The 144,179-nt window shown below is 45.5% G+C and overlaps 1 protein-coding gene and 1 long non-coding RNA gene across 3 annotated transcripts; both read right to left on the reverse strand.

The window, feature by feature from the left end:
• Window positions 1-13,548: 13,548 nt before the first annotated feature.
• Window positions 13,549-15,278, reverse strand: LOC138796909 (uncharacterized). The gene is made up of 3 exons (XR_011363848.1): window positions 15,232-15,278; window positions 14,963-15,101; window positions 13,549-13,840 (listed from the first exon to the last, which is right to left on the reverse strand). It is a non-coding gene; the product is annotated as an uncharacterized lncRNA (long non-coding RNA).
• Window positions 15,279-28,240: 12,962 nt separating this feature from the next.
• On the reverse strand, window positions 28,241-117,179 carry ACER1 (alkaline ceramidase 1). 2 transcript variants are annotated; one of them, XM_069976644.1, is made up of 7 exons: window positions 117,109-117,179; window positions 98,828-98,924; window positions 85,623-85,737; window positions 85,326-85,464; window positions 80,099-80,236; window positions 33,538-33,675; window positions 28,241-29,212 (listed from the first exon to the last, which is right to left on the reverse strand). In XM_069976644.1, exons 2-7 carry the CDS (start codon window positions 98,921-98,923, stop codon window positions 29,038-29,040), a joined length of 801 nt encoding a protein of 266 aa, XP_069832745.1. In that variant the 5' UTR covers window position 98,924; window positions 117,109-117,179; the 3' UTR covers window positions 28,241-29,037. The 2 variants fall into 2 exon arrangements, with proteins under 2 accessions (XP_069832745.1, XP_069832746.1); XM_069976645.1 differs by lacking the exon at window positions 33,538-33,675.
• Between the last annotated feature and the right edge of the window lie 27,000 nt (window positions 117,180-144,179).

Consider the following 144,179-nt stretch of genomic DNA (forward strand, 5'->3'; position numbering starts at 1 on the left):
TTCACAGATTCTTGGCGACAGGGGAGAGTTATGTATCGTTGCACCTCCAATTCCGGGTTGGTACGTCCACCATCTCTGGAATTGTGAGGTGCACGTGCGCCGTGATCTGGGAGCATTTGCAGCCCATTGTGATGCCCAGTCCGACCCGGGAGATTTGGTTGCAGTCAGCAGCAGGCTTTCAGTCTGTGGCCAATTTCCCCAACTGTATAGGGGCGGTTGATGGTAAGCACATACGTGTGAAGCAACCACCGCGATCAGGATCACAGTATTTCAATTATAAGAAATTTTTTTCTGTGGTCCTGATCGCGGTTGTTGATTCCACGTATCGTTTCCTTGCCATCGACATCGGCTCCTATGGCAGTACTGGGGACTCCCGGGCGCTACTGAGATCAGAGTTTGGGCGGCGCATACTGTTAGATCACGTGACTCTACCTCCTCCCACTCCTCTTCCGGGTACCACGCATCCCGCTCCATTCGTCATGGTAGGGGATCAAGCCTTCCCTTTACTGAACAACCTGCTGCGCCCTTACCCACGGAGAGGGCTGGATGAACGGGGGAGAGTATTTAACCCCTTGCCGCAAAATGACGTTTGGGGAACGTCATGTAAAGTAGGTACTTAATGCAACATGACGTTCCCCAAACGTCATGTTGTTCCTGCCTCCCCCCGCAGCCCGTAAGTGAGATCGGGCAGCGGGAGGAGGCAGGATCACACCACATCCCCCTGCTGCCTCTGCCCGGAGGGGAGCCGCGCTCCTCCCGGGCAGTTAACCCCATAAACGCCGCGGTCGATGCGACCGCAGCGTCTATGGGGGAGATGTGGTGTTTGCCGCCGATCGGGCGGCGGGAGGAGGCTGCAAGACGTTGCCTCCTCCCGCCGCCACTGTCACAGTGTCCCCTGGCCCCCCTTCCACTGCCGCCGGTACCGGAGATCGCCGATATCAACATTATACCGGCAATCTCCGGTACCGGCGCCGCCGACAGCTTTCATCTCCCCCCACCGTGAATCCACGGTGGGGGGAGATGAAAATGTAATAATCAGACCCCAGATCAGCCCCCCTAGTGCCCCGATCACTAACCCGCTCCCTCCCCGGGCGGCCAGCAGATCCAAGATGGCCGCCCCCATCCCTGCGAATAAACGATGTTTATTCGCAGGGATGGAAATGAAAGAATGATCAAAGCCCCATGCTCTCCGCCACCGGAGGTAGCGGAGAGCATGGGGCAGTGATCGGGGACCCCCCTGTGGGGTCCCGGAACAGGCGATCGGCGGTATATACTATATACCGCCGACCGCCTGTTCCCAGTGCTGCCGGCACTTTTTATCCCCTGTCACCATAAATCATTGGTGACAGGGGATAAAAAGTGTCACCGTGCCCCCCCCCCCAAGTCGCCCCCCACCCCCCCAGTCACCCCCGTCCCCCAGTCACCCGCCCTTCCCATTATACGTTACCTGATCCTGGAGCTCCTTCCTCTTCGGTGTCCTGGCTGCTTCTGATGTGCGCATGTGCGCCAGAAGCATCCAGCTCTGAAAATTTAAAGTGACAGAGACCAATTTGGTCTCTGTCACTAAACTATGATTACTGTGATAGAAAATATCACAGTAATCATAGTAATATAGTGAAAATGAATATGTAAAGTACAAAAAGTGACAAACACACAAAAAAAAAACACACACACTTTTTATTATAGTAATAATTGCAGTTTACTCCCAAATTACCCCTAACCCCCCCAGATTACCCGTAACCACCGCACGTTGCCCATAACCGCCCCAGGTTGGCCGAAATCACGCCAGATTGCACGTAACCACCACACATTGCCTGTAACAACCGCACATTGCCCGTAACCACCGCACGTTGCCCGTAACAACCGCACATTGCCCGTAACCACCGCACGTTGCCCGTAACCACCGCACGTTGCCCATAACCGCCCCAGGTTGGCCGAAATCACGCCAGATTGCACGGAACCACCGCACATTGCCCGTAACCACCGCACGTTGCCCGTAACCACCGCACGTTGCCCGTAACCACCGCACGTTGCCTGTAATTATGCCAGATTGCCCGTAACAACCACACGTTGCCCCTAACCACCGCACGTTGCCCCTAACCACTCCAGGTTGCATGTAATCACAACAGATTACCCGTAACCACCCCAGGTTGCCCGTAATCACGCCAGATTACACTTAACCACCGCACATTGCCCGTAACAACCGCACATTGCCCGTAACCACCGCACGTTGCCCGTAACCACCGCACGTTGCCCATAACCGCCCCAGGTTGGCCGAAATCACGCCAGATTGCACGTAACCACCACACATTGCCCGTAACCACCGCACGTTGCCCGTAATCATGCCAGATTGCCCGTAACAACCACACGTTGCCTCTAACCACCCCAGGTTGCATGTAATCACAACAGATTACCCGTAACCACCCCAGGTTGCCCATAATCACGCCAGATTACACTTAACCACCGCACGTTGCCCGTAACCACTGCACGTTGCCGGTAACCACCGCACATTGCCCGTAACCACCGCACATTGCCCGTAATCACGCCAGATTGCACGTAACCACCGCACATTGCCCCTAACCGCCCCAGGTTGCCTGTAATCACACCAGATTACCCGTAACCACTGCACGTTGCCCCTAATCGCCCCAGGTTGCCCGTAATCACGCCAGATTACACGTAACCACCGCACGTTGCCACTGACGGCCGCACGTTGCCACTGACGGCCGCATGTTGCCACTGACGGCCGCACGTTGCCTCTAACCACCCCAAATTGCCAAAGACCCCCTCCAGATTGCCGTAACCAACCCAAATTACATATAAGCACTTCAGTTTATCCGTAACCAACCCAGATTGTCCGTAACCACCCCACGTTGGCCGTAACCACAGCAGGTTACCTGTAACCACCCCAGATTGTCTGTAACCACCGCAGATTACCCATAACCACCTCCAGATTACCCGTAACCACCTCCAGATTACCCGTAACCACCCCACATTACCTGTAATCTAATTTTTTTATTGTATTTTAGTAACTGCGCTATTCTAATAACTGTTTCTAGCTGCAGTTTTGCTCCAGCAAATTGGCGCTCCTTCCCTTCTGAGCCCGGCTGTGTGCCCATACAGTGGTTTATGCCCACATATGGGGTACTGTTCTACTCAGGAGAACCTGCGTTACAGATTTTGGGGTACGTTTTCTTTCCTGTTCCTCGTGAAATTTAGAAATTTCCAACTAAAGGAACATATTACTGGAAAAATTCGAGTTTTTCATTTTTACTGTCTACTTTTGAATACTTTCCTCTAATACCTGTGGGGTCAAAATGGTCACCACACCCCAAGATGAATTCTTTGAGGGGTTTACTTTCCAAAATGGGATGACTTATGGCGAGATTTTAATACGCTGGCACTACAGGTGCACTAAAAAATGCACCTGGCGCTCAGAAACTTCTTCAGCAAAATCTGCACTGAAAATGCTAATTGGCGCTCCCTTCCTTCTGAGCCCTGATGTGTGCCCATGGAGTGGTTTATACCCACATATGGGGTACCGTTCTACTCACGAGAACCTGCGTTATAAATTTTTGGGTACATTTTCTCTCCTGTTCCTCGTGAAATTGAGAAATTTCAAACTAAACAAACATATTATTGGAAAAATTTGAGTTTTTCTTTTTTACTCTCTACTTTTAAATACTTTCCTCTAATACCTGTGGGGTCAAAATGGTCACCACACCCCAAGATGAATTCTTTGAGGGGTGTACTTTCCTAAATGGGGTGACTTTTGGGGGGGATCTATTCTGCTGACACTACAGGGGCGCTGCAAACGCACCTGGCGCTCAGAAACTTCTTCGGAAAAATCTGCACTGAAAATGCTAATTGGCGCTCCTTCCCTTCTGAGCCCAGCTGGGTGCCCATACAGTGGTTTATGCCCACATATGGGGTACCATTCTACTCAGGAGAACCTGCGTTACAGATTTTGGCATGCAGCTTCTCCCCTGTTCCTCGTGAAATTGAGAAATTTCCAACTAAACGAACATATTATTGGAAAAATTCTAGTTTTTCAATTTTACTGTCTTATTTTGAATACTTTCCTCTAATACCTGTGGGGTCAAAATGGTCACCACACCCAAAGATGAATTCCTTGAGGGGTGTACTTTCCAAAATGGGGTGACTTATGGGGGGTTTCTCGTCTGCGGACACTACAGGGGAGCTGCAAACGCACCTGGCGCTCAGAAACTTCTTCAGAAAAATCTGCATTGAAAAAGCTAATAGGCGCTCCTTCCCTTCTGAGCCCGGCTGTGTGGCCATACAGTGGTTTACGCCCACATATGGGGTACCGTTGTATTCAGGAGAACCTGCGTTACAAATTTTGGGGTACTTTTTTTCTCTTGTTCCTCGTGAAATTGAGAAATTTCAAACTAAACAAACATATTATTGGAAAATTTCGTGTTTTTCATTTTTACTGTCTAATTCTGAATACTTTCCTCTAATACCTGTGGGGTCAAAGTGCTCATCCTACCCAAAGATGAATTCTTTGAGGGGTGTAGTTTCGAAAATGGGGTGACTTTTGGGGGGATTCTATTCTGCGGACACTACAGGGGCTCTGCAAACGCACCTGGCGCTCAGAAACTTCTTCAGCAAAATCTGCATTAAAAAAGCCAATTGTCGCTCCCTTCCTTCTGAGCCCTGCTGTGTGCCCATACAGTGGTTTACGCCCACATATGGGGTACCGTTGTATTCAGGAAAACCTGCGTTACAAATTTTGGCATGCTTTTTTTCTCATGTTCCTTTTGAAAATGAGAAACTTTAATCTAAACGTTTATATTATTTGAAAATTTAAATTTTCAATTTTTTTACGGCCTAATTGTGAATACTTTCCTCCAGCCCCTGTAGGGTTAAAATGCTCATTATACCCCTAGATTAATTCTTTAAGGTGTCTAGTTTCCAAAATGGGGTCACTTATGGGGGTTTCCAGTATACAAGCCTTCTAAATCCATTTAAAAAAAGAACTGGTCCCTAAAAAAAATCAGTTTTGGAAATTTTCACAAAATGTGATAATTTGCTAATAAATTTCTAAGCCCAGTAACACCCTAAAAAAGTAAAATATGTTTCCAAAATTATGCCAGAATAAAGAGGACATATTGGTAATGTGATTTAGCAACTAATTTATGTGCTATGACTTGCTTTTTTAGAAGCAGAGAATTTCAGAAGTTCATAAAATGCAAAATTTTCAAATTTTTCATGATATTTTGATGTTTTTCACAAAAAATACACAAAGTAGTGACCAAATTTTGCTACTAATATAAAGTGCCATATGTGACGAAAAAACAATCTCAGAATCGCTAGCATACGTTACAGCATCACTGAGCTATAAGCGCATAAAGTGAGACAGGTCAGATTTTGAAAAATGAGCCTGGTCATTAAGGCCAAAACAGGCTTTAGAGGCAAGGGGTTAACCGGAGGCTGAGCCGGGCACGTAACTTCGTGGAGTGCGCCTTCGGGATCATGACTAGTCAGTGGAGAGTGTTTACCACTGCCCTGCAGTTGAAATTGGGCACAGTTGACATGGTCATTAAAGCTGCCTGTGTTCTCCACAACTACCTTCGGGACTATGCTCCCACCCCGGAGGTGAACGTGGAGACTCTGCCAGCTTTTAGTGCCCCTATCAACTATGGCCAAGGGAGACAACTCAACCGCGGGATAGTGGTCAGGAACCTCTTTGCTGACTACTTCATGACTCCTGAAGGCGCCGTGCCCGTGCCCGTGCCCCTTTCACAGCCTCCCTTATGAGCCACGGCCACAGGACTGATGTTTTCCCGCATGTATGTCACCTGTCTCTGGGATGTGTGTTTTTTTATTTTCTTTTGTTGTTTGAACCCGATGTATTGGTTGATATTTAATTTTCCTTCTCTTTTTACTAAAACAAAAAATATATTTTCTTATTCGACTAAACAATGTGTCTGCCTTTTCAATGTATGTAAACCATGTTGTGTGTTCCCACATAGTAGTGTTCGAAAATACACATAACCTCACTACATATATTACTGGCCAGTAATTATCGAGCATGGTCACATCCTGCTAATGTTAATAATTGGATAGTCCTTAGAACCTAGTGTGCAGAAACATTGATGTGATAAAAACATGTGCATTTCCTATGGAGTGACCAGCAGGGTGCGCACTATATGTCTAACTTTCTAGTGTGGGATATGTAACAGGATCTGATATCTTCTAGTGCCACAGTCCATCTCACTTCTTAACAATCACCATTAACACACCACATATATCCCTCCACACATCACCCAGGTGCGCCAGCTGGATGTGGTCTACTTAGGTTGCGGTTCAAAAATAATCTTTTAGCATAAATTTTTTTCAGTAAAACACAGAAGAGTGGATTAAAAGATGAGAAATCTCGCTCTTTACTTGATCACCTGTTCCTTGTCTACAGTCATCTCCTGGATTTATTATCCAAAATCCATCACATCAATCTGCCTGTGTAAAGGCTACATTATGTAGTTTATTGTGTGTACGTTTATATCTCCTCCACTTTGTACATAATGACCACATGCTGGATGTCCTGCAGGAGGCGATTTCTACTCCCATCGGACATAGAGCTCTATGTGGAAATTATAGTGTCATGATAAGAACATTAATGTCCCAAAATATGTTAGTGCTCATCACAAGCCTCTCCTGCTCTGCCCACTTCCTGCCTTGGCCACAGATGTCAGCATAGAGCAGGCTCAGACCTGAAAAAGAAGGAATCGCAGCATTCACTACATCTTCGCTAGTGGCTTCACAATACGTGTATTTCACTCAGTATAGCAAACAAAAACAGCAGTGGATTCGAAACACCCAAAGGATCTCGACACAATGTTGTAATGTTGTGGATGTGCGCCATTCAAACACTAAATAAGGACATTTCCAAATAACATCCATTGTTTTAAAAAAACTTAGGAATATTTCACTTTAAATGGCGCACATGCACTCTATTTCTACATTGTGTGAACACAGCCTTTGTGTTTTTAATCCACTACTGGTTTTGTTAACAATACTGACCCAAATATACTGACTCAAATACACGTATTGTGAACCTACTACGAACATGTAGTGAATGTTGCGATTCCTTGTTTGTCATGTATGAGAGTGCTCTCTGCTGCCATCTGTGGCCAAGGCAGGAAGTGGCCACAGCAGGACAGTGTTGGCCTGATAAATGAAATACTTAACTCCATTAATATTTCCTATCATGACACATTCATTTTAACACATACAGCAATGTCTCACATATGATTAGAAATATCCTCCAGAAGGACATCCAGCATGTGTTAATTTTATACTAACGTAAAGCATACAACGAAATTTAATAACACACAATAGCAACATTCAATACAGCTTTCTATGCAAACAAAGTCCACTAATTTGTTTTAAGCGTATTTCGTCGTTCCTTAGTGGCAGTCAATAATCATTTGTTTTTTTAACCCTTAAACACTAAAACATAAACAAGTCAAAAATAAGAATTCGGGAAACAACAAGATATGTCGAAATGGATTTATTACATGTCCAAAAAAATAAACATTCACATGATAGTGTGTGTGGGTGGATGTGGGCGAGGGTGTGTGGAGACTACTTTGGACCATGTTGACAGAAGTTAGAATAGTGTGCAGAGGCAATAGTGTGGGCAATATGTGAAGGCCACAGACAGCCTGACTGTATTCTGGCACCACAAAACTAAAAGGGACATCCCAATCCCCCCAAGCTGTTATTGTCATCCCTAGCTAATGTGATGCCAGACCTTGTACACAGTGTGTTATTGATGTGGTCCTGGTGCGCACAAATGTTAGGAAATTATTAATGCTAGTAAGGCGCGGTTGGCACAAAGGCCCTACAGTGTAGCAGACAAGGGGTGGTGTTGGTGTAGCTGAGGAGAGGGAGTGCGGAACAAACACAAATGTTGTTGGACGGTCAAGGCACATGTCACTCTCTCTCGCCAGGCTCCACAGGACCCTCTTGCCATCTTGGTGGTGGAGTCCTGGCCACTCCCTCTGCCAGATTAGGTTCTTCATTCTCTTCATCCGATGAGGCCTCTGCTGGTTGCTGAACTACTTGTGGTCTGAGGAGAAAACAACACTGGTCACTATCTAAGATGGCACTTTTGTTTAAGGACATATTTAGCCATATAACTAAAATGGAGGCATCCAATGCAGGATTACACTCTGCCTGCTTTCACACTATTTTCTATGTACGAGGTGGCACACTATAACTTTTTACACTATATTCACACACTGTTGACCCAAAATGTGGGTCTTCACAAGGCCACCCAAGTGGAACATTAGTTTACTCTATGGACACATTGCGTACATTGTTTAAACATTATGAAGACAGTCCACGCTATTGCCATAAATGGCATTTCATGTTCTGGATTAGATCCTGGAGGGAGCAAAAGCTGTTCCAAAAGCGGTTAGGCCAGGCTGCATTTGTTAGTTATCTGGTGTCCAGCAGGGGGCGCCTCATCTTACCGAAATCGAGATTACTCTAAAGTGTTCACTAAATATACTGCTCCCCCTGCTGGAGCCTCGATGTATACAATCTATATAAATCTAACACATGTCTATGTCTGCACACATAAGACACTGAGCTACTTCCCTCATCATCTGCTCCTACCATGGACACATGCAATTAACACACACACTTACCTGCGGCGTCTGGGGGAATTCAAAATGAAACGCAGCATTGGGGCAAAAGGCAAAGCGGCCAGTTCTTCTTGGGAGGCCCCACGCCTCATCAGCTGCCGTCGCTGCCTGATGAATCGGTCCCTCACACTGGACCACCTGGTCTCCACATAGTTAGCTTAAAACAAAAGCATCCACACATTAGGAATATATCAGCGTCAGGTGACCATAACACTCGAGTTAATGGTTTGCCACAGTGGCTAAACAACTTACCAATTATCCATTGCTCTAATCTAGTGTGCTGGGCCCAATCTGGGTATACAATCCGGGCAACCTCCCTCCATGCGGCACTCCGTGTTAGCCGGCTTCTGTACCCAGGCGCAGGGCCGTCCCATAGCACTGGCCGAGCATGGACCTGAAAATCAAACAAAATTACAGTAACGTCTTAGAAATTATTAGTCAATAAGGTCATAGCTACTACACCCATTTCACATGCTACACGCCATGTTTGATTGTAAATAGTACGTCACTTATGTGGGTGGGGTCTCCAGCTTCACCTGCAGCCAACTCCCTCCCTCCATGATGTTTGCTGGCGCCACATATCATATACACAGTACACTACTACTCACATCATGTCCTCATAGTATTTGCCGAAAATATATGTGCTTACTACTAGGGAATGGAAGGCCACAATCCGGCGCGGGGGTCTGGGATCGGATAGCGACACGGGGGGACACGCCTCCTCTCTGTAGTCTCGCCACCTCAGCACTGGGCGTAGCGGGGGTGGGGGGGGTTAACTATTGCGTGTCGTGTGCTTGGCGAATTGCTATGTGACACCATGTAACGATGCTCAGCTTACCCATTTGTGTCCGGCATTGTCACGTCGTAAGCCGCTGCACTACAAGTGCCATAATGGTCGGCCACGCCTCTTTGAACGTGGCTGCTGCGGATTGTGTGTGCTTCCGACGTTACAACGCCTGACAAAGTACAAAGCAGAGCAGCGCTAAAAGCCTAAATACTCAGTAGCCGAGCAGTGAACATAATTAGCACACCACACCAAACACTCCGGCTAAACAACATCCCCGCTACGCACACTGATGACGTGCATGTACTACAGAGAGGGGGCGTGTCGACGCTGTGTCGCTAGCCTATAGCATCATCAGCCTGCGCCGGATCTTGTGCGTGATTTGCGTACTATTTAAGCGACCTCCTTATGATGACACTATCAGCACATTATATGGGCGGATTTCTCCTATGTATGTTCCGCCAACACCCATCATGGAGGGAGGAGGGAGGAGGGAGGAGGGAGGAGGGAGGAGGGAGGAGGGAGGAGGGAGAGAGTTCGCTGCACGGCCATCTCGCTAACACCAAACCTAAGTCACGCCCTGTTTGCCCAACAACATGTGCGATTACAAGGACAATTCCTCGACTAGCCATTACTTACAAATCTCGCCTAAAATACGATGTGCGTTACATGGTCCGAAAGAGCTAACACATTCACAGATTTGGAGGAGACACACACATCTGAAAATACTCATGCAGTCATTGCTCGATTTCAAGCGCCCCCTGATGGCAAACACATAGGAATTACACACAATCGTACTTACATAAACTACTCGGAGCGATGTATCGTGCCACTAAATGACTATAGACAATCGTACACAGAAAATAAATATTATCTAGCATCTATTGATCATTACATAATCGATTTGTTTAGAAAAAATTATTTCTCACTTAAACAGGATGCAATAACACATGTGACTTTTGGACATCCCAAAAACCGATATAAAAGGCAATAATTCAAAATTACATGTATGTAAATGTGACTCACACAACAAATGACAGTCATACATTAAGTCACGGCCACACAACTATCTTCTCCGAGTCCAAAGGACGATCGAAATCTGTCTATCGATGATCTTATCTATGTATAAACCACTCCCAACAGCTCCAGCAAATACTTACTTCACTGATCAGCTGGGCGACGTCTATAACAGACCGATCAGGATACATCTCGGGCTCCATGAATCACTCCGGCTTTGTTGTCCAAATCAGTTATTCTTCCAGCGACGTTTTTCAAAGTGGCGATTCTTACAATGCAGACACATCCTAAATAACCTTGGCTTCTACCCATAGGAACTCAAAATGATACATTTGTTATCTCCATCCAGTCACGGACACGGCCTAGGTGAAGCCTGGGCACAAGCAGTTGTTACATTCATCTCAGTATTTTGTGTTATATTTAAAAATATACAAGGACAATTACAAAATAAGACCGTGAGAAATGTGTGGCAAATAATATTTCTCTCATGGCTAAGCTTCAAATAAATAATTCCTTTCTTCTATCATCCTATGTCAAGGCCAAATGGCAATCCTGCTCTCATCACACAGGTGCAACTAGCCACAGTGCAGGGTGGCACTCAGATACCAGCACTAACAATGCTACATAACATTTGGCCACTTCTCCAAGAAATGAACCACAAACACAGCATTCCTTTCCCTTCCGGGCCAAAAGGCACCTGCAAAGGTCCAGGACACATGTCCACTCTCTGACAAGGCCGAGAGCACACCTGTACCAACGATACCTCATACTCAGCCCTCAGGCCAGGCACTCACTGGTCGTCAGTTAACTGCAAACTAAGTTGTAATCTCCAGAAGGAGAAAACTGGTGGGCAGCCATGAAATGACCACAGAACAACACGTTTGTTATTCCTAGATTCATTCCTTACACCCCTTTGTTTGCACCATGTCGTAGCTGCTTGCCGCTTGGGCCCCACGATTTCTGTGATCCGTTCTATATTGAAGCTACCGAACCGGTGGATCAGCCCAGCCACTATGTCCATATGTGAGCGAACACACTCATTTACATATGCAAATAAGCAGCCCTTGGCGGCAAAGGCCACTGTTGACTAGAAATCAACGTTAGTTTTCAGTTTGGTTACTGACAGGGTTAAGAAATTGTGAATTACCATATGAAATCGAGGCTTTGTATTCAGACTGATAAAGTGTTGCCATCTGGATACATGGCTAAAATAGGCATGTCGCATTAATGCAAATCATTACGCGAAACAAAGTGCACAACCAGCTAAGCTTTTTCTGGGAGAGTTGAAAAAATGAGAGATTATATAAATACACAAGGAATTGTATTAAAAAACATTGTCAGACTTGCCAAGCAATATGATGTCACAATAGTAAAGTCAAAGTTAGATTATGACAGAGGGGGAAGGGCGCATGAAGCTGCAGCTTACAGCAGACAGATCATTGCATTCTGCTGCAGGCTCCCAAAGGCCGATCTCGTGGGCCAGTCTAGGAGCAGACTATCAGATATTCATCCAACACACACTGAGTCAATGATTAGCGTAGTGCCACAACATGTTAATAAAAGCCTGAGACTTGTGGGAAATGTTACATATATATCGTGAACACATCCATTAACTGCACTATGCGCAAAGGCCAAACCAATACAAACATAATACTCGAAAATTTTAGGGTTTTTAAAGTGAAAACATGTGAATAGATCCTTGATGTATCCTTGGCAACGCTTTAGGCCTCTCCATGTGTGAAAATGGGGAGTTTATTATAGGATACAGTACATTGTGTAAGCGCGCGGTACTTTAGTAACCTTGAGCCAAATCACTACATTACACCTCCCAATCGAGAGAGAACAACGCAGATGTGTGTGGAAGAATGTCAACTATTCGACTTACACACACACAATGTAGCATTGTTTGCTCCAGTCCAAATCTAGTTTGGATTTTATTGTTGATCATTAAAAGACTTATAATGTGGAATTAAATATTATATAGAAATGAATTTTACACCAAACTCAGCATGTTGTGTATGAAATATCACATTAAACAGATTATTGTGTATAAAGGTTAACAAAAAGGATACATTTGACAAATCAACCTTCTGTGCAAGATGCAGAGTCAAACATAGGCAACAAAAGTCAGTAATGGATGTAAAAACAGGACACATCAGACACTTGCATTTAGGAACTCATCTATTTGTATGACAGTCCTTTTTTTTCCTTATTGACGTTTAAATGTAGTGACATATTGGTTCTGCTAACAAGGGCCCCTACACACAAGAACCATTCGCCCTGGAGATAGGTAAAGGAAAGACATTATGATTTTACTTTTTTCTATAGATTCTTTAAAATGAGGATCTTAGCAAACTGTTTTTTCAAACAGAGTGTACCATGTCACCCCGGTAAGGTGTCCTCAGGGACATGGACCCTACTCTACCCTAACACAAAATGACCTCTCTCGGCCTGAAAAAGGAGACCACTTGCCATAAACCAAAGAAAAAAAAATAAAAAAAATAAAATAAAATATAAATAGAAAAATGCAAAATAAATAACAAAATAATATTATGATGTATTGCCTCATACATCACATAGTAGAAATCATAAACGTCGTGGGTAACGAGATGTCCGAGAGCGCCGTCCACGCCGTGGCTGGCGCCTAGGAACGGCCCTAGTACCCTCAGATGGAGGGGGCATGGCACCAGGTGGCTCTGGGGACAATGCTGGGGGGACAAGGGGGGAGAGAGGTGGGGGCACAGGTGGGGGCGCAGTGGTCTCGGGGAAAAGAAAGCCCTCCGGCGGGATATGTGGCCTCCGTGAGTGTAACCCATACACCGATTGTAGGAGGACGCCCACATAGCAAGGGTCGGGGAAAGTATCGGGGTCAATCTGCTCGTGACACGACAGCAGCACTTCTGTCACCATCCGCGCACTACGTGCCAGATTAGTAGGGAGATTCCGTAAACGGACTCCCAGATAGTAGCAGAAGAAATCATTCTGATCATCTCCTCCATCAAACCGCCTGACAAAGTTGACGACAGATTGATCCAACTCACTCAGTGCTGAATGAGCTTCTTCTTGCTCCCGACGCCTCCTGGTGGTGGTAGTAGTGGGCCTCGTGAGTGGCTGACGTGGCCGAGCTGCCAGGGGCACACCACTAGGACCTGCACCAGATGTTGATGGTGCTGCAGCCTCCTCCTCTTCGTGCATGGAAGTCGAGCCAGAAGGTCCTGGCATCGGCTCCGTGCCCTCAGAAAGAGTAGGACTGCCAGGCTCCTGTGATGGCGGTGGCGTGGCACTATCCCCCTCCTGCTGGGATGCTGCAACATCAGAACCAGCAGCATCCTGTCCTCCCGGTGGGTCTGAGAAATTGCCACTGGTTCTGTGGAGAGACAGAAAGGTTAGCTAATATGGACACATTCATAAAGGTACTTCATATATCGAATGTTTAAGTTTTGATAACATACAGTATGTCGAAATGTGTGTTTTGGTAACACGAAGACATTATGTAGTACTATGCGCATCCTATGTTAGGACATACAACTATTTATATTAACTCATTCACATTAGTGTTTTCTAATAAACTTCAACAAAAAAACATTCGCCAAAAATGTTCCCCGTTCTGAGTGTGGAAACAATGCTCTCATCTTCAGGGCATGTTGTGGGCATGGAACCATTCTGGTGACAACACAACAACAAGTGTTTTTTAATGTGGCACAGCAGGGAGAGGGCCCTGAGTTAGTTATCTGACCAGATACACAAGCGTCCAGTAAGAGGCCTGTGTACCTGTCATTGATCCCCGCAGGCCACACTGAGACAGTGACAGAGCAGCAGGCCGCCCAGCATTAAGTATAAAGGAAGTGAATAGTGTGGGCCGGAGAACAGCTCTCGGACTGCTTAGTACTGTAGGACACAAAATATAAAACATTAGCCGCTGCATGGAAACGGCCATTTCATTCACCATGCTTACTGGCTCTGCCACCTACAGCACACGCTAAACAACTGAGGGAGTGACCGGGATCTGCAAAAATCACGAGATGTTGGTCTAGCGCCATGACAGAAACTAACATAGTTTCGAGAAATGACAGGATGTTGAAGCACGAGTCAGAGTGGTGTGTAAGCATTTGTTTGAGTGTGAGCAAAGGGGACTATTGTGATTGGTCAGGATACATTAACCCTCTCTGGACAGTCACATACACCAGCATGAAGGCTAACAAACATGACACAACTAGGGCCTTATAAAGAATGCCCAATAGTGTATGTTGTCAAATTCTCAGGATACATTAAAGATAATTGTCTGGCCATTCCTATAAAACATATACATAAAGAGGAATATTTTTGAAATAGGATTATATCATCTGCTAGTGAGTATGGACCAGGTTCTGCTCAACAACCAAAGGCAGAATTTTAAGTCATTACTCCCATATAACATTTTATCTCATGTATTACATATTGTACACTATATGATACTATATACATTATGGAATAAGAAAAAGATACTTACTGCCGTTGACTGCGGCTCGGGATAAAATCCAACAAAGGCGCATAGCGCATGGAGATCGGCTCCCCACCCCTCTCCTCCGTGCGTATCGCCCGTTGGTACTGGTCCCTGACACTAGACCAGCGTGTCTCCACTGCTCGGACTGACAAAAGGAAATATTGATAATAAATAGATAGATTTGAATAATTGATATATATTTCGAGGTCTTGGTAGAAATATCGGACATTCTTCTCCCAATTTTATGTCATACATTATTTGACAACACGACATACCCATCCGCAGCTGCTCGCTGTCCGTCACATCGCCCCACTGTGGGACTACCACAGCCGCTATCGTCTCCCACGTCTCGCGACGCAGGACGCGGTCGTGGTAGCCACGCACAGTCAAGTCCCACAAATGGGGACGGGACCGCACCTGAAAAATTATATATAAACACAGAAATCAATACACATCTCCATCTGACTTCACCTCTCTGTGTGTCTACATCGATTAGAATAAGAACATGTTTTCCATTATGACATTACATAGAGTGGTGTTGGGATTCCAACAGACCACCTGTGTAATCTAATGAACACAGCCTAATAACCACTGAGCCAAGACTCACTAAACCAAGGAATGCCAGAACTCTTTGAACACACTTATGAAAACATACCAAGATTGGTGTCTAATGATTTAATTTAGGAAAGGCTTTGTATCTTAACTAGCACTAATTAGTAGGCCACAAGACCAGATCAATGGCAGCTTTGCATTCACACCTGATGAAAGAGAAAATCCACCTTGTTTAGAAAATACATGAACACATGTGCAAACGAGTGAAGCTAACTATTTCACTGCTGCGGTGTTTGTTCTGGTGTGTGTGTGTGGTGTTTTGTTATCTTAGTGTGTGGATAAAACATGTCACAACGACTATGGTTAGAGATCTCGACATTTTGTCATAACTATGGTCAACATTTATCTATTAAACAGTCGCTGATATATAGTGAAAAATATATTTTGATAATTAAATACATGTAAGGTTAGGTATAGCATTAGGTCGAACATTCTAGGAGGAGCACACAATAACATGAAACTACGTGCCAAATCGAGCTACATGAAAAACGCATCAAAAACGCAACCTTGCTCGACTCGATTTTTAAAACATTCCACAAACATTACTTGACTATACTGTGTACTGTGTAGTGCGCACGCTTACTCAGATTCACATGCACTATATCACACAAAAAACGCATCTAAAACGCAACCTTGCTCGACTCGATTTTTAAAACATTCCACAAACATTACTTGACTATACTGTGTACTGTGTAGTGCGCACGCTTACTCAGATTCACATGCACTATATCACACAAAAAACGCATCAAAAACGCTACCTTGGTCGACTCGATTTTTAAAACATTCCACAAACATTACTTGACTATACTGTGTACTGTGTAGTGCGCACGCTTACTCAGATTCACATGCACTATATCACACAAAAAACGCATCTAAAACGCAACCTTGCTCGACTCGATTTTTAAAACATTCCACAAACATTACTTGACTATACTGTGTACTGTGTAGTGCGCACGCTTACTCAGATTCACATGCACTATATCACACAAAAAAACGCATCAAAAACGCACTATACAGATTTGGTGCAGCAAAATTGTCTACATTGTTACACATGTCACTGTTATTAAATACAATTGATACATGTAAGAAATACAACAACCCTACACTCAATAGGGATACTAAATTCGACATATGTAAGTAGTGGTTTTATATGTGAACTGCACTAGAAATTAATACTATAGCAGATAAGGAAACACATGACGATACTTTGTGGTTTTTTTAAGCCCACATTCCCACGCCCGTGTCGCATGACTAAAACGATTATATTTAAGACCACTAACAGTGTTGACATTCATATGTGTGTTACATGTGGCTTAGGTGCGTTTTGGTTGGCCGAGACGACCATGTGCATTTCTAAGTCCAAGTAAAACATTTTAACACATCACATAAATATATAAACAGAGATATGTATTTGGGTTCGCATACATTACATATTATTAGACATATATTTACATAGATATATAGATAGAGAGAGAGAGGGATACATAGATACACAGAAAGAGACTACACATCCTATTTTCGAAGTAAAACCATTCTAGAAAGATGAGTGTAATTCTTCGATCAAACTTACCTCTGCGATCAGGCGTGGAACATCAATGTCCCGCTGCCAGGAACCACGTCGCCCACGACCAGCACCACCATGCTCCGCTCGCCGTGCCATCGCTCCAGATCGGGACACCTAAAAGGATGGTCACCTATTGAAGCCCATTCACTTGGGCCTTTTAAACTGAAGGGGCGTTACGCATTGATGAATTATTCTAATGAGAATCCAGATTGATCCGGCAGTAATCAGAGGTTCCGGCAGGCCCGAATGTTACTTCCTACGGTCGACTTGGACCATTTCGGCCCGGAAATAATGGTCTTGCTCATTTTTTACGGACCCGGATACAATCAGGCCCGAAACTCATACGGAGTGTGCACTGTGCAGCCGCATATCCTATACTTCCCAGCATACACACGAAACATCAAATATACGGCCGCACTATTACATCCGTACATACGGCCGCACTATTACTACGTGTGAATCGAGCCCCCATCTGTAAGTGTACCCTGAGGTACTCTCACAGAGTTTGTAGAATTTCACGCCATACTGTGGTCTCTTATTGGGACGTGTCTGGGGGGCAGCGTACGCTACGCTACCCCCAGACACGTCACTGGATGATGAGGATGAGGATGAATGGAGGGAAAAAGGATCCCCCCATTTATTCTCACTGGCTTTTTCGGTGTCGGAGGCAATGATAGCGTATGCGTCGGATGCCGAAAACACCCTGGGGGTAGAGATGAGCGAACCGGGTTCGGGTTCGAGTCGATCCGAACCCGAACGTTCGGTATTTGATTAGCTGGGGCTCCTGAAGTTGGATCAAGCTCTAAGGTTGTCTGGAAAACATGGATACAGCCAATGACTATATCCATGTTTTCTACATAGCCTTAGGGCTTTATCCAAGTTCAGCAGCCACCGCTAATCAAATGCCAAAAGTTCGGGTTCTGATCGACTCGAGCATGCTCGAGGTTCGCTCATCTCTACATGGGGGCCATCTTTATACGGGGAATAGTATATGAGGTATGTAAATGTCTAGGGGTGTAGTGTAAAACTTTATTTCGTGTAGTGTAATGTAGTGTTTTTTACGTTTTTTTAACATTAAGTTTAAAATAAAACCTACGCCAAGAAAGGAGTTGCTGATAAATGCCGCACCTATGTGCGGTACTTATCAGCAGACTGTGGCTGTATAATATAGAAACACTTATACACTTATCAGCTGCTAGGGGGCAGTAGAACACAAATTCCGGAAAAAGCGAAGTTTGAAGCCGAGGGGAGCCGAAGATCTCCGTGCGGAACCAACGGAAAAAGCTGAAGACGCAGACGGAAGAGATTACGCCGCGGGACCCGGAAGATGCGATCGGGACGCCGGGATCCGGTGAGTATGGGTCAATACCTGCTGCCTAGCTGAGGTGTCCCCAGAAGGTATTTAACCCTTTCTTGGGCACTTATATCACCATGATCGGTCGGTCGGTTCCGGATGGCCGATCACAGCGATCGGGACGTTGCACCATTACTTTTAACAGTAATAGCGGTTGGTGCCGTTCTCGGACAGCACCGACTGCCATTGCTGTCCAGGTCACCGGGTTACCGATGACCCGGAAAGCTGCAGATTGCCACTATTGGCTGATCTGAATTGATCAGCCAATAGCGGCGATCGTCAGCACGGGGGGGTTAACCACCCCCCGTGCTGACAAGCTATGATGGCCTGCTATACATTATAGCATGCCATCTTCCCGATCGCTGTGTGTTTACATACAGCGATCGGGGAAACCGCGGGCGTAAATGTACGCCTGTTTGCGTTAAGGCACGGGCTTTGGGGGCGTACATTTACGCCTGCAGTCGTTAAGGGTTTAAAACTTACCCCAAGGTGCACCGCATCTGTGCGCATTTCCGCAAGTCAGTTAGTTAAACTAACCCCAACTGCTACAGTCACATCCAAAGTCAAATTCAAACTCAAAACAACGGTGGGGGGGAGAAGTGGGGAGTCACATGATGCAGGGAATGTTACCCCAACTGCTACAGTCAAATTCATAGTCAAATTCTATTTACCTTCCTTTGTGGATGTCATCTTATCTTATGGGTGTCTATTATGCTATTCTTTCACCAGTACCTTCTACCTTTTTTCGATGTAGTAGCCGTTTTTAAGGCAGGATTGACCAAAGCAGTAATGGACATCCATGTTGACTATTGCTGGGCCTTTAATGGCATCCATGGTGACTACTGCTGACTACTGCTGTGCATGCCCTTACCTCCATGTTGGCTACTGCTGGGCCTTAACTGGCATCCGTGTTGACTACTGCTGACTACTGCTGTGCCTGCCCTTGCCTCCATGTTGGCTACTGCTGGGCCTTAACTGGCATCCATGTTGACTACTGCTGGGCCTTTACTGGCATCCATGTTGACTACTGCTGTGCCTGCCCTTGCCTCCATGTTGGCTACTGCTGGGCCTTAACTGGCATCCATGTTGACTACTGCTGACTACTACTGTGCCTGCCCTTGCCTCAATGTTGGCTACTGCTGGGCCTTAACTGGCCTCCATGTTGACTACTGCTGGGCCTTCACTGGCATCCATGTTGGCTATTGCTGCTCCCGGGAGTTCTGAGTGCTCAATGCCATGCAGTGTCTGGCCTAATTTTGGGGAGGCTCACTTGCTTCCTCACTCCCTTTTAATGGTTGTCTGTGTGCTCAATGCCATGCTCTGTCTGGTATAATTTCTGGAAGGCTCACTGGCTACCGCTTCTACCTTGTTCACTCTGTCCTTACCGCCATGCTGTGTCAGGCTAAATTTTGGGGTGTTTCATCATATGCTACCTCTGTTTTAATAGTTTCCTGTGTTCTCACTGCCATGCTGTGTCAGGCTGAGTTTTTCGTTGGTCCATATGTCTACCTCTGTTTTAACCAGGCTGTTGCACAGAATTAGTCATAATGGTGCCATTAGGCAGCCTCAGAGGCATGCATACATGCTGCCCCTGCTGTTTCCTGTCCATTTCCGTTGTGTTTCCATCAATTTCTGAGGTTGACAGGTTTTCACACGACCTTTCCTCTACCGAACTTGAGTCTCCTGCAAAAATACTCGAGTCTCACATTGACTTCAATGGGGTTTGTTACTCGAAGCCAGCACTCAAGTATCAGGAAATACTCGTCTCGAGTAACAAACACCCGAGCATTTTAGTACTTGCTCATCACTAGTCTCCACTCTCCACCCTAAAAGAATCCTTTGAAATTTATGAGCAAGCTCACTTAAATGACCCCACAGCTCCAACTTTTAAGTGGGAGGCATTTAATGCTACGTCTTGAGGCATTCTCATTTCCCAGGGATCCCGAATAAAGAGAGAAAACGCTAAAAAGTTATCAGACCTGTTCACCAAACTACATGAATTAGAAACAATTCATAAAACGTTCCTCCTCAGGGAAACACTGCAGGAGATAATTGCGACCAGATGTAAAATAAAGGACATTTTACATAAACGGTACAATAAATCTGTTCAAATCTGCAGCAAAAATTTTTACATTTGGTGCAATAAACCCAGTAGGTTTCTTGCCAATGCTTTGAAAAACAAGAAAACACTAATATTATTCCCTCCATTAGAACAGCTAAGGGCAACATATCACACAATACTGAGGAGATTTCGGAAGCATTCAGAGATTACTACAATGGCCTATATCAGCTACCATCACCGAATCAACTAAACCCACTTCCTACATCCCCAATGACATTAACACAATACATTAACAAAAAAGCTTTTCCTACCATATCACTAGAGAAAAGATCACAACTTGAAGAGGATTTCACATTAACAGAAATAAAATAAGTAGTTAAAAATCTCCCTACAGGCAAATGCCCAGGCCTAGGCGGATTCACTACAAAATTTTTATAAACAGTTCACTGACTTTATCTCCCCACACTTTGTGAAAGCATTTAATTACATCTCAAAATCCCAACCATTCACCCCCTCCTTTTTAGAAGCCCACATAACAGTGATCCCTAAAGTGGGAAAAGACCCAAATCTTTGTACCAGCTACCGGCCAATCTAACTCCTCAGCACAGATACAAAAATTTATGCTAAAGCAATTGCAAACAGTTTGGCGGGGCTCTTGGAACCTCTAATCAACCCGGATCAAGTGTGATTTATCCCCAACAGAGAAGGCATTGACAATACATTGAGAGCCTCTGCTCTAGAATGGCATTGTACAATTTACCGTATACCAGAATCAGAGTAAACGGTGCCCTCTCTAAAGTTATATCTATTAAAAACAGTACCTGACAAGGGTGTCTGTTATCCCCCCTATTATATGTACTTTGTATGGAACACTTGCTTGTTGCTATAAGGAATAACCCCGACATTATATATGACATCGCATTACTACAAGAAACACATCTGATGGAGGACTTTTTCAGAATGCAAAAATTATGGGTTGGAAGGGTCCTAGGTTCATCGGCTTCCCAAAGCAAAGCAGGTGTTCTCATACTGATCCACAAAAACCTATCTCATAACATAATAGATTATGAATCTGATGAGGAGGGTAGATTTGTCAGACTCCTTATGGACTCTCCCGCAGGGCGATTGTGTATTTATAATTTATACGGTCCCAATACAAAACGAAAACCTTTTTTTCGTTCAATAGAAAATTCTTTATTACAGGAAAAAGAAAACAATATACTGGTTGGGGGGGACCTAAACTTGGTGCATGAGGTGCGGGAGGACAGATAGAGAAACAATCCTTCTTCTACACGTCCTACTTCTTTTCCTTCCATTCTTAAATCTCTTCTATCTTCTTCTAAATTAGTTGACATATGGAGAAATCATCCGGCGGAAAGAGAGTATTTATCACACTTACAAAACTCATGGTCTAGAATTGATTATTTTTTGTTATCTCCTTCCCTAGTCCAAAAAACTTTGGAATCCAAGATTTTAGATATGGTCATTTCTGACCACTCTCCAATTATTATAGACCTCACCAACGATTTTCTTAGGGGTTCGGCTATACTGTGGAGATTCCCTAAGAGAAAATGTTAGCCAGCTCACCTCTGTTACCGCAGATCAAATAGCTTGCACGGATCCACTCCAATGGAAAGTGAAACTTTAATAGAATACAACAAACGATCCAGCAAACTTGATAATGTAATCCAATCCCATTTATTGCACACATCACCTGGTGATACAGAAGGACATCAGCCCCCAGCACAGATAACGCCTGTGGAGATTCCCTGCCTACTTAGCCTCCAACCCAGACTTCCCTCAATTCCTGAGGGATTGGTGGTCTGAATATACTCTTAACAACCTAGCTCATAAACAAGACCCTATATTGTTTTGGGAGACCTCTAAAACAGTTATGAGAGGTAGAATAATTTCCCACTTCCAGGGGCTCAAAAGGAAAGCAAAAGAAAAACACGATATAACATCTGCCTCCTTAAGAAAGGCTTATTCAGACTTCCTATCCTTGCCATCTCCCTCGAACCGCTCTATTTGGGAATCCGCTAAAAAGGAATATGATGCTGCTATGGAACAGGTTGAAAATTTTAAACTTGATTTACGCTCGGGAGAGTTTTATAAATTCGGGAACAAATCTGGAAAGTTATTAGCAAACTTTGCCAGAGGTCGACGTTGCCCAGAAAACAGGAAGAAACAGGTACTTTACACTCTAACCCCAAAACTATAAACACCATACCAGAAAAATTCTATAGAAAATTATATTGCAAGGAAAACTTAAACACTAATGAGGTATATAAATTCTTAGACAAAATTACACTACCTAAAATAACTGAAACCGACAAAAACTTCTTAAACGAACCCATTTCACAAATGGAAATAGAGAACACAATAACTAAACTTAAAAATGGTAAAGCCCCAGGCCCAGATGGCTTCTCTGGAGAGTATTATAAAGCCCTTACACAGGAAATTTCTCCCACCCTTATGGAAGTATTTAACTATATCTTATCCAACAAATCCATGCCTTTATCCAGTAATATTGCCTATATTAAACTATTACATAAACCCTCTAAAGATCCCACTCTACCGGGCTCTTACAGACCTATCTCTCTTATAGATCAAGATATGAAAATCTTATCTAAAATATTAGCGGACAGATTATCTAATATTCTACATAACATTATTGGTGACCACCAAGTGGGCTTTATGAAAAAACGTGCTGCTGTTACTAACATACGAACGGTATTAGCAGTACCAGGAGCAATTTCTGGTCGCAATCACTCTCCGTCTTTCCCTGCTTTATTATCTATTGATGACGAAAAGGCTTTCGATAACATTGATTGGAGATGGTTGGAAATGGTGCTCGATAGAGTGGGTATCACAGGCATTTTTAAAGATTACATTAACACTATCTGTGACAAACCTAAAGCAAAAATTCATACCCCCGGATTTATCTCATCTAGCTTCACTCTGCAGAAGGGCACCCGTCAGGGATGCCCCCTTTCCCCCTTACTTTTTAATATTGCCCTAGAACCGTTAGCTCGTTATCTCATTTCCTCTAATATATATGATGGCATTAAAGTGGGAAATAAGGAAATAAAGTTAACCTGTTTCGCGGATGACATGCTTCTTTTTTTACGTTCTCCCAAATCCCATCTACCTGGCATCCTGAAAACACTGACATACTTTGGCTCATTCTCAGGTTATAAAATTAACATTTCAAAATGCTAATTGCTGCCAATACATAGAGGATCCCCAAACTATAGCTCTGAAGACATGCCTGTAGAGATTGCAAAATCATACATAACATATTTGGGGATCCACATAGGTCGCTCTCCTGCAGCAATTTACAAACTAAAATACAAACCACTTATTCTCAAGATTGCCAAAGAATTGGAAAAATGGAACTCTCTACCCCTTTCCCTGGCAGGCAAGGCTCATCTTTTAAAAATGATGTAATTCCCTAAACTACTTTATCCCATCCAAACAATACCTTTACTAATTCATCATACCGACATATCTCGTTTACGTTCTCTTTTTATAAAATTTCTGTGGAATGGGAAAAGAGCTAGAATTGCTTGGGATAAGCTTTGTCTTTCAAAAAATAATGGAGGTCTACAATTACCAGATCTACGCCTATATAACCTAGCAGCCTTGTTCCGCCACACCAAAGATTGGCTCCAAGAAACCTCTCACTTCTCGTCTATCTCTTTGGATTCCCAGCTTGTCTTTCCCCTTTCTCTTTCTGGCCTCCTGCACTCTAAACTTCCTCATATACCCTCGGAGGTTAAAAGAAATCTTCTCATTAAGGACAAGATTGCCTCCTGGAAGTCTATCAGGAAATTATTTAATCTCCCAATGCATCTTTCTACAATGCTCCCACTGTGGGAAACTCCTTCTTTTCCACAGGGCCATTCAAACATTCTATTCCAAACTTGGAGACAGCAAGGAATTATGTACTTGGGAGATATCTTAAGAAAATATGAAAATAATATAATGTCTTGGAACGAAATCCGCACTGAATTTTCCCTACCTGCATCTGAAAAAGATCAATATGAGCACATTAAATCCTTCTATATGTCTCACATAAGAGGAGAGTATACCACAACCTTACCTGATACCTTTCTTAAACTCCTACCATCTGACAGGTCTCACCTTCCATTAAAGGGAACCAATCACACACAAATTGGCCATAAAGATAAGGAAACGTGCTGGTACATCAGCCAGCACGCTTCCTAACCATCCACCTGTCCCCCCCCGTCCCATGAACATTCAGCCCGCAAAGTTAGTTTAATAGTGTCCCGCGCTGTATGCAAATTACCATGTAAGTAGTCAAGGTGGGCGGGCGGCTGGTCAAGTAGTCCCGGTGGGCGGGGGCTTCGTCATGTAGTCACAGGCTCCTGGGCCGCCTCCGGTGCTGTAATCACGCCCCTCCGGGCGTGTTGTAAAGCGGCTCCTGGTGACGTCACTCGGGGGGCCGGCATTGCACGTCGGCCACGCCGACGTCTTTACTAAGCTGCGCGTGCGCAGTACAGTGGGTGAAGCCGCTGCTGTACTACGCCGCGCAAGCGCAGTACAGCAGCGTCTTCTCAGGCTGCACTGCGCATGCGCAGCTTAGTAAAGACGTCAGCGTGGCCGACGTGCAATGCCGGCCCCCCGAGTGACGTCACCAGGAGCCGCTTTACAACACGCCCGGAGGGGCGTGATTACAGCACCGGAGGCGGCCCAGGAGCCTGTGACTACATGACGAAGCCCCCGCCCACCGGGACTACTTGACCAGCCGCCCGCCCACCTTGACTACTTACATGGTAATTTGCATACAGCGCGGGACACTATTAAACTAACTTTGCGGGCTGAATGTTCATGGGACGGGGGGGACAGGTGGATGGTTAGGAAGCGTGCTGGCTGATGTACCAGCACGTTTCCTTATCTTTATGGCCAATTTGTGTGTGATTGGTTCCCTTTAAGGAACATATATGACTTCCTTAGAAACCACACTCAAACGAACACTAGACAAAAAATGTTCAAATCATGGGAAGCCGACTTTCCTATCCCTCAACTACAACATAAACTTGTTGCAGGTCTGAAAGCAGTTAGGGCATCTATGATAAATGAACAATGGAGAGAAATGCATTAAAAAATTCTACACAAGGCCACATACGCCTTTGATTTACATTGGAAAAATGTACCCGACCATGTCTTGAAACATTGCCCTAAATGTAATCTGCAAAAAGCTGACCTCCTCCACGGGTTGTGGCACTGTCCAAAACTACACAAGTATTGGACCGAGATCAGGAAATTAATAGATTCCATTTGGGGTATTACATTACCCAATGACCCCCTACCATGTATTTTCCATTACCATTCTACAAACTTGGATGATACAGAATCTCACATATTACTACCGCAGGGAGTTCATATAGTTTTGCTTGTAACTGTTAAATGTATATTACGCCACTGAATTGAAGAATCTATCCCTACTATTTCTGAAGTCAAAGATACTATTATACGCCTCCTCCATTTGGAAAAAATTAATGCAATACATGGTCCGAATTCATCCCTACAAAAAAATGGAGGTTAGTAATAACTGAAATAAATAATCATTATTATTCGAGCTTCTATCTCTGACTTCAGAAGGGGGGGGGGTGGCGGACTGGTCGCGTGTTTTATGTTGTTTGATACGTCCTTTTGATTCTTTTTCTTATTTTTCTTTTTTGTCTTTGTCTTGTCCCTTAATCTAGTATTTCTTTGTGTATTTACTTTTATTATTAAATATATAGAAGTTATTATCTTTATCTATAGTATAGAGTTTCTAGTGCTATTTTCTCTAAGGCATATTAAAGTTGTTATTTATATGCATTCGATGAAATACCTCTGCAAATACTCTCCGGACACCACTCTTGGACATTTTATTTCTACTGTTACTCAGCTGTACTGTAATCTTTTCTTATATCTTGTGATATTTATAATATGTATCATTTTATTTCATAACACATAAGATAATGTGCAATCATATTATCTATGTTAAAATGCTGAAATTCAATAAAATATTGGAAAAAAAAAAGAACACTCCCAATACTCTCAATTAACCACATTCTTTGAGAGACAAAAACACAACTTATAATTAAAAAGGAGCCTTCTACCATTTGGGAGGCTTTGTGTAGTTAGCTCCGCCACATCAAAGGCAATTTCCACAGTTTACAACTTTTTGTTGACAAATGGAGATGACGCCTACCCTGACTTTATCAGTAGCTGGGAAAAAGAGCTTAACACATCCTTCACTACAGATGAAGTCAGGATGGCGTTCCACTTAACTCACAAAACATCCATCTCTTGCAAAATCCAAGAGAAGAATTACAAATCTTATCCAGGTGGTATAGAGTGCCCTCTAAACTAGTCACTATGTACCCCACCCTGAATGGACTTTGTTGGAGATGTGGAGGAGATAAAGGTACGATGCTTGGTGGAGCTGCCCTACCATTCAAGCATTTTGGTCCGCTATAGTAAATGCAAACAGGTTCTATTATCAATGCTGCCAGAACAAACCCATAGATATAAACATTCTTTGGTGGGATTTCTGCTGGCGGCTGTGAGAGCGGTAATCTCCAGGAAATGGAGATCATCTTCTCCCCCGTCCTTCTGAGAATGGGTAGAAGAGATGGATCTATACCACAGAATGGAGTCGCAGAAGACTATGATTCTGGAAATAAGTTTTTTAAACGCTGGCACGCCTGGTCCTCCTTCAAAGAATCGGATTTGTTCTATACACTCATGGGTCTTACTCCCTCGACCTCAAGTAACACATCTCCACCAACAAATCAGCTAGAATAACTGCACTTATAACACTCAACAAACATAATTCGGAAGCCCTTTTCTTCCTTTTCCTTCTACCTTTTTTTGCTTGAAGGAGAATAGTTTCATTGAAGGTGTCACTGTGAGGTCAACAACAATATACATAGGTAAGATTTTCCACCTGAAAGGAAGAAGGATGTCCTAATAAAAGAAACTTCAGCCCACATAGAGCATATACAACGTGTCAGAAGCATTTATTCTATAACATCTCATTCTACTATTTCTACTAACAGCTGCACTCCCCTCCCTCCTTTCCTCTACTGTCTTCCTTCACCCTCCCTCCCCTCTTCCCACTACTTTTCCTTACCCATTCATATTTGTTTATGCTCCCTTACCCTTACTCTCCTTTTCTTCTTCACCTTCCCCTTTTTCGTTGTTACACATAATTTTCTTTCTTTTTTCAAAAATATGATCCTTGTTTATGTGACTATATGGGTTCAGGTAAACTTAAAGGGGTACTCCGGCCTGGGGGCTTCTATTTATATGGCCGGGGAGGAGGTGGCTGAGGGCAATGGCGTCCACTCACCTCCCCGGTTCCAGCGGCAGGTTCCGTATCGCGGCGCTCTGGTCCCTGCTGCCCAGCTTCTTCCTGGTGTCAAACGCGGGCTTGAGACGTGATGTTTCAAGTCTGCTCAGCCTGTCAGTAACAGAGGAGTTGCCCTCAGCCACCTCAGCCGGAGTACTCCTTTAATACATTCTGTCATTAAGATTCAGGGTAGCATCCGTCTGCTATCAGCATGTCAAATGTTGTAAGGTGTTTTTCATCCATGACACAAAAAATACACGGTAACACATGATAACTTGTTTAGCAAAATATATTTTACTCTATCATTTGTTTTCTACCCTGTTAAACATTTTCTTAATAAAATTTAAATTAGAAAGAATTTGGTAGTAAATACATTAAAAGGACAGTGAAAAACACTGTGTGCATTTGGCGGCTGTCATTGAATTGACTTCAAATCTGATAATAATGGACGTTATATAAAAAAAGTATATGTGACATATAAAATCAAATTAAGTATTTAATAATTACCTGTAGTAGAACAAAAAAATATACATATGAACATACCCTAAGGTTATGTTTACAGAACATACATTTTATGACAAGAACGGACGTTCTTTTCATAGTGAATGCGTTGAATGCGTTGAAGTCAATGCAAACAACGGCCGTTGTTCACACAATTATTTATGGCCGTTGTACGTTGATTTCAATGCAATTTTCAATGCAGCAGTGGCAGTTGTTTGACACCTAATACAATGGCCATTGTTCTTGAGTGCCAAATAACGATGATTGTCTGTACATAGTGTCAACATAGCCTAAAAGTAAAACAAAAATATAGATTCCTGAACTGCATTTGCAGACTGGGCACAGCCATTTTTAAAGGAATGAACTTATTGTATATGATTGATTGTAGGCATAGTGCATTGGTGTCTTGATATCTCAAGCTTCTTCTTCACTAGTAAACTTGAGTCTAGGTCCCAATATCTGCTTCGTTATGAGACCAAAAAACAATGCAAATGTTCATAAAGATAAAAATCCGCAGTCCATCGAGACAATGTACAAAAAAGTAAACTTGCAGCAGCTACTATGGTGAGCCATGTGGACTTCATTAGTGTGACAAATGTCAATGAAAGATCTGAAATGACTAGCAGTTCTTCAAAACCTTTTTTTTTGTGATAGCTAAGTAAGGGAGACCAAATCTTTTTGACTTGAATGGCCAATACGTAAGCTGTAGAGTGCAGTCAGGAATCTCATACTGAGCATCAATATAGGCAAAAACAGTGTTGATGTGTGCAACAGCAAGACAAATAAAGATGTGCCTAAGGGAAAAAGCACAGCAGTTAGTGAAGCCCAAATCTTTATTGAAGAGGAGTCTATGTTTACATTCATAATTTTAGTAATTAGATTTTTCAGATTCTGGTGAATAATAACCTACTGGGCAAAGCTGCCAATGTGTACAGTATGCGTCAGACTTTTACCAAATGTTTATAGAAGAGCAAGGGTTCAATTGAAGCTGATTAATCCCTGGTTCTCTGGGAGAAGGGCAACAAAATTAACAAAAGTAGTACAGTATTCAAGCTAAGCAGGCATGCTTCAGGCTGGCTTAACACCGCCTTGAAATTGTAGGAAAAAAAAACGGTTATAAAAAAGTGGCAGGGTCTATATGTTAGCTGGAAGTCACTGGAAGTTTATCCTCTCTGACATTTTTGAGGCTCTGTGGCAGTTTTTTCAAAACACAGCATGTTGAGGGTGTGGCGTTTTTGTTTTTTTTTTGGTGCAAACTGTGGATTTTTTTTTTTACCATAGATCTCAATGGTATTGTTCTGGTTGTCTCAAAAACGCTATTGCTGTAGGTATGTTTTTTTTCCTGGTATTTTTGTCACCTTTTGTGGTCCGGCAACTAGGTCAGGTGATGGCAGAAGAAGAAAAAAAGTTCACACAAAAATGCCTAAACCCCCAAAAGATCAAAAATACCAGAAAAACCACAATGGATGCTTGGAAGAAATGCCATGTGCCGCATTGCCTTTTTAAAAAAAAAATTTTTTGCTGGCCTGAAAAATGCCAGACAAAAAGTGTGTGTAAGGGTACCCTTAGGGGGTAATTGAGGAAAAAAACCTCACTGTTGAACAATCATCTGTTTTCTGTGAAAGAACTACTTCACTAATGGTCCTTTTACACCGAGCTATTATTGTTAAAATTTTTGCATTTGAGTTTTAATTGGCTTGTGTAAACATAGCTAACGATCAAGCGATGAGCAAGAAATCGTTCATCTTGGTCTTTCAACATGTTCTCAAATCATCGTTGGTTGTTAATATATAATTGTTAATATATAATTAATAATTTGCAGATTGCTTCGTCTAAACAGTGTTTGAAAAATTCATTCTAATGTGTGAGATGTCCTTAAGCGATCTTAAAGCGATCGTAACAACGATTTTTCGAACAATTTATCTCTCCATCTAAACACTGATCGGCATATAAAACAAATGGTGACTTTAAAATCGTTAAACGATCGTTTGAGGGAATTATCGCTCCATGTTAAAGGACCATTAGGGTCTGCTAGATTGTCGCTAGTTTACTGACCCTAATACATAGCTCAATAATTGTGCAGCAATATCTTGTATTGTTAGTAATATCTTTGCAGCCCCTACTTTAGAATTGTAATAATAAAGTTGATATGTTACCGCTCCACACTCCCTGATGTCTTCCTGTCTTCTCCCCCTCTCCCCGTAGTCGCTGGTGCAACTTCAAAGCGGTCTCTGAAGTGGCAGGCCGCTCAGCCAATCACTGTTATTGGCAGTCCCAGATAGTGATTGGCTGGACACCTTGTTACTTCAGTGGCCGCTCTGAAGATACATCGGTGGCTGGCAGCAGCAGGGGAGAAAACAGACTCCGGCCAGGATCCCATAGAAATGTAGGCAATGTTCCACACTGCATAAAGTACAACCGTTGTTGCCGATGGCAACAACGGACGTACTTTTACATAGTGTGAACATAGCCTTAAGAAACACCACCAAGCCATTTCTGCTAATGCGCTATATACAAGTACAATACAATATTTAGAGTTTTCCTATAATACATATTGCAGTTCACTGTACATTCATCGAATCTATTGCTTAAAGGGAATGTACCATCTAACTGCCAATACTGAGATTTACATACCAGCCTGTCTGCATCACTGTAGAAATTCAGCTGATGTGGAGATTCTGATCTAGGCACACCTGCTCTTCTGATTCAGGCATGCCTCCTCTTCTGAGTCAGGCATACCTGCTCTTCTGATTCAGGCACGCCTCCAGTCTGCCTCACAGCCTCGTCTCCAGTTTCCTTCCCAGCTCGGCCTGTCATTATGCCAGGATCTTGAGCGCTGTCATCAGAGCAGGGTACCCACCCTGAATTGCCTGTGCCAGGCCAGCCTTCAGTGCTTAACGGCAACTCCTTAGCATATCGGATTATGGCAAAAATAAGGGCAACCGTGCGACCAATCAAAAAAAGATTCACACTGGCTGATTCTCCACTTCGGCGCCAACACATACTGGCCGTTAGATGGTACATTAACTTTTGACATCTCTCACAAACATGTTAAATGTTTAGAACAGTTGGGGTCTCACTGCTGGGACCCCTCGAAATTGTAAGCTACTGTATAAACTAGGAGGCGGTGCCCTTCACTCCCTGTCTTAGCACTTAATCCACTGATTACAGGAGATAGTCTGTGCATTACTCAAAAGTTAACTTTGCAGTAAGGCTTTTATTTTGTTATAACATATTTTAAAGCGTAATTTTCTAGTTTGTTTTTAGGCTACAAATTTATTGCTGTGTCACCTGGTTTTTAATATATAGGATTTTTACCATTTGGTTCACTATCTGCACTTTTGTTCTCAGTGGGTACAGATTTTGGAGCAGGACCTTTTGCCTGCATTTGTTATATTGTGTCACCAGATTTTGGACAGACTCTCATGCTTTCAATAGAACCAATATTTTAAAATAGGTTGTGAATGCTAGGCTTGGGGGATGTGACCAGGAGATTCATAGTCACACACCCAGAGCCTGATTCAGGTCTCCTAAGTCTCCTAATCACACCATCATTTTTACCATAGCATTTATACCTAAGTTTCTGCCCATCTGACAAATCAGTAAAAAGTACAAATAGTCAACCAAATAGTAAAATTCCCAAATTTTGGGAACCAGGGGCATAGCAAGAAAGTAAAAATACTATTTGGACTGGTGACAGTTCCTCTTTGAGACTATGTTCATACACAGTATATTTGGTTGTCTCTGAAAGAAAGTGGCCATGATTTTGTAGCACTTGATAACCCCTTTAAAGGGGTTATCCAGTGCTACAAAAGCATGGCCACTTTCTTTCAGAGACAACACGACTCTTGTCTCCAGTTCAGGTGCAGTCTGTAATTAGGCTCCATTCACTTCAATGGATCTGAGCAGAAACCCCCCGACCAAGTTGGAGACAAGAGTGGGGCTGTCTCTGGAAGAAAGTGGCCATGTTTTTGTATAACCCCTTTAAGGTCAGAAGGCTGTGATGTTTCTTGATGTTTATCGCTTCCCCTGAGGAGGTGCAAGGAACTATCCCCCACCCCCTTTTTTTTTCTTTTTCTCTTCTCCCTCTCCTTTTCCTCTTCTCTTTCCCCTTTCAAAGGGCTAACGTTAACAATAACATTACTGGAGTTAATTGGTTTCTTAATCTCAGGAATGACATAGTTTGTATGTTGTTTATTCACCTGTATCTAATGTGATATGTATGCACTTGTTGACATGGGCGAATGTTGTCCGCCCAGAGATATATGGTACTTAGGTGAGCTGTTATTTGAAAAAAAAATTAAAACTTTTTGGAAAACAAAATACTGAGCAAAAATACTGTGTGTGAACAAAGCCTAAAGGGGTACTCAGACCAAACACTATAATTTACCCAGAGCCCAAACCTATACAACTTTGCAATAGCATTGAAATACAATTTATGTTTTATGTCACTTTTTGTGAGCTCTGGAAGTATTTGGCCGAGTTCCAGTGCCGTCATTTTTATACTCTGTTGTCAGCTTGAAGTGGGTGTCTCTTCTGCATGGATGTACTGCCCTCCTCTTCTGAGACAGTTTGTGTGGCATATTCTTACGACAAGCCAGAGTACAGCCGACAGAGCAGAGCCTTTGGCCACTCCTTCCCCAGTGACGTCCATAATTAGGTCACATGATATCCCTGGATGCATGCTCTGTCTAAGCGTATCCAGGAATGTCATGTGACCTAACTATGGACATCACAGAGGGATGCAGGGCCAATGGCTCTGCTCTGTCGGTTGTACTCTGGCTTGTCGTGAGAGTACGCCACAAATGCTGGCAGCACATGCATGCAGAAGAGATGCCCACTGCAAGCTGACATCACAGCACAAAATGGTAGCGCTGCAAACATTTATACAAGGACTCAAATATTTCTGGCATAGTGGCACAAAAAGTGAGATGAGAAGACATAATTTGTAATTCAATGCTAATGCAAAGTTGTATAGGTTTAGGTTAAATATGGGTGTCTGTGTAAAATATAGTGTTTGGCTGGAGTACCCCTTTAACTTTGTGCTGGAATAGCTAAAATGGATTTACAATGCATATTGCTTTATTACATCCCAGAAGAATACCATAATAACACGCACCAGAAGCTGTGCAAGTAGCGAAAGTTAAGCCTTTGCCAGAAATTACAGAAGAGGCGATCGCTGAGCCAGCAGGAAATAGCCACTATCCACAGACAAACTGACACCAAGGTCAGATTTATAATGTCATGATTGCTGCACCTGAGGAGGAAATACCAAGAGCCCAGTTACAACAGATGAATTGATATAGATTCAAGGTAATCAAGCATTGCATTGTTAAATTATTATAGGGACTACTGGCAGCAGTACATATAGACTAGGGCAAAAGGAACATATGGTGCCCATATAAAGTACTAGAAAATGTACCCGGAGCTGCCCGGGTATAAAGTGTCAGTGTGTTAATTAGATTTGTTCTAAGGTGCCCAGGAGGCCAAGCTAAAGGTATTGTTTCATCTGAGTTAATCAGTGGAATTAGTGTATACCTGTAGTGCATAGTTGGGAGGGGTTCTGTATACCCACAATGTATAGTTTTTAGGGGTCTCGCATATCTGTAGTGCATAGTTAGGGGGGCTGTATACCTATAGTGTATAGTTGAGGGAGGTCCTGTATACCTGCAGTGTACAGTTGGTGAAGGTCCTGTATACCTGTACTGTATAGTTCGGGGGTCCTGTATACCTGTAGTATATAGTTGGTGCTGTATACCTGTAATGTATAGTTGGTGGAGGTCTTGTATACCTGTAGTTTATAGTTTGAGGGTCCTGGATACCTGTAGTGTATAATTGGTGGAGGTCTTGTATACCTGTAGTTTATAGTTTGAGGGTCCTGGATACCTGTAGTGTATAATTGGTGGAGGTCTTGTATACCTGTAGTATATAGTTCGGGGGTCCTGTATACCTGTAGTAAATAGTTTGAGGGTCCTGTATAACTATAGTATAGAGTTGGTGGAGGTCCTGTATACCTGTAGTGTATAGTTTGGGGTCCTATATACCTGTAGTATATAGCTGGTGGAGTTCCTGTATATACCTGTAGTATATTTGGGGTCCTGTATACTTGTAGTATAGAGTTGGTGAAGGTGCTGTATACCTGTATTATAGAGTTGGTGTAGGTCCTGTATACCCGTAGTGTATGGTTTTAAGGTCCTGTATACCTGTAGTGTATAGTTTGGGGTCCTATATACCTGTAGTATATAGTTGGTGGAGTTCCTGTATACCTGTAGTGTATAGTTTTGGGGTCCTGTATACCTGTAGTGTATAGTTTGGGGTCCTGTATACCTGTAGTATATAGTTGGTGGAGGTCCTGTATACCTGAAGTATATAGTTGGTGGAGGTCCTGTATACCTGTAGTATATAGTTTTGGGGTCCTGTATACCTGTAGTGTAAAGTTTGGGGTCCTGTATACCTGTAGTATATAGTTTTGTGGAGGTCCCGTGCACTTGTAGTGTATAGTTTTGGGGTCCTGTATACCTGTAGTGTCCTGTATACCTGCAGGGTTGTATTTACCCGTATGGCAGTGTTATTCAGTCACAGTGTGTCGGTATTGGTCATGTCTGGTATGGGGGTGTTATCCAGTCACAGTATGTCGGTGTTGGTCAGGTCTGGTGTGGTGGTGTTATCCAGTCACAGTATGGCAGTATTGGTCAGGTCTGATATGATGGTGTTATCCAGTCACAGTATGGTGGTATTGGTCAGGACTGGTGTGGCGGTGTTACCCAGTCACAGTTTGCCGGTATTGGTCAGGTCTGGTATGGCAGTGTTATCCAGTCACAGTATGGCGGTATTGGTCAGGTCGGGTATGACAGTGTTATCCAGCACAGTATGGCGGTATTGGTCAGGTCTGGTATGGCAGTGTTATCCAGTCACAGTATGGCGGTATTGGTCAGGTCTGGTATGACAGTGTTATCCAGCAGTGTATAGCGATATTGGTCAGGTCTGGTGTGGTGGTGTTATCCATTCACAGTATGGCGGTATTGGTCAGGTCTTATATGACAGTGTTATCCAGTCACAGTATGGCGGTATTGGTCAGGTCTGGTATGACAGTGTTATCCAGTCACAGTATGGCGGTATTGGTCAGGTCTGGTGTGGCAGTGTTATCCAGTCACAGTATGGCGGTATTGGTCAGGTCTGGTGTGGCAGTGTTATACAGTCACAGTATGGCGGTATTGGTCAGGTCTGGTGTGGCGGTGTTATCCAGTCACAGTATGGCGGTATTAATCAGGTCTGGTATGGAGGTGTTATCTAGTCACAGTATGGCGGTATTGGTCAGGTCTGGTATGGAGGTGTTATCCAGTCACAGTATGGCGGTATTGGTCAGGTCTGGTATGGAGGTGTTATCCAGTCACAGTATGGCGGTATTGGTCAGGTCTGGCAGTGTTATCCAGTCACAGTATGGCGGTATTGGTCAGGTCTGGTATGACAGTGTTATCCAGCACAGTATGGCGGTATTGGTCAGGTCTGGTGTAGCAGTGTTACCCAGTCACAGTTTGGTATACCTGTTGTGCCCTGTATATACATGTACTGTATGGATGGAGTAGGGGGTCCTGTATATACATGTACTGTATAGATGGAGTAGGGGGTCTACCAGTTATTACTGTGGATGTTGTGAGGCAGCTTCCCTAGCAACCATTGCTCCCTGTGAAAATGAAAGCAGTAATCCTATTGGTTGCTAAGGCTCCAACTGCCGTGTCTGCTGCAGCTAATTATATCACCTGTGTTTGCAATGAGGAGATTTTCCCATTCATCTCTATGGGGCGCCTCTCTTTCCCCTCCCCCTCCCCTCCTGTACATCTTGCGGGGACGGGACCTTCGCAATAACCTTCCCGGGCACCCAATGTATCTGTGTGCCAAATTTGGGGTCAAACGGTTCAGGCGTTTGGAAGTCTATAGAGGACAGACAGACAGACAGAAGGACAGACAGACAGACAGACTTTGATTTTTATGATATAGATTTAGCCATCTTGGGCCTTATGGCGTTTAACTGTAATGTAAAGGTGCCCATATATGTAAAGGGGTATTTAAAGTAAAAACACTCCTCCCTTATCCATGGGCTAGGAGAGAAGTGTAATGCTGCGTTTACACGTAACGATTATTGTCCCGATCGTACGATTAGCGATGTCGGATTTACGATTTTTTTTTTATAACGATCAGCGTTTAGATGGTACAATATATCGTACGAAAATTTCGCACTGCGATCGTTTTGCGATCGTTTAAGCCTATCTCACACATTGGTTAAATCGGCGAACGACTGTTCACACGGAACGATTTGGGAATTTTTTGCGTACGATGAACGAAGATTTGCTGACCTGATGAAAGATCACGATGTACGATTTATTGTGCATCGTTCGATCGTTCGCTGCGTTTACACGTACGATTATCGTTCCAATTCGACCGTTATCACGCAAATTCGCACAATAATCGTTACGTGTAAACGCAGCATAAGATTGTGGGGTTGAGACTGCTGGAAGCATGTGCAGCTGATCCTTCAATTGTCTATGCAGCTGCCAGATATAGCCTAGTACAGCGCTCAACTACCTTCAGAGGCTCCATAGACATTAAATGGAGGAGCAGTGCACGTCTTTGGTCCTGTGTGTAGGGGATAAGTGTTTTACCATAAAATACCCCTTTAAAGATACAAGATTTTTCAGCCAACAGTTATCCCTCACACATTAAACAGCTAGCTGACTTCGGCAGGTTTGGCTGACAGTTATTTACTGTGCATTGATCACAATGTATCACATCATCAGCAGAAAAGAACCTTTAGGGTTCATTCACACGTACAGGATCCACAGCAGATCTGAAGCAGATTTGATGCTGTGTTCAGGTATTTAGATCAAATCTGTAGCGGATCAGCAGCAGAAAAACCGCTGCGATATGGTGTGTGTGAAGCTACCCTTAAGAGCAATTTGCTATTGGAAAATTACTTATTGTTTAACCCCTTCAAGACCGAGCCTATTTGCACCTAAAAGACCAGGCTCATTTTTCAAAATCTGACGTCTCACTTTATGCTCTTATAGCTGAGTGATGCTTTAACGCATGCTAGCGATTCTGAGATTGTTTTTTCGTCACATATGGCACTTTATATTAGTGGCAAAATTTGGTCACTACTTTGTGTGTTTTTTGTGAAAAACATCAAAATATCATGAAAAATTGAAAAAATTAGCATTTTATGAACTTTGAAATTCTCTGCTTCTAAAAAAAGAAAGTTGTATTACATAAATTAGTAACTAAGTCACATTACCAATATGTCCTCTTTATTCTGGCTTCATTTCATAAACATATTTCACTTTTTTAGGGTGTTACGGGGGTTAGAAATGTATCAGCAAATTACCATATTTTCGTGAAAGTTTCCAAAACTGATTTTTTTAGGGACCAGTTCTTATTTTAAGTTGATTTAGGAGGTTTGTATACTGGAAACCCCCATAAGTGACCCCATTTTGGAAACTAGACACCTTAAAGAATTAATCTAGGGGTATAATGAGCATTTTAACCCTACAGGGGCTGGAGGAAAGTATTCACCATTAGGCTGTAAAAAAATGAAAAATTAAAATTTTCCAATAATATATACATTTAGATTAAAGTTTCTCATTTTCAAAAGGAACATGAGAGAAAAAGCACCCCAAAATTTGTAACACCTGTTCTCTTGAGTACTACGGTACCCCATATGTGGGCGTAAACCACTGCATGGGCACACAGCGGGGCTCAGAAGGGAAGGAGCGCCAATTAGCTTTTCCATTGCAGATTTTGCTGAAGAAGTTTCCGAGCGCCAGGTGCATTTGCAGAGCCCCTGTAGTGTCAGCAGAGAGAAAAAAACCCATAAGTCACTCCATTTTGGAAAGTACACCCCTCAAAGAATTCATCTTGGGGTAGGATGAGCAATTTGACCCCACAGGTATTAGAGGAAAGTATTCAAAAGTAGACAGTAAAAATGAAAAACTCAAATTTTCCCAATAATATGTTCGTTTAGTTTGAAATTTCTCAATTTCACGAGGAAGAAGAGAAAAAAAGTACCTCAAAATTTGTAACGCAGGTTCTCCTGAGTAAAAAGGTACCTCATATGTCAGTATAAACCACTGTATGGGCACACAGCAGGGCTCAGAAGGGAAGGAGCGCCAATTAGCTTTTTCAATGCAGATTTTGCTGAAGAAGTTTCTGAACGCCAGGTGGGTTTGCAGCGCCCCTGTAGTGCCAGCGGAGTAAAATCTCGCCATAAGTCACCCCATTTTGGAAAGTGCACCCCTCAAAGAATTCATCTTGGTGTGTGGTGAGCATTTTGACCCCACAGGTATTAGAGGAAAGTATTCAAAAGTAGACAGTAAAAATGAAAAACTCGAATTTTTCCAATAATATGTTCCTTTAGTTGGAAATTTCTCAATTTCACGAGGAACAGGAGAGAAAATTCACCCCAAAATCTGTAACGCAGGGTCTCCTGAGTAGAACGGTACCCCATATGTGGGCATAAACCACTGTATGGGCACACAGCCGGGCTCCGAAGGGAAGGAGCGCCAATTAGCATTTTCAGTGCAGATTTTTCTGAAGAAGTTTCTGAGCACCAGGTGCGTTTGCAGAGCCCCTGTAGTGTCTACAGAATATAATCCCCCCAAAAGTCACCCCATTTCGGAAAGTACACCCCTCAAAGAATTCATATTGGGGTAGGATGAGCATTTTGGCCCCACAGGTATTAGAGGAAAGTATTCAAAATTGGCCAGTAAAAATGAAAAACTTGAATTTTTCCAATAATATGTTGGTTTAGTTTGAAATTTCTAAATTTCACAAGGAACAGGATAAAAAATGTACCCCAAAATCTGTAACGCAGGTTCTCCTGAGTACAACAGTACCCCATATGTGGGCATAAAACACTGTATGGGCACACAGCAGGGCTCAGAAGGGAAGGAGCGCCAATTTGCTGGAGCAAAACCGCAGCTAGTAACAGTTATTAGAATAGCGCAGTTACTAAAATACAATAAAAAAAATTAGATTACAGGTAATGTGGGGTGGTTACGGGTAATCTGGGGTGGTTCCGGGTAATTTAGAGGTGGTTTCGGGCAGTCTGAGGTAGTTACGGGCAGTCTGGGGTGGTTACGGGCAGTCTGGGGTGGATACGGTCAACATGGGGTGGTCACAGGCAACCTGCTGTAGTTACGGCAACCTGGGGTGGTTACAGGCAACCTGGGGTGGTTAGAGGCAACCTGGGGTGGTTAGAGGCAACCTGGGGTGGTTATGGGCAACGTGGGGTGAATACGGACAACCTGCTGTGGTTACAGACAATCTGGTATGGTTACAGGCAACCTGCTGTGGTTACGGACAATCTGGGGTGGTTACAGGCAACCTGCTGTGGTTACGGACAATCTGGGGTGGTTGCGGACAATCTGGGGTGGTTACAGGCAACCTGCTGTAGGTTACGGATAAACTGAAGTGCTAATAGGTAATCTGAGGTGGGTACCTGTAATCTGGCGTGGTTACGGGCAATCTGGAGGGGGTCACTGGCAATTTGGGGTGGTTAGAGGCAAGGTGCAGTGTTCAGAGGCAAGGTGCGGTGGTCAGATGCAAGGTGCGGTGGTCATAGGCGATGTGCGGTGGTCAGAGGCAAGGTGCGGTGGTCATAGGCGACGTGCGGTGGTCAGAGGCGACGTGCGGTGGTCAGAGGCGACGTGCGGTGTTCAGAGGCGACGTGCGGTGTTCAGAGGCGACGTGCGGTGTTCAGAGGCAAGTTGCGGTGGTCAGAGGCAACCTGCGGTGGTTGCGTGCAATCTGGGGGGTTACATGTAATCTGGCATGATTACAGGCAATCTGGGGTGGTTATGCCCAACCTGCGGTGGTTATGCCCAACCTGTGGTGGTTACGGGCAACCTGGAGGGGTTACAGACAATCTAGAATTGTTACGGATAGAGTGAAGTGCTTATAGGTAATCTGGGGTGGTTACATGTAATTTGGGGTGGTTACAGGCAATCTGGGGTGATTACGGACAATCTGGAGGGGGTCACTGGCAACGTGCGGTGGTTACGGGCAACGTGCGGTGGTTATGGGCAACGTGCGGTGGTTATGGGCAACGTGCGGTGGTTACGGGTAATCTGGGGGGTTACGTGCAATCTGACGTGATTACGGACAACCTGGGGTGGTTACGGGCAACGTGCGGTGGTTACGGGCAACCTGCGGTGGTTACGGGTAATCTGGGGGGGGGTTAGGGGTAATTTGGGAGTAAACTGTAATTATTACTATAATAAAAAGTGTGTGTTTTATTTTTTTGTATGTTTGTCACTTTTTGTACTTTATACATTCATTTTCACTGTATTACTATGATTACTGTGATATTTTCTATCGCAGTAATCATAGTTCAGTGACAGAGACCAAATTGGTCTCTGTCACTTTAAATTTTCAGAGCTTGGCTGGTTGTGGAGCGCATGCGCACTTCATAACCAGCCAGGACACCGAAGAGGAAGGAACTCCGTGGGTTCCGGTGAGTATATGGGGAAGGGGGGGTGACTGGGGGACGGGGGTGACAGGGGGGGTGGGGGGCGACTTGAGGGGTGGGGGGACATCACTTTTTATCCCCTGTCACCAATCATTCATGGTGACAGGGGATAAAAAGTGCAGGCGGCACATGGTACAAGCGATCAGCGGTATATAGTATATACCGCTGATCGCTTGTACCGGGACCCCACAGGGGGGGTCCCGATGACTGCCCCATGCTCTCCGCTACCTCCGGTGGCGGAGAGCATGGGGCTTTCATTCATTTTTCTTTTTGATCACTGTGAACAGACATTAGTCTGTTCACAGTGATCGCGGCGGCCATCTTGGATCCGATGGCCGCCGCGGGAGGGGGGGTTAGTGACTGGGGCACTAGGGGGCTGATCTGGGGTCTGATTTTTACTTATTTCATCTCCCCCCACCGTGGATTCACGGTGGGGGGAGATGAAATACAGCGGCGGCACCGGCCCATTAGTGACCGCCGTTTCGGCGGTCACTAAGGGGTTAATGGGGGTCAGCTGCGGGATCGCAGCTGATCCTCATTATCTCCGGTGCTGTACACAGATGAGAGCGGGATCGCTGTCCCTGCAGCGATCCCGTTCTCATCACAAAGCCCCTGTCAGTCAGGAACGTATATGTACATTCCTACTGCACGGGGCATGTGCAATAGGAACGTATATATACAGATGGCTGACGTGAAGGGGTTAAATCAAGTTGTTATGTAAAACTTCTTTTTTAAGAATTTTTGACAGTTTTTTTTCTATGTCACCATTTACAATGGTACCTCTGTCCTCAAACTGTGCACACTACAGAATATCCGCAGAGACTTCAAGTGGATTCAGCCATGTAGCCTCTGATTTAAGATCGGCCTGTCCCATAGTCTTAGTGATATTTGCTGATCGAATTCCGCTGTCCGCCCAAATAAATGTTAATTCTTTGGGTGGACAGCAGAATTTGCCGGTTCTGGGAGGTAGTTTGAGAACCAAGTGTTTTCCCATAGGATATAAATGTGTTTACCTTCCGGTTCCGGCGCCATGCAGTAAAGACGTGCTAGACCGGAGCTCCGTGTGAGGCAGCAGATTATCCAGCCACTGACCCGCACAACTGACCTCTAAAGCTGCATATCACCGGCCCTTTACCTGTGGGAGACTGGATGGACCACTTTGTCCAAACGATGGGCCAGAAAACCTGAAGTAAAGGCCAAGGAAAAGCAAGGAAGCAGAAGACGCGCGGCACAGAAATGGCGTCGTCGGCCTCAGCTCCTGGTTCGCGCGCTGGTTCCCCAGCTCACTCGACTACCTGCTATTCTAATGATGACCCGCTGCGCCTGGACTATAAAAAGCTGGCAATTGAAGTGGCGAAAAGGATTGCTACGGACATCCAGGAAACCCTGATAGCCACAGTGTCCTCCTCGCTGCAACAACTGCAGGCAGAGATTGCCCATCATGGCCGACGTATTGAGGAAGCGGAGTCTCATATACTTACGTTGGAGGAATCCTCGTCTTCTGCAAACACTAAGCTCACTGACCTGGTGGGGGAGAATCACAGACTCTGGGACAAATTACAGGACCCGCAAGACCGCTCCAGGCGGAATAACTTACGCATAATTGGATTTCCAGAGTCTGTACAGCAACGGGATCTGGTGGCCTTATGTGAGGTAACCATCCCTAACCTCTTAGGCCTGAATCGAGTATTTCATCCGGATGGTTTCATGTCCATGTTCTATACGCCAGATGAGGCTAAGGAAGGTCTGCAGGAACATTTTGATGAGAACATCTGGCCCTCCCGAGATGACATTGGGAACAACCGGCATGACCCACCTGAACGATCAGGAAGTCGCACCCCGAGGTCGGGGACCCAGCGTGAGACGGACTGGTTCCTTGCTCCAAGGGAACAGAGAAAATGCAGATCCTCCCTGCCTGATGTGGGACTCTGAGGGACACGGTCCTAAGCGTACTGAGTTATTCCTGCTTATTATTTTATGGGGCTATCGTTTAGTACCATTATAATGACTGGTTTAGTTTCTAGTTATGGTTTGCCTCTACATGGGAGCTAGGTCTATATTAGAGATTGACTGCAAGGTTCTATCTTTTCTTTTTTTTTATGCTGCTGCTCCTTTATTTCGTGGAAAAAAGTGAAGTCAGAGACAAGGTTCCGGGACGCTGACAGCAGCCTTCCGGCAACTGATCGTTGGGGTTTTTTCTCATTGTTATTCTGCTTTTTGGTTATAGGTTTAGAGGGGGGAGGGATGTTGGAGGGAGGGGGGTTAGTTGGGATCGGTAATCGGTTGGGGAGGGTGGCTATTCCTGCGAAGTAGGGTTCTGGATCGGGGTTCCTCTGGTCATATGATTCATATTATGATTTGCAATGTTCCAATTAATAACATGGAATGTCAAGGGACTTAGGTAACCGCATAAAAGGACAGCAGTACTGCAACATCTTAAAAAGCTGAAGCCGGACTTAGCCCTGCCACAGGAGACCCATTTAGACTCTACTGACTTTTTTAAATTGAAAAAATTTTGGGTCAAGGAGGTTTATGGCTCTCCTGCAGAGGAGCGGAAGGCAGGGGTATTAATTCTGATAAATAGATCCTTTCCCGGGGAAATTCTAATCTCTTCACATGATGCTGAGGGCAGAATATGCACGCTTCATTTACTGAATGAGAAGGTCATGATTTATAACATATATGGACCTAATAGCAATAACTCTTCATTTTTCTCACAGCTCACGTCTCAACTCATGTCAGACGCCTGTCCCAATAAGGTTGTGGCGGGCAACTTTAATGATGTGATGCATTCTTCCGAGGATTCTTCCGCTGGCACGACTATGACACCAGGAACAGGTACTCGTCCTTCTCCTCTCTCCACCATGTGTCATAATCAGGGCCGGTTTTAGACTAGATGTGGCCCTGGGCAAAGTTGAAGGTGGGGCCCCAAATGCTGAAATATTTTAGCAACAATTTAAAGTCCCCATACATGTTACTCTTTTGTTGGTGGTACCTGTTGCTCCTGGTGGGTTTGGCCATCAGTGTAAGGTGTATGGGGCTCTCTGGACAGTCCTCTGACAGATGATATCAGTGGACATAGGGGGTCAAGCTTGATGGAAAATCAACGCCCAACCTCTTTGTTCTCAGAGAGATAAACCGCCATCAGATCTGTATGGCTATGGCTTTCCCCTCTCATAGAGAACACAGGAACACTCAGATGTGCCAAATTTCTGTGTATGGGGAGGACAGGACCGGATGGGACAGATAATTGTCAGCTGAAGGATTGTTCAGCCAGCAGTTATTGGAAGTGTACGGCCACTTTTAAGGCCGTATTACACGGCCTGATATTCTGCAGAAGTGAGCGCCAATCTGGTAGAATGGAGCTCGCTTAGAGAGCCTACTACATGGCTCTTTTATGATGCAGCAAAAGCTATGGAGGAGATTGGCTCAGTTGCCCCTAGCAACCAATCAGATTCCACCATCTTAGAATGTGAGTAATGAATGGTGGAATCTGATTGGTTGCTAGGGGCAACGGAGCCAGTTTCACTTTACACCATGTTTGATAAATCTCCCCCTATGTGTATATATACAGTATATCATTAGTGATGTGTGTGCAATCCTTGCTGTATAAAGTAAACAATAAAGATATATATACTACCTGATCACGTTCCCCGGTGTCCTCAGGCCGTGTCTGTGATATATACTACCTGATCACGTTCCCCGGTGCCCTCAGGCCTTGTCTGTGATATATACTACCTGATCACGTTCCCCGGTGCCCTCAGGCCTTGTCTGTGATATATACTACCTGATCATGTTCCCCAGTGTCCTCACAGAGCGATAACGTCCTGATTCGGACTATTTTCGCTCCATGTATTAGGCCCCTTACTCAGTTCAGAAGGTTACATGCCGGGACTGCCGCTATATGCCAGGACTGCCCCTACATGTCAGGACTGCCCATACATTCTGGGACTGCCGCTACATGCCGGGACTGCCCCTACATGTCAGGACTGCCGCTACATTCTGGGACTGCCGCTACATGCCGGGACTGCCGCTACATGCCGGGACTGCCGCTACATGCCGGGACTGCCGCTACATGTCAGGACTGCCACTATATGCCAGGACTGCCCCTACATGTCAGGACTGCCCATACATTCTGGGACTGCCGCTACATGCCGGGACTGCCCCTACAAGTCAGGACTGCCCCTACATTCTGGGACTGCCGCTACATGCCGGGACTGCCGCTACATGCCGGGACTGCCACTACATGTCAGGACTGCCCCTACATTCTGGGACTGCCGCTACATGTCAGGACTGCCACTACATTCTGGGACTGCCGCTACATGCCAGGACTGCCGCTAGTGGTGTAAACACAAGAATTATTTATATGAATTGCTTTAAAAAAATAAAATAAAAAAATCACTATAATCAGGACCAAATATTACCTCCATACCGTTATTGAAGAAAACTTTACTATATATAGGCCAATATTACCACCATAAAGTGACCGCCCCATAATGACTCTATATACACTATATACAGACCAATATTACTGCCATAGAGTGACCACCGCATGACTCTATACACACTATATACAGACCAATATTACCGCTATAGACTTTCCACTGTATAATGAATGACTCTTTATACACTGTATACAGACCAATATTATGTGGCTGTCACTCTATGGCTGTACTTTTGGTCTGTATATAGTGTGTATATAGAGTCATTATGTGGTGGTCACTGTATGGCAGTAATATTGGTCTGTATATAGTGTCATTATGTGGTAGTCAATCTATGGCAGTAATGACTATATATATACACTATATACAGAACAATATTAATGCCAAAGAGTGACCACTGCATAATGACACTTTATACAGACCAATATTACCGCCATAGAGTGACCGCCACATAACTCTATATACACACTATATACAGACCAATATTACCGCCATAGATTGACCACTGCATAATGACTCTGTATCCAGACCAATATTATGTGGCGATCACTCTATGGCTGTACTATTGGTCTGTATATAGTGTATATAGTCATTATGTGGTGGTCACTGTATGGCGGTAATATTGGTCTGTATATAGTGTCATTATGTGGTAGTCAATCTATGGCAGTAATGACTATATATACACTATATACAGACCAATATTACCAGCATACAGTGACCACCACCTAAGGACTGAATACCACCTTATTATTTTTCTCAATAAAATACACCGTATTGCCTTATATACATAGGAGCTGCAGCCAATCAGCGGCCTCAGTGGTCACCTGCAGCAATTACATAGGACTGATGAGGCCAGAGAATGGCTGCAGCTCCTATACAGTCTATTCACCTCAACACTTGGGAGTCAGCAGTGCTAACTCACACACTAATATATATATATACACTCACACATCCATGAAAACACATTATACAGATACCATCCAGTCCATACACTATACACAGGACATGTAACACACACTACATTCATCCATTATACACTTACATTCATACACATTACACACTACATATACAGTATACTTACTCTGTCTAGCATGTTGGGTGTAGTGGTGAATCTCCCTCATGTACCATGCCGCAAGGGAATATTCCTTCTACTCGGCCCCACATGATACTTGGTCAAGGATTGATTATGTCTTAGCTTCTCAATCCTGGTTGCCAAGACTGCAGACACACTCTATAGAGGATATGATCATTTCGGATCATTCCCAGTTATTTTGCTCCTTTACCTCTCATCTGCCTAGAGGCACGGACTTTCTATGGAAATTCCTGGTGGGATTGGCAAAGGATGATGGTTTTAAAGAACTACTACCAAACACTGGTGGATGGAATATTCCCTTGATAATGTGTCTCACACTGACCAACCCTAACTATTCTGGGAAGCTGCAAAGGCGGTCTTGCGTGGACGCATTATGGCGTATAAGGCCTCTAAAAAAAAAAAGAAATTGCCTTGGCAGTGGCAGCCCAAAGTGCGGCCCTCTGGGAAGCATATACCAATTTCCTTCTGTCTCCCTCGGATACTACTAGGCAGGTGTGGCAACAGGCCGTCCTAGTTATGAGGCATGGTTGGAGAGGAGAGAGGACATGCACCGTACCCGTTATGACTCTCTCTTGTTCCGACATGGGAACAAGGCGGGGCGCATACTGGCGAGATATGCTCGGGTTCCCCATTCGTCCCAGCATATTACTCAATTGAGAGATATGCCGGGCACGATCCAAAACCATCCCAAAAAAATCACTGACACTCTGCAATCTTTTTACCATAAACTAAATTCCACAGATGTCATTTCTCCGACTGCCCCCCAAAGTCTGTTGCAGAATCTCCCGCAAATCTCTGAAGAGGGCACAACCTTACTTAATGCACCTGTGACAGCAGAGGAAATTAAGCGGGTGATCTCTAATCTTAATGTCCATAAAGCCCCGGGTCCAGATGGCCTCTCAGGGGATTTTTTAAAGATACTTAGTAATGATATCACCCCTACGTTGTTATCCTTATATAAGTACTATTTAGAGGGAGGGTCGATTCCGGTCTCATCCAATACGGCATACATTAAGGTGCTTTTGAAGCCTGGCAAAGATCCTCTGAACCTTAACTCGTATAGACCTATATCTTTAATAAACCTGGATCTAAAGATTATTTCTAAAATCATGGCGGACAGGTTGGCAAGTCTAATGCCCGCTCTTATATCTCCAGCCCAGGTGGGATTTATACAGGGTCGTTCGGCAGTTGCCAATGTTCGCAAGGTAATGGCCGTGTTGGATGAGATCAAGATGAGACCTCGTGAACATCCATCCCCAGCTCTCCTGTTCATTGATGCTAAAAAAGCGTTCGATAGTGTGAGCTGGGGATGGATGTTCCAGGTGTTGGGGGAAATGGGATTCAGCGAGGCATTTTTATCATTCATAAGGGGCCTATACTCCTTCTCCCATGCACTTTGCAAAGGGACACGCCAGGGGTGTCCGTTATCCCCCTTACTTTTCGATTTGGCTATAGAGCCTCTTTCTCGTAGATTGCAGAGCGCAGAGGATTTTAGGGGAATAAAGGTGGGAAACACAGAACTCTTTTTCGCAGATGACCTGCTCATCTTTTTGGAACATCCCCATTCAGATTTGGCGGCTGTCTTCCAGCACCTAGAGATAATTTTGGTTCCCAGTCAAGTTTTAAAGTAAACAAGGATAAAAGTGAGCTCTTACTGCTTTCACCCCCTGGTTCACCAAGCCGGAGAGATCCACTACATCCATTACACTGCCATTAAAAATAGCTTCGGACCACATCACATATTTAAGGATTAAGGTGGGAAAGGTCGCAGGTTCACTATATTCTTTAAATTTTCCTTCCCTTTTCAGAAAATTGCAGTCAGACCTCTCCAGATGGTCAGCCCTTCCTCTCCCATTGCTGGCTCGGGTATTCTTACTGAAAATGATGGGTTTTGGGAAGTTGCTGTACCCTCTCCAGACTATACCGGTACTACTTAAGCATTCGGATGTTGCCTCCCTCACTTCAGCTTTTACTAAATTTATATGGGCCGGAAAACGCCCTAGGATAGCGCGGAGGAAGTTGACCCTCCCAATATTGAAAGTGGGGCTTAACCTACCTGATATACTGTGCTATAATCTAGCGTGCTTGCTTCGCCACGGTATAGACTGGTAACGAGGGTCCAGCATTTATTCCAATTACGCTATAGAATCCCAAATGGTGGTATTCTGGTCCTTAAATGGTCTCCTTCATACCAGATTTACAAAACTGCCCCCATTGCCAAGAATAGTTTGCTATTTAGAGATACAATAAAAGGTTGGCAGCACGGACGCAAATTATTAGGCCTCCCTATGCTTATGAGTGTACATATGGACCTTTGGAATCACCCCGAATTTGTCCATGCAGAATCTCACTGTAATTTTTAACACTGGAAAAGGGCGGGGATAGGGGTTGCTTCTGACCTGATCATAAGGCAAGAGTCTAGATATATGACTTTTCAGGAGGTTCAAACAGCCTATGGATTAGGCCCCTGTCACTTCCTGGCTTACGGTCAGATCAGGAGCTTCTTGCTTTCTAGATTGCGTGATTTGAGGGGAGAACTTTCCTCTAATATCTTATCCATATATGTTACTACATCATCACCAATACACTCCCTGTCTTCTTTAAACGTTACTATGCAGAATGCCTCTACAAAAGGGCTAGAGTCATCTCTACTCAAATATTGGGAGGAGAAACTGCCGTTGACCAATTTAACTGAGCAAATACTTAAGAGTTGGGCAGCTGTCCGGGCAGCAATAATATGTGAACAGTGTCGGGAAACGCATTTCAAATTAATCCACCATGCGACATATGGGTTTAATGTACCCAGAACTCTGGACCACCCAGAGCGGCTTACTGCTTGTCCTAACTGTGGTGACCCCTTGTCTGATCTTTACTACGGGCTCTTTAATTGCTCGAGGGTGCAGATATTTTGGCAGGCCTTACTAGACTTTCTAAAAGCCAAACTAAAAGTGACCTTACCCTTAGACCCACATCTATAGTATTACATATCCCCCGGAAGATTCTACAATCTCCAATCTCGTACATGTATTTTTATTAGTAGCCAAGGGGGCTTTATTAGCCCGATGGTTGGTTCCGGAGATGCCCTCTGTGTCTCATGTTTTTCAGCAGGTGAAGAAGTACCTGTTAATGGACCAGATTGATGCAGAACCCCAACGGGAAATAAAGGCCAAATCATTTTTCAGAAAATGGAGGAAATGTATTGTTTGTTTTCTGGAACCCGAGGAGATATATGAGGTGGTTCGGCCCTTCTGTAATACGAAATGGTACCTTCGAGCTGATGTAGGAGGCTCCCTTGGTGCTTTACGCCTCCCTGACTAAGTTCTTGGAGGGCCTGAAACTTTAGATAGGGGGGAAGGGGTGGAGGAGGGAGGATTAGGGTGGGGTAGGTTCTTGTGTTGGGGAACAAAAAAATTTTTTTTTATCTAGACAAATTTCTGTTTGCCGAATTTACTTTCCGATGGCTGCCTTTTTTTCTTTGTATTTGTCTTGGATAAATAAAAGTATGTTTGAAAAAAAATAAAAAAATAAATGTGTTTAATTGATTCCAGCACCTACCAATAATCAGCAATAATTAAAGGGGAACTATCAGCAAATTAGACAAATCTAACCTGCTGATAGCTCCCTATTGCGGACGAAGGATGTCTCTTACATTAATCCTTGCCGCCATTCCAGTGCTGTGAATTTTGTTTTGAAATACTCTGCCTGATAAGCCATTAAAAGCGGGGCTACCACCCCCTAGCACCGATTCCACCTGCCCCCTCCATTGATGATCATTGGGAGGGGAGAGCTGGCTGGGGGTGGGGGCAGATCGGTGCTGGGCGGGCAGAAGCCTTGTCGCCAGTGCTCTTAACAGCTTACCGGCCAGAGGATTTCAGAATAAACAGCACAGGAACAGTGCTGAGGATAAAGTGAAGAGACATACCTTCATCCTTACCGCCCTGGGCCCACTAGGGATCTATCAGCAAACACCTTTAACAACAGTAAGTTTCAGTCAGAAAACACCTTTAACAGCACTAAGCTATAGCATTAAGAAGTACTCCAGCAATCGTTTACAGTACAGTATGAGGCTATGTTCACACTATGTATGTGTACGGCTGTATTTTTTATGCGGCTGTAAATGTGCGGATGAAACTACGGCCGTGGGAAAAAATAGACATGCGGCTCAAAACATACGGTCATTTACTTGGAAATCTGGTTCAACTAAAAAAAACAAATAAAATCTTAAGAAAGTGATGCAAACACCTCTGGATGCATCTGGGAAAGTAGGGAAACAGTTTACATGAATTGCTATTACCAGGGTTTGCGATCCTCTGCAGTATGCCGATGCCGATGCCTCTCATGGTTAATATATTGAATTAATAAAACACATTTTCGTTGTAATAAAGTCCCTTTCATTGTTCAATAATTAAATTTAAACGATTCCATCATTTTGCAATTAAATATACTGTTAAAATAAATATATATATATAAATAAATGTATATTTATATATATATTTATTTTTTGACAGTATATTTAATTGCACAATGATGGATTCGTTTAAATTAAATTATTGAACAACGAAACTGATTTTATTTCAACGAAAATGTGTTTTATTAATTAAATATTAATTAGTACAGGAAGCTCCATAAGCCGTTAATTCCTATTGCCGGCAATAGAGCTTTCTGTACTAATCATCACTTTACTTTAATTAAAACATCAAATGTTTCTTCTAATTATGTTATCACAATAGCATTATTAGAAGAAACATTTAGAATTATATGTGCGCTCAGCTGATTGGCTGATCGGCTCAGCGCACATATAATTAGCGGGTCCGCAGCACAGTGACTTCATTGTGCTGCGGACCAGCGAAGAGGACACATCGGGGTGAGTATAGAGCTCTCCCCACCCCCTCCCCTGCACTGCACCCATACCAGTAAGGAAGGGGGGTCACTTAACCCCTTCCTTGCTGGGATGGGTGCAGTCTGACATCAGTCTGGCCCCCAAGGGGTTAAGGGGGATGCAATACATCCTCCCTTAACCCCTTGGGGGCCAGACTGTAAGCAGCGATCTGTAAAGATGCTGCATACTGTAAGGAGCACAACACTGCTCACAATGATGGGTGTTGTGCTCCTGTTTGTGTGTTTTTTGTGTGTTTCTCCCTTTTTGTTTTTCAGATATCGGTATCCTGGGGATTACGTCGGATTCCGTGGACTACGTCGATGACCAGCGGTTGTTTGTTGTTTTTTTTTAATAAAATGGTCAATGAGGGGTGTGGGAGTGTTTTTATTTGAATAAAAACATTTTTTAACTTGTGTCTTGACTTTATTTCTTTACTTTATAGACTTAGTAATGGAAGCCGTCTAATAGACGGAATCCATTACTAAGTTGGGGCCTAGTGTTAGCCGGTATAAAATGGCTAACACTAACCCCCCCATTATTACCCCAGTACCCAATGCCACCAGGGGTACTGGGAAGAGTCGGGTGCCAGTGGTCCAGGAGCGTCAAAATTGGCGCTGCTGGACCGGGCGGCAGCAGGCTGGTAAGATTTAGGCTGGGGAGGGCCTAAACCAATGGCTCTTCCCATCCTGGTGTTACCAGGCTGCTGTCGTTTGGTTTTTAACCCGGCTGGTTATAAAAAAAGGGGGGACCCTATGCGTTTTTTTTAAAATAAATAATAAATAAAAAAAACGCATAGAGTCCCCCCTATTTTTATAACCAGCCAGGTTAAAAACCAAACGACAGCAGCCTGGTAACACCAGGGTGGGAAGAGCCATTGGTTTAGGCCCTCCCCAGCCTAAATCTTACCAGCCTGCTGCCGCCCGGTTCGGGAGCGACAATTTTGACGCTCCGGGACCACTGGCACCCGGCTCTTCCCAGTACCCCTGGTGGCATTGGGTACTGGGGTAATAATGGGGGGGTTAGTGTTAGCCATTTTATACCGGCTAACACTAGGCCCCAACTTAGTAATGGATTCCGTCTATTAGACGGCTTCCACTACTAAGTCTATAAAGTAAAGAAATAAAGACAAGACACAAGTTAAAAAAATTTTTTATTCAAATAAAAACACCCCCACACCCCTCATTGACCATTTTATAAAAAAAAAAAAAAAAAAACAACCGCTGGTCATCGACGTAGTCCACGGAATCCGACGTAATCCCCAGGATACCGATATATGAAAAACAAAAAGGGAGAAACACACAAAAAACACACAAACAGGAGCACAACACCCATCATTGTGAGCGGTGTTGTGCACCTTACAGTATACAGCATCTTTACAGATCGCTGCTTACAGTCTGGCCCCCAAGGGGTTATGGGAGGATGTATTGCATCCCCCTTAACCACTTGGGGGCCAGACTGATGTCAGACTGCACCCATCCCAGCAAGGAAGGGGTTAAGTCACCCCCCTTCCTTGCTGGGATGGGTGCAGTGCAGGGGAGGGGGTGGGGAGAGCTCTATACTCACCCCGATGTGTCCTCTTCGCTGGTCTGCAGCACAATGAAGTCACTGTGCTGCGGACCCGCTAATTATATGTGCACTGAGCCGATCAGCCAATCAGCTGAGCGCACATATAATTCTAAATGTTTCTTCTAATAATGCTATTGTGATAACATAATTAGAAGAAACATTTGATGTTTGATATTTTAACAGTATATTTAATTGCACAATGATGGATTCGTTAGAATTAAATTATTGAACAACGAAAGGGACTTTATTACAAAGAAAATATGTTTTATTAATTTAATATATTAACTATTAAAGGCATTGGCATTCGGCATCATTGCCGCCTATTTTTCGTTCTCCGTAGTTCTCCGTACGGACCGCCTGTCAATCCACAGCCGCATTTCCAGCCGCAAACAATGGTCTTGTTCATTTTTTACGGGTCCGTTTACGATAGGGCCGTAGATTCATACATAGTGTGCACTGTGCAGCCGTATATCGTATACTTTTCAGCGTACGCATGAACCACCAAAAATACCGCCGCACAATTACAGCCACAAATACAGCCGCACAGTTACATAGTCTGAACCTAGCCTTATACTGTACTCTTTGTTACGTATCACCAGTGCCAAACTCACTCATAATCCACACCAGGAAAAATGACACTTCAGGCACACTTCAGTCGAAGTCAGAATACCAGAAGGAGGAAGGGGCAGACAAACGGCACATAAAAATGCACACGCTGTTGATGAGCAAACTTGTCAAACTTTTGGTATACACATATACAAAACATACATATACAACTTTTGGGTTGCCCGAGCCTGGACGTTCGTTAAGTTCACTCATCACCAACTTGAGACACCAGTACCTGCAGGCGTTCGGATACCGATCAAAGTTTGAATTTTGAATGTAACGTCCTGGTACATTTTCGCTCAAATACCAAACAGTTTGAACTCTGAAGCTTTCAAAAACCGAGGCACCACTGTATATTAAAAAAAATCCTTAAGTCTTGCATTTTTCACTCACTAAGGGCCATATTACGCAATGCCTAGTGTAAGCGACTGCCGATCTGCTAGACACGGAGCGATAATCGTGTAGCAAGGGCTGTGTATATAAATATATATGTATCTTTATTGTTAGCAATGTCTGTGCAGCCCTTGACTTAAAGGAGAGGTCCGGCAAAATTTTTTATTAAAGTATTGTATTGCCCCCCAATAGTTATTCAAATCCCCAATATACACTTATTATGGGAAATTCTTATAAAGAGCTTTTTTCCCTGCACTTACTACTGCATCAAGGCTTCACTTCCTGGATAACATGGTGATGTCAAGACCCGACTCCCAGAGCTGTGCAGGCTGTGGCTGCTGGAGAGGATGATGGCAGAGGGATTCTTAGTGTCCTTCCAGTGCCCTGTGTCCCTCAGTGTCCCCCTACCATCATCCTCTCCAGCAGCCACAGCCCGCACAGCTCTGGGAGTCGGGTCGTAACATCACCAATTTATCCAGGAAGCGAAGCCTTGGTGTAATCAATAGACCCCCCCCCAACATTACTGAGGAGGTAGATGGCCAGTTGAATAGACAAATAGGGCGGGCTGCCCGGGAGGGGACAGTAGTGGTAATGGGGGACTTCAACTACCCAGATATAGATTGGGGTCACGGTTCAGCTAAAACCACAAAGGGGGGGGAATTTCTTAACCTACTGCAGGATAATTTTCTAGGCCAGTTTGTGGAGGAGCCAACTAGATGTGATGCCTTGTTGGATCTGGGTATTTCTAACAACGCTGAGCTGGTAGGGGATGTCACTATCCATGAACACCTTGGGAACAGTGACCACAATATAGTGACTTTTAGCTTAAAGTGTAAAAAAGAAAAACATGTTGGTAGGGCAAAAACTTTTAATTTTAAAAGGGCCAATTTTCCTGGGTTAAGGGCTGAACTTCAGGGCATAGACTGGGAGCGGCTGCTGGCACATACTGATACTGATAATAAATGGGAAATCTTCAAATCCACATTAAATAACTGTACTGCCAAATATATTCCTATGGGTAACAAATATAAACGTTTAAAATCAAATCCCACATGGCTTACAACCGAGGTTAGAAGGGCTAAAAAATAACAAAAAAGGGGCATTGAAAAAATACAAATGAGAGGGGTCATCTGTAGCCTTTAAACATTACAAAGAAGTCAACAAAACCTGTAAAAATGTAAGAAAAGCAGCAAAAATTCACAATGAAAGGCAGGTAGCCATAGATAGCAAAAGAAACCCCAAAAAATTCTTCAAATATATTAATGCAAAAAAAACCAAGGTCAGAGCATGTAGGACCCCTAAATAATGGTGACGGGGAGTTAATAACTGCAGATCAGGAGAAAGCTGAGTTACTTAATGGGTTCTTCAGTTCTGTATATACAAAAGAAGAGGATGGAGCTGTGGTGGGTGGGGCCAGTACTGCTAACACATGTAATGTACTGAACTGGTTTACTATAGATATGGTCCAAGATAAATTAAAGGGGTATTCCAGGGAAAATTGATAAATTGGTAATGGAAAGGGTTAACCAAGGTTAACCCTTTCCTAATATACTTACCTGTTCTTTATTGCTCCCCCAAGGAGATCTGCGGTCCGGCCACGTGATCTTCCAGCTTACGACTCGTGGATCCTCTTCTTCTTCCGGTTCGGTGACGTCACCATACCCGGCCGGCGTGTGGCTCTCTGTCTTATTAGCGGCAGAGCACTGAACCCTGACTGGCTTGGTAGTGTGTAGCCAATCAGGGTTTAGTGTTCTGCCTCTCCACACACACCAGTTACATCTGCAGGGTCGGCGTCAGCACGTCATTGTGAGGGGTCCCTGCGGGGTGCCATCCGACATCACTCTGCAGGACACCCCTCCCCCCCTGTGTCAGTGATGCCGACCTGAGTCCCGGGAGGGGAAGGGATACGGCGGGCGGCATCGCTGACACGGAGGGGGGGGGGGGGGGGGAGGTCCTGCAGAGTGATGTCGGATGTCACACAACAGCACCCTGCAGGGACCCCTCACAGTGACCGGCCCCCCTCCCTGAGTAATCATTGTGATCCCCCCGGCCCCCCTCCCTGTGTTATCATTGTGATCCCCCCGGCCCCCCTCCCTGTGTAATCATTCATATACACAGGTCACTCACCCCCGGTGTAAGCAGGCTGCAGCGGCGCTGGACCCGATCTCGGCGCCTTTTTCAAGCAGCTATCCTCAGCTGACAGGCGCTGTGTACAGAGCAAGGAAGAAATCTCTCCTGCCTCACACACAGCGCCTGTCAGCTGAGGATAGCTGCTTGAAAAAGGCGCCGAGATCGGGTCCAGCGCCGCTGCAGCCTGCTTACACCGGGGGTGAGTGATCTGTGTATATGAATGATTACACAGGGAGGGGGGCCGGGGGGATCACAATGATAACACAGGGAGGGGGGCCGGGGGGATCACAATGATTACTCAGGGAGGGGGGCCGGTCACTGTGAGGGGTCCCTGCAGGGTGCTGTTGTGTGACATCCGACATCACTCTGCAGGACCTCGAAACCCCCCCCCCCCGGGTCAGCGATGCCGCCCGCCGTATCCCTTCCCCTCCCGGGACTCAGGTCGGCATCACTGACACAGGGGGGGAGGGGTGTCCTGCAGAGTGATGTCGGATGGCACCCCACAGGGACCCCTCACAATGACGTGCTGACGCCGACCCTGCAGATGTAACTGGTGTGTGTGGAGAGGCAGAACACTAAACCCTGATTGGCTACACGCTACCAAGCCAGTCAGGGTTCAGTGCTCTGCCGCTAATAAGACAGAGAGCCACACGCCGGCCGGGTATGGTGACGTCACCGAACCGGAAGAAGAAGAGGATCCACGAGTCGTAAGCTGGAAGATCACGTGGCCGGACCGCAGATCTCCTTGGGGGAGCAATAAAGGACAGGTAAGTATATTAGGAAAGGGTTAACCTTGGTTAACCCTTTCCATTACCAATTTATCAATTTTCCCTGGAATACCCCTTTAAATAAACTCAATGTAACCAAGCTCCAGGGCCTGATGGATTACAACCCAGAGTTCTTAGAGAACTCAGTTCCGTAATTTCTCTACCCTTGTATGAAATATTCAGTGATTCTTTGCTGACTGGTATTGTGCCGAAGGACTGGCGTAAGGCAAATGCCAATCTTCAAAAAGGGCTCTCGAACTTCCCCTGGTAACTATAGACCTGTAAGCTTAATGTCCATTGTGGGGAAACTATTTGAGGGGCTTATAAGGGACTACATCCAGGAATATGTAGTGGCTAATAGTATTATAGGTGATAACCAGCATGGTTTTACTAAGGACAGAAGCTGTCAAACCAACCTAATATGTTTCTATGAAGAGGTAAGTAGAAGCCTGGATGGCGGCGCGGCTGTGGATATCGTGTACCTGGATTTTGCTAAAGCGTTTGACACAGTTCCTCATGGGCGTCTGATGGGTAAGTTAAAGTCTATCGGTTTGGAAAGTTTATTGTGTAACTGGATTGAAAACTGGCTTAATAATCGTACCCAGAGAGTGGTGGTCAATGATTCCTACTCCGAATGGTCCCCGGTAATAAGTGGTGTACCCCAAGGGTCAGTACTGGCCCCCCTTCTGTTTAACTTGTTTATTAATGATATTGAGAATGGAATTAACTGCAATGTTTCTATCTTTGCAGATGACACCAAGCTTTGTAGTACAGTACAGTCTAAGGAGGATGTGCAGATGTTACAGGATGACTTAGACACACTGAATGTTTGGGCGTCCACTTGGCAAATGAGGTTCAATGTGGATAAATGTAAAGTTATGCACCTGGGTACTAATAACCCACATGCATCATATGTCCTGGGGGGAGTTACTCTGGGAGGGTCGCTGATGGAGAAGGATCTGGGTGTACTTGTAGATAATACACTACAGAACAGCACACAATGTCAGTCAGCTGCTTCTAAGGCCAGCAGGATATTGTCATGCATTAAAACAGGCATGGACTCTCGGGACAGGGATATAATATTACCGCTTTATAAAGCTTTGGTGTGGCCTCATCTGAAGTATGCTGTCCAGTTTTGGAATCCGATTCATAAAAAGGATGTTCTAGAGCTGGAGAGGGTACAAAGACGGGCAACTAAACTAATAAGGGGAATGGAGCATCTTAGTTATGAGGAGAGATTAAAAGAATTTAATATGTTTAGTCTGGAGAAGAGACGTTTAAGGGGAGATATGATTAATTTATTTAAATATATAAATGGCCCCTACAAGAAATATGGGGAAAAGATGTTCCAGGTAAAACCCCTTCAAAGGACAAGGGGGCACTGCCTTAGTCTGGAGAAAAATAGGTTCAACCTTCGGAGGCAACAAGCCTTCTTTACCATGAGAACTGTGAATCTGTGGAACAGTCTACCACAGGATCTGGTCACAACAAAAACAATAGAGGGCTTCAAAACAGGCCTAGACAAGTTCTTAGAGCAAAATAATATAAATACATATGTATAGAACCTATCATCCCTCCCCCTTCCCTGTATCCATCCCCTCCTTGGTTGAACTTGATGGACATGTGTCTTTTTTCAACTGTATTGACTATGTTACTATGTAACTATGTCCCTATTTGGGATATAGTGTAGTCAGGTAGCTGCAGTCTAAACCTGACTCACTGCTATTTGTGTGTCACATGACGCTGCTCACAGAGACTAAAAGGGGTAGTGCGGCGCTAAAAATTTATTCACAGAATAACACACATTACAAAGTTGTACAACTTTGTAATGTATGTTAAGTCTGTGAATCGCCCCCTTCCCCGTGTCCCACCACCCCCGCCCGTGTACTCAGAAGTGTGTGGTGCATTATACATTACCTGATCCGTGTCGCGGGCCGTCCGCCATTTTGCGCCAAGCGTCATCTTTGGATGGACGGCCGAATCGCTGCCGCCTCCCCCCCCCCCCTCCGCCGCGTCACAACTGTGCTCAGCCGCGATTGGCTGAGCACAGTTATGCTCAGCCAATCGCAGCTGAGTAGCTGATGACGGGGCCGCATCATCAGCTGCTCAGCCGCGATTGGCTGAGCATAACTGTGCTCAGCCAATCGCAGCTGAGCACAGTTGTGACGCGGCGGAGGGGGGGCGGCGGCAGCGATTCGGACGTTCGTCCGAAGATGACAATTGGCACAAAATGGCGGACGGCCCTTGACACGGATCAGGTAATGTATAATGCACCACACACTTCCAGGTACACGGGCGGGGGTGGGGGGACACGGGGAAGGGGGCGATTCACAGACATAACATACATTACAAAGTTGTATAACTTTGTAATGTGTGTTATTCTGTGAATAATTTTTTAGCGCCGCACTACCCCTTTAACTCTGTTACTACCGGTGTGATGCATTATACGTTATATTATATATACTTTCTCATCCTTTCTGCCCATTCAGTCACCTTACTCACATTTAAGTTAGTCTCACCTGACCTGCCAGTTGCCTGTAAAGATTATTAGAGCCACTATTATCTCAGTCAAATGTTAGAACAAATCTAGAAGGGAGTCATATCAACTCCATGTTCACCATTGTAAAAAAAAAATGGATTTAAGATATATTATTTGTATAGTTGTATAATTAGATACTGTGAATGGGGCCACCGATCTACTGGAAAGGAATCACAATATATCCCATATAGGTAGGTATATTAATATCTTTCACGTCTAATAAAGAAACGAAGCAGGAAGCGGCAACTCACCAACCAGTGCGATTTATTCGGGGTATACACTGTACATCAGCTCACAGACAGGGCAATAACATTCTGAGTGTGTTCCACAGAGGCTCTGTGGAACACACTCAGAATGTTATTGCCCTGCCTGTGAGCTGATGTACAGGGTACACCCCGAATAAATCGCACTGGTTGGTGAGTTGCTGCTTCCTGCTTCGTTTCTTTATTAGACGTTTAAGAGTATCTCCATGCAGAGCACCACCTGTTAAAGTGCACAAGACGCCATACATGCAAAGACTGTACGCCACAGCCCTCTCCCTTGACTGCGCATCATAGGGGACAGTGCCAAGCGCTTCACATTTTCTATGTACTGTTATTAATATCTTTCAGATACCCTATTTCCATGTTCATTACCACCCGTATTTATTACCAACTGGACAGGTGTTTTGTATGACTGTATCTCCATACAATGGGAAAAATAAAGAAGGTAAGTATATAATAGTCTAGTTTTATAGCAGTATCTCTTTATATTGGGAGAAATAATGAAGGTAAGTATAAGGTAATCAGTTAAAAATCATGAGGAGGTTTTAGGAGAAATATTGATAAAATCAGCATAAATACCACTGTATATACAGGTCTCCTCATATGTAAACAACAACATCATTAAAGACTATAATAGGGCAGGAGGACTTATGATGCACGATGCACCATAATATCGATATTCAGGGCAAAAAAAAACATTTAGTACCAGGTTTTTTTGGTATTCGATAATTTATGTTAAGCTGTGTAATAGTGCAGCTTAACATAAAGTATAGTGCAGAGAACATGGCCGGCAGCTGGTTGAGTGCCAGCCATGTTCTCTGTGTGCTACCTCCTGCACCCTAGTGTCACCTTCTCAGCTTGTGCACCCTCTGCTCACGGCAGTGCCAAATTCAAATAGTTTTTTAGGACAATAACTGCATCACCTGCCTAACAGATCCCAGGACAGATCTTAGATTAAAGCAGCTATCCGAAGGTACAAGTGGTTTGGGGCAGTGGCGGATTAAATGTACCCTGGGCCCCAGGCTGTCCACCAAACCTGCCCCCCCCCCCCCCCCCATATAAACCTCTTGCCACCTCATCTGGTGCTTTGCTCTGCCCCCCCCCCCCCCAATAAACATCTTGCCACCTTGTTTTCTGTTGTTGCCCTTAACATATGGCCATCTGGCCCCCCTATTCAGCCTGCCCCAATAATCATTGTCTGGTCCCGCTGCCAGGCAGCCTCCCCTCCCCCCAGCCCCCAATGGTCCATGTTCCGGTCCTAGCACCCCCAGTGCCAACACACACTGCTTACATGTTAGCAGGGCCAGACTGGGACTGAAAATCGGCCCTTGCATTCCAGAGCACACAGGCCCACTCGCCGCGCGGTGATAAGTTATGAGACAATGTTGTGAGTGCAGCATGGCTACATGTTGTATCATCACGGCCATGACTGGAATTACAGATAATAACACAGTAAATGGGGTCAGAAGCTTCTGTCTCTGTACTATGTCACGGTGCTGCAGTTACAGGTCATCACCACTACACAGTGTACAGAGACAGACTGCTTCTGGCCCCGGTCACCGTGCTGAGTTTCACTCCACCACCACATACTGACTAATTCCACCACATACTGACTAATACCATCACCTACTGACTAATACCACCGCATACTGACTAATGTCACTGCATACTGACTAATACCACCGGATACTGACTAATACCACTGCATACTGACTAATACCACCACATACTGACTAATACCACCACATACTGACTAATGTCACCGCATACTGACTAATACCACCACATACTGACTAATGTCACTGCATACTGACTAATGTCACTGCATACTGACTAATGTCACTGCATACTGACTAATACCACCACATACTGACTAATGTCACCGCATACTGACTAATACCACCGCATACTGACTAATACCACCACATACTGACTAATGTCACTGCATACTGACTAATGTCACTGCATACTGACTAATACCACCACATACTGACTAATACCACCACATACTGACTAATACCACCACATACTGACTAACACCACCACCACATACTGACTAACACCACCACATACTGACTAATACCACCGAATACTGACTAATGTCAACACTAATAGTGACTAATACCACCGCTGCTACTGAATAAGATCAGTTGTACACAGATCAGTATCACCTCATACAGTCATATAGAGGTACCCAGCTCTACACAGGTTCTGTACACCATATACATTACAGTGCTGTTATATCAGGTGACTCACAGGGGACGTCTTCTCTGATCTGAGTTCTTCCCTTTTCATCTTCGTCTTCATCTGCTCTGGACCATCATGAGAATTTCTCCGAGCCACGAATCCACAGAATCTGCCAGACAGACATATAAGGCTCCTCACTCTGACACCATCCTCATCTCTCTACAAACTGCACATCTTTACTGGCCCCTTTACACCCTCGTTTAGTAGGTAGGTTTAGCTGACTCTATGTGATCCCCCTTATAGTATATGCTTTCCTCTATGTAGCCCCCTTATTGATGGCCCCCCTCTTTTCCTATGTTGCCCCCCCCTTATAGATGGCCCCTTCTCTCCCCCCTTATAGATGGCCCCTTCTCTCCCCCCCTCCCTTATAGATGGCCCCTTCTCTCCCCCCCTTCCTTATAGATGGCCTCTTCTCCCCTCCCCTTATAGATGGTCCCCTCTCCCCCCCCCTATGGATGGTCCTCTCTCTCCCACCCTCCCTTATAAATGGCCCCCTCTCTCTTATCCCCCCCGTTATAGATGGCCCCTTCTTTCTTCTACCCCCCTTATAGATGGCCTCTTCTCTTCTCCCCCCCTATTGATGGCCCCCTCTCTTCCCCCCCTTATAGATGGCCCCCCTCTCTCTTATCCCCCCTCTCTTATAGATGGCCCCTTCTTTCTTCTACCCCCCCCCCCCTTATAGATGGCCCCTCTCTCTTATCCCCCTCCCTTATAGATGGCCCCCTCTCTCTTATCCCCCCTCCCTTATAGATGGCCCCCTCTCTCTTATCCCCCTCCCTTATAGATGGCCCCCTCTCTCTTATCCCCCTCCCTTATAGATGCCCCCTCTCTCTTATCCCCCTCCCTTATATATGGCCCCCTCTCTCTTATCCCCCTCCCTTATAGATTCCCCCCTCTCTCTTATCCCCCTCCCTTATAGATGCCCCCTCTCTCTTATCCCCCTCCCTTATAAATGGCCCTCTCCCCCCCCTTAATAGATGCCCCCCTCTCTCTTATCCCTCTCCCTTATAGATGCCCCCTCTCTCATCCCCCTCCCTTATAGATAGTCCCCTCTCTTCCCCCCTTTATAGATGGTCCCCTCTCTCCCCCTCCCCTCCCTTATAGATGGTCTCCTCTCTCCCACCCTTCCTTATAAATGCCCCTTCTCTCTTATCCCCCCTATAGATGGCTCATTCTCTTCTCTCCCCCCCTTATAGATGGCCTCTTCTCTTCTCCCCCCTATTGATGGCCCCCTCTCTCTAATCCCCCCTCTCTTATAGATGGCCCCTTCTTTCTTCTCCCCCCCTTATTGATGGCCCCTCTCTCTTATCCCCCTCCCTTATAGATGGCCCCCTCTCCCTTATCCCCCCTCCCTTATAGATGGCCCCCTCTCTCTTATCCCCCTCCCTTATAGATGCCCCCCTCTCTCTTATCCCCCTCCCTTATAGATGCCCCCTCTCTCTTATCCCCCTCCCTTATAGATGCCCCCTCTCTCTTATCCCCCTCCCTTATAGATGCCCCCTCTCTCTTATCCCCCCCTCTTTCTTATCCCCCTCCCTTATAGATGCCCCCTCTCTCTTATCCCCCTCCCTTATAGATGGCCCCCTCTCTCTTATCCCCCTCCCTTATAGATGGCCCCCTCTCTCTTATCCCCCTCCCTTATAGATGCCTCCCTCTCTCTTATCCCCCTCCCTTATAGATGCCCCCTCTCTCTTATCCCCCTCCCTTATAGATGGCCCCCTCTCTCTTATCCCCCTCCCTTATAGATGCCCCCTCTCTCTTATCCCCCCTCCCTTATAGATGCCCCCTCTCTCTTATCCCCCTCCCTTATAGATGGCCCCCTCTCCCCCCCCCTTTATAGATGCCCCCCTCTCTCTTATCCCTCTCCCTTATAGATGCCCCCTCTCTCTTATCCCCCTCCCTTATAGATAGTCCCCTCTCCCCCTTTTATAGATGGTCCCCTCCCCTCCCTTATAGATGGTCCCCTCTCTCTCTCGACCCCTTATAGATGGTCCCCTCTCTCTTATCCTCCCCCAGTGCAAGGCAGATTAAAAAAAAAAAAAAAAAAACTCACCTAACAACCCATTCCCCCGCCGATCGTCTCTTCTTCTCCAGCCTCTGTCTGTCCCCATCTGATGTGCGGCTGCCGGGGGTGTCGCGTCCTATCCCCGGCAGCGCGCGCATCATAGAGCTCCCTGTACGCCGGGGATGGGACTTGCAGCACAGGGACGCTCTCTGTACCGGAAGTCACGGCCACAGGGAGCTCTATGATGCGCGCGCTGTCGGTGATAGGACGCAACACCCCCGGCAGCCACACATCAGACGGGGGTGACGAGCGTTGTGGGCCGAGACTCCAGAGACAAAGCGCCACTGCAGAACATCACTCAGGGGCCCACTGGGCCCCGAAAGTGATGTGCTGCTGCTCTGTAATGTGGGCGGAGCGTCATGGGCCCCCCGGAGCCTCGGGCGGCCGCCCAAACCGCCCACATTATAATCCAGAGTCGCTTTAACAATTTTTTTTTACTGACATAATTTCCACATGATTGTCATAGTAACCAAGCAATTTTCTTTACAATTATAGGGCTTCTGTGGATATCATTTTTAAGGAGTGGGTATCAAAGTCGGTTTTAAAGGGCCATTACCGAATTAGCTCTTAAAGTCACTCTTAAAGGGCCTGCACCAAAGTTGCTCTTAAAAAGCAGGCACCAAAGTCGTTCTTAAAGACACGGATACAAAGTCACTCCTAAAGGGACGAAACCAAAATCACTCCTAAAGGGCCGGCACCAAAGTTGCCTTTAAAGTGACCATACTAAAATGACTCCTAAAGGGCCAATATCAAAGTGGCTCTTAAAGCGACTCTGTACCAACAATCTGACACCCCCCAAACCGCTTGTACATTCGGATAGCTGCTTTTAATTCAAGATCTGTTCTGGGGTCCGTTCAGCAGGTGCAGTTATTGTCCTAGAAAACAACTTTTAAACTTGCAGCCCATGCCAAACGGGAGTATCTGTGCCCTAACTTTGCACCACCCCTCCGTCCCTCTTCCCCATCCTCCTTATCATTAGGAATGCCACTGGAACATTTCCTCCATGCTGAACACTGCACAGGTGCTTAACGATCCAGCCCATGTGCCGGGCTGACACGGGTGGGGAATAGGAGACAATCTGCCTGGAGCATTCCTAATGATGAAGAGGGTGGGGAGGAGGGACAGAGGGGTGGTGCAAAGTCAGGGCACAGATACTCCCATTTGGCTCAGGGCTGCAGTTTTTTTTTTTAAAGAAATGTTTTATTTGGTTTTCAAAAGAAAAGAAGCATAGAAATCAACAATAAAGCAGATGCAATAAACATCCAACAACAGTACAGCAGACCGCAAAATGGAAAAGGACTACAATCTCTCTGCATTCACTAGTGAATCTGTCAGGCATGAGGTGGCCCAAATTCACAAAAGTACAAATTAGTAAGAGACACAGTAAGGATCGGCAATAGCAACACTAGCAATGGGTATAGTTGTCGTATAAACTCAAGGGACTTTTAGGCGACCAAGAGTGCCTGCGATATCTGCCTTACAGTACCAGTCAGTCAGACGGAAGGGTTTGACAATGACAGTTATCTCAGATTGAGAGAAATGTGTTACAATAAAGGTACACCATTTCTGGAAAAAAACTTTAGTTGCTTTACTTTTGTGTCGCTCTGTGTCGATCCTGTCCACCTCCAGGTATACCTTAAGTTGGGCAATTACCAAAGGCACATCTGGGGGAGAGGGGGATAGCCAGTTATAGAGCAGACAACGAAGAGCCACCACTAGAACCACATGCACCAATTGGGGAGTATAGCCAATTACTTCAGCGTCATCTGGAGGTCGGGGTTGGTGAAATAGTAGCACTTGGGGGGTCATTGGTAACCTGATTTTCCAGTGAGTGTGAATATAGTCACTGACCTGCTGCCAAAATTGTGCGGCGAGAGGGCATGTCCAAACTTCATGCCACTAGTTTGTCAGTGGCGTCTGGCATTTGGGGCAAGCAGTGATTCTATCTGGGAAGGTAGGGGAAGGCAAGATATTAAACCCATAAAGAGCGTTGTGCGCCAACTTAAAATAGGATTCACGCCATTTCTCATTGATAATGCATTGCCTGACCCTTGCCCAACCCGCCAAGGTGGTGTCTGCAATATCAGGATCCTGGGTCCACCGCTCCCATGTCTTGAAGAGTGAAATCCTGTCAGGTCTTGGTGTGCGCTTCATTGCGGATAGCATTATATAGACACGAGATAGACGTTTTTCTAGGCGTTGGCCCTAATTTGTCATCAACGGTATGTTTATCTGCTTCCTTAGAGAGGTCTGATAATCTAGAGCTGCAAAAGATGTAGACCTGATTCACTTGCAAGAACCAGGATGGGGTGAGCTGCAATTTAGATCTCAGTTCCAATGGCGTGAGCCACTTGCGGTGCTCTCTATTTATCAAATCCCCGACCTTTGTGGGTCCTCGATCCATTCCCTGTTGCAACCACAGCAACGATTGTGATTGGAGAAATTCCAGATGTCCGGTTAAGGGCATGTGTATCGAGGTAAGGAATGGAAGGCCAAAAACCTTGCACACCTGACAATCGTGTACCGGAGCAAGGCTGAGTGTCTAACATCAGGGGGTAATTTGGAGTAAGAGGTATGGAGTAGGCTGACCAGCTAGTGCCCTTTCCAGGAGAAAAAGGAGGAGCCATGTAGAAAGTTTAATACATTTCTGAGAAGGCAGGCAAGGTTATAGAAATTTAATCCCCTCTCTGCTTTACAAAGCATTAATTTGCCTAGCGCTATTCTCAGGCGCTTCCCCTTCCAAATAAACCTAGTAAATTCCCTATGGAGCATAGCAACATCTTTATGGGTCATAAGAAGAGGTGGGGTTTGAAGTGGATACAGTAATCGGGCAAAACTTATCATTTTAACTAAATAACATCTGCCAGACAGGTTCAGTGGCAGACCTTCCCAGTCCCTCAGTTCGTTCATTATCTTTTTTAGCAATGGCTGATAATTAAGATTGTAAAGGGAGCCTGTGGTTTTTCCTATTTTAAGGCCCAGATAAGTGACAAAAGAGGAGGCCACTTTCACCTGGAACCGGTGGACGTTAGTAAGCCAAGCTGGTCTAGACTGTCCCAGAGGTAGAAGAATACTTTTCGTCACATTTACTCTGTATCCCGAGAAACCCCCAAAATAGTTGAGAAAATCTACAATACCGGGTAAATGTGAAGTAGGTTTATTAAGAAAAAGCAGTAGGTTATCTGCGAACATCGCCAATTTGACCATTTGTGTACCCACAGTTATCCCCTCAAAGATGTTAGTGCTAAGCAGGTATCTAGCTAAGGGCTCTATAGCAAGGTCAAAGAGGAGGGGAGATAATGGGCAACCAAAGATAAAGGAGCCGACAGGATACCATGGGTGTGCACGCTTGCAGTCAGGTCAGTATACATGCCATTAAGAAAGGTACGAAAGGCTCCCATAATGGCAAACCTGTCCAACACCATCCCCAGTCAGTCCCATCTCACATTATCGAATGCCTTCTCCGCGTCTAGCGGGAGAAGAGCCGGTTGTTCTCCTGGCTGGGGACGATGCTGCACTCGGTCGAGCACCGCTATTACTTTACGGATATTTGTCACTGCAGACCTCATACGTACGAATCCCCCCTGATGGTCTCCTACCAGCTCTGGCAAGAAGGCGGCCAACCTGTCGGCTAATATTTTGGATATTATTTTAATGTCCTGGTTGATTAAGGAGATGGGCTGATACGGCCCTGGGTCTAGGGGATCCTTGCCAGGTTTGGGGAGGACTTTAATGTGGGCCAGCTTGGCTGACTGAGAAATGGTACCAGTGTGTAGGATACCAGTGTAATAATAAGCTAGTATGGCGGATACTTGATCGACTAAGATTTTATAAAATTCTCCCGGGTATCCATCTGGGCCTGGGGATTTTCCATTGTGTAATGATTTTATGGTCGCTAATACCTCTTCAGTGGTGACATCCGCATTTAAACTATCCCTCTGCTCCTGCGTTAGGGACGGTAGAGGTAGCTTACTAAGAAAGTTGGCCGCTTCAGAAGTATCTGAGGCAGCAGACCTGTAGAGATCAGAATAAAAGTCTCTAAGCACCCTGTTGATAGCTGCAGGTTGCTTCTGCGTGTGACCCGTGGAATCTCTAAGTGCTAGGACATGATTAAGAGGTAATCTACCTTTTGCCAGCCTGGCCAGCATTCTACCCGCCTTATTACCCTGCCTAAAAAGGTCAGTCTCGTAGTGAGTGCGGTACATGCGCTCCCTTCTATCTATCCATAGTTCGAAAGCTGACCTTGCATTTTGCCATTGATTTCTAGTATCTTGGGAGGGAGATTCCACAAATCGAGAATATGCCTCTTTGAGTTTAAGACTAGAGTTCACATATTCCTGGTATATATATTTTTTTCATAGTGGCATGATAGGACAATAACCAGCCTCTAAGAACGGCTTTTCCCGCCTCCCAGTACAAGGGTAGATAACCCCTGTGTTCCCTATTGTGCGTTTCATATTCTAGCCACCACCACTTAAGTAGCTGGTGGAAGGAGTCATCGGTGGCTAAATATGTGGGTAATTTCCAAAGAAACTGATTAGACTTGGGGAGCAGGGTATGGAAACTCATAACAACCGGGGCATGGTCTGAGATCACAAGAACATGTATCTCGGCCGATAGCAAGTGATCCCAAATTCTAGCACTCACTAGTAAGTAATCAATACGGGACCAAGATGCATGAACATGTGAAGTGTGTGAACTCTCGGTCATCTGGGTGTAGTATGCGCCAACTGTCTTTCAAGTCAGTTAAGGTGAGGACTTTCTGCAGAATCCTATCTCTAGGGCGAGGGGTCACCACCTGTGATCTAGACTGTCGTCTGTCTACTGTGATGTCTAGCACCGTTTTCAGATCCCCCCAACAATTTTCCAAGGAATCGAATCAGAGTGAAAATTAGCAACCAACCCGTCAAAGAACTGTTTGTTATCCCCATTTGGTGCATATGCATTATAAACACTATACGTTTCATCGTAGTGCTCAAAAATCAAATGTGACAGTCTCCCTTCTTGATCACAAGTATGCGATAGTAAAGAAAAGGAGAATGATTTGTGCACTAGTGTGATGACACCAGCTTTCTCCTCCCTGAAGAGCCAAAGACGTGCCCAACCCAGAATTTTTTAAGCCTGAAATAGTCATCAGTCGTAAGGTGAGTTTCCTGCAATAGAACAATATCGGCCGTAAAGCGCTTCAGATGACACTATATTTTGCCCCGTTTTTGGGGGGACCGAAGGCCCTTGACATTCCATGTCGCTACGGTTATGGTGTTAGCCATCACGGATAGTAAGAGAGTGTAACCATGTCAAAAGGCCACATATAGAGGTCACCTGATCAGAGGGGAGCTGGGGTGGGCACATCATTCGGTCACTCATCGGGACAGACAAGAAAACTTCCAGTGGAGGCAAAGGGTAGTCACAAGTATGCCGTCGTTCTGCTGCAAACATGAACAAGATTAACAACAACATTACTAAAGAAACCATCAAGGATAAACCTCGAATCAGCAAAGGAAATAAAAACACAAAATCCCTTCAGTGAGCAGCCAAGATGTAAACCGTGTGTCACTGAAGTAAAGGGTAAGAAACTCCCTTTTCAGGCATGTGACACAGGGATCCCATCCCAGCAGCCCAATAGTAATAGAACAAAGAAAGACGGGAACAGGTATCAAACAGACCTACTAAATGGGACTATTTCTTCTGACATGGGAAATGTCCGTCCCTGGCTTAGATGAACATTATATCAAAACAACCGTAAGAAAAGCCCAGACTAAGGACCTAGTAGTAGAAAGACTCAGCAAACTAAGCGTCCAGCACAAAGAGGGGACTGAGAAGACATTAACAAGGGCAACAGTTCAACTTAGCTTGCAGTTGGTTCAATCAGTCGGGCGATGGTGACCTGTCGCTGTGGGAGTAGCGACCATTTGACAGGCTCCGTTTCTTGCGGTCAGTCTTGGATCTAGCTCCTCCAGAGCGTCCTCTGGTCAGCGAAGAAGCTCTGGCTTCCATGGGCGAAACTGAAAGGTTGCAGCCTTGGCTCCTTGAAGATTGCTGTGTACACGTCGGCACGTCCAGGTTCAAGGCAGCTGAGGCTTCCTCCGGAGACTCATAAGACGAGGTTGAGCCATCATTGTGGAAAACTTTTAATGTCGCTGAATATTGCAGCTGAAATCTCTTGTTCGCTTTGTATAATGAGGAGCAAATAGTGCTGAACGCTCTCCTACATCTGGTGACTTCCACTGAGAAATCTTCTGGTGACTTCCACTGAGAAATCTTCGAAAATCAAGAGGCGCTTGCGATAAAAGATTAGTGGTTCTTTGCGTTTACGGAAAGCGCGCAGCAGTTCTGTTTTGTCATTGTAGTCCAGTACCTTAAAGATCACCTGCCTGGGTCTTTGCTGTGCGGATTCTGAGTCATTGGATCTGTTATCTGGAGGTGGGGGGGGCAGCCTATGAGCCCTCTCCACTCTGCAGGAATGTTGGAGACCAAGAGCTTTGGGCAAGTGTTTCTCACAGAAGCATTGTAATTCTGCCAGGGTCACCTTTTCGCTCACCCCCACTATTCTCAGATTATTTCGGCGGGAACGGTTCTCTAAATCTTCTAGTTTGTCCCCTGTTCTGTTCATTTCCTGTTCCAGTAGTTGTATCTTAGAATGCATACCTTTGTATTTTTTCTCTAATGCACAGACTCTGGTCTCCAGCTCTGTGAGGCGAGAAGCATGGCTGGTAACCTCTGTCTGCACCTGCTGGAGTGTAGCTTTGAATCATTGCTCCACTGCCCTCTTTATTTCAGGGGCCATCAGGCGTGCTACTTCGGCTGCCAATTGCCGATAATCAAATGCTCCCCCTGAGGTGCTAGCAATGAGGCTGGGGTATGCGGGGTCACCCCTGAAGCATCCACCAGGGGGGCCGCCGCGGGGATTGCAGCAGGAGCCAGCATGGGTGAGGTAAGCTGTGGGCTGTCTCTTCCTGGAGCGTGGTGCCGGGCGCCATGCTGGATGCAGTGCGCGGCAGCTCCGGCTGCTGTCCCGCTGTTGCTTGCGGTCTGGGGGCACCTTTTTGGACATACTTGTCCATGATGAGCGGTGGCAGCAGCTTCTGGTGAGGGTGCGGGTCCATCGGTCGGTCGTCCTGCCGGACGCTTATGTGCGGTACGGGCTGGCTGGGACGGGAGCTCCTGTGAGGCGTTGCTCACATCCCCGCGCTGGAACCGGAAGTCAGGGCTGCAGGTTTAAAGGTAGTTTTTTAGGACAATGACTGCACTACCTGCCAAACGGACTCCAGGACAGATCTTGGATTAAAAGCAGCTATGCGAAGGTACAAGTGGTTTGGGGGGGGGGTCAGATTGTGGGTACAGAGTCGCTTTAAAGTGCAGAGACCTAATTCAATGTTAAAGGGACGGTACCAAAGTCGCTCTTAAAGGGCCAGGGCCAAATTAGCTCCTAAAGGGCCAGAGCCAAATTAGCTCTTAAACGTATGGTACCAAAGTTGCTCATAAAGGGACGGTACCAAAGTCACTCTAAAGGGACAATACCTAAGTCACTTTTAAAGGGAAAGTACCAAAGTCGCTGTTAAATGGACTGTACCAAAGTCGCTCTTAAAGGGCCAGTACTGAATGAGATCTTAAAGGGCCGACACCCAAGTCACTCTTAAAGGACCGGCACCAAAGTTGCTCTTAAAGGGCCAATACCAATTCAATTTTAAAGGGCCGTTACAAAAGTCGCTCTTAAAGAGACAGCAAAAAGTCGCTCTTAAAAGTAAAGCACCAAAGTTGCTCTTAAAGAGACGGCACCAATGTAGCTTTTAAAGGGATGGCACCAAAGTCGCTCTTTAAGGGACGACACCAAAGTCTCTCTTAAAGTGACCGTACTAGAATCACTCTTAAAGAGCCAGTAGCTCTTAAATGGCAGGGGCCAAAGTCTCTCTCAAATGGCAGGGGCCAAATTCGCTCTTAGGCTATGTTCACACTACGTAAAACAACGGCCGTAGTTTTCACCGCAAAACTACGGCCGTTGTTTTGAGGATGGTACGATACAGCAATTCGTACGAACTAAGGTCATACGATGTGAACTGCGTATAAGACTTCGGCCGTAGTTCGTACGGACCCGTGTAAAATTAACATGACATTTATTTGCGGCCGGTAATGTTACAACTACAGCCGTGGATTTCAATGCGGCCGCACACGTAAAATTTTATTCGTCCAAATGAAACTTGATTTTAATATAAAAAATTTACTGAGTGGTTTATTCGGCTAGTCGCAGTGCTTCAATTAAATGACATGTTTCAGCCCAATTAAAAACATGCTAAGAATCAAAATTAAACAACGGCCTTAGTTTCACGACTAGCCCGTACGTTCGTAATCCTGCGCCCGTTGTTTTGGCCTCAAAATAACGGCCGTTGAAAATAACGGCCGTTATTTTACATAGTGTGAACATAGCCTTAAAGAGACGGTTCGAAAGTCGCTCTGAAAGGGACGGTATCAAAGTCGCTCCTAAAGGGCCAGGACCACATTTGCTGTTAAAGGGATGGTAACAAATTCGCTCTTAAAAGGGCGGTATGAAAGTCGCTTTTAAAAAAATGGTACCAAAGTCACTGTTAAAGGGCCAGTACCAAAGTCGCTGTTAAAGGCACTGTACCAAAGACACTCTTAAAGGGACAATATCAAAGTCGCTCCTAAAGGGACGGTACCAAAGTAACTCTAAAAGGGACAGTATCAGAGTCATTCTTAAAGGGCCGGGGCCAAAGTAGCTTTAAAAGGGACAGTATCAAAGTTGTTTATAAAATGACGGTATCAAAGTCGCTCTTAAAGGGGCGGTATCAAAGTCACTCTTAATGAGGCGTACCAAGGCGCTCTTAAAGGGACGGTATCAAAGTAGCTCTTACAGGGCCGGGGCCAAAGTTGCTCTTTAACCCCTTAAGGTCAAAGCCTATTTTCGTTTTTGCGCTTTTGCTTATTCCATTTTAAGTTTAAAAGTCCATAGCGCTTGCATTTTTTCACCTAGAGACGTATATGAGCACTTATTTTTTGCGAAACCAATTGTACTTTGCAATGACATGCATTATTTTTCCATAACATATGCTGCGAAACCGGAAAAAAATCATTTGCACTGTCAAATTGAAAAAAAAACGAATTTGTTTTGATTTCGGGGAGTTTTGCCTTTACGCCGTCCGTCATATGGTAAAACTGACTTGTTATGCATGTTCCTCAAGTCGTTACGATTACTATGATATATAACATGTATAACTTATATTGTATCGGATGGCCTGTAAAAAATTCAAACCATTGTTAACAAATATACGTTCCTTAAAATCGCTCCATTCCCAGGCTTATAGCGCTTTTATCCTTTGGTCTATGGGGCTGTGGTATATACACAGCAAAGATCGATTAGATCGGTCATAGATTACTATGGCCTGCTGCAGGCCATAGCAATCTATTGCCGAGCCGGGATCAGCGTCATTCCGACGCTGAGGCCCGGCACGGGCAGAAGAACGGATCTCCCCCCCGCGATCGCATCGCGGGGGGGAGATCCGTCCCACTAGACACCAGGGACGTGAGGTCTGAAGCCTGTAAGTGCAGCTGTCAGGTTTGACAGCTGCACTTAGAGGCTTAATTAGCCGGCGCGGCAACGGGACCCGCGCCGGCTAATAGAGGCACTGCCCGGCTGCACGTGTCAGCCGGGATCAGGCGGCGGGACCCCGCTCTGAACACCCCGAGCGGCACCATGACGTATCAGATACGTCATGGATCGCTAAGGGGTTAAGGGACAGTACATAAGTCACTCTTAAAGGGACAGTACTAAAGTCGCTGTTGAAGGGATGGTATCAAAGTCGCTCTTAAAGGGCCCGGACCAAATTCACACTTAAAGGAACAGTATCAAAATTGTTGTTAAAGAGGCAGTACTAAAGTCGCTCCTAAAGGGCCAGTACCAAAGTGACATCACTAAAGTTGCTCTTCAAGGGGGGGGGATACCTAAGTCGGTTTTTACAGTACATAAGCTGTTCTTAAAGGGACACTACATAGGTCGCTCTTAAAGGGTTGACACCAAAGTAGCTTCTTAATGGATTGTACTAAAGTTGCTCTTAAAAGGGACAGTACCAAAGTGGCTCTTAAAGGGAGGGTATTAAGGGTTAAAGTTTCTCTTAAAGTGAAGTCACTCTTTTCAAGCACTATGTACAGTATTTCCCTGGAAATGCAAATCTAGTAAGAAGTGACACCCATCTGTCCATCTTCATTCCATGGCTCCTGATCAGTTTCTATTTTCCTTCTAAGAAGGTATGCTGGGAGTTGTTGCTGTGTTGGGAGGCTGCTGCTGCATACCTTCTTGTGCACTGTAACTCCTAACATACCTTTTTGAGCACAAGAAGATATGCGGGAAGATATGCTACCTGCATACCTTCTTGTGTACTACAACTGCCAACATACCTCCTTGTGCACAAGAATGTATGCTGGGGGTTGTAGTGCTCAAGATGGTATGCTGGGAGTTGTAGTGCTCAAGATCGTATGTTGGGAGCAGTAGTGCTCAAGAAGGTATGCTGAGAGTTGGAGTTGTGCAGCAGAAGCCTCCCGACATAACAACTCCCAGCATACCTTCTTGTGCACTACATCTCACAACATACCTCTTTATGCACAAGGAGGTATGCTTGGAGTTGTTGTGCACAAGAAGGAAGCTAGGAGTTGTTGTTCACAAGGTGGTATGTTGGGAGTTGTTGTGCACAAGAAGGTATGCTGGGAGTTGTTGTGCACAATGAGGTATGCTGGTAGTTAAAGCTGGCACATATACTCACCACAGCTGATCGGTGTCAAGCGGCGTGGCTTCGTTCCGGTCCGGAGGCCATTCAAATTCGCTGCTAGCTCACATCCCTGTCCTGTCATTATACACCGGAAATTACATGCTTCCATGCATTCTCTATGGATGCGCGTTCAATTACAAGGCAGAGAAGAGGAGTCACTGCAGAGGCTGAAGTGAGCGCGTGCCGGATTTGAACTGCGCAGCGGGACCGGAACTAAGCCGCGCAGCGGGACATCGATCAGCTGTGGTAAGTATATGTGCCAGTGGCTACCAGGGGGTATATTTTTTGTGAACTGCTTCTTTAAAGTATATCTCTGTGTATATCTGTATTCCATTTGTCCCTGTACTGGAAAGGGTTATTGGCCACTGCAAAAGGGTCGTGTTATGTTGCCCCCCAGTGTTCAAGTCTGGTATTTCTCATATTCCTCTATGTATATTCATTTGCCTGTTATTTAGTGGTGTGATGATGCAACTGGCCTAGTGTCATGTGACTTCCTAGGCTGCCATAGTAACCCCAATAGCCGTCGAGCTTTTGGCTGGGGTCAGTTAGTCACTTCCCTTTTAGCTCAGTAGTTTTCTCTCTACCCTCAAGGGAGAAGGTTGTGTTGTCCCTTCTCTACCTTCAAGAGGGAGAACATGTGCTCTGCTGCTTCTCAAGCAAGGCCGCAACTTAGGGCCCTATTCCATCGGACGATTATCGTTCAGATTATCGTTAAATCGTTCGAATCTAAACAATAATCGTTCGGTTGAAATGCAGTTAACGATTAACGACCGAACGAGAAATCATTGATCGCTTTATAATGCCCCTATTCCACCGGTCGTTAACAGGAGCAAACGAGCGCTGAGAGCGCCACGCTCGCTGCCGCCGCTATTCAGTGCGGCTGCAGCAAGCGGGTGAGTGCGGAAGGGGCACCGGGGAGCTGTGGGGGGGGGGGGGCTGTTCGGAGGATCGCTGATCGTCCGGGCAGCCCATAGGATACAGCAGCGTCTGCTGCCAATGCTCCTATTCAACGGAGCGACAGCAGCAGATTGTTGCTGTATCAGTCGCTTGTTTTTCAACATGTTGAAAAACAAGCGACTGCAACGATCAGCCGACATGAACGATGACGATTATCGTTCGTAGCGGCCGATATCGTCCGAATACGAACAACATTCGTTCCATGGAATAGGGCCTTAAGACCTGGACCTATTTTTATCGTTGCTCGTACCAAAACTTTCGCAAATCGTTCGCATTGAATAAGACATCGTTCGGTCGTTCGCAATAGATACGAACGCAATATCAAAGAAATAGCAAAGAAAAGACTATTGCAATTACGTTCATAAGTAACGATTATCGTTCCATGGAAATGAGTGAACATTTTCAGGTCTTTCGCAATAGCGGTCGTTTGAGATCGTTAATCGTTAACGATTATGCAAACGATAATCGTCCGGTGGAATAGGGCCCTTAGTGTTATCCTCTCCACTCCTCCAGAGACAGATTCCAGTCCAGTCCTGACCAGCCTCATCCTCAAGATTCTCCATTCTATTCAAAGATCTGGGTGCCGTTCTCAAGTCACTATCTTCTCATCATCAACAGCAAGTATTAACGCAAGTATTAAGTAGTAACGCTATCACACTACGGCCTATTGCAGCATCACCCAACTGCTCAGTTATATTCAAGTCTGCCTATTCCTGATTGCATCCAGAGAGACTGTTGCTATTGACAATCACCGTGTTAATAAACGCACAACCACCGTTGTTTCTGAACCCTGGCATTGGTCTAGTTATTGGTGCCTTGAATAAGGGCAACAAAGAATTGTTGGGGCCCCGCATAGTCAGGTTCCCGTGGGTTAGTCACCTCCCCTCGTCCTATAACCGTGACCTAACATCTGGCAAGTGGCAACCCGGGTCCTACCTGCCACTACTAACTACTACTACCCCCAGCGGGTCACCCCATCCCATCTTTACACAAAGCGATAATCTGCTGAATCGGCCTGATTGGGCAGATTATCATTCCATGTAATAGGGCCTTAAGTCATACAAAAAGATAATGCTTTCTGTTCTGTAGAGAACATTATATCATAATTGTCATCACAGCCATGGTTACAATAAAATGTAACACCTAAATAAGGCAGAATCACACCAAAACCAATAGGCAGTGTTTGCAGCTCACCTCCTCCCCCTCCCACACAATGACCTCTGCACAGGTCAGGAAGCACTCTTTCATATTAGGCTATGTTCACACTACGTAAAAGTACGGTCGTTGTTGCCATTTGCAACAACGGCCGTACTTTGCACGTGTGTGCACATTGCCTCTGTTACTATGGGATCCCGGCTGGAGCGTACACACTTCGTATATGCTCCGTCCGGGATCCTGCACGGGGCCGCAAAGAACTGACATGTCAGTTTTCTGCGGCCACAATTCAGTGCCCGCATCAGAGCTCTGCGGCTGGAAAGTACCGGCCGGAATGATCCGGGCAGAGACCGGCTGTTCCGTGACCCAGCCGGGGTGACGGAACGGCCGGTCTCTTACGTTGTGTGAACATAGCTTTAGTCTGCTTTGTATGGCTGCTATATATCTCAAAATGCTGAACACTTTTTTACATAAATGGTTGGTTAAGTCACTGACTGATTTTATGGCTACACTACATATTACTTAATACAGGGAATATTTTATCTACAATTTGGACAAGTCCGGTGAAAATTTTTATTAAAGTATTGTATTGCCCCACTTAAAGTTATACAAATTACCAATATACACTTATTATGGGAAATGCTTATGAAGTGATTTCCCTGCACTTACTACTGTATCAAGGCTTCACTTCCTGGATAAAAAAGTGATGTCACGACCTGAATCCCAGAGCTATGCGGGCTGTGGCTGCTGGAGAGGATGATGGCAGAGGGATGTTCAGTGTCCCTCCAGTGCCCCTCTGGCATCATCCTCTCCAGTAGCCACAGATCACACAGCCAGCGGCGGATTATAATGTGGCCGGTTTGGGTGGCCACCTGGGGCCCAAGGCTTCGGGGGGGGCCCATGCCACGCCGCCCACATTATAATCCGCCACTGCACTTTCTTGTGACCACAAGCATTGTTTTGCTTGTGGTCCCAAGAGTCCAGCTCTTACTGTCACCGGCTGATGCGCGGCTGCCGGGGGGTGTCCCGTCCTATCCCCGGCAGCGGGGGACAGCTGGGGACAGACCAGGAGGCTAAAGACTCGACGGGGGAACGGATGGCAGGTGAGTTGTGTTTTGTTTTTTGTGTTAGAGGGGGACCATCTATAAGGAGGGAAGAGCGGGACCATCTATAAGGGGGGGAAAAGGGGGACCATCTATAAGGGGGGGAGAGGGAAGAGGGGGACCATCTTTAAGGGGGGGAAGAGGGTAGAGGGGGACCATCTATAAGGAGGAAAGAGGGGGACCATCTATAAGGGGGGGGGAAGAGGGGGACCATCTATAAGGGGGGAAGAGGGAAGAGTGGGACCATCTATAAGGAGGGAATAGGGGGACCATCTATAAGGGGGAAGAGGAAAGAGGGGGACCATCTATAAGGGGGGAAGAGGGGGACCATCTATAAGGGGGGGAGAGGGAAGAGGGGGACCATCTATAAGGAGGAAAGAGGGGGACCATCTTTAAGGGGGGGAAGAGGGTAGAGGGGGACCACCTATAAGGAGGAAAGAGGGGGACCATCTATAAGGGGGGGGAAGAGGGGGACCATCTATAAGGGGGGAAGAGGGAAGAGTGGGACCATCTATAAGGAGGGAATAGGGGGACCATCTATAAGGGGGAAGAGGAAAGAGGGGGACCATCTATAAGGGGGGAAGAGGGAAGAGGGGGACCATCTATAAGGAGGGAAGAGGGGGACCATCTATAAGGGGGGAAGAGGGATTCCGGGGGGGGGGGGGCCATGCCACCACGCCCACATTATAATCCGCCACTGCACTCTCTTGTGACCACAAGCATTGTTTTGCTTGTGGTCCCAAGAGTCCGGCTCTTACTGTCACCGGCTGATGCGCGGCTGCCGGGGGTGTCCCGTCCTATCCCCGGCAGCGGGGGACAGCCGGGGACAGACCAGGAGGCGAGAGCCTCGACGGGGAAATGGATGGCAGGTGAGTTGTGTTTTGTTTTTTGTGTTAGAGGGGGAGCATCTATAAGGGGGGAAGAGGGGGACCATCTATAAGGGGGGAAGAGGGGGACCATCTATAAGGGGGGAGAGGGAAGAGGGGGATCATCTATAAGGAGGGAAGAGGGGGACCATCTATAAGGGGGGAAGAGGGGGACCATCTATAAGGAGGAAAGAGGGGGACCATCTATAAGGGGGGGGGGAGAGGGGGACCATCTATAAGGGGGGAAGAGGGAGGAGTGGGACCATCTATAAGGAGGGAAGAGGGGGACCATCTATAAGGGGGAAGAGGGAAGAGGGGGACCATCTATAAGGAGGGAAGAGGGGGACCATCTATAAGGGGGAAAGAGGGGGACCATCTATAAGGGGGGAAGAGGGGGACCTTCTATAAGGGGGGAAGAGGGGGACCATCTATAAGGGAGGAAGAGGGGGGCAGCTATAAAGGGGAAGGAAGGGGGCAGCTATAAAGGGGAAGGAAGGGGGCAGCTATAAGGGGGAAGACGGGGGCCATCTATAAGGGGGGAAGAGGGGCCCAGCTGACATCCTCTGTGCTGCTGTGACCTCCCCTATAGATCAGCACCCTCCTCTCCTGACATCATCTGTGCTGCTGGGACATCTCCTATAGGATTAGCACCCTCCTCTCCTGACATCCTCTGTGCTGCTATGACCTCCCCAATAAGATCAGCACCCTCCTCTCCTGACATCCTCTGTGCTGCTGGGACCCTGCGACCTCCCCTATAAGATCAGCCCCCTTCTCTCCTGACATCCTCTGTCCAGCTGTGACCTTGGGGGGGGGGGCAACAGCAGGGGACCGGGTGAGGTGGCAAGATGTTTATTGGTGGCAACAGCAGGAAACCAGGTGGCAATATGTTTATTTGGGGCAACAGCGGGGAAACAAGTGGCAATATGTTTATTGGGGGCAGTGGAGATGGGGTGGACAATGCTTACTGGGGGTAGCAGCAAGGGACCAAACATTATGTTTATTGGGCAGGCAGTGTTTATTGGGGATGGCGTGGGGGGGGGGGCAGTAGCGGATTATAATGTGGGCGGTTTGGGCGGATTAACGGGGGGGGGGGGGGGCCAGGTTGGGTGGACAGCCCAGGGCCCAGGGTACATTTAATCCGCTACTGCGCACAGCTCTGGGAGTCGGGTTGTGACACCACCCTTTTTTTATCCAGGAAGTTAAGCCTTGATGCAGTAGTAAGCGCAGACTTCTCCATTAATGTGATGGGAATACATGTTTAGAGTCACCACTGAGGACACATAGCGATGATTTCTACAATACTGTACTTACTTTCTGATCTCTTTTAACAAAAGATACAGTATGTGAAAGGTTATGCAGTTCAAGACATAGGCGTTGATTGTAGGCTTTACAAATGACATCAATGTACTAAAAACAGCCACGACAAAGACAGCAGCACCAAACTGGCTCCTATGTACATAAGAGATAAAATGTTATTACATTACAAAAAAAAAATCACAGGAAAATGTAGGCAGACATATAGCAACTGCAGCTAGTTCTATCCACCAGGCCTTGTAATGTCCACACCGCAGTGGTGCTTCTTTCAGCTGTGTGTGTTGTGGCAGAGAAAAGAGCTATTGGTTCATTCCTCTGTCATTCAATCCTGTAGATAACATGCACCATCAAACCTGCAGCCTACAGGAGTCCAGGAGTAGATGAAGACCTCTGACCCTGGCTCTGACATCATCCATTGGCGTAAAAAACGCCACAAAAAAACCTACGTGTGAGGGCACCCTCAAAGGTGGATCTGTCTATACCTGTTGAGGAGTAGTTAGTGAGTAATGGTGCCTTTACACAGAGAGATTTATCTGACAGGTCTTTGAAGCCAAAGCCAGGAATGGATTTAGAAAGAGGAGAAATCTCAGTCTTTCCTTTATGACCTGTTCTCTGTTTATAGTCTGTTCCTGGCTTTGGCTTAAAAAATGTATCAAATAAATCTGTCTGTGTAAACGCACCGTGAGTAAAGTGCTGCAGAAGTGCAGAGCCTAAAGGCTGCATTACACAACACAATAACTCGGGGGAAGTGAGGACACCAACCTGTCAGTTTAGCGCTCACTTACCCTTAGTTGCCTACTTGCTGCCTGTGCTATTATATGCACAGAAAGCAGTGAGGGAGCATTGTCCATGTCAGCTGATCGTTGCCTTTGAACATGCACTATTAGGCTATGTTCACATGGCGTAAGGGACCAGCTGTTCCGTGAGCCGGTGGGTCACAGAGTGGCTGATCTCTGAAAAGATCACAGCCGGATGATCTTTTTGGCCGTAGGGTTCTGATGTGGGCGCATCTGTGCGCACCCGCATCAGAACTCCCCAATGCACACTATAAAGCTTGCGGCTCGCTCCATAATGTGCACTGACATGGTTTTCTGACATGTCAGTTCTTTGCGTCGCCGCGAGGGATCCCGGCTGGAGCGTATATGATGTGTATACGCTCCAGCCGGGATCCCATAGAAAGCAAGGCAAAGTATGTTTACAAAAATATAGGTTGTGTGAACATAGCCTTATGGTGTGTTTACACAGAGAGATTTATCTAACAGATCTTTAAAGCCAAAACCAGGAACAGACTATAAATAGGGAACAGGTCATAAAGAAAAGACTGAGATCTCTCCTCTTTTCAAATCCATTCCTGGCTTTGGCTTCAAAAATCTGTTAGATAAATCTCTCTGTGCAAATTATTACACTAAATGATTTCTTAAGTAAGGGTCCATTTACACAGAAAGATAGATCTGACAGATTATCTGCTAAAAATTTGAAGCCAAAGCCAGAAACAGACTGTAAACAGAGATCAGGTCATAAAGGAAAGCCTGAGATTTTTCCTCTTTTCAAATCCATTCCTGGTTTTGGCTTCAAATCTTTGGCAGATAATCTTTGTGTAAATGGACACTTAGGCCTTGTCCCGTAATTTACGGATCCGTATTACCGTATTCGAGTTAGTGCACATCAGTAGATTACAAGGATGCAAACCAATGCTGAAATAAAATGTCCTAGTGCAGACCCAGATTTTTCTTACGGATAATCTCATAAAAATCAACGGGATCCGCTATTATTTACCGATTGTAACCTGTTTAGCATCCGTGTTACCGTAAAAAAATACAGATGACTCATAGGTCATAAGGTTGTGGTTTTTAGCAACCACAACCAGGAAGAAGGAACTGCAGAAGCACATGTGCTTGCAAACAGAAGCACATGTGCTTGCAAAAGAGAAATAACTATTAACAGAACTATCTCACAGTTAGGCTGGGTTCAGACTACGGAATTCGCGTGGATAAGTTCCGGTGGATGCCGTCGCCTGTACCGGCTCGTGGCATTTCCGATTGTCCCATAGACTGAATTCTATGACCGGGCGGATTCTGCATTCCGTTTAAAGAATTAACGCCACTTCTTTCAGCAGAACGCAGAATCTGCCCGGCCATAGAATGGTGTCCATGGCACAGGCGGAGAGGTGCGGCGAACAAGTACAAGCGACGGAATCCGCCAGAACTTATCTGCGTGGATTCCATAGCTCGAACCCAGCATAAAGCAAACCAGAAATGGCTACGTAAAATGGCTGATAAGCGATCATGTGACTCTTTTTAGGGGTTGGGCCTAATGGTGCTAGGTTTTTTTTTTTTTAACCTACTCAACTTTATAAACTAGTATTGTGCAGACAGTAAAAAAATGGAAACACAGATGCAATACGGATGCCCAATCCGTAATTTTTAAGGATAGTGATCCTTCCCCTATTGGGAGGTATTGTATTTACAGTTAATTGTATTGCCCTAGAGCAAAAAAATACCCAAAGGGATAAAACGTAACTTTTATTTCTCTTATCTTAAACGTATCAATGAATAGTGCATGTGTATATACAGTGTTGTATTAAAAATAGCAACACAAAATTGGATAGTTCTTTGTTGGATGAGAAATTTGGTATAGCCTTTTATACGTATTGCATGCTTATCTGTAGTGCTGTATGCATCACTGAAATGCACGGTTATCATTGGGTTAACTTCCAATAAGCATTGCTATATTAAAGGCACGGCATAAGTCCATCCCTTTTCAGTAATAACTACTAGCTATAAATCTATTAGCAAGATCAGTGTAGCCGAAATGATATGACTTTAAAAAGTGTTCATAGAGCCACCGGGGGGCTATGATACACTAGCATTAAAAATCTAATACGCTCCGGAAAAGGCGCACACTGGTGCAGCCAAGCAAAAAGTGTGAGCTGAGGCTACGACTCAACGTTAGTCTATAAATTCGTATCAGTGCATGAATGCCCCCACAAATTGGTAAGCCCGATCCTGATTGTTTCAACCCTCATACATGTATGGCTACAGGAGGTGGGGTTAAATGCACATTTATTTATCTATGGTATTTTGCTTGACTATGTTTAGCCTGATCGCGTTCAATGTTGTATCGCCGCAGAAAGGGGATTTAATATAAACCACACCAACAACGCTATTATCACAAACAAGAAAAGATAAAATCAACTTAGCTGCCATACGTTATTGCATCATAACGTTACCAACCTAACAGTGAAGGTTGGTTTACCTCCCAGCTGGGAATCCTACCAGTATATCATCCGCATTAGTCACATTAAAGCGGACCTCATATGCCTGCCACAAGCTAGCAGCAAAAAACTAATGATGTATAAACAACAATCGACTATCCCTCTGTAAAGCCTACTGATTCCTAGAAATAAGGCAATACCATACATCTCCTAGTAGTTGCAAGTAAAGTGCATCGCACTAAATCAGTGGAGGTGAAGTTAACCCCATGATCACCGTGCATTTCAGTGATGCATACAGCACTACAGATAAGCATGCAATACGTATAAAAGGCTACATCAAATTTCTCATATAACAAAGGACTATACAATTTTGCGTTGCTATTTTTAATACAAAACTGTATATACATGCACTATTCATTGATACGTTTAAGATAAGATAATTAACAATCCGTAATTTTAGCGGATTGTGCGCGGGGACTCTACAGACTTGAAAACAATACTGAACGTGTGAATAAGGCCTTAGGCCGATAATCGTTGACTGCAATCCTTGGAGACATGTCCTTGCTGAAAGAAGTAATCATATTGGTCGGGGTGGTGATGATGACGGAAGAGAACAATAACCTCAGAGAAGACATTGCCTGTGAGTCACCAAATGTAATTGCACTGTAACTGCTAATATAGTCACAGTTTAGGAGGAGTATTAGTGTGTATTTAATGTTTTTATTCAGTGTTTTTGTCACTATAGTAGGAGTGGTTGTATAAAGTTAGCATTATTTAGGAGCATGTGGGTTAGCTAGATCTGTGTTCATGGGGGAATACTTATGGGGGTACAGGTGACTTCATTAGATAGGGGTAGAGGCACAAGTGACTTGCACGCAACTGTGAGAAGTTTAAGGTAATATGACTGCAGCAATTCATGTTCATAACTGCTGAAACTGTTTGTATTAGTCAAATTTCTCTTCATACTGTATAATAGAAAAACGCTTTCAGTCTCCTGTGCAAAGTGTCAAAGAAGCTTTCCCAAACCCCTGAAAACTGCAAACTGAGAAGCCTTCCATGCCTGACCCTGTTTGGGACTCAGCTTCCAGGAGACTGTCAATCAAGCAGGAAATTGAAAAGGCTTTTTAGCTTCCAGCTTTTGGGGGCTTGGAAAAACCTCTTTGACACTTTGCACTAAAGAATAAAAACATTTTTTTAATGTTCTGGAAGCACAGAACGTAGACTGATATATAAAAGGGACCATGTGTACATGGTACATTTTTGGGAATGCTTGTACATTTGAAATATGTCTAATTTTACAAAATGCATCAGTTTAGACCTTGTTTTCTTAAAGGGGAATTCCGCTCAAACATAACTTCTTATGTCAAAGCGGCACTAAGCCGCGAAACTGCGGTCACCCACCTTGTTTCCCCCGCTCCCCCTGCGAACAGCAATAAAAGCCGGATGGTCTGAACACACTGCTGGTGAGTGCCTCCTTTTATCCTTTATTGATTGTTCATAAATTCTTATATGTTGCTGCCCATGGTGACTAACAATTCATTCCATACTTGTTATTATGTATTTTGTCTCCTTCCCCCAGTTGTGATCCTGCTGCTTTCTGCTGAAGGCAAAGAAATCTGTGTCTGAGCTGTCCTGAACCACCTCCTCCCTCGTTCCTTGTGAGACAGCTCATGTATACAAGTTCCTGGCAGGCTGTATCTGCAACTTTGTAATGCTGGGAGGGTTAATCTGACATCAAGTTGCCAATGAACTCACTGTGAAAAATCTGCCAAGCATTACAAAATTGCAGATAAAGTCTGCCAGGGAATTGTTTACATAAGCTGTCTCAAAAGTTATGTTTGAGTAGAATACCCCTTTAATGACACAACCTCTATAAGCATACTTCAAAACTAGCCCATATGTCCCTCTTTGTAGCCTCTTCAATTAATAATTTCCTTTATCAACAGCCAATGATCAGTGAGAATATATTAGACATGCATAAAGTACTGCTATATAATGGATGAATACTACCTTCCTTTGATGAACCTTGGGAAATAAGGCTTTGGAAGCCAAACAGAGTATCCAAGGCAAATAACCCACAAGATGGAGATCTCATCCAGTAACTGCCCAAAGAAGCTCAACGTCATGTGGTAGTACATGGAGAAGAGACCTACATTAAAGTTATCCAATATCACTATATTAATTACACAAAAATGTAAGTTACATAAAAATGTAAATACAAAAAATAAATAATTACTGCATTTTAATATTGCATTGGAAACATGAATATTGTTATATGGAGAAAAATGAGAATACATTTGTACAGACCAATCATAATGAACAGGATCCAGACAAGATGAACAGTCAAGCTACGTTTGCATGCATATGGATGTAAAAGGTACATCATGAGAGGGCCAACCAGAAGAAAGGCAATATTAGTAACCTGCAGAAAAATAAAATAGATAAAAAGTATCATGTTTTAGATTGGTCTTGTTTATGGGAAAACTGCATCTGAGTCTGCATCTGATAGACTAGCTATACTATACATACATAAGATAAAAGGAATGAAAAACCGTAAAAATGGTACCAGTTGTGCCAGATTTAAAGTGTCACTGCTGTTTAAATTTTTTTTTTGCAAAAATCAATAATAACTTTTAGCGCTCGTTTGCTCCTCGTTCTCCGCTCGCTGCTGCCGCTATTGCAGGCAGCGGCAGTGAGCAGGTGAGTGTGGGAGGGACCGCGGGGAGCTGCGGGGGGCTGCCCGGGTCATCACTAGATCGTCCAGGCAGCCCATAGAGGATGGTGGCGGTCTGCTGCCGCCGCTTCTATTCCACAGACGGATCACTGCTATCCCAGTCGTTTGCTTTTCAACATGCTTAAAAGACAAATGACGCAACGATCAGCCGAAATGAACAATGTTGGCTGATCGTTGCCTTTTATTCCACGGGTCAATTATCGGCCGATCATTCCGTGGAATAGGGCCTTAACCCTTTGTTCTCTGCTCTCTGCTGCCGACTAATCTCCCTCCTCCCCCCTACCTCTTTATAGAACAGACAGGGCCCGACTGTGTTAAAGCTTCGAGATTTCCTAATAATGAGCAGTGAATGAGAGAGAGGAAGGAGATGGGGACCTGGGGAAAGTCGTTTTGAATGCACATAATGGCATGTTTGCCTAATAAACCCCATTACAAAGTTTCTTAAAATCGCCTGTACTATTTTATTCTGCAGAACAAAACGAAACAACAGTGACAGCAGTAGTTTGTGCATACATACCACTTAATCTATGACAGTCATGTCAAACTCTGGCCCACGGGCCAAATCTGGCCCATGGTGCCATCACTTTTGGCCCGCCAGGCAATTTAGAATTTGAATTACATCTGGCCCTCCATGGCTGCTATATAAGAGACAATGGGGGAGGGCTGGCTACTATTTGAGACTATAGGGCAGGGATGGCTACTATGTGAGACTATGGGAAGGGTTGGCTACTATATGAGACTATGGGAATGGTTGGCTACTATATCAGATTACAGAGAAGGGCTGGCTACTATATGAGACTACTGGGGAGGGCTGGCTACTATATAAGAGACTATGGGGGAGGGCTAGCTAGTATATGATACTACTGGGGAGGGCTGGCTACTATATGAGACTACTGGGGAGAGATGGCTACTATATGAGACTATGAGGGAGGGCTGGCTACTATATGAGACTACAGGGGAGGGATGGCTACTATATGAGACTATGAGGGAGGGCTGGCTACTAAATGAGACTACTGGGGAGGGCTGGCTACTATATGAGACTATTGGGGAGGGCTGGTTACTATATAAGAGACTATGGGGGAGAGCTGGCTACTATGTGAGATTCTGGGGGAAGGCTGGTACTATATGACACTATGGGGAAGGCTGGATACTATATGACACTATGGGGGGCTGGCTACTATATGACACTATGGGGGAGGGATGGCGACTATATAAGACGGTTGGGTTGGCTACTACATGGGGTAATATTGGGGGAGGTTGGCTATTACATGGGATCGGGTTAATTATGTCATAGCAAATTATTATGTCATTTATCATAGTGCACAGTGGTGGGAGATGCACACGATTGATAATGCCAGGACTGCGGCATTCACGCTTCAATAATTATCAAGGTTGGCCTGTGACTTTGTCCAATTTTTTTTATTTTGGCCCACTGTGTATTTAAGTTTGACACCCCTGTATTAAAAGCAAAATGCTATATATTTTTTTGCCTTCTGTCCAAAGACAAAGAAGGAAATGCTTCAGAACTGTGCCAGACCCAGCAAACAGTTGCTAATTCTTGTGAAAACCTTTGTGTGTACCTTTTTGCCAGGTCTGCGCCACACAGCCAGGGGCGCAACATTGTGGCATAGGGGTGCAGACATAACTTGTAGCATTAATCTAAGGCCAATAAATCTAGCATGTGTAATAGAATGGCAATTTAATTCAGATACAGCGGTCTTGATAAATTATTTCCTACATGGTTATACAGTAGGTATGTTCACACTAGCAAAAGATGCACTGTTGTTGACGTAGGCTACATAGTAAAATAGTCTATTGTTTTCTGCCTCTTGTAAATATATTACTGATCTATAGCTATCACAGATACAGGTTCAGGCTATGTTCACACAACATCTTTATTAAGCCGTTTAAAGCAAATAACTGTCATCATTTGCATAGATCGTACGTAATTTGGCACTAAAATGACAGCCATTAAAAACGCGGAATGGCCTAAAAAAGGCGTTATGTGAACATAGCCCCAGTCTGATAATCTGCCCTCGGATCGTTCCTATGGGTCAGGCTGTGCAGTACAGGGAGAGGAGATGATGGAGGACTGCATCGCTACAGACAGGTGAATATGCACTTTTTTTTTAATTACACAGGGAGCGGGCTGACAAGGGGAAAGCCTACATGGGGGGTGAGGGCTAACCGCCATAAACAATGTTTTCATGGGGTATGGGAGCCAAGTAGCAGGGGACATGACTAACACCATGGGGATACTATCTACTGTGTGTGTGTGTGGGGGGGGGGGGGGTATTACCTACAGTGGGATGCCTAAATTGGGGGATACTATCTCATCGAGAATAACTACCATGGTGTGTACCTACAGGGAATACCAATGTGGGTGGATGGGGGGTTAACTACCAGGGGCGATTAACTTCAGGGGGGGGCTTCCTGCACAGAGAGGCCTAACTATTATATGGGTGCACATACTGGACTTTACTACTATTTGGATGCACTGAGGGGCATGACTAGTAGATGGCGCACATTGAAGGCCTAACTGCTATTTGGAGGCCCAGAAGGGCCTGATTACGATATGGGGAAACAGAGGGGGCCTATACTTATATTGAGGCACAGAGCCCCTACTATATAGGGGGACAGATTCAGGCCTTTCTACTATGTGAGGGCATAAGTATTATTTTAGGGCCTAGATACTGAATTGGGTTATAAAGTGGAAAGCATTACAGTGTGGAGCAATGCAGATGGAGACATTGTATAGAGGTGAGGATGGTGCTGAAGGAGGTCACTCAGCTTTCCCAACATCTTATACTCAGTATGATGTGGTCACCCAGCTTTCCCAGCATTTTGGATTGTAGTCAGGGTAATGGAGGTCACCCAGCTTCCCCATCTTGTATGCATCTTGTATTCAGTATGATGTGGTCACCCAGCTTTCCCAGCATTTTGGATTGTAGTCAGTATAATGGAGGTCACCCAGCTTCCCCATCTTGTATGCATCTTGTATTCAGTATGATGGGGGTCATACCAGATTTCCCACCATCTTATACTCAGTATGATGTGGTGACCCAGCTTTCCCACCATCTTATACTCAGTGGCTGGTCGCCTCAGTAGACCTGTACTGTACTAAAAGCCATATCAGCACAATCGTGCTAATTGGTTCCCTTTAAATGACCTCTCCAGCCCTTACCTATTATTACCCTCCTCACATCAGTGCAGGGAAGGTAGATGGCAACCCAAACCTGTACTTCTTCCAGCTCTACTGTTCCGACAGTTCAGATGAGGTCTGCAGTCCTTCCAGTCAGTTATGACCAGGGAATTCCTACTGCTCTGTGTAAAGGGGCCACAAGTCACTTTGTCAATGTAAGTCTATCGGAAAGTTTCATGTCAGCACTGAGCCGTCCCATATACTTATACAGGAAAGTAACTTCCAACCCCTTTCATAGGGCACAGGAGGAATTATCTGGTCTCAAATGACTGGAAGAAGATCCTATCCAAACTGACAGTGTCAAATTCTTTTGTAAAATCCAGGTACACTATGTCCAAAGCTGCCCCCTATCCAGGCTTTTACTCACCTCTTAATAAAAACATATTAGGTTGGTTTGACAACTTCTGTCCTTAGTAAAACCATGCTGATTATCCCTTATAATACTATTAGCCCTATATATTCCTGGATGTAGTCCCTTATAAGCCCTTTGAATAGTTTCCCCACAATCGGTGTTAAGCTTTCGGGTCTATAGTTACCTGGGGAAGTCCTAGAGCCCTTTTTGAAGATTGCCACTACATTTGCCTTACGCCAGTCCCTTGGCACAATACCAGTCACCAAAGAATTGATGAATATTTTGTACAAGGGTAAAGAAATTACAGAATTGTTCCCTTAGAACTTTGGGGTGTAATCCATCAGGCCATGTGAGCTTTGCTTACATTCAGTTTTCTTAAATTATCTTGGACCATATCTACAGTAATGCAGTTCAATACATTACACGTGTTAGCAGCCTTGCCCTGCCTACCTCAGCACTGACACCGCCCATCTTGCCTCCATCCTCTTCTGTTGTTTATACAGAGCTGAAGATCCCATTCAGTAAGGGCTCTATCACATGTGATAATTGGCTCAATCAGGCCGATTTGGCCAAATATAGAGGCAACAATCAGCCGATGACAGCGATCATCAGCTGATCATGTCTTTTAGTCCTGACCTAAAATCATCGGCCGCTGGGCGCGCACCACTTCGTGTAATATCAACGCGCAGCTAACAAATAAGTGAAGAAAAGTAATAAACCGTATATATTACCTCTGCACAGTCCTGATGTTCTTCTGCCCTCTGCTCATTTCCCAGAGCCACCCCTGAAGCTACAGCGGTGGCGCCAGGAAGTGAGTAGAGGGTAGAAGAACATCGGGGCCACAGAGAGGTAATGTATACAATTTAAGGGCTGCACGGACTGTTAATGATGTCCGTTTAGCCCTTGCTAAACATTTGGGCAGGAGGCGTTGAGCATCTAATACAGCCCTGACTCTTTCTTTTGAATCCCAGTAGTTAACTCCCTGTCATCATTGTTTAGGGGTCCTACATGCTCTGACCTTGGCTTTTTTGCATTAATATATTTGAAGAATTTTGGGGGGGATTTGTTTTGCTATTTTTGATCACCTGTCTTTCATTGTGAATTTTTGCTACCTTTATTACCTTTTTACACGTTTTAGTAAGCTCTTTATAATTTTTAAAGGCTACAGCTGACCCCTCTGATTTGTATTTTTTTTTATGCCTTTTTGTCATTTGTAGCCCTTTTAACCTCATTTGTAAGCCATGTGGGATTTGATTTAAAGCGTTTATACTGTATTTGTTACCTATAGGATTAAATTTAGAAGTTACTTAATGTCCGGTGAAAATATTTATTAAAGTTTTCTATTACCCCCCAAAAGCTATACAAATCCCCAATATACACTTATTACGGGAAATGCTTATAAAGTGCTTTTTTTCCCTGCACTTACTACTGCATCAAGGCTTCACTTCCTGGATAAAATGATGATGTTACGACCTGACTCCCAGAGCTGTGTGGGCTGTGGCTGCTGGAGAGGATAATGGCAAGGGGACACTGAGGGACACAAAGCACTGGAGGGACATTGAGCATCCCTCTGCCTTCATCCTCTCCAGCAGAATCTGACGTGGATTACGTCAGATTCCATGGACTACGTCAATGACCGGCGTTTTTTTTTTTTTTTATAAAATGGTCAATGAGGGGTGTGGGGGTGTTTTTATTTGAATAAAAAAAATTTCACTTGTGAATGGTCTTTATTTCTTTACTATATAGACTTAGTAGTGGAAGCCGTCTAATAGATGGAATCCATTACTAAGTCGGGGCCTAGTGTTAGCCGGTATAAAATGGCTAACACTAACCCCCCCATTATTACCCCAGTACCCAATGCCACCAGGGGTACTGGGAAGAGCCGGGTGCCAGTGGTCCCAGAGCGTCTGGTTATGGAAATAGGGGGGACGCTATGCGTTTTTTTAAAATAAATAAATAAATAATAAAAAAAAAACGCATAGGGTCCCCCCTATTTTCATAACCAGCCAGGTTAAAAACCAAGCAACAGCAGCCTGGTAACACCAGGGTGGGAAGAGCCATTGGTTTAGGCCCTCCCCAGCCTAAATCTTACCAGCCTGCTGCCGCCCCAGTCCAGAAGCGCCAATTTTGGCACCCGCTCCGGGACCACTGGCACCCGGCTCTTCCCAGTACCCCTGGTGGCATTGGGTACTGCGGTAATAATGGGGGGGGGTTAGTGTTAGCCATTTTATACCGGCTAACACTAGGCCCCGACTTAGTAATGGATTCCCTCTATTAGACGGCTTCCACTACTAAGTCTATAAAGTAAAGAAATAAAGACAATACACAAGTGAAAACATTTTGTATTCAAATAAAAACACCCCACACCCCTCATTGACCATTTTATTTAAAAAAAAAACGCCGGTCATCGACGTAGTCCATGGAATCTGACGGAATCCACTGGATACCGATATCTGAAAAACAAAAAGGGAGAAACACACAAAAAACACACAAACAGGAGCACAACACCCATCATTGTGAGTGGTGTTGTGCACCTTACAGTATGCAGCATCTTTACAGATCGCTGCTTACAGTCTGGCCCCCAAGGGGTTAAGGGAGGATGCATTGCATCCCCCTTAACCCCTTGGGGACCAGACTGATGTCAGACTGCACCCATACCAGCAAGGAAGGGGTTAAGTGACCCCCCTTCCTTACTGGGATGGGTGCAGTGCTGGGGAGGGGGTGGGGAGAGCTTTATACTCACCCTCCCATGTCCTGATGTGTCCTCTTCGCTGGTCCGCAGCACAATGAAGTCACTGTGCTGCGGACCCGCTCATTATATGTGCGCTGAGCCGATCAGCCAATCAGCTGAGCGCACATATAATTTAAAATGTTTCTTCTAATAATGCTATTGTGATAACATAATTAGAAGAAACATTTGATGTTTTAATTAAAGTAAAGTATTGATTATTACAGTTTGCTCTTTTACCGGCAATATCAATTAACGGCTTAAAGAGCTTCATGTAATAATTAATATTTAATTAATAAAACACATTTTCGTTGTAATAAAATCAGTTTCGTTGTTCAATAATTTAATCAAATCAATCATTGTGCAATTAAATATACTGTAAAAAAAAAAATATATAAATATACATTTATTTATATATATATATTTATTTTAACAGTATATTTAATTGCACAATGGTGGATTCGTTAGAATTAAATTATTGAACAACGAAAGGGACTTTAATACAAAGAAAATGTGTTTTATTAATTTAATATATTAACTATTAGAGGCATCGGCATTCGGCATTATTGCCGGCTATATTTTAAGTACTCCGTACAGGACCGCCTGTAAATCCACAGCCGTGAATTTGCACAGTTCCGGCCGCAAACAATGGTCTTGTTCATTTTTTACGGGTCCGTTTACGATCGGGCCGTAGGCTCATACGTAGTGTGCACTGTGCAGCCGTATATCGTATACTTTCCAGCGTACGCATTAACCTCAAAACTACGGGCGAATATTCGCGGCTCGCACTACGGCCGTACATATACGTAGTGTGAACATAGCCTTAATGTGGATATGAAGATTTCCCATTTATTATCTGTATTTGAATTTGACAACAGCCTCTTCCAGTCTATGTCCTGAATTAAAGTCCTTAACCCAGAGAAATTGGCCTCTTTAAAATTAAATATTTTTGCAGAAACAGAAAAAAAGAGAGAGAGGCCATTGCTATTGTGGGAATGCTAGAGTTGGACCAGGTTTTAGATGACATGGTACACTCTGTTTGATCAAATAGTTTGCTAAGATCCTCATTTTTTCAGGTTTTTATTGTGTGCACGCTGGGGGGAGTATATATGGTAAGCACTAGCACCTGTAGGCTGCTGTTGAACATTCTGTTTTTTTTTTTTGGGGGGGGGGGGTGTTGTCTGTACTTAACCCTTTAACGACATTGGGTGTAAATGTACGCCCCCCGCAGGGTGGTACTTAACGCAAATGGACGTAATTTACGGCCGATGTTTACCCGATCACTGTGTGTAAACACACAGCAATCAGGTAATGATGGCTGATATAAATCATAGCAGACCATCATAGCTTGTCGGCACGGGTGGTGGTTAATACCCCCGTGCTGACGATCGCTGCTATAGGCTGATCCGTTCAGATCAGCCAATAACAGCGATCTTCAGCTTTCCGGGTCATCAGTGATCACTGATGACCCGGAAAGCAATGGCGTTCAATGCTGTCCGAGAACGGCACAGACCGCCATTACTGTTAAAAGTAATGGTGGCCACGGTGCCACGTCCCGATTGACGTGATCGGCCGGTCGGCCGGATCACGGCGATATAAGTCCCCAAAAAAGTAAATACCTGCTCTGATCACCTCTTAATGTTAAAAAAAACGTAAAAAACACTACATTACACTACACTACATGAAATAAAGTTTTACACTACACCACTACACATTTACATACCCCATATAGAAAAATACATACCATATATAAAAATGGCCCACAGGGTGTTTTCGGTGGAGGACGCATGCGCTATTATTGCCTCCAACACCGAAACAGCCAGTGAGGATGAATGGGGGATCCTTTTTTCCCCCATTCATCCTCATCCTCATTATCCAGTGACGTGTCTGGGGTAGCGTAGTGTATGCTGCCCCCCAGACACGTCTTTTCCGCCAGTACCGTGCCAATAAGAGATGACGGTATGACGTGAAATTCTACGAACTCTGTGAGAGTACCTCAGGGTACACTTACAGATTTGGGGTATGTGCACACTGTGGAATGGCGAAGGATAACCCTTTGTGCATTCCGCAGCTGGCACCCGCACCCATTCTATGCACGGGCGGATTCCGTCGTATGTCCAAAGAATGAACACGTTAATTCTATTGACAGAGGGACCGTGTGTAGGATGGAGTCTATGACACGGACGGAGACGCGCACCTGCATCAGTCCTCCGGCGGGTGCCAGCTGCGGAATGCACAAAGGGTTATTCGTCGCCATTCCGCAGTGTGCACATACCCTTAGAGTGTATGAAGGAAGGGACACATGAATCCAGCCCCCAGATGCCTCCTCCCCCCACCCCCGTTCCTCGGAGTTAGTGGGAAGATCGTTCGGGAACTGATCTTCCCACTGCTGGATAAAGGTTACCACCCGTATGGGGATAACTTTTATCCCAGCACCCCCTCTTCTTGTCCCTTGCTGTCCGAGCTACTGTAGCTTGTGGCATGATCCGAAAATATCAGAAGCAGTAATAAAGCCCTAATATTTAGCAGCCATGGAGCGGACCCAGCGCTTCTGGATATGAAGGACCCCGTATCGCACCAGGGCAACATTTTCTAGGTGGCGTCCCGCACACTGGAAAGCTGGAGACATCAGAAGAAGCGCAGAGTGTGCCGTAATGGGGGATCAGGAAGGACACCATTTTCCAGGGTGACACCTGTCCTGATCACCCCGGCCTCTGCATACTGGATCTCTTCAAGGCGTACCACATGTCATTGGAGTTCAAGATTTTCTAAATTCTGTCCCTTATTCCTATTTCAGGGGTCACGTTGATCCAGGGATTATTCTCATTGCCATTATGGAGTCAGGAAGGAATTTTTCCCTGTGATGGGGCTACTGTCGTCTGCCTCACAAGGGTTTTTTGCCTTCCTCTGGATCAACACAGGTTGAATTTGATGGACTCCTGTCCTTTTAAACCCTATAAACTAATAATTGGCCTAATACCCACAAATAAATTAAAATTGTCCCTTTTCCTCAACTAAATAGGTATGGCTGCCATTCCCATTAGAGGTTTGCCATGTTGCACTTACAAAGCCTCTGTGCTGCCAGGACAATAGAACCCCCCCCCCCCCCCAAGTGACCCCATTCTGGAAACTACACCCTATAAGGAATCTAACAAGGAGTGCAGCGGGGATATGACCCCCTGGCCATGAAAATGAAAAAAAAAATATTTTTTATTTTCACAGCACATGTTCCACATATGTGCCCGTCACCAGTGGGGTCCATATACTCACTGCACCCCTTGTTAGATTCCTTATGGGGTGTAGTTTCCAGAATGGGGTCACTTGTGGGGGGTTTCTACTGTCCTAGCAACACAGTAGCTTTGTAATTGTGACATGGCCTCCATCCTCTATTCCAGTCTCTAAATGGCACTCTGTCCCTTTGGTGGCTTGCCCTGTGCCCTGTGCCCATATGGCACATTATGCCCACATGTGGGGTATTTTTGTACTCAGGGGAAATTACTCTACACGTAGAGTAAAATCAAGGCTAGACGAACATTTAGTGTAAATTTTTCTTTTAATTTTTACACTTAATCATTGATCTTGTCTTAATGTCTTCAAAATGTGTAGAGCAATTTCCCCTGAGTACAGAAATACCCCACATGTGACATAAAGCGCCATGTGGGTGCAAGGTAAGCCTCCAAAGGGAAGGAGCGCCATTTGGTTTTTGGAGGCTGGATTTGGCTGGAATGGTTTTTGAGGGCCTTGTTGCATTTAACAGGCCTCTGTGTTGCCAAGACAGTTGAAACTCCTCACAAGTGACCCCATTATGGAAACTACACCCCTCACGTAATGTAACAAGGGGTTTAGTGAGCATATGCACCCCACTGGTGATGTGCACAAATGTGGAACAATGTGGCATCAAAATGAAATATTACACTTGGTTTTTTTTTCATTTCATTTTTCATTTTCAAAAGGGGTTAAAAGAGCAAAAAAACAACCAAATGTGTAGAGAAATTTCCCTTGAGTCCATACATGCCCCACATGTGGACATAAAGCACCATGTGGGCGTAGGGAAAGCCTCTGAAGGGAAGGAGCGCCATTTGGATTTTGGAGGCTGGATTTGGCCAGAATGGATGATGAACGCCATGTCGCATTTACAGAGCCCTCGTGCTGCCAAGACAGTGAAAACCCCCCACAAGTGACCCCATTCTGGAAACTATACCCTTGAAGGTATCTAACAATGGGTGAAGTGAGGATTTGGACCACTTTGTGCCATGAAAGTGAAAAAATTTAAATTTTCCCTTTAACGTCACATTGTTCCACATTTGTGCCCGTCACCAGTGGGGTCCATTTGCTCACTGCACCCTTTGGTAGATTCCTTGAGGGGTGTAGTTTCCAGAATGGAGTCCCTTGTGGGGGTTGTCCAATTTTTTGGCAGCACGAGGGCTTTGTAAATGCGACATAGCCCTTGAAATCCATTCCAAAGAAATCCAGCTTCCAAAGGTCAATTGGCGCTCCTTTGCTTTGGAGGCTCGTCCTGCGCCCACTTGGCACTTTATGTCCACATGTAGGGTATTTCCGTACTCGGGAGAAACTGCGATACACTTTTGGTGTTTTTTTTTTTTCTTTTATCCCCTTGTAAAAATGAAAAATGAAGGCTAGAACAATGTTTTAGTGTAAAAATGTGAATTTTTGCCTTTTTTACGCCACATTGTTCTGAAAATCTGTAAAGCACCTGTGGGGTCCAAATGCTCAACGTACCCCTTGTTACATTCCTTCAGGGGTGTACTTTTCTAAATGGTGTCCCTTTAGGGGTGTTTTTTATGTTTTGGCACCCCAGAACCTCTGCCAACCTGAAGTGGTACAGTCAAAAATGACCAAATATAACGGAGGCGTTGAAATTCACTAGGCGCTCCTTTATATCTGAGGTTTGTGGTTGCGTCAAATAGCACATTAGGGCCACATATGGGGTATTTCTATAAACTGCAGAAACGGGGCAATCAATATTGGGGTGCATTTCTCTGGTAATAGGTTTACAATTATGAAAAATATTGGATTACAATAAAACCTCTGCACAGAAAATTAAAATTTTCAAATTTCTTTGCTTTTATTTCTGTGACTCCTCTAAAGGGTTAAAAAAAACTTTCTGGATGTGCTTTTGCAGAGTTTGGGGTGTGCAGTTTCTTAAATGGGGTGCTTTGTGGGGCTTTCTTACATACAGTCCCCTCAAATACACTTTTAACCTGAACAGGTCCCTAAGAACATCTGATTTTGAAATTTTACTGAAAATTTGGAAAATTACTGCTAATGTGTCAAGCTTCCTATTGTCTAAAAAAAATTAAAGATAGTTTAATAAATGCTGCCAACATAAATTAGACATATTGCTAATGCTATTTAATATATAATTTATGTGGCATAATTATTTTCTGTATAAGCAGAAAAGTTTCAAAGTTGGAAAAATGCATTTTTTCAAAATTTTTCACGTTATTTTGTTTTTTTTTTTCATAAAGATTTGTTATAAGTATCGACTCCAATTTACCAGAAATGTAAAGTACCATATGTCACGAGAAAACTGTCTCAGAATCAGCCAGATAGGTAAAAGCATCCCGAACTTATTAATGAATAAAGTGACACAGGTCATATTCATGAAATTTGTCTCTGTCCTTAAGGCCATTTCAGGCTCTGTCCTTAAGGGGTTAATTGAGAAGTCCAGCGGAAATTTTTATTAAAATATTGTATTGCCCCCCAATAGTTATACAAATCCCCAATATACACTTATTACGGGAAATGCACATAAAGGCATCAAGGCCTCACTTCCTGGATAAAATGGTGATGTCATGATCTGATTTCCAGAGCTGTGCAGGCTGTGGCTGCTGGAGAGGATGATGGCAGAGGGATGCTCGGTGTCCCTCCAGTGCCCTGTGTTTCTCAGTGTCCCCCTGCCATCATCCTCTCTTGCAAATACAGCCCGCACTGTGCAGCACGCTTGGCATTTGTCAAGGATTGGCACTGTTAATTCGCCACTGGCACCCATTCAGGAACGGGTGCATTGCCGTTCAGGAATATACAGTTATGTCCTGGGATGACGCGAAGCACCGGAGCTGCATTGCAATGTAATCTGCCTATCATCAGGCAATCACATAGTTAAGTCCCCATGGTGGGACAGTAAACTAATGTATGAATGTAAAACAAAACACACACACACAAATATAAATAAACAAAGTACCAAAAATGTTTAATTCCCATCTGGTTAGAGATGAGCAAATTTACATTACAAACAAAGCAAATTGCTTTCCCAGTTTCCCAGGACTGGATCCAGCTTTTCCAGGCACCTGGGGAGGAGCAGCACGGAGATCGGAGGTAGCCGACATATAAGCCAACTGCCGAGCAAAGAAGTGCTTCATTTGTAATGTAAATTCACTCAACTCTAGCTCTGGTCCTTAAGGCTAAAATCACCCTGGTCCTAAAGGGGTTAATGATGGACTAAAGAAAAGCAATATGCAACTAATTAACTTACCGTGTTGTAGTATTCTGCTACATATTCTGAATGTAAGTAATTTGCTTCACACCAGTCAATTTCTGAACTGTGCCTTGCAAAAATATTTGGCGGCATGCTAAATTGGATAGAAATATAAATACACCATTACACTTTATTATACTTTTTAAATCACTACTGACATTTATTGTAAAATAGTTAAACAGTCCACATCTGAACTTTAAGAATATGTATTCAGGAATATACATTAAAATGTTTAACATTCAATTTGCCCTGTGGAAACACACATGTGCAGATCAGCTGATGTGCCCTGAAGGGGAGCCAATAACACATAGTTTATTTTCATTTTGTCAAACAGTACCTGTTCTACCTAGTGTTCATGAAGATGGCTTCAATAGCCTCAGGTAATCACAGACTGTAAATGGATGATATTAATCATCATACTATGTTGATACATTGTAATTCATCCAGTGACAAGACAGCTCAGGAAATATCCATCCCATGTATATTTCTAGCTTAAAAAAATATGAAGGCTTTGTATATCATAACACAAAACAGAGAGACTCTTTGAGGCACATTTATCAATTTTTAATTTTGTGTTCCACTAATTTAAAATTTCCACTGTTTCCCGCCACTGGATTTAGCAAGAGGTGCACACCTCTCCACCCATATGGTGTCAAGGCGGAAAAAAGCATACAGTTTTGTTTCAGGGGCTTGCGGCATCTCCCGGCGGTCAGCCAATCAGTGTGCTGCCCTGCCACAGAGCACTGATTGGCTGACCGCCAGGAGACGCCGGGAGCCCCCAAAGCAAGCCGGAGCAGGAAGCCAGTACAGTATGTTCCCGGCCGCCAGGGTTAATGGCGCTGGGTTTGACATACTCGCAGTGGGATGACAATCCCGCTGAAAGTATGTCAGCCCATTGAAGTAAATGGGCAAGTATCCGCAGCAGATTGCTGTGAGAAACCCGGAATTTTAACCATTGTTATTCACTTTACCTATTAGTGGTTTTAGTTTCATGACTGATCAACTGTATATTGTATAACAAGACTATTATCTGAAAGATCGAAATCAACATCAAACCACCACCAAACAGGAATGACTGAAGTGGAACTGCCAACACAGTGTCCAACCCTAATCACTTTTAAAGATCTGTTAAACTGTTAAATGGCAACCATACTGAATAAATTCTGACAGTGGATCGAATGCCTATATCTTGAAATGCCTGAATATTCAGTGACAGAGCAGGATTTTCCAGCAGCAAGCAGATTAACCAGTTAGGGAGCTGTTAGGTTGGCACTGATTGGTTGCTATGGGCAAAACTGTTCAATCAGATAAATCTGGCCATTGTTACTTTTATCTCTTTACACAGAGAACAGGTCATAAAGGAAAGACTGAGATTTCTCCTCTTTTCAGATCCATTCCTAGCTTTTGTTTCAATCTCAAATCTGTCAGATAAGTCTGTGTGAGGAAATGCCAAAAGACAGTTTTCTTCAGCATTTTTTGCACACTCTTGAAGAAAATTTTTTGAATCACATGATCAATTAGAAAACGTAACTAAAAACGTATGCATTAAACCCACTATTTTAGAAAAAAAGACACAAAAACTTAAAGCACCAAAATAAAGAAATAAATATAACGGATTTGAACGAGGCAAAAACCACTGTGATGAACTGTCTGTCTCGCAAATCCATCACTCCAGCAATATGGATGGATTTTTTGTGACTGCGGGGTAACAATCACAGTTACATAGTTACATAGTTAATACGGTTGAAAAAAGACACATGTCCATCAAGTTCAACCAAGGAGGGGATGGATACAGGGAAGGGGGAGGGGTGATAGGGTCTATACCAGGGGTCTCAAACTTGCGGCCCGCGGGCCAACTGCGGCCCTCGGGACACTAGTTTGCGGCCCCCACCTCACCCAGTGTCCCGCATTACATGTGGCCCGACCCAGTGACGTCGCTAGGCATTAAGATTCGGGGCCAGTGCCCCAGACAGGAAGTCACTGCCTCGAATCTTTTGCCTACCGACGTCAAACTACAGTGGGCAGTGCCGGCGCCCGACAGCGATCGCCCCCAGAACATCCCCCCCGCCCCGGCACTCACTGCGTCAGCACTGACCTCTCTCCCCCTCTCTTCCCTGAGGCCGGATCCCACGGATGTATAGCACGCTGGGGACGCGCTGCTCAGTGACGTCATCCGGACCCTCATTTATTGGATGGACGGCCGTGGCGGCTCCACGCTCCTGCGGCGTCTCTCTCCTGCCTCTAGTCTACACGGGCTGGAATGACGTCACCCGGCAGTTGTGCCCCGCGACCGGCGATAGCGGATCCAAGCTGGTGAGTATTCTATTGTAACCCAGGGGATGGCGGCCGGGGGGTGGGAAGGCTGGGGGGTTGGCAGTGTGTGTGTGTGTGTGTGGGGGGATCAGGGCCCGGTGGGGTAGTGTGTGTAGGGGGGGAGTAAGGTGAGATAGTGTGTGTAGGGGGGTAACGTGGGGTAGTTTGTGGGGGGGTCAGGTGGGATAGTGTGGGCACTATATGAGGGCATTGGCTACTATGTGGGCACTATATGGGGGCATTGGTTACTATGTGGGCACTATATGGGGGCACTGGATACTATGTGGGCACTATATGAGGGCATTGGTTACTATGTGGGCATTATATGGGGGCACTGGATACTATGTGGGAACTATATGGGGGCACTGGATACTATGTGGGCACTATATGGGGGCACTGGATACTATGTGGGCACTATATGGGGGCATTGGATACTATGTGGGAACTATATGGGGGCACTGGATACTATGTGGGCACTATATGAGGGCATTGGTTACTATGTGGGCATTATATGGGGCATTGGATACTATGTGGGAACTATATGGGGGCACTGGATACTATGTGGGCACTATATGAGGGCATTGGCTACTATGTGGGCACTATATGGGGCATTGGATACTATGTGGGCACTATATGAGGGCATTGGCTACTATGTGGGCACTATATGGGGCATTGGATACTATGTGGGCACTATATGGGGGCATTGGATACTATGTGGGCACTATATGGGGGCATTGGATACTATGTGGGCACTATATGGGGCATTGGATACTATGTGGGCACTATATGGGGCATTGGATACTATGTGGGCACTATATGGGGGCATTGGATACTATGTGGTACATATATGGGCGCATTGGCTACTATGTGGGCACTATATGGGGGCATTGGATACTATATAGTTCACTGTATGGGGAATTGGCTACTATGTGGGGCACTATATGGGGGAATTGGCTACTATGTGGGGCACTATATGGGGGGATTGGATAATATGTGGGGCACTATATGGGGGCATTGGCTACTATGTGGGGCACTATATGGGGGCATTGGCTACTATGTGGGCACTATATGGGGCATTGGCTACTATATGGGGGGATTGGCTACTATGTGGGGCACTATATGGGGGCATTGGCTACAATGTGGGGCACTATATGGGGGGATTGGCTACAATGTGGGGCACTATATGGGGGGATTGGCTACTATGTGGGGCACTATATGGGGGGATTGGCTACTATGTGGGGCACTATATGGGGGATTGGCTACTATGTGGGGCACTATATGGGGGGATTGGCTACTATGTGGGGCACTATATGGGGGCATTGGCTACTATGTGGGGCACTATATGGGGGGATTGGCTACTATGTGGGGCACTATATGGGGGCATTGGCTACTATGTGGGGCACTATATGGGGGGATTGGCTACTATGTGGGGCACTATATGGGGGGATTGGCTACTATGTGGGGCATATATGGGGGGATTGGATACTATATAGGGCACTATAATTGGGATTGGATACTATATGGGGCACTATATGGGGGGATTGGCTACTATGTGGGGCACTATAATTGGGATTGGATACTATATAGGGCACTATAATTGGGATTGGATACTATATAGGGCACTATAATTGGGATTGGATACTATATAGGGCACTATAATTGGGATTGGATACTATATAGGGCACTATAATTGGGATTGGATACTATATAGGGCACTATAATTGGGATTGGATACTATATAGGGCACTATAATTGGGATTGGATACTATATAGGGCACTATAATTGGGATTGGATACTATATAGGGCACTATAATTGGGATTGGATACTATATAGGGCACTATAATTGGGGTTGGATACTATATGGGGCACTATAATTGGGATTGGATACTATATAGGGCACTATAATTGGGATTGGATACTATATGGGGCACTATATGGGGGGATTGGATACTATATGGAGCACTATAATTGGGATTGGATACTATATGGGGCACTATATGGGGGATTGGATACTATATGGAGCACTATAATTGGGGTTGGATACTATATGGAGCACTATAATTGGGGTTGGATACTATATGGAGCACTATAATTGGGGTTGGATACTATATGGAGCACTATAATTGGGGTTGGATACTATATAGGGCACTATAATTGGGGTTGGATACTATATGGAGCACTATAATTGGGGTTGGATACTATATGGAGCACTATAATTGGGGTTGGATACTATATGGAGCACTATAATTGGGGTTGGATACTGTATAGGGCACTATAATTGGGGTTGGATACTATATAGGGCACTATTCAGTCAGCAGCATGTGGTGACTGTAGGGGAGTGGCTATGGAGGGTTACTATGTTGTTTTTCTTGTGGAACCCCTGATGCGGCCCAGCCTCACCCAGACTCTACCTCCAGCGGCCCCCGGGCAAATTGAGTTTGAGACCCCTGGTCTATACATATGCATTTAAGTTATTTTGGTCTAAGAACTTGTCTAGGCCGGTTTTGAAGCCCTCTACTGTTTTTGTTGTGACCAGATCCTGTGGTAGACTGTTCCACAGATTCACAGTTCTCAGTGTAAAGAAGGCATGGCTGCTTGTGAGTATCAATGGGATCCCATTCACTTGTTTGAGTAATGGAGTCATGCAGCGTGGTATGCAGAGCAAAACAGTGGTGACTAGTGGCCCTTTAATGCAGCAACTTATTTTCTTCCCCCCAAACAGCCTGTCCAAATATTACATACAGATAGACCTAATCTTACAGTTAATTGTTTTGGCCATTTCAGTCTTTTATTACCATTTTTTCTCTGTTCAGAATCCACTTCTGGTTTAGGCTAGGTTCACACTATTTAAAAATGACATCTGTCTTTTATTACAACGGCGGTCAATGCGCAAATAATGGCCGTTATTTTTTAAATAACGTCTGTTTTTCACAATGATGGCCATTGTTATGAAAGACAGCTGTCATTTTTACATAGTATGAACTTAGCCTTAGGCTGGAAACCTTGCATCAGAAAAAAAGCTCCAAAATTACTCTGCAACATCTCTTTAGAAAGGCAACATTTAGAAGCATCCTCTCTCTCTATGCTATTATTCTGCTTTCTAGGACAATCAGGCATGGAATGTGGCCAAGTGTCCCATTGCCTGAGCTGGATGTTAAAATAACAGGGTCTAAATACCCAGGAGATGCAGAATGCAAACCCAATTCTCCTTTGATGGATTTAATTATATCTGTGCCCCTTAAGTGGATATAGGTAAAGAGATAGCAGCACTGCGGAGTGCAAGAGAGCCAGGCTAGCCTCCCTGCCATGTTATAGGATACCTTCTCTGTTCCCAGAGGGACACAATAATGTAATTTCACCACAAGGTTAGGCCTTCCCCAAGCGGAAGCAGCTTGGTGCTTAAGTGGTAGTGTCAGTGGGTGTGAATTTCTTACTGGGATTAAGGTTTTTTTTTTTCCAAGGGCACTGTGTGGGGCATGTTTTATTACTGGAACAGTGTGGAGTGTTTTGTTTTGGGTTAAAGTGAGGGGCATTTTGGGGGGGGAAAAAGGAAAGAGAACAACTCCAAATCATAGAAGAAGTTAACAGCGGGTTATTGAATAAAATATATATTATTTTCCTGTGTATCATTACTATTCTCGTCCCTGGCAGAGTACTGTGCACTGTCCCAGAACAGGCCCTCTTATCCTCACACTGTTATTATGACCATTCCTGTTCTGGAAAGCTATGGTTCACTGCAAACTGTGTGTATTGTGTCACCCCCTCAGTGTTCAGGTCTGCTATTCCATTCATTTCTTGTATGCATATTCAGGTATCAGTGCCTAAGGGTATTATGTCGCCCCCCCCCCAGTGTTCAAGTATGGTACTTCTCATGTATATTTCACTGTATATGCCTAATGGTGTGATGATGCAATGGCTGGATGTCACGTGACTTGCCCCTGCTTCCATGATAACTCCAATGGCCATCGAGCTTTGGCTGAGGAATACTATGTGACTTCCTCTCTGCCTCAGTCTTGTTCTCCACCATCAGGGGGACAAGTTCTCTGTGTGTTCTCTCTCCCCTGTCAGGAGAGAGATACGTGTGCTCTGTTGCTCCAGTTCCACAAGAAGTGTTCCTGGCTGTGTGCTATTCTCAAGTTCTCAAGATTCTCATCTATTCTCCAGATCTGGGTGCCGTTCTTCAGTCATTCCTCTCATCATCTTCTCTAATCATCAACAGCAAGTATTCATCTCAGTCTCATTCCACCCAGCATCTTATCCTCAGTATCACTACTACTCCCATCATCCAGCCCGCTATCAGCACAGCCTATTGCAGCATCACCCATTACTTTGCCTTATTCAAGCCTGCCTTATACCCGGTTGCATTCGGAGAGACTGTTGCTACTAGTTACCACCGTTACAATAAATATACAACTACAGTTGTTTCTGAAGCTTGGCATTGGTGTGATAATTGATGCCCTGACTAAGGACAACCAAGAATCGCATGCCTAGTCTCTGCTCGGTCAGGAGCCCAGTTTCCAACTGCAATCTCTCGTGCCTAAACCGTGACAACCATCTGGTAAGCAGCTGCACCGGTTCCGACCCACAACAACATCCTCTCAGCGGAGTGGCACCTAGGGGCCCGGGCATTGCAACTGTACTCGCTAGAGATGAGCGATCACCAAGCATAAAACATGCAGTATTTCATTACTGGTGACTGAAGAACAAGCATGCTCAAGGTTCACTCACCTCTAGTGCCTACAGTATTGTGCCAGTGACTAGAATAGTAATACTCAAGGTTCACTCACCTCTAATGCCTACAGTATTGTGCCAGTGACTAGAATAGTAATGCTCAAGGTTCACTCACCTCTAGTGACCACAGTACTGTGCCAGTGACTAGAATAGTATTACTCTCTAGTGACTACAGTACTGCGCCAGTGACTAGAATAGTAATGCTTGAGGTTCACTTATCTCACTGACGACAGTACTGTGCCAGTGACTAGAATAGTAATACTCGAGGTTCACTCATCTCTAGTGACTTCAGTACTGTGCCAGTGACTAGAATAGTAATACTCGAGGTTCACTCATCTCTAGTGACTTCAGTACTGTGCCAGTGACTAGAATAGTAATACTCGAGGTTCACTCATCTCTAGTGACTACAGTACTGTGCCAGTGACTAGAATAGTAATACTCGAGGTTCACTCATCTCTAGTGACTACAGTACTGTGCCAGTGACTAGAATTGTAACGTTTGAGGTTCACTCATCTCTAGTGACTACAGTACTGTGCCAGTGATTAGAATAGAAATGTTTGAGGTTCACTCATCTCTAGTGACTACAGTACTGTGCAGGGGCAGGCTGGGCCCAGGGGCAGGGTGGCATATGCCCCCCGGGCCGGTCCCCCCAATGCACTTAAGGGCTGCAGGGGCCGGATGTCATTGAGGCTCTGACACTTTAAAAGTGCTTTTAAAGCACTCAGTCGGGTGAGCATATACTCCCATCTTGCTGAAAGTACAGCATTTGGGACAAGAGCTTCCCCCTGCCGTTTGGTCCACAGACACCACAGCCGGAGCAGAGACAAAGCGCCCCTCCCCCAGCCGACCTGTCCTGACAGAGCACAGTGTGAGTAAATGCTCTGCCTTCAGGAGCAGGGAGAGAAGGGACAGGGGTCTGTACTGCGGGTCCCTAATACACACCACATATGTGAGTGCAGCTAGTGCAGTGCATCATAGCTATCCATCAGCATGGAGATCCCCCATAGACTTAAACATAATCAACTAGAGATTGTTCGAGCCACTTCCAGTAATATACAGTAACTTTCCTGGACTTAATAGTGTAATATGCTGCATTATTGTGTCCTGTGAAACTATGTAATCCAGCAGGAAACAGTCTAAGCGTAGTCACCAGCTGATGGTAACTGACTGGGGTAACTCACTGCAGTATGTCACTATATACCTAAGACTTTTTTTGGTGGGATTTGATGAATAGCTATAATGCACTGGATAAACGCAGCGTGAACCTAAGAAAAATGATATTACATCTATTTTTAGGTTTCATAACCCCTGTGGACATGTCACTGGACATGTCACTGGTAAAGTGCTCGAGGGGATGTACATCTCACCCAGGTTAATACATAGCATGAGATGGTGAGTCCAGGAGGCATCTGTGCTCAGCAGTGTTATGCTGCTGAGCTATTATTTATTATTGCCGGGCCTGGACTTACATGGAATGGCAGGTAGGTTTTGGTAGTGGGACTTGCCATTCCCTTCCCCCCCGATCCAGGTCAGGTTTTGGGGTCAGGTGTTTCTGACCCTAATCAGCCTGACAAGGTAAAAGCCCTGCAGAGGATCCAGTGTTTGCTCTCAGCAGGAGTGATCAGCCTGGGTGTCTGTTTGGGAGCAACCTGGGAATAAAGCCTCTGCTGGAGCTTGTGTATACCCTGCGGTATCCAGGTGAAAGATGCACTGTGATAAGTGTTAGATAGGTGAGCTAACCTGTTAGTAAGCGCCCAGACGGGCAAGACCTTTTTGTTTGTTTTATTCTTAAAGCACGGTGCTGCTGTATTTATGTTTTGCTGGACTGTTTATGCTGCAAATAAACGCCAAGCTGTTATTTTACAAGTCCAAGTCTGCTGTGAACTGTGTCCAAACACACCATCCCCCGGGAAGATCCCTACACCCCTAATAAAAAAGACAAATATTTCTTTAAAATAAAGTACTGTATTAAAAAAGCCCTTACATGTCACATTAAAGTACAGTGTTTTTCCCCCTTTAAAAAAAAACAAACTGTGACCATAATTGTTGCATTAGGATGTGTTTCCACATTTGCGTCCAAACATGGATGAAGCCACACTGCCATTTCTTCACTGATAGCCATACACTGTTGCTGGGTTTATTGGCAATATGGCAAGGCTTTTGGTAAAGAACTGGTGTGCTTTCCGCTGTTTGAAATGCATTGTGAGGCTATATTCCCACACAGTATGTTTGCTCAGTATTTTGCAACCAAAACCAGGAGTGGATGGAAAACACAGAAAGGCTATGTTCTCACATTGTTGAAATTGAGTGGATGGCTGCCATTTACAGACAAATAATTACCTTTTTTTTTTTTTTTTTTTTTGTTAAACAACGGCCATTTTTTGCTGTTAAATGGCGGCCATTCACTAAATTTTAACAGTGTGTGATCAAAATACTGTGTGGGAACACAGCCTAAATGTGAAATAAAGACATTAAACAATTCTTTTGCATCATTCATAGTGCATGATTAAGGACTTAAGCATCAGAAGTAGCATCTGAGCATCATGTCATGGGCCATAGAGTGACACAATCACTAAGAAACTAAGTCCAATGCCATGCACTGTAAGGGCACATGATTAGGAATCATTAGGAAGGTCTGATGTCATGAGCATACCTCTTATACAGAGATGCAATCAGATAGAATACACAGTTTTAAAAAAGGGTTTCCTATTGGATAACTCAATTTTTTCGACCACTTCCAAAATGAATGGGTAAGATAGTAATCAAGCTTAACTGTGTTGTCTATTGGAGAAACTTATAATAAGCGAACGAATAGGAGCTCAGGTGACAAAGGAAGGGTTTAATACCCCCACTATCGCTATAAGAGTAGACTACAGATACTACCAGAGATATAACATGTGAGATCAGCTACTGTTGATAGGATAGTGGCAGAGAACAAATAGGTGTCTTGAGCTTTATCACCTATATGTCTTCTGTATGCTGTATACAAGTGAATTAAGTGTGTTTGAGCGCATTACAAAGTACTGTATGATAGACAGACAAGCAGACAAGGGGTAGTATAACTTGCAGTATACACTGCCTATCTTTATCCTTCAAAAAATAAGTATAGTGAGTGTTTATTAATTTCACTTTTAAATTTGTCCTTGGGCTTTTAGGCTATGTTCACACAGTAATTTTGTATGCAAAATAATGGCAGTTTGATAACGATGGCTATCAGTAATGGTCATGAACATTATTGATCGCCGTCATTATATAAAAAGATGTTGTTTGAACATAGCTTTAAAATTTTCCTTTTCATAACAGTGTCACAGCGATCCTGTATGTCAATCAATCAAATCCTAAACAAATTAAAGGAGAACTCTGGTCGTATCTAAAAATCCAGCGCCGTCAAGGAGCGGGGAGAACACAATAAAAAATTTATACTTATCCATTCCCATGCCCCTGCAACACAGCATCACCAGCTCACTCAATACTGCCGGTATCCTGTTCCTCCTGTTCCTGCATTGTTATATTCCGGAAGTACCCATTCAGCCAGTCAGTGACTGCAGCAGTGTCCTGCCCCAGTATGGGACATTGCAGGACCAGGAACTGCAGAAGGCTGGTCTGTGAGCAGTGATGCTGCGCTGCAGGAGCATGCGGACAGGTGAGTACAGATTCTTTAATATGTTCTCCACCCCCCACAGCTTGGGACCGTTAGGTTTGTCAGAAATTCTTCTTTAAGTACATGTTAACACACCACGATGATTTGCCACTACTCGTGGGCCACTTTTTTGTGCTTACCTCCCAGGCTACAATTTGCCAGCCAGACCCAGTCTGCAGCCCTCATATCTTACTCCTTCCTATGCATCCACCCTTTTGGTGTCTGCCCTACTTCTCTGTGCAGCCCCCACATATGATTTTTACTCTAGGTCCCCCCCTTGCAGGCCCAGTATAGTATTACTACCCAAGGTATCAGACCACCTTTTAATATTAATCCCCATCACCATATAGTATCAAGTATCAGCACCCTACATATAGTAATATCTGCCCCCCTCCCCCTGCAGTCACCATATAGTATCAGGTTTCATCCCCTCCCATATAGTAATATCAGCTCCCCTTTTTATTATAAATCCCCTTCCTGTAGCATCAGCTCCCCTCCTCCTCCAGTCACCTTATAGCATCAGGTGTATGTCCCTAGCAGCCCCAATAGTCTCCAGTGCCTCCTGTGCAAAAATAATAAACACTTTACTCACCTAGCTTCCACTGCCTCCTCTTCTTCTCTTCCCCGCTCTGTGCCTCTCTCTGCTCCGTCACACAGACGTCAAAGCACTGGAGCAGGGGTACAGAGCGGCCTTTTGTGACCGCAGGCATAACGCTGCCTGTGGTCACAAGAGTGATTGACAGCGAGAGGAGCCAGTGGCACCTTGCAATGTCAATCAGGGCGTCCTGTCTAACTATAAGCCTGCCATTAGGCATGCTAATAGCTAAAGGGGGCGGCACTGCACCCGACGGTGGCCCGGCACTTGTCCGGGTTCACCTGGTGCTGGCGTCCCCTTGTGAATGATGGGGTGGTGCGCTCTGTGCGGTATTTCCTCCCTGATGTCTATACCATCTAGGCGCTCACATAGATTGCAGCTACAATTTACAGCTGTATATTGGCATGCAGGTATAGGCTATGTACAGTATTTTTGCTCAGTATTTTGGTCAGTATTTTGCAATCAAAACCGGGAGTGAATTGAAAACACAGAAAGGCTATGTTCACACACTGTTTAAATTGAGTGGATGGCCGTAATTTATTGGGAAATAATGGCTGTTTTTTTAATCCACACCTAGTTTTGGTTGCAAAATACTGCCCAAAATACTGAGCATAAATACTGTGTGGGAACATAGCCATAAGTTGTAATACATACTGGACATGGAGAGGTGACACCTGTGTTTTACGCAACTGCCCCCCAGACTGCAAAAAGCTGTGAAATTTGTGCACAAAATGGGGGTTTGCATCTTCTGCAACCTTTTGTCATAAATAATTGGCACATCCTTAGGGCTATGTTCACACGTTTTATTACAGTACTACTGCGGTACTAGTTACTTCACAGAAATGATGCAGTGCCACAATGAAATGATTAAGTACTGCAATGTAACTGCAAAGGGTGAACACAGCCTATAAAAAAAAAAAAACATGTAGTGCATTTTTCTTCTTAGGGTGGGTTAACACATAATGGAATTGCAGAGGATTTCACGCTGCGAGTTCACAGCGAAATCCGACGCAATTCCCATAGTGTGAGTTTGAATAGGATTACATACTCTCAGCAGAATTTTCATCCCGCTGTGAGTATGTAAACGCCCCCCTTCCACCTTAACGTGTGGTGGCCTGGTAAATACATTACCGGTACACGCTCTGGCCTGATTCTGTGGCTCCAGACATCCTAACATCCTGCTCAGCCAATAAGTACGCTGTCCCGCCACACCCACTGATTGGTTGAGCGGGATACCGGGAGCCACAGAAGCAGGCCAGAGCGTGGACCGCTAATGTATTCACCTGGCTGCCGCAGGTTAAGGGGGGCGGTGCTTACATACTCGCAGCGGGATGAAAATTCCGCTGCGAGTATGTAATCCTATTCAAACTGACAGTACAGGAACTGCAGCGGAGTTCGCTGCAAACTCGTAGCGATTCTGTTATGTTTGAGCCCATCCTAAAGAAGATAAATGCAACAATCCCGCAGCAAATCTACAACTAATCTGCAGTATGTGAAAAACTTTAAAAGGCAATTTGTCACTATATTTTATGTTGTTTTAGGCTATACTCACATGTTCTATAGTTTTGTCTGTAATTGCAGATCCGCAGTTATGGCCCATTGTTTTCACTAGGGCCGTTCACTCTGTCTGTATATTTATGGATCCTCAATCCGCAAAAATTGCATCCACAAAAATTGCTGACAAGCTCTAGTACTGGGCGTAATTACAGTATATCCCATCTATGGGAGCACCCATAGATTTTACAAATGAAACATCCATAACATCCATAACTTTTTTGCTGATCTGCAAAAAATATGGATTACAGATGCAATACAGATGTAATACGGATTAATTTTTTTGTGGATTGCAGACAAAGATTGTAGATTGCAGACATCATATACGGTCCTGAAAAACTACTGAACGTGTGAATGTAGCCTGTAGCTCTGCAGCAAACAGTAATGGCAGAAACCCTGTGAACTACAGAGCATGTTGATGAACTGCTGGTCTATAGTTTGCAGCTAATAAACATGAATTTTAGAAAAACTACTGCAGCATGAAAAACTTCAATAACAAAACATTGAACCAGAAAACTACTGCAGCAAAAAATAGAGCAGTATACAGGGCCGCCGATAGGGCAGTACAACTGGTACTGCCGTATGGGGCCCGGACCCTAAGAGACATGGGGGGGGGCCCGTCGGGCCCGCCGGCCGCCGCCCCCGTCCGCTACGCTAGGGGGGCCCGCACGGCCCCCCTTGCCACCTGTTTTTGAGCATCCCGAGAAGCTGCGGCTGCGCAGCTTCTCGGGATGCACAGATCGCTTTGATGTTCCGCCCGCACATGGAGCGGGCGGAACATTAAAGCGATCAGAATACAGGAGCAGGACCTGGCAGCGTCCTACTCCTGTATTCTCTCCCATAGGCTGCCGCCACTTCATACCAGCAGCCTATGGGAGGCCGGGCCGTGACCTCTCCGGCAGGCGTGATGATGTGACGTCATCACGCCTGCCGGAAGTCCCGTCCCTGCGGCTCGCAAGATGGAGCCCAAAGAGGAGGAAGAGCTGCTGCCTGCACAGCGCGGATTAGGTGAGTAGGATGTTTGTTTTTTTAGGGGCACCTCTGGGGGCATTATTAGTTCATGGGGGACACCTCTGGGGGCATTATTAGTATATGGGGGCACCTCTGGGGGCATTATTAGTGTATGGGGGCACCTCTGGGGGCATTATTAGTGTATGGGGGCACCTCTGGGGGCATTATTAGTGTATGGGGGCACCTCTGGGGGCATTATTAGTGTATGGGGGCACCTCTGGGGGCATTATTATCTCATGGGGGCACCTCTGGGGGCATTATTATCTCATGGGGGCACCTCTGGGGGCATTATTAGTGTATGGGGGCACCTCTGGGGGCATTATTAGTGTATGGGGGCACCTCTGGGGGCATTATTAGTGTATGGGGGCACCTCTGGGGGCATTATTAGTGTATGGGGGCACCTCTGGGGGCATTATTAATTCATGGGGGCACCTCTGGGGGCATTATTAATTCATGGGGGCACCTCCGGGGGCATTATTAGTATATGGGGGCACCTCTGGGGGCATTATTAGTTCATGGGGGCACCTCTGGGGGCATTATTAGTTCACTGTGTTATTAGCTCATGGGGGCACAGCAGGGAATCCTACATACAGGGGGCACAGCAGGGGATCCTACATACAGGGGGCATCCTACATTCCTACTCGCTTTACTGCACATAACACCAAACAGCGCAGTTACTATGGGAGCCTACAGGAGGGAGAAAGGGAAGGAAGTTGCTAGAAATGTGCGGAGCCTAAATTGTTTGTCTTGCAGGTTCTGAAAAGATAAAACATATCTGGAAGAAATCATTATGGCGGACTGGGCCGGATGGAGAGGAAAAGGGAAAGTGACGCCTCAGATCAAAGAAGACGTCACCTGTGAGTCACTGTATGACACTTTTCTTATTTTGTAGAACATCATTTAGTAGGGGCGCCCCGAGGTGACAGCTACTACATTATCTGTACTCAGAGATATCACTGTGTTATCTGTGGTGTTACATAGGACTGCAGGTGACTACTACATTATCTGTACTCAGAGATATCACTGTGTTATCTGTGGTGTTACATAGGACTGCAGGTGACATCTACATTATCTGTACTCAGAGGGATATCACTGTGTTATCTGTGCTGTTACATAGGACTGCAGGTGACTACTACATTATCTGTACTCAGAGGGATATCACTGTGTTATCTGTGCTGTTACATAGGACTGCAGGTGAAATCTACTACATTATCTGTACTCAGAGATACCACTGTGTTATGTGGTGTTACATAGGACTGCAGGTGATATCAGGTGATTTCTCCAGGTTGCAGAAGTTAAAACTTCATCGTGCCCAGGTGTGCTGGTGTCTGTATACATGTGTGCTGGTGTCTGTATGTGTGTATACATGTGTGCTGGTGTCTGTATACATGTGTACTGGTGTCTCTGTGTGAGATCAATTCTAGAGAACTGGCTCATATATCCCATTTTCCCCAGTGGCTTAAAATGTAACCTCTGTTATACAGTTATAAAATTGTAGAACCTAAATGTGAACAAGGTGCAATTCAAATAGACACTTACTTGTATAGCTGTCTCTTGTGCTCTGTATGCAGTGCATTATATTCACCCTTGCAACGTACAATTTATAGCGTGTCTACAAGCCCAGCAGGGCTCATTATGATGGAGACTAAAACTTATACAAGAGTGGGGTAGGGGTTCTCCTGTATTCAGAATGCTGTTAAGTGCTAGGCAATGCCCCGTCTGGGATTATTGAATTTCGAGGGTCTATGCAGAGCAGGATAAAGACACCTCTGCTGCACAAACAGGATCTCCTAGAAAGTGTTCTTACCGCCATGAATTCGCTATCACTGTCTTGGGTGAGCTAAACTAGTCTGCCTGGGGGGCTGTGTGATTTGTATATGCTCACTAACATGGAACAGCCTCATTATATTAGCCTTATCAACATATTCTATGTTAGTGAGCATACCGGGGGGGGGGATATTGGTGAATATATACAAATCAAACAGCCCCCCAGACCCTCGAAATTCAATAACCCCAAACAGGGCATTGCCTAGTACTCAACAGCATTCTGAATACAGGGGAACCCCTACCCCACTCTTGTATAAGTTTTAGTCTCCATCATAATGAGCCCCGCTGGGCTTGTAGACACGCTATAAATAGTACGTTGCAGGGGTGAATATAATGCACTGCATACAGAGCACAAGAGGCAGCTATACAAGTTAGTGTCTGTATGGTGACATTTAAATTGCACCTTGTTCACATTTAGTTTCTACAATTTTATAACTGTATAACAGAGGTTACATTTTAAGCCACTGGGAAAAATGGGGTATATGAGCCAGTTCTCTAGAATTGATCTGAACCAAATTATACCTCCCAGCAAGGCGTGGGTCGAACACACAATTTTTTTTTTTTTTTAATAATGTGGGGGGCCCAGACACTTTGGTTGTATGGGGCCCCGAAATTCCTGATGGCAGCCCTGGCAGTATAAACCTGGTGATAATCCCTATAACACCGTGTTCATACATGGCATTTTTTTAAACTGTCACTGCAGTTTTTGAGCTAAAGCCAGGAGTGTATCTGGCAGGTAGAAGACATAAGTGCTTCCTTTATTTTATCCATTATTTTGAATCCACTTCTGGTTTTGGCTCAAAAGCTGCAATGGCAGTTTCCTAAAAAGCCACTATGTGTGACACCAGCCTTACACATCTTATTGCACCCACTTGTTATGCTATTTTATAGATGTCCTAACATCACAGGCTTTGTCAGCAAGTAAACAGCATATTCTATTTGCCATCTGTAAAACTTGGTTGGTAACAGGTGATAATCTTTTATAGTAATATATAGATAGATATAGATATAGATTATAGTATAGTATACAAATTACAATAATACAAAGCTGAGAAAGTAGTTAATTTGCTAAAATGGCAGAATATTACTGTATATAAAAAGAAGTATTGTAAGCGAACACACTGAGCACTTCCAAAAACGTCATGGATAGCTGGTTAAAAAAATGGATTTATAATTTGTAAATACGCTGCTTCCCTTACATAGAAGATGCAGTATAGCTATAAAGGATTATATGACAAATAATCAATGTAGCATCATTGTATTTTGTGAACATAATGTAAGGTGTCAGATCACATTGCACATGCTTTCTCATGACAATAAAACTGTTGCTAAGAACCGTGTTATATAAAAAGTAAGGCAAACTGGGGTACATTGTAAGGCTATGTTCACACAATGCCGAAAAAAGAGAATAGGCAGAAGCCTTTTCTATTTAAAATTAAAGCGTAACTGTCATGTTTTTTTTTTTATTGCAGAAATCCGTAGTATAAGCGTTTTTAAGAAACTCTGTAATAGGTTTTATCAGCCAAAAAAGCCGCCTCCTGTACTCAAGAAGCAATCTCCCTGCCTCCCCCCCTGACTTCTTATCTGTGCATTATCAGGCAAATCCGTCTTCATTACAGAGAAGCCAGTGAAGACGGGCTCTGCTCTCTCCATTGTAAGCCTATGAAGGGGGGAGGGGCCGAGGGAGATGAGGGAGCAGGAAGAGGTGACATGAAAGTCAGCTGTTTGTAGACTGTCTGGGCACCTAAAACGCAGGATTCGGGTTTCAGAAAGGTCAGTGCTTATCTATCAACTTACTGAGAAAAGATTAGAGAGTGTTGTGCTTTGCAGAAATCCTCCGTGCTCAGTCACTCCTAACAGCCCCTCCCCTCTCCATAGACACATAATGGACAGAGAAATCCTGCTTCTTTTGCAGTGAGGGTGGGGGCTGGGAGGTTGCTTTTTTAGTCCACAAGTTAACTCTTTCAGTACATAAAACCTATTACAGAGTTTCTTAAAATCGCTTGAACTGTTGATATTTAATGTTTTAAAAAAAATGACCCTGAAATGACGGTTACGCTTTAAGTTCATTATTGCTACAACTTAATTGACTTTAATGCAGTGCATTGAAGTCAATGGAATGACAGACGTCCAGTGCACACAGTGTATAAAATGATGGATCTTATCTGTGCAGACATTAAAATAATGATCATGACAATTATTTTTGGACATCGTTTGCAAACAGCGGACGTTATTTTTTAGTTGTTCTTTTTTCACCGTCCTTTTACCGTTTTTACTAATAGTTTCAATGGACATTTCAACTATAGTTACATCCAAAGGCCAATTAGTCCACCTAAACTAGAATAATGTACCAACAGCTGTCATTGCACTGACGGGCAGCTGAACAGTGAAATGGTGGACGTAATTTTAAACCCAGTTTCCGAACAGAGAGGAAGCGTTGTGTGAACATAGGAAAGAGGAAGATTATCATAAATAACCGTGTACATAAACATGGTTTCCAGCAGATCCCAACGACAGGGTCTGACAATATATAAATTTTTTAACCTACATATTTAATTAAATGTAAAATGGACTGATCTCCAGCCACTCTAATATTTAAGCTTACCTTGAAATTCTGAGGTAATGTAAAGCAAGTAGGTGATACGTGACAGGTGCACAAGCAGCTTTTCTGTATGAGAGAGTGAAGCAAATAGTGACACAGGGAACAGGTTATATGGGAGGTAAGATGGGTGTGACAGAGATAGTAAAGGGCTGGTATGTATATTGTCTTGTGTGTCACAGGTCATACTGGCTTATATGTTTAAGAGTACACAAAACAGTTGCTATAGATGGCTTTGTGTGTGTCCCATTGATAAAACAGACAGCCTATGCTGCTCTATGTCCTAACTGTGGGACCATACAGTGCAGAGCCATTGCTGGTAGAAGCTAAAAAACATGTTACCATGATGGCATTTTGTATTTATGGACAAACTGTAAGTGAATACTTTTTTTCCCTGCTAACCAGACATATTATGTAGCTATATATGCTAAACACCAGGAAGCGGAGACCAGGCAACCCTTATCTTGTCTTATCGTTACATTCAATCCAGCCAACATAGGGCAAACACAGCCCAGCTGACATGTGCAATTCATTGCTGATAATGTTAGGAATATGTGGCATAACATATTACATTTACATATTATTATACTGTATATTTACATGTGTTAAATATTGTTTGGCTTTACATGTATATAATTTGATCAGTCATAACATTAACCTCTAGAGATCAAGCTATCAGGGCTCAAGGCCCATGTTTCTATTTTACCTGTCTTTGTTTATGGAGTTATAGCTCTGGGATTTATTAACTTATCCAAGCAATTCTGAGAATGTCATTTGACTTTTTAAGGCTTAGAAGTTTAGCAGCAAATTAGAAAATTTTCATGACTATCTGCAAAATCGAATTTCTAATGGACTGGTTCATTTCTAGATTTAAAAAACCTGTGTGTTAGTAACCCCATAAAGCACCATAGAAACCCATATGAGCCCTAATTGTTTGAAAAATCAATTTTACTTTGCAATGACATACTTTATTTTCCCATAAAATATGCTGCGAAACCGGAAAAAAATCCTTTGTGCTGTCATATTGAAAAAAAAAGGAATTTGTTTTGATTTCAGTGAGTTTCACATTTACACCGTTCACCCTATGGTAAAACTGACATATTATCTATGTTTCTCACATCAGTATGATTACAACGATATGTAACTTGTATAACTTTTATATTATTTGATGGCTTTTAAAAAATTAAAACCTTTTAAAAAAACCTAAATAATGTTTAAAATTGTTCTATTCCCAGCCTTATAACACTTTTATATTTTGATCTATGGGGCTGTTTGAGGTGTCATTTTTTGCGCCATGATCTGTACTTTCTATCGGTACCTTGTTTGCACATATGCAACGTTTTGATCACTTTTTATTACATTTTTTCTGGATTTGATGTGACTAAAAATGCACAATTTTGCGCTTAGATTTTTTTGCGCTTACGCCATTTACCGTGTGAGATCAGGAATGTGATAATTTGATTGTTTGGGCGATTACGCACGTGGTGATACCAAACAAGTTTGTTTATTTGTTTATTTATATTTATTTATAAAATGGGAAAAGGAGAGTGATTTGGGACTTCTAAATACACGGCATTGATCTCTCATAGAGATCAATGCTGTGTATACAGACAGCAATGATCAATAAGATCAGTGATACATTGCTCCTGCCTGCTGCAGGCGGTAGCAATGTATTGCCAAGCCGGGATCAGCGTAATTGAGAAGAACGGATCTCCCCTCCACGATCGCATCCCGGGGGGGGATCCAACCCACTAGACACCAGGGACTACAGGTACAAAGCATTTAAATGCAGCTGTCCGGTTTGACAGCTGTATTCAAATGCTTAAAGAGGATGTACCACCTCTTTAACCTGAACCCACTGATCGAACGGTGCCAGCAAGTGGAAGCCAGTGCCACGGTCCGCTTTTCGGACAGAGGACCGGTTCCCGTGCACGGCGCCATACTGTGCACCGGAACCTGTGCTGAAGCACTGGAGGCTGGTCGGGCCTCCCCCAGTGTGAGGGAATTCCCTCCCCTGTATGACGCGGCTCCATTCATTCTAAGGGAGCCGCGTCATACAGGGGAGGGAATTCCCTCCCACTGGGGCGGCCCGGCTGACCTCCAGTGCTTGAGCACCGGCCGGTTCCGGTGCATAGAACGGCGCCGTGCACAGGAACCGGGCCTCGGTTCGAAAAACGGACCGCGGCACCGGCTTCCCTGTGCCGGCGCCGTTTGATCATTGGGTTCAGGTTAAAGAGGATGTACCTGGTGGTACATCCTCTTTAATTAGCTGCTGCGGCAACGGGACCCGCGCCGGCTAATAGAGGCGCTTCCCAGCTGAAGATAGCAGACGGGAGCGGTGCCATTCAGAGCGGGGTCCCATTGGGGTCCCCTTGTGCCGCCAAGGTACATCATGGGACGCGAAGGGGTTAAAGAATTTACAACAGTCTATAGGAACCTTTTTATTCCTTTAGGTGGTTCACAGGAATAAACTAAATAAATTAAAGTTTTAAGAAATTTAACTTTTTTGCTAATTTTCTATTTGAATTTTTTTTTCTCATAAGGCTAAATTCACACATTCGTAGAGCTGTCCACATATGCGGACTGCAGCTCCAGCAGCACTATGGTGGGCATCCATAGCCATTCACAATTGCATGGACCCATTCAAAGGATATGGATCCGTAACTGTGGACAGTATGGGTGGCATACAAGTACGCCAGTCCTGATCAATGTCCCCTAATGTGTTCACACACTGTATAAATGATGGCTATTTTTATTAGAAGTCCATCAATTAATGACAAATAAGGGACGTTATTTTATAACAACGACCAATATTATATGGATAACAGCCATTGATATAAGATAACTTCTGTTATTTGTCCTTAATTGATGGACTTCTAATAAAAATGGACGTTTTAGCCTAATACTGTTGTGTGAAAGGGGCATAACATAGCAGGTATTAAAAAAAATCAACTGAATACATATTATTCTAAAACTGTTGTTTTTAGAAGTATCCTATATATGGCGCTAATGTGCTCCTTGCCTTGCACACAGGCCTCAGAAATAAAGGACCACCCTAGGGATTTTGAGGCCTTCTTATATTTGGGTGTTTTTAATGCACCATGTTGGGTTTGCAAAAAAACCCTGAAATATTAAACCATTGAACCATGGAAACTATACCACTCAAGGAATTTATTTAGGGGGTTAGTGAGCCTTTGACCCCTACAGATATTACACAGAATGTGTTAGAATTAGGTTGTAAAAATGAAAAATGGAAACTCCAATATCATATTTTTTTCAGCTTATATTTTAAAATTACAAAGAAGACAGGGCAATTATCAACATGTTACGCATTTAGTTCTGAGTGCAGCAGTATGCCATATCTGATCATTAGCTACTGTTTTGACAGCAGGGCTCAGAAGGGAAGGGGTACCATTTTGATGGAACTGTTTCTGGGCACTATACACATTTGCAGCTCCCCTCATTGTACCAGTAAAGAGGAAATCCTCCAGAAGTTACCCCATTTTGTAAACTGTACCCCTCAAAAAAATTATATAGGGATGTAGTGGGTATATGGACCCCAGGAGTGTTTGAAGAAAGTTTTTAGCATTGGTCCATAACTATAAATATTAAAATAATTTCCAGTAAAATTAAATTTTGGCTCACAATTTCTAATTTTTACAAGAAACATAAGGGAATAAGTCCCTCCAAAAACTGTTACTCAATTTCTCTTGAGTACATCATTACCCCATATGGGGTTATAAAATGTGGTTTGGGCTTACAACAGAGCTCAGAAGGGAAGGATGCCTGCTTTGCATATTTAACACAGTGTTAGCAACTTACCTGACTTTGCATCAGCATCGGTCTCCTGTGCTCAGGACGCGCGGACAAGAGGCCGCTGATGGTAATCCGTACACTGGCCTATTTCTCTGCTCAGGTTGCCTCTGTTGTGTTCTCTGGCAATTGCAGGGTTAACCTTGGTTTGGCTTGCATTCTGTGACAGGCAGGTTTGCTCCCAGTGTGTGTGTTTGGTGTGTATCCACACAGTGTCTCAGCTCCCTGGTTTGTTATTGTCTCCTGTTTCTGACCTTTTGGCTTGTTCCTGGACCTTCCTTGTTTGCTGCTTGCCCTGATCTTCTGCCTGTGTTCTGACCTTGCTTTCGCCTTGTGACTCTGTACCTCTGCTACCTGACAGTGTATGACCCAGATTGCTGACCTTTCTTTATTGTGTTTTGTTTGTCTTGTTTTGTCTTGTGTTTCACCTACTCAGTGTAGGGAACGTCTCCAAGTTACCCGCTGTCATCTAGGGCAGATTGCGGTAAGAAGGCAGGGGCACTGGATTGGGTAAGTTTAGGGCTCACTTGTCTGTGTCTCTGCTCTCATACCTGACTAGTCATTACCTAATACCCAGCCTACACTGCCCCCCTTTGACATGGCGTCTGTGCAAGAATTAGTCAGCCACATGGAAGGGGTGGCAGGATTAGTCACTGAATTGGCCAAACATGTGGATCAGTTGTCTGCTCAGCAGGCTCAGGTAGCCACTATATCCCCTCCTGCTCCTAGGCCTAGCAGACCTATAATGTTGTTGCCAGATAGGTTTGCAGGTGATAGAGAGAAATTTGAATCATTTAGAGACTCTTGCAGACTTTATTTTCGAATTAACCACTTCTGCTCTGAACAGGAGAAAGTAGGCATTGTAGTCTCATTACTCCAGGGGGATCCACAAGCTTGGGCTCTCAAAATTCCACCAGAAGCGGAGGAATGGAGTAATTTGGAGAAATTCCTTTTGTCTCTTGGGGTTATTTATGCTCAAACTGATTATGTGTCATTGGCGGAAGATAATTTACTCTCCATCCGACAAGGCAAACGACCGGTGGAGGATTACTGTTCTGAATTCAGAAAATTTAGCATTGTTACTTCTTGGGGTGAACCTTCACTTAAGGCTTTTTTTAAGCAGGGTTTGACTGAAGATATAAAAGATGCATGGGTGGGTCATCCAGAACCTACCACGTTAGAGAGTGCTATGACATTGGCGGTGAGGATAGATAGACGCCTTAGGGAAAGACGTAAGGAAAAAGACTTCTCTGACATCTCTAAATCTTTCTCTCCTGTCTACTCAACCTATGAATGTTTACCTAATGCTCTCTCCCTGAGTCAGGAGGAACCCATGCAGCTGGGTTCTGTGAATGCCATGGCAAGGCGAGCTCATCGCATCCAGAACAATCTGTGCCTATATTGTGGAGAGCCTGGACATCGTGTGAACAGGTGTCCATCCAAGCCTACTAGTCCTAGTCAGCCGGTGGAAAAACTCCAACGCCCGAGTGACGAGGGGGAGCGTCACTCAGGTGGACCGGCATCTACTGTTAAGATTGACAAACTGATGTTGCCTGTGATTTTGTCTGTGTGGGACAAGCAAATTTTTGGTTCAGCTCAGGTAGATTCTGGAGCTTCTGAAAACTTCATCAGTTCTTTGTTTTTGTCTGCGTTAAATATATGTCCCCTGCTTCTTGAAAATCCTGTGTCAGTGACGGGTGCAGATTTTACCCCATTGGCCAGGGGTAAAATCCGATACGTTACACCTCAGTTGAATGTTCAGATTGGGTCCATTCACTTTGAGAGCATGCACTTCCTGGTCATGGATAATCTCACGTCCAATGTTATTTTAGGATTGCCATGGTTAGGTCTGCATAACCCTGTCTTTGACTGGTCATCACAAGAATTAATCAAATGGGGTAAACAGTGTGATTCTCATTGTGTTTCCTTAAACCTTACCGAGAGTATTACTGATGAAGGTCCTATCCCTGAGTTTATTGCAGATTTTGCCGATGTATTCTTTAAAAGCTCTGCTGACCTATTACCCCCACATCGTGAATATGATTGTACCATAAATCTTGTTCCAGGTTCTAGGTTTCCTAATGGGAGAATCTTTAATCTGTCCATTCCAGAAAGAAAGGCCATGCGAGAGTACATTCGAGAGCATTTATGCAAGGGTCACATCCGTCCATCTTCATCTCCCTTAGGGGCGGGATTTTTCTTTGTTGGGAAGAAGGACGGAGGTTTGCGTCCCTGTATTGATTATAGGGAACTAAACAAGATAACCATAAAGAACCAATACCCTCTGCCATTGATTCCTGACCTCTTTAATCAGGTTTTGGGTGCCCAGTGGTTCTCAAAAATTGATCTACGTGGGGCCTGGTTAGAATTAAAGAGGGCGATGAATGGAAGACGGCATTTAATACCCCTGAGGGGCATTTTGAAAACTTAGTGATGCCCTTCGGTCTCAGCAATGCTCCAGCCGTTTTTCAACATTTTGTAAACGATGTGTTCAGAGAGACCTTGGGTCGATATGTTGTGGTCTACCTCGATGATATATTGATCTTCTCCCCTGACTGGTCTTCTCATGTTAAACATGTAAGAGATGTGTTGCAGCTTCTTCGCCAGAATCAGTTGTATGCCAAACTGTCTAAGTGTGTGTTTGGGGTTCAAGAAGTCACCTTTTTGGGGTATATAATTAAGCCTGAGTCATTGTGCATGGACCCCCTTAAAGTTAAAGCTATCAAAAAATGGGAAAGACACTCTAAGCTTAAGGCTTTGGAAAGGTTTCTCGTGTTTGCTAATTATTAAAGAAAATTTATCAAGAGCTTCTCTGTTATTGCCAAACTTTTCACTGATCTGACCCGCAAAGGTGCAAATTTGGTTAACTGGTCCCCCAATGCCATTCAAGCTTTTGAGCAGTTAAAGAAAAGCTTTTCTGATGCTCCAGTCTTGATTCAACCTGATCATAACCGCCCCTTTATTATAGAGGTTGACGCTTCTGAGATAGGAGTGGGGGCAGTGTTGTCCCAAGGTTCCGATTCATTGACCAATCTCAGACTAGTGGCATTTTTCTCTAGAAAATTCTCCTCTGCTGAACAAAATTACGATGTCGGTAATAGAGAACTGTTGGCCATAAAATGGGCTCTCGAGGAGTGGAGACATTTTCTGGAGGGGGCTCGACATCAGATTACTGTACTGACAGATCATAAAAACCTGTTATATCTTGATAAGGCTAAACGATTATCGCCTAGGCAGGCTAGGTGGGCTTAGTTTTTTACCAGATTTGATTTTGTTGTTACTTATCGGCCTGGTTCAAAAAATGTCCGAGCCGATGCCCTTTCCCGAAGTTTCAGTGCCAGTGATGCCTCCAGAGGTGATCCTGAGAAAATTTTGTCTCCTGGGGTAGTAGTAGCTATACTCCAACCAGACCTTGCTACTCAGGTAGTAGACTCTCAATCGCTGGCTCCTATAAATACCCCGTCAGATAAATTATTTGTACCACATAATCTTCGGTTGAGAGTTTTAGAAGAGACTCACTTTTCTGTCCTAGCTGGGCAGCCGGGCATCGCTGGCACTAAGTATCTTCTTTCTCGCAACTATTGGTGGCCATCTTGGTCAAGGGATGTGCAAAGCTTTGTAGAGGCCTGTGAGGTTTGTGCCCGATCTAAAACCCCTAGAAGGTTACCTGAGGGACTCCTACAACCTCTGCCTGTACCTAAACGACCCTGGACTAATATTTCCATGGATTTTGTTACTGACTTGCCAGTTTCTAAAGGTAAAACTATCATCTGAGTAGTAGTAGACCGGTTTTCTAAGATGTGTCACCTGATCCCACTCCGAAAGCTCCATAATGCTCGCCTGTTGGCGTCCTTGTTCATCAGTCATATTTTACGCTTACATGGTATTCCTGAAAATGTTGTCTCTGATAGAGGGGTTCAATTTGTGTCTAATTTCTGGAGAGAGTTTTGTGGAAAATTGGGTATGTCACTGTAATTTTCATCTGTATTTCACCCTCAGACTAATGGTCAAACAGAACGAATTAATCAATCACTCGAACAGTTTCTTAGATGTTTTGTCTCTGATACCCAGGATAAATGGAAAGATTATCTGCCTCTGGCCGAATTTGCTTTAAACAATAAGAAGTTATCTTCCACATGCATGTCTCCGTTCTTCTGTAACTATGGTTTTGATCCCAGGTACTCATCTGTTCATAGTTCAGAGTCTGTAAACCCATCAGCCGAATGCATTTTCAAAAAACTGTGCACAGTTTGGGCCCAAGCTCATGAGAACTTGGTTAAAGCCCAAAAATCTTCTAAAGCTTAATCTAATAAAAGACGCATATCTGGCCCAGATTACAAGGTTGGTGATAAGGTTTGGTTGTCTACCAGAAACTTGAAATTGAAAGTACCATCAGGGAAATTTGCTCCAAGGTTTGTGGGACCTTATGTTATTTCAGAGGTCATTAACCCAGTTGTTTTCAGATTAAATCTACCCCGTTCACTTCGGGTACATAATGTTTTTCATAAGAGTCTGTTGAAGAAATATGTAATTCCAGTAGTTCCCTCTATGCAACCGGCCCCTCTGGTTATCCAAGGGAATCTGGAATATGAGGTTGAGAAAATCCTTAACTCACGTAAGGTTCAAAACTCTATTCAGTACCTTATCCATTGGAAGGGTTTCGGTCCTGAAGAAAGGACCTGGGTATCGGAGAAAGATATCCATGCATCACGTCTGATTAAACAGTTCCATTCAAACAATCCTTCTAAACCAGGTCCTTCGAGTAAGGGTCCAGTGGCCCCTCGTAGAAGGGGGGGGGGGTACTGTTAGCAATTTACCTGACTTTGCATCAGCATCGGTCTCCTGTGCTCAGGACGCTCGGACAAGACGCCGCTGATGGTAATCTGTACACTGGCCTATTTCTCTGCTCAGTTTGCCTCTGTTGTGTTCTCTGGCAATTGCAGGGTTATGAACGGAAAAAAGCCAGCTTACCCCATCCACCGAGCTTCACAGCACGGGCTCACACTCCAACAGGTGTCCTGAGTAGATGCGGAAAAGAAACGAGTCCAGCTCCCGGCAAGGTGGAATCAAGTGCGTTGTTTATTGTATCTCCGTCACCGTACACACGTGCGGCATGCCCCCAACTGAATCCTACGCGTTTCGGCTGCTACACCGCAGCCTTAATCATGGCTGGCCATGATTAAGGCTGCGGTGTAGCAGCCGAAATGCGTAGGCTTCAGTTTGGGGCATGCCGCACGTGTGTACGGTGACGGAGATACAATAAACAACGCACTTGATTCCACCTTGCCGGGAGCTGGACTCGTTTCTTTTCCGCAATTGCAGGGTTAACCTTGGTTTGGCTTGCATTCTGTGACAGGCAGGTTTGCTCCCAGTGTGTGTGTTTGGTGTGCATCCACACAGTGTCTCAGCTCCCTGGTTTGTTATTGTCTCCTGTTTCTGACCTTTTGGCTTGTTCCTGGACCTTCCTTGTTTGCTGCTTGCCCTGATCTTCTGCCTGTGTTCTGACCTTGCTTTTGCCTTGTTACTCTGTACCTCTGCTACCTGACAGTGTATGACCCGGATTGCTGACCTTTCTTTATTGTGTTTTGTTTGTCTTGTTTTGTCTTGTGTTTCACCTACTCAGTGTAGGGAACGTCTCCAAGTTACACGCTGTCATCTAGGGCAGATTGCGGTAAGAAGGCAGGGGCACTGGATTGGGTAAGTTCAGGGCTCACTTGTCTGTGTCTCTGCTCTCATACCTGACTAGTCATTACACACAGATTTAGCCGAAACAGTTTTTTGATGACCATGTGCATTTGCTGTGCCCCTGTGGTCCTAGTGCAGTGAAAACCCCCTAGTAGTGACCCCATTTTAAAACCTAGACCTTTTAGCGAATTCATCTCAGGGTGTAATGAACATTTAGACCCGATAGGTGTTTGAGGAACTTCGTTAGCATTATGCCATTTTGACTTAAAATTTCTAATTTTTACCAAAATTTGTTACCCAGTTTCTCCTAAAAACGACAATACTACATACTTGACCTACAACTTTGACCCAAAAAAATCTTTGTAAGGTGAAATCTAAAAATTTTAAATTGCTAATTTAGGGTGTGGGTTGTTTACACCACTTTTTATTGTGTGGTGAAAATTATATTACTGCACATTTGTATAATTTCTGTGATGTCTTACTACTTTTAAAAAATGTTAAACTGTTAAAGGTTACAATGAAAAAGTAAAATTAGCACATTCTGACCTCTAAAACGTTTTAAAGTTTTAAACGCCCTTGGTCGTTAAGGGGTTAAGGTGATACAACACTGTAAATAATATTTTGCTCACAAGTACAGTGGTGCCATGAATTGCTAGCATAATTCGCATTATTCATAGTGCAGTATAGATAATGTCATGATGTCCTGATACATGCACAATCACCGTAAAAAAGCTGCAATTTTTTGCAAATCATGGCAAAACTGTAGCAAGGAGACAATACACCACTAAAAGTACAAGTGTGTTTGGGTGGCCATGGGCCCCCCAGGAGCTCAGGGCCCCGGGCTACTGCCCCAACCGGTGTAGCAGGCCAGATTAACCCCCGTCCAGATTATACCCGGGTATAAAATGGCCTAGGCCAGAATATACCCCGGGGTATAAAATGGCCTAGGCCAGAGTATACCTCAGGGTATAAAATAGCCTAGGCCAAACTATACCCCTCCAGGCCAGAATATACCCCGGGGTATAAAATGGCCTAGGCCAGAGTATATGCGATGCCCTGGCCCCTAGAGACCACTCCGCAGGATAGATGGTGCTAAAAGGCAGGAACCGGGGCAGCTGTAGGATAATGTGGTCACGGTGTAGGCACGAGGGTGATACAGCTGGAAACCGGCTCCTGACCATGCGGGAATACTGGGCATGCGATTCTTCGTTGTCCTTAGTCAGGGCACCAATTATCACACCAATGCCAAGGTTCAGAAACAACGGTAGTTGTATATTTATTGTAACGGTCTCCGGATGCAACCGGGAATAAGGCAAACTTGAATAAAACTGGAAGTAGTAGGTAATTGGATCAGCTCACCTGGATATGGCAGACAGCTAGTTCCCTGTATGCTGTAGGGGGATGGGTGGGTGCACGGATCCCAAACGCGGCCGGGCGTGGATTCACAAGTAGGAACAAGGGAGAAAAAAAGTGTACAGTCCAGCACTCCAAGGCGTTAGGGGAAGATGAATTAATAAAACATAACTTTTAATCTATGCTATTAAAATGATGCTTTAAAACCAACGCGTTTCGCGCCATGGCGCTTAATCATGGTTATGAAAATAAGCAAATTATCATGTCTTATAAGGGATGAAGCAACCAATCATGAATGCCGGCATGGCGTGCTCATGTGGGGGATAATGGTCCTAATCTGCACGTCATTACGTAGTAAGTCATGTGACTGATCATGTTACCTGGACGCCATGTCTGGGTTGCAAGTCATGGGACTGATCATATTACCTGAACGCAATGTCTGAATACGGTTACGTATAATGATACAACAAGTCATTCTTGTGATTCATTCCATGTGGCATTCTAGTATTTAGGCGGAATATATATTCGGCTTCTTTGTATAGAAGCTTTTTCTTCCAATCACCTCCTCTCCTCGGATTTAAAACAGAGGGGTTATAAACAAGGAACTATAACAAGAGCAAAAAACATAGTCAAAAACAGAAACAGAAACGATTTGCTATCAAAAAAGAAAAATTCCAGAAACCATACTTGTACCACTACTATCACCACAAATGCACCTATAACCTTTTCCACACAATATAGTGCAGAATATGAAAAAATCGTGGCTATTTTAAACAAAAACCTACCTCTAATAAGACAGGATGACATCTTGGCAGAAATCCTAGAAGGAGGACACCGCTGTGTGGCCCGGAGGGGCCGTTCTCTGAAGGACTTATTATCCCCCAGCATGTATACCACAGAGGACGTAACTAGAAGTAATAAAATCACAGGTAACTTCAAATGTGGTGTAAATAAATGCCAAACTTGCAAATTTTTGGAAACCAAGAGATACTTCACAGACAGTTCTAGTAACGTGAACTATACAGTGCGAGACTTCATTAATTGCAACAGTCATCATCTTGTCTATATAATAGAGTGCACCCTATGCAATCTGAAGTATGTGGGCTGTATCACCAGATCTTTAAAAAAAACGCATAGGAGAACATTTATTGAGCATTAGGGGTGGACTTGGACTCAACGCCTCCGGTGCCTCAAAACATTTTTTACAAATACATAGCGGAGACCCCGCCAGTTTTATATGTTATGGCATAAAAAAAAGTTCCCAATCCGAGGAGAGGAGGTGATTGGAAGAAAAAGCTTCAATACAAAGAAGCCGAATATATATTCCGCCTAAATACTAGAATGCCACATGGAATGAATCACAAGAATGACTTGTTGTATTATTATACGTAACCGTATTCAGACATTGCGTTCAGGTAATATGATCAGTCCCATGACTTGCAAACCAGACATGGCGTCCAGGTAACATGATCAGTCACATGACTTACTACGAAATGACGTGCAGATTAGGACCATTATCCCCCACATGAGCACGCCATGCCGGCATTCATGATTGGTTGCTTCATCCCTTATAAGACATGATAATTTGCTTATTTTCATAACCATGATTAAAGCGCCATGGCGTAAAACGCGTTGGTTTTAAAGCATCATTTTAATAGCATAGATTAAAAGTTATGTTTTATTAATTCATCTTCCCCTAACGCCTTGGAGTGCTGGACTGTACACTTTTTTCTCCCTTGTTCAAACTTGAATAAAGCAGAGTAATGGGTGATGCTGCAATAGGCTGTGAGAGTAGCGTGCTGAATGATGGGAGTAGTAGTAAACTAAAGTTGAGATGCTGGGTGGAATGAGACTTGAATGAAATACTTGCTGTTGATGATTAGAGAAGATGATGATGAGAGGAACTGAAGAATGACTGAAGAATCAACACCCAGATGAGAATCTTGAGACTTGAGACAGGAACACAGCCAGTGGACTGGAGCAGCAGAGCACACGCAGGCCTCTCTCTTAGCAGGGAGAGAGGACAGACAGAACTTGTCTCCTCTGTGACAGGGACTAGACACACAACTTGTCTCCTGAAGGTGGAGGACAAGACTCGACTGCACAGGAACAGCAGAGCAACACACCCTATCCCCTCTGGGACATGGGTAGGGGCTAGAATGGAGTGGGTAAAAGGAGGTCTGACGTAAGCAGTCACATGGTCTTGACCATGTGACCCGCTTCTTGTGTGGGCGGAGCTATGCTCAGTCTGCACTCTTCCCGGGCTTTTCTAGCATTGTGTGGGCGGAGCTATGCTCAGTCACCAGTCTTCCCGGGCTTTTCTAGCACCTCTGAGGACCAGGAGAACCTGATGGAGTGTGACTGAACAGCTCTGGCCAGTCTTCCCGGGCTTTTCTAGCACCTCTGAGGACCAGGAGAACCTCATGGAGTGTGACTGAACAGCTCTGGGCTTTTTTCAGGTATTCTTTCTTACCAAAAGTTCCTGTGGGTGAGGGTGAGGGGGGAGGTGTACTATCCTGGGGTGCTAGTCTGTGTGTGTGTGTGAGGGGGGGGTGTACTATCCTGGGGTGCTAGTCTGCATATGTGTGTGAGGGGGGTGTACTATCCTGGGGTGCTAGTCTGTGGGTGAGGGGGGGGTGTACTATCCTGGGGTGCTAGTCTGTGGGTGAGGGGGGGGTGTACTATCCTGGGGTGCTAGTCTGCGTGTGAGGGGGGGGGGTGTACTATCCTGGGGTGCTAGTCTGCATATGTGTGTGAGGGGGGTGTACTATCCTGGGGCGCTAGTCTGCATATGTGTGTGAGGGGGGTGTACTATCCTGGGGTGCTAGTCTGCATATGTGTGTGAGGGGGGTGTTCTATCCTGGGGTGCTAGTCTGCATATGTGTGTGAGGGGGGTGTTCTATCCTGGGGTGCTAGTCTGTGTGTGTGAGGGGGGGGGTGTACTATCCTGGGATGCTAGTCTGTGGGTGAGGGGGGGGGTGTACTATCCTGGGGTGCTAGTCTGCATATGTGTGTGAGGGGGGTGTACTATCCTGGGGTGCTAGTCTGCATATGTGTGTGAGGGGGGTGTACTGTCCTGGGGTGCTAGTCTGCATATGTGTGTGAGGGGGGGGGTGTTCTATCCTGGGGTGCTAGTCTGTGGGTGAGGGGGGGGGTGTACTATCCTGGGGTGCTAGTCTGTGTGTGTGTGAGGGGGGGGTGTACTATCCTGGGGTGCTAGTCTGTGGGTGAGGGGGGGGGGGTGTACTATCCTGGGGTGCTAGTCTGCATATGTGTGTGAGGGGGGTGTACTATCCTGGGTATCCTGGGGTGCTAGTCTGTGGGTGAGGGGGGGGGTGTACTATCCTGGGGTGCTAGTCTGTGTGTGTGTGAGGGGGGGGGTGTACTATCCTGGGGTGCTAGTCTGCATATGTGTGTGAGGGGGGTGTACTGTCCTGGGGTGCTAGTCTGCATATGTGTGTGTGGGGGGGTGTACTATCCTGGGGTGCTAGTCTGCATATGTGTGTGAGGGGGGTGTACTATCCTGGGGTGCTAGTCTGCATATGTGTGTGAGGGGGGTGTACTATCCTGGGGTGCTAGTCTGCATATGTGTGTGAGGGGGGTGTACTGTCCTGGGGTGCTAGTCTGCATATGTGTGTGAGGGGGGTGTACTGTCCTGGGGTGCTAGTCTGCATATGTGTGTGAGGGGGGTGTACTGTCCTGGGGTGCTAGTCTGCATATGTGTGTGAGGGGGTGTTCTATCCTGGGGTGCTAGTCTGTGTGTGTGTGGGGGGGGGTGTACTATCCTGGGGTGCTAGTCTGTGTGTGTGTGTGGGGGGGTGTACTATCCTGGGGTGCTAGTCTGCATATGTGTGTGAGGGGGGTGTTCTATCCTGGGGTGCTAGTCTGCATATGTGTGTGAGGCAGGGTGTTCTATCCTGGGGTGCTAGTCTGTGGGTGAGGGGGGGGTGTACTATCCTGGGGTGCTAGTCTGTGTGTGTGTGAGGGGGGGGTGTACTATCCTGGGGTGCTAGTCTGTGTGTGTGTGAGGGGGGGGTGTACTATCCTGGGGTGCTAGTCTGCATATGTGTGTGAGGGGGGGGTGTTCTATCCTGGGGTGCTAGTCTGCATATGTGTGTGAGGGGGGGTGTTCTATCCTGGGGTGCTAGTCTGTGTGTGAGGGGGGGGGGGGGTTGTACTATCCTGGGGTGCTAGTCTGTGTGTGAGGGGGGGGGGTTGTACTATCCTGGGGTGCTAGTCTGCGTGTGAGGGGGGGGGTGTACTATCCTGGGGTGCTAGTCTGCATATGTGTGTGAGGGGGGTGTTCTATCCTGGGGTGCTAGTCTGTGTGTGAGGGGGGGGTGTACTATCCTGGGGTGCTAGTCTGTGGGTGAGGGGGGGGGTGTACTATCCTGGGGTGCTAGTCTGTGGGTGAGGGGGGGGTGTACTATCCTGGGGTGCTAGTCTGTGTGTGTGTGAGGGGGGGGGGTGTACTATCCTGGGGTGCTAGTCTGCATATGTGTGTGAGGGGGGTGTACTATCCTGGGGCGCTAGTCTGCATATGTGTGTGAGGGGGGTGTACTATCCTGGGGTGCTAGTCTGCATATGTGTGTGAGGGGGGTGTACTATCCTGGGGTGCTAGTCTGCATATGTGTGTGAGGGGGGTGTTCTATCCTGGGGTGCTAGTCTGCATATGTGTGTGAGGGGGGGTGTTCTATCCTGGGGTGCTAGTCTGTGTGTGTGAGGGGGGGGGTGTACTATCCTGGGGTGCTAGTCTGTGGGTGAGGGGGGGGGGTGTACTATCCTGGGGTGCTAGTCTGTGTGGGTGAGGGGGGGGGGGTGTACTATCCTGGGGTGCTAGTCTGCATATGTGTGTGAGGGGGGTGTACTATCCTGGGGTGCTAGTCTGCATATGTGTGTGAGGGGGGTGTACTGACCTGGGGTGCTAGTCTGCATATGTGTGTGAGGGGGGGTGTTCTATCCTGGGGTGCTAGTCTGTGGGTGAGGGGGGGGTGTACTATCCTGGGGTGCTAGTCTGTGTGTGTGAGGGGGGGGGTGTACTATCCTGGGGTGCTAGTCTGTGGGTGAGGGGGGGGGGGTGTACTATCCTGGGGTGCTAGTCTGCATATGTGTGTGAGGGGGGTGTACTATCCTGGGGTGCTAGTCTGCATATGTGTGTGAGGGGGGTGTACTATCCTGGGGTGCTAGTCTGCATATGTGTGTGAGGGGGGTGTACTGTCCTGGGGTGCTAGTCTGCATATGTGTGTGTGTGGGGGGGGTGTACTATCCTGGGGTGCTAGTCTGCATATGTGTGTGTGTGGGGGGGGTGTACTATCCTGGGGTGCTAGTCTGCATATGTGTGTGAGGGGGGTGTACTATCCTGGGGTGCTAGTCTGCATATGTGTGTGAGGGGGGTGTACTGTCCTGGGGTGCTAGTCTGCATATTTGTGTGAGGGGGGTGTACTGTCCTGGGGTGCTAGTCTGCATATGTGTGTGAGGGGGGTGTACTGTCCTGGGGTGCTAGTCTGCATATGTGTGTGAGGGGGTGTTCTATCCTGGGGTGCTAGTCTGTGTGTGTGTGTGTGAGGGGGGGTGTACTATCCTGGGGTGCTAGTCTGTGTGTGTGTGTGAGGGGGGTGTACTATCCTGGGGTGCTAGTCTGCATATGTGTGTGAGGGGGGTGTTCTATCCTGGGGTGCTAGTCTGCATATGTGTGTGAGGCGGGGTGTTCTATCCTGGGGTGTTAGTCTGTGGGTGAGGGGGGGGGTGTACTATCCTGGGGTGCTAGTCTGTGTGTGTGTGAGGGGGGGGGTGTACTATCCTGGGGTGCTAGTCTGTGTGTGTGTGAGGGGGGGGTGTACTATCCTGGGGTGCTAGTCTGCATATGTGTGTGAGGGGGGGTGTTCTATCCTGGGGTGCTAGTCTGCATATGTGTGTGAGGGGGGGTGTTCTATCCTGGGGTGCTAGTCTGTGTGTGAGGGGGGGGTGTACTATCCTGGGGTGCTAGTCTGTGTGTGAGGGGGGGGGGGGGGTTGTACTATCCTGGGGTGCTAGTCTGCGTGTGAGGGGGGGGGGGGTGTACTATCCTGGGGTGCTAGTCTGCATGTGTGTGTGAGGGGGGTGTTCTATCCTGGGGTGCTAGTCTGTGTGTGAGGGGGGGTGTACTATCCTGGGGTGCTAGTCTGTGGGTGAGGGGGGGGTGTACTATCCTGGGGTGCTAGTCTGTGGGTGAGGGGGGGGGTGTACTATCCTGGGGTGCTAGTCTGTGTGTGTGAGGGGGGGGGGGTGTACTATCCTGGGGTGCTAGTCTGCATATGTGTGTGAGGGGGGTGTACTATCCTGGGGTGCTAGTCTGCATATGTGTGTGAGGGGGGTGTTCTATCCTGGGGTGCTAGTCTGCATATGTGTGTGAGGGGGGTGTACTATCCTGGGGTGCTAGTCTGCATATGTGTGTGAGGGGGGTGTTCTATCCTGGGGTGCTAGTCTGCATATGTGTGTGAGGGGGGGTGTTCTATCCTGGGGTGCTAGTCTGCATATGTGTGTGAGGGGGGGTGTTCTATCCTGGGGTGCTAGTCTGTGGGTGAGGGGGGGGGTGTACTATCCTGGGGTGCTAGTCTGTGTGTGTGTGTGTGTGTGGGGGGGGGGGTTTACTATCCTGCGGTGCTAGTCTGTGCATGTGTGGGTGGGGGGGGTAGACTGGGGAAAGATGGTGAGCGAAAGTTATGCTTGTGGAGGGTCTCTGGAGAAATATGGCGGTGCTTGTGTGTGCACTTAGAGATGCTTGTGGTGGCTGCATAAATTTGTGTGTGGGGGGGGGGCTGGAGATTATGCTTGTTGGGGTTCTCTGGAGATCTACAGGGGAGCTTGTGTTTGGGGGCAGAGAGATGCTTGAGGGGGTTCTCTGGAGAAATATGGGGGAGTTTGTGTGGGGGTGGGCTGTGCATGGAGAGATACATTGTACCTTGTGTGTTGGGTGCATGGAGAGGTGTGGGATGCACAGAAATGGATTGGGGGTTGGGAGGGGGTGCCTGGACAGACATGGGGGCCTTGTGCTGGTGCACCTAGAGAGGTATGGGTTGATTGGGGGTTGCAAATGGACAGGTTTTGTGGGTTTGTCCTGGGGGCTCATGGAGAGCCCAGGTTGCTTGTGAGGTGGTTGTAGAGCATGTGCATGGAGAGTCGATAGGGCTGGGGTCAAATGAGTAAGGCTGCATTCACACTTATAATTTATGGGTGTAATTCGCAAAAAAGGGGTGTTTTCAGCCGAAAAACTGCAGTTGTTGGTCAAACGGCCCAAAAAATGGCTGTTCAACTATCCTTTTCTACTAAATGGGACTGGCATTTTTGGCCAAAAAACTGCAGTTTTTTAGCCTTTTTTGACCAAAAACTGACGTTTTTCCAGCTGTTTTCTGCCGAAAGTGAAGTTTTTTGGCCAACTACGGACTTAAATTATGAGTGTGAATGCAGCCTCACACTGAACGACTTTGGTTGTAGAAAAACATGAGGTACCAATTTTAAGTGTATAAGGAGCATGAATGGGGTGCAGCTGTGTGGTGAGGTTTTGCGTGTTGCATTATTTGAGTGTGGGGTTGTTCATGGGGTTTAGTATTGTGTGTTGAAGCATTATGGGTGTAGTGGGTGATTTGGATCATAGTGTAAGAAGGGCAGTGGGAATGGTAACGGGGTGCAAATCGTTGCAATTGGAGTTTTTATTGTGCAGGTTGTATGCTTGATGTGTTGCCGAGGGCTGCTTCTTGTTTGACAAAGATGCGAAATGGAGGTTTGTCAGGTAGATCCCATGTCTCTTACAGTGGGGGTAACATGTAGATTAGTTGGGGGCCATGTTGTACAGCCTGTGTGAAAGAATGTTTGTTAATAGGATGTTGTTGCTAGTTGGATTGGTGTCAGTGGCCACATAAAGTACAGGGGGGTTTGAATTATATTATGTCTTTGAATTTTGGTCCTGCCCCATGCAAAGCTTTGGCTTTCCCCAGGATTTTATGCCTCTACTGTCCCCATCGCACATATTACCTTTGTGTCTGATAGGTTGTTGTCCCCTCTTAAACTCCACAGATTTTACTCCTGGGAACAGAATGGCCCAGCAGACAGGTAGCAAGTTGTTCAAACCAGAGCAGAGCACGCCAGCACTGATTGCTGTACAGAGTGCAAAGGAGTCTGATAACAGTGAGTATTTGTCTTAAAGGGTTACTGTCATTTATAATCTCAGTTCTTCCGCCCTGTGTTAGGATTTTCTCTCCATGTTGGGCAATCACTTGTTATTGTTATAGAACAGACTCATGCCCAGCAGATTATATTGCTTGCGGTCTGTGTTCGGACCGCCAGCGATGAGGAGAATGAGCTCCCGGCGTGAGAGTTTGCCAGAACTCCCGTAGACTTCTATGGGAGTGTTAAAGTCTGACCTGGGAGAGGAGAGAGAGCGTGCGCTAAGCTGCGCTTCTCTCCACTCGTTCTCCCTATTACTAGAGGTCTGAACACTCGGACTGCCAGTGGTATAAACCTTTGAAATACTAAACTAAATCCAGCAGCACAACTGAAAAACCAAGGCTTCTACATGACACCATTCACACACGGCTACTGCTATGGTGGCAAAGATGAAAAGAAGCTCTTGGCATATAGTTTGATCAAAGTATGCCTCCCATCCACTGCGTAGAAGCCTCCGTCCCTTCTGATATGTGCACTCGCCTATCTGCTCGGTGTCTTTTAAGTGATGCATGGTCAGGTCTCAACCCACCATGTGTGCCTATGTGGATGCCCAGGAAAGGTGATACTTAGAGACCTATCCTACAAGAAGCTGCTTCTACGCAGCGGATAGGAGGCATACTTTGAACAAACTGTGCCAAGAGCTTATTTTCATCTTGCCAAGCATAGCAGTAAGCTTGTGTGAATGGTGTCATGTAGAAGTATTGTTTTTTCAGTTGTGGTGTTGGCCTTAGTTTAGTATGTGTGTGAATACTGGCCAACCCAACTTGCACCTGAGTTTTTATGCCATTGGAAGTGATGATTAGGTTTTTGTGTGTTAGAAACTTTTTATATGTTTCTGACGACAGATACACAAGTTAAATTACTAAAATTGTTATATATTATTTTCACTTATATTTTTCTCTCAAGCTGTTGCTGCTATCTATGAAAACATCAAGAGCACAGATCACATTAGTGCAAGTAGCACTACATGTACAGTGAATGAGAGCAGCGTTGAAGAAAAAGAGCTTGACACGGTATCTTTCATTTTTTTAAACTAGAGAAGAATCAACTTTTCAAATGTTTGCAATCTTTTTTGGCCAAACCTGACAAATCAAAATTTGAGTCTGTCTGAATTGAACCCAAAATAAACCACAATAAATCAGCTAAACTGAGTAAGTAAATACTTCCCTGTCCTGGCACTGATAGCTGTGGATATGCATTGAGGACCTTCCTTTGCACATGTGAAGCTGGACCTCCAGGGTCTGCAATGTTTGTTGCTTGACTACAGCACATGCATGAAGCCCTAGTCATTCACAGCTGATGGCAGGAGCGAAGAGAACTCCCATTAGGACAGTTAAGTATTCTCTCTACTTTTTCATGGTCCCTGTTTTGTTCGATTCTGTTAGCTACATAGAATATCATTTTCTCTGTGAAATGGTGTCTTGTGTCCTTCCCCCCCCCCCCCCCCCCCCCCCCCCCCCCCTCCATATATACAGGTTTATTAGTGGAGCTGTCTGATAGACGGTTCCATAACTATGTACATTGTTAACCCTAAAAAAGCTAACAATAAACCCAACTATTACCCTGGTGCCACCTGCTTTCAGGGGTACCACCAAGAGCTGGATATTGTCCGGCCCAGAGCATCAAAAATAAGACTCTGGGGCAGCTGTGAGCTGGTATTAGGGTGGGTAGGGCCAGTATATATGGCTATTCTCATACTGGCTTTATTAGGTTATTGTTTCCTTGTTTGTATCTGGCTGGTTATCGAGATGCTGGGGGACCACACTTGATTTAAAAAAAGAAAAAAAATTATAAAAAGTGCGGGATCTGATCACCTAGCATCTCCTTAACCAGCCATATCAAAACAAGGCAACAGCAACCTAATAAAGCCAGGATTTGAAAAGCCATAGATACTGGCCCTCCCCACCCAACAATCGCAGCCTGCAGCTAACCCAGTACCAGAGCATTTTTGATGCTCTGGACTTGACTGTGCCCAGTTCTTCCAGGTACCCCTAGCAGCAGTGGATACTGGGGTATTATTGTGGGTTAGTAATGTAACAGTCAATTAGCCAACTCCATTACTTATCCATTATATGTGAAAAAAAGGAGGAGTTTTTACTCACCGTAAACTCTTTCTCGTAGTCTTCATTGGGGGACACAGACACCATGGGTATAGGCTGCTGCCACTAGGAGGCTGACACTAAGAAAAAACAAACTAAGTCGGCCCCTCCCAGCAGGCTATACCCGCCCACTGGCACTGAGCTAATTCAGTAGTGAAAAAGCAGTAGGAGGAGCCGAAACAAACATAAAGAAAAACAGTCCACACTCAAAATCTGAAAACACAGGCCAACAGGCAACCTTAAAACAGACAGAGGGTGGGTGCTGTGTCCCCCAATGAAGACTACGAGAAAGAGAGTTTACGGTGAGTAAAAACTCCTCCTTTCTCGTGCGTCTTATTGGGGGACACAGACACCATGGGACGTCCAAAAGCAGTCCCTTGGGTGGGAAGAGACAGAGTGGAGCTAAGAAGAGGAAGAAGCCACTGCCGCCTACAAGACCTTGCGGCCCAGACTCGCATCGGCCGATGCAAACGTGTCCACACGGTAAAACCTCGAAAAGGTGTGCAGCGAGGACCACGTGGCGGCCTTGCAGATTTGAAGAGCTGAGGCCCCATGACGGATGGCCCAGGAAGCCCCAACCGAACGAGTCGAGTGAGCTGCAATCCGGAACGGGGGCGACTTACCCTTACTCCGGTAAGCCTGAGCGATGGCGGAGCGGACCCAGCGGGCCAGGGTCGCCTTAGACGCCGCTGACCCCTTTCGAGGGCCTTCCGGGATGACGAAGAGTGAGTCCGAGTGCCGAAGAGACTTTATCCTGGAAAGATAGATGCGCAGGGCGCGAACCACATCCAGTTTGTGGAGCGCGCGCTCCCTTGGATGAGAGGGGGCCGGGCAGAAAGAGGGAAGAACAATATCTTTGTTGAGGTGGAAAGGGGAAACCACCTTGGGCTGGAAGGAAGCCACGGGCCTAAGCACCGCCTTGTCCTGGTGCAACACCAGCAGGGGAGGACGGCAGGAAAGAGCTGCCAATTCCGAAATCCGCCGGACAGACGTAACCGCCACCAGGAAAACCACCTTAAAGGACAAGATAGCCAAAGGTACATCTCGGAGGGGCTCAAACGGAGGAGACTGCAAAGCATCCAGGACAAGGTTCAGATCCCACGGGGGAACTGGGTGCCGATAAGGAGGTGCAATGTGCGCCACCCACTGGAGAAAAGTCCTGACTTGGGGAATTGACGCCAAGGGTCTCTGGAAAAAAACTGAAAGGGCAGAGACCTGGCCCTTAAGAGAGCTCAGGGATAAGCCAGCGTCCAGGCCTGCCTGGAGGAAGGCAAGGAGTCGCGCCAGAGAAAAAGGAAGTGGTGGCGCAGAACAGGCCTCACAATGACGGAGGTAGGCCCTCCAACAACGATAATAAATCTTCGCCGATGCAGGCTTCCGGGCCCTGATCATGGTCCTGATGACCGCATCAGAAAAACCGCGTGATTTCAGAATCCAGGTTTCAACAGCCACGCCGTCAAACGTAGCGTGGCTAAACGCGGGTGGCAGAGTGGTCCCTGAGTGAGAAGATCTGGCCGGTCTGGTAGACGCCAGGGGACGTCGGCGGCGAGGTTCACGAGATCCGTGTACCAGGCGCGCCGTGGCCAGTCCGGGGCCACGAGGATTACCGGAACTCCTTCCGACTTTATCTTTCTCACCACCCGCGGCAGAAGCGGGAGAGGAGGAAAGATGTAAGGGAGGCTGAACCGATGCCAGGGAATCACCAAGGCGTCCGAGGCCAGAGCCAGAGGGTCCCGCGTCCGGCAGACGAACTTCGGCAGTCTGTGGTTGAAGCGAGACGCCATCAGATCCACATCCGGTGTCCCCCACCTGTGACAGATCTGGGAGAACACCTCGGGATGCAGGGTCCATTCCTCTGGATCCACACGTGCACGACTCAGATAGTTGGCCATCCAATTGTCCACACCCGGGATGTGAACAGTGGACAAGGCAAGCACGGTCTCCTCCGCCCAGGAGAGGATCAGCACCACTTTCATCATGGCGGCCTTGCTGCGGGTCCCGCCCTGATGATTCACATAAGCCACTGCAGTGGCGTTGTCTGTCTGCACCCGAACGGGTAGACCGCGGAGCTGTGTCTGCCAGTGCAGAAGGGAGAGACGAATCGCCCGCAGCTCGAGGATGTTGATGGGGAGGCAAGCTTCCTTGGACGACCAGGTTCCCTGAACCGTCAGATCGTTCCAAACCCCTCCCCAGCCCTGCAGGCTGGCATCGGTGGTCAAGATCTGCCAATGAATGGGAAGAAAGGAGCGACCCAGAGAGAGGCTCGGAGACCGCAGCCACCACTGAAGGTCTCGACGGAGGCGAGCCGGTAGTGTCACCCTCCGATCTAGAGAGGGGAGTGACCTGTCCCACCGTGACAGCAGGAAGAGCTGCAGGGGACGGGAGTGAAACTGGGCAAAAGGGATCGCCTCCATAGACGCCACCATCTTCCCCAGAACCCTCATACAGGAGCGTATGGACACAGGGCGGAGGCTGCAAAGAGCTCTGATGTCGACCTGAAGGGACTGCAACTTTTCCTCTGGAAGGAAAACGCAGGCCTGTACTGAGTCCAAACGCATTCCCAGAAAAACAATGGACTGGGCAGGGATCAGGGAGGACTTGGGGCGGTTGAGCAGCCAACCGAAGCGTGAGAGCGTATCCAGGGTGATATGGAGGCTCTCTAAATTCTGGTCCTCGGATGGGGCTTTGACGAGTATGTCGTCCAAGTAAGGGGTTACTGAGACACCTCGAGCCCGAAGAAGAGCCATGACAGCCGCCATGGTCTTCGTGAAAACCCGCGGAGCCGAAGCCAGGCCGAACGGGAGAGCTACGAACTGATAATGCTCTTCCCCCTACTGCAAAACGCAGGAAATGTAGATGAGGAAGAAAAATCGGCACGTGAAGATACGCGTCCTGAATATCCACTGAAGAGAGAAACTCGCCCGGCTCCAGAGAAGCGATCACAGAGCGCAGGGACTCCATCCGGAAATGAGATAGTCGGACATGGCGATTCAGACGCTTGAGGTCTAGAATCGGACGTACCGAACCGTCCTTCTTCGGAACCACGAATAGGTTCGAATAGAACCCGCGGAACCGTTGAAGAGGAGGGACGCGAACAATCACTCCCTTTGAGAGGAGCGAAAGGATGGCCTGGAAAAAAACGGCCGCCAGGACAGGGGACCTGGGGGGACGAGAAAGGAAAAAACGATTGCGGGGAACGGAAACAAACTCTATCTTGTAACCTTGTGAGATCAGTTCTCGCACCCAGGCGTCCTGAACATGCGCAAGCCAGACCTCCTGGAACAACAGGAGGCGGCCGCCCACCTGAGGAGATCCGGGTGGGGGAGAACCTTCAGGAGGAGGAGGGCTTGGAGGTGCCAGGCTTAAAGGGGGGGGCGGGAGGCGGCAGATCGCGCCTGCCAGGAAGAACGGTTCTTGGAGAAACCGGACCTTTTGTTCTGAGGGGCCGCAGTTTTCCCGGAGTGAGATGGTGGGAGCGACCGAAAGGAACGAAAGTAGCCTGGCTTGCGACGGGAATCCTGACGCTTGGGGCGCTGCTGGGGAAGATTGGTACTCTTCCCCCCCGTGGCATCGGAAATTATGTCATCCAGACGCTTCCCGAAGAGATGAGAGCCCACAAAAGGAAGACTGGTGAGAGAACGCTTGGAAGCGTTGTCAGCCCGCCACTCACGAAGCCACAAAGACCGGCGAATGGCCACAATATTGGCCGACGCAAAAGCCGAGCAGGCTGCAGCGTCCAGAGAAGCCGAGCAGAGGTACTGAGCCGCGTCCTGAATCTGTTGGGCGAGGTCGGCTAAGTCCTCGGCCGATACGCCAGAGGTAAGGCCGTCCCTCAGTTGCTTGGCCCACACTGAAATGGACTTAGACACCCAAGTGGAAGCAAGTGTGGGTAGGAGAGAGGAGCCGGAGGCCTCAAAAGCTGACTTAGCTAAGGACTCGGTGCGTCTGTCAGTGGAATCCTTAAGGGACGACTCATTGTCCAGCGGAAGGGTCGTGACCTTGGTCAACCGAGAGATCGGGGGATCCACTGAAGGTGGACCTGACCAGCGAGACACAAGGTCTTCAGGGAAAGGATAAAGAACCGACAAGTGTTTAGGCTTTGAGAAACGCTTGTCTGGGGTCTTCCAAAATTTGGAAAACAGGTCATCAAATTCCTTGTGACTGGGGAAAGAGCTGCGGACACGGTGGCCGCTTTTATGGAAAAAGACCTCATCAGAGGGCGATGGGTCCGGTGAATCCTTCAACTGGAAGGTATCGCGGACTGCGGCCACAAGGCTGTCCACAGTGGAAGCCGCAGGGGAAACATCCTCAGGATCAGAGTTGGAAGCAGACTCAGAATCCGACAGATCTCCAGGCGAATGAGATTGTCTGTTAGGAGAGAGATGCGTAGGGGCCAGGCTAGTTCCAGGGGAGCCAGAGGAAGAGCGAGAAGAGGCACGGCGAGGACGCTTGTGGGAGCGGGATTGGGCAGGCGCTGAAGAAGAAGCAGACAGGCGATCAAGGGCGGCTGCCACAGACTGAGAGAACTGAGCCATCTGCGACACTGACTGGCAGAGGGAGCGCGCCCAGGCCGGGGCAGACTCCTCAGACTCCGGTGGGGGGTCCTGAGCAGGGGACAGAGACGAACAGGACTGCATGGAACAAGCAGTGCAGATAGGCTGAGAGTGGCCAGAAGCAGATTTAGTGTTACAAGACGTACAGAAATAGTAGTTAACAGAGGAAGGAGGAGGATGCTGGCGGCGTGAGGATTCAGATATTGAATCAGACATAATGAAAAAACTAAATATATATATATATATATATATATATATATATATATATATATATATATATATATTAGTAAGAAAAAACCAGCCAGCTAGTGTATTCCTTCAGGCAGTCAGCTGAGAAGTAACCAAACCTGCAGAATAACAGAATACACACAGTGAGAAACTCAGAACAGTAACCAGAAAACAGGCATATAGTCCCAGAGAGACCTTACCAGGAAAACAAATCCGGAAAATGGCAGAGGTCCGGTCAGAGCACAGAACGGCTGCTGAGGGCAGGATGGGCAGAAGAAACTGGCCAGGAAAAAGCAGGCTGGGGGTAGTAGTCCCACGGACTGAGGACTCTTGCCGACCGTGGAGCTGCGCAGTCTGCAGGCTGCCGTACCGACCGGGCTGCACAGAAGCCGCGTCACGTGCGTGGTGACGTCAGGCGTTGGCCCGCGCGGGAGAAGACCGCGCGCGGGAAATTCAAAAAAGGACCAGGAGGAAAGGAAGGAGCGGCGCGCGCATGAGAAGAGGCCTCGAACCGGACGTCACGGACCGGATCCCGGAAGTTGCGGTCCGTAAGAAAAAGGAGGCCCCGCGCCCGGCACCTGAAAGACCGGTATCCCGGTACCCGACCCCCCGCATGCTGTGACGGCAGGAGGACCGGAACGCAGCAGGGGAAGAAAAAACTCGGGGAACCCGGGAGCTGGGAGGTGCATGGGGAAGGGGGGCGGGCGGAAGATAGACAGGCCGCAGGAGGGGACCGGGGACCCGAAAAGCCCATGGGAGGGGGAGAGAGAGAGAGCAGGGGAGGCATATACTTACCCCTGATGCTGACTCCCACGGATCTTCTGCCGGCACTGTGCCGCGCTGCCGCGCGCAACTTTGGGAGGCTGGGCGGGCAGGGGCTGGCAGAACAAGTCCGCATTAAGGAGCAAACAGACAGCAGGGCTAGTCTGTGTCCTGGGCGCTGGGTCCGGCCGGTGGCAACCTAGGGTAAACAGCCCCTTTCCAGTTAGGTTCTGTGCCCTGGTTGCATAAGGGGGGGATCAGGGCGAGTCTTTAGTGACCCACCGTGCCCCGACCTGTTAGGAAGAAAAAGTAAACAATTCAAAGAAAAAACAAGCAGAAACTGGTCTGGAGTAACCAGACCTGCGTCTGCCTCCTACTGACA

This window comes from Dendropsophus ebraccatus, chromosome 7, assembly GCF_027789765.1.
Source record: "Dendropsophus ebraccatus isolate aDenEbr1 chromosome 7, aDenEbr1.pat, whole genome shotgun sequence".
NCBI lineage: Eukaryota > Metazoa > Chordata > Amphibia > Anura > Hylidae > Dendropsophus > Dendropsophus ebraccatus.

Coding starts and splice junctions, on each gene's coding strand:
- ACER1 (XM_069976644.1), bottom strand. CDS start 98,923: ATGCCGCCAAATATTTTTGCAAGGCACAGTTCAGAAATTGACTGGTGT. Junction 80,237..85,325: donor CCAAGGTTCATCAAAGGAAG/GTAGTATTCATC, acceptor TTATGTACATAG/GAGCCAGTTTGGTGCTGCTG. Junction 33,676..80,098: donor TTGTTAAAAGAGATCAGAAA/GTAAGTACAGTA, acceptor TTTCCTCCTCAG/GTGCAGCAATCATGACATTA.